This window comes from Glycine soja, chromosome 3 (genome assembly GCF_004193775.1).
Source record: "Glycine soja cultivar W05 chromosome 3, ASM419377v2, whole genome shotgun sequence".
NCBI lineage: Eukaryota > Viridiplantae > Streptophyta > Magnoliopsida > Fabales > Fabaceae > Glycine > Glycine soja.
Genome location: NC_041004.1, coordinates 48484 through 149560, shown reverse-complemented (window position 1 = coordinate 149560; position 101077 = coordinate 48484). Strand labels below are relative to the sequence as shown.

General features: G+C 33.9%; 8 protein-coding genes across 10 annotated transcripts; 6 read left to right on the top strand and 2 right to left on the bottom strand.

Annotated features, from left to right (window-relative positions):
• The first annotated feature begins 3154 nt into the window (after window positions 1-3154).
• Window positions 3155-4994, top strand: LOC114405350. The gene is made up of 4 exons (XM_028367927.1): window positions 3155-3490; window positions 3594-3932; window positions 4026-4202; window positions 4292-4994. Exons 1-4 carry the CDS (start codon window positions 3236-3238, stop codon window positions 4667-4669), a joined length of 1149 nt encoding a protein of 382 aa, XP_028223728.1. The 5' UTR covers window positions 3155-3235; the 3' UTR covers window positions 4670-4994.
• A 10532-nt stretch (window positions 4995-15526) lies between these two features.
• Window positions 15527-17307, top strand: LOC114405663 (cell adhesion molecule-related/down-regulated by oncogenes-like). The gene has a single exon (XM_028368108.1). It carries the CDS (start codon window positions 16091-16093, stop codon window positions 17012-17014), a length of 924 nt encoding a protein of 307 aa, XP_028223909.1. The 5' UTR covers window positions 15527-16090; the 3' UTR covers window positions 17015-17307.
• A 10812-nt stretch (window positions 17308-28119) lies between these two features.
• LOC114405662 (unknown protein 1-like) lies at window positions 28120-29383 on the top strand. Its single transcript, XM_028368106.1, has 2 exons — window positions 28120-28226; window positions 28511-29383. The coding sequence occupies exon 2, from the start codon at window positions 28544-28546 to the stop codon at window positions 29114-29116; it is 573 nt and encodes a 190-aa protein (XP_028223907.1). The 5' UTR covers window positions 28120-28226; window positions 28511-28543; the 3' UTR covers window positions 29117-29383.
• A 1821-nt stretch (window positions 29384-31204) lies between these two features.
• LOC114405661 (late embryogenesis abundant protein At1g64065-like) lies at window positions 31205-32838 on the bottom strand. Its single transcript, XM_028368105.1, has 3 exons — window positions 32567-32838; window positions 32388-32475; window positions 31205-32100 (listed from the first exon to the last, which is right to left on the bottom strand). The coding sequence occupies exon 3, from the start codon at window positions 32075-32077 to the stop codon at window positions 31499-31501; it is 579 nt and encodes a 192-aa protein (XP_028223906.1). The 5' UTR covers window positions 32078-32100; window positions 32388-32475; window positions 32567-32838; the 3' UTR covers window positions 31205-31498.
• Window positions 32839-45781: 12943 nt separating this feature from the next.
• LOC114405659 lies at window positions 45782-61741 on the top strand. 2 transcript variants are annotated; one of them, XM_028368103.1, is made up of 15 exons: window positions 45782-46096; window positions 46182-46321; window positions 46461-46593; window positions 50853-51009; window positions 51086-51164; window positions 51766-51806; window positions 51895-52011; window positions 52965-53045; window positions 54142-54204; window positions 54278-54329; window positions 59409-59483; window positions 59587-59634; window positions 60720-60755; window positions 60846-60920; window positions 61359-61741. In XM_028368103.1, the coding sequence occupies exons 1-15, from the start codon at window positions 45937-45939 to the stop codon at window positions 61416-61418; spliced, it is 1317 nt and encodes a 438-aa protein (XP_028223904.1). In that variant the 5' UTR covers window positions 45782-45936; the 3' UTR covers window positions 61419-61741. The 2 variants fall into 2 exon arrangements, with proteins under 2 accessions (XP_028223904.1, XP_028223905.1); XM_028368104.1 differs by having other exon boundaries at window positions 45783-46096; window positions 46194-46321.
• A 7701-nt stretch (window positions 61742-69442) lies between these two features.
• Window positions 69443-74490, bottom strand: LOC114405658 (bifunctional protein FolD 1, mitochondrial-like). 2 transcript variants are annotated; one of them, XM_028368102.1, is made up of 6 exons: window positions 74366-74490; window positions 73393-73620; window positions 72165-72481; window positions 70073-70309; window positions 69808-69975; window positions 69443-69729 (listed from the first exon to the last, which is right to left on the bottom strand). In XM_028368102.1, the coding sequence occupies exons 2-6, from the start codon at window positions 73583-73585 to the stop codon at window positions 69559-69561; spliced, it is 1086 nt and encodes a 361-aa protein (XP_028223903.1). In that variant the 5' UTR covers window positions 73586-73620; window positions 74366-74490; the 3' UTR covers window positions 69443-69558. The 2 variants fall into 2 exon arrangements, with proteins under 2 accessions (XP_028223903.1, XP_028223902.1); XM_028368101.1 differs by having other exon boundaries at window positions 74353-74473.
• A 6650-nt stretch (window positions 74491-81140) lies between these two features.
• LOC114405599 lies at window positions 81141-82603 on the top strand. The gene is made up of 3 exons (XM_028368056.1): window positions 81141-81432; window positions 81534-81569; window positions 82524-82603. The coding sequence occupies exons 1-3, from the start codon at window positions 81141-81143 to the stop codon at window positions 82601-82603; spliced, it is 408 nt and encodes a 135-aa protein (XP_028223857.1).
• A 161-nt stretch (window positions 82604-82764) lies between these two features.
• On the top strand, window positions 82765-83262 carry LOC114405598 (tRNA(His) guanylyltransferase 2-like). Its single transcript, XM_028368055.1, has one exon. It carries the CDS (start codon window positions 82765-82767, stop codon window positions 83260-83262), a length of 498 nt encoding a protein of 165 aa, XP_028223856.1.
• The last annotated feature ends 17815 nt before the right edge of the window (window positions 83263-101077 follow it).

Genomic DNA, 101077 nt, shown 5'->3' with positions numbered 1-101077 from the left:
AAAAAAAAAAAAAAGATCCCCACAAGAATAAGATAGAGGAAGAAAAGAATAAAAGTTGCAAGTGTGTGGAAATAAAAAAAAAAAAAGGAAAACTAAGGAATTTCAAACTGGATGCATATATCTATGTCAACTCAACCCTTATTGAGTTTATTTTTCATGTCTTTATTGTCAACACAAAATCCAAAATCTTTTCTCGAATATAAAGCTTTCAAAACATTTGCAGAAAAACCAATCTTTTTCTTTAAATTTGGGGTTGGACTCACCAAATCAAATGTTTACACCTGTAGTAAGAACCAGAGAAAATAAATATTTTTTCATTAGCAACAACAAAATTATTATAGAAAATAAAAATTAGATCAAAATTATTATAAAGTAAAAAATATATAAATGCTGCATATATGAATGTGACGAATGAGGAAAATTCACTCATTGAATGAGTCGGTTATGGTGAATCCGTGAATGATTAAAGGGTAAAATCTCTACGTATGCAAGAATTCTCTGAAGTCATGAAATTTCCTTGTGCAGTGTCATCATTTTGTGAACAAATTCAACTATGATATTCCTTCCTTTACAACTGCCCCCGCCACTGTCAAAATTTGGCCACAGCCATGAATGGGGAACTTAAAAAAAAAAAAAAGGAGAAGTAAGGCCAGAAGGATGAATAAATGGAAAAATGTCCATTTGGGTGGAAAAAAAAACACATTACATTTTGTGCAATGATAATCACAAATGAAAAGGAAAGATGAAAATATATCATATTCAGAGCTTCTCTGTTGACTCCATCCTACTTCCATCTCCATAAGTTATCTTGTATGGGAAAGGAGACTCCTTGGATCTTCTCTGTTTTGTTGTTTCAACATCCGCTTCCTTGGACCATGTTTTCTTCTCATTTTTTCTTCCCTATAAAAGTTGTGTATAAAAGTATATTTAAAAAAGAAAAAAAAATAATACTGAAATCTCGAAAAATATCTTTTCCATTTTCATTTCTTTCACCTAATCACTCTTTTACTGTTTATGCAATTAAATAATAAAAAGAATTATTTTTCTTTCTTATCTCATAACCTAACAAATCATCCGGTTTCTGTTTTTTTTTTTCTAAACAAAAAAACTACCCTAAGCCTAGTGGATAACGCCTACAAGATCATGATCAATTAATTCACATATCTCAATACTGATACTATTACCAGGTTTGACATTTTTTTTATATGATATTCCCCAAGGCCAAACGCAAATCATGGGTGTTCTGTCATTGCTAAGCATGTTGATGCTAGAGATGTTGAGATTACTGCAGGTAAGTTACTCTGCAACGTTCGTCTACTCAGTTTGATATTCTACCAGCTAATTACTTTTTTTGACATTCTACTAGTTGTATTGTACATTAAAGAGAGCAGCAGATGCAGATTTTCTGAGATTGATAGGCGTTGTACCTATAGATCTTTGTCCCTTGAGGAGGATAAGTCAATATTTTCAACAGTATATGGAAAATTGATACTGCTTGAGCATGTGAGTGATCATACATTGTTGTTATTTTTCTTATGTATATATGATATAGGTAAGTGAGCATGATATTGGCTACAAAGACAGCTTGATGTTGTTTGCCAAAGATTTAGGACCCACTGCACAAAATATAGCTAAAAGGAAATTACTTGGATGTGAAATTCGTACAGTATCTACTTCTGCTCCATGCAGACCAGATACTTCTAATGGAAGGGAAAAGGTTGAAGGGACATTGAATTCTGGTCCTTAGGGTGTCATAAAGAGTTCCCAAACAAGAGTTTATGTTTTGATTCATCCTATTCGCAAGCTTGTGCTGAAGATTTTACTTACTCAGATCAAGGGTCCAAAGAAACTGGTAAGAAGTCTGGGAGGATGTTATTGGACAGATCAAAGTTGGTTAATCAAGAAAATCTATCAGTTTCAGTCCTAGAGAATTCTTAAGCTAGTATTGTGTTAGACTCAAGGTTAGAAAACAGTTGTGTGCTTCAATCTCAACCAGCTGGGGCCATAGAAAGTACTGATGTTTCAGGAAACAATTTCATGTTTGGTTCAAAGTGTGTAATGGGTGATCGTGAAGTAACAACTGAGATTAGTTGCTCATCTGATCAGGCCATGAAATCAGACCAAACTGTGCCGCCGGCTTCTAATTTTGTTTTCAATCTTCCTTATTTGAAGACACGACTTAATCAGATAAATTCCTCAGATCGAGCAACATAGGTTCTTACAACTGCAACAGGATTCTAGTGACAAGATGAGACCCTTTTCTGCTCCAGTGAGTTATCAGGGAGTTTTGATCCGTAATCCTCCAACTAATTTGCACACTACCATTTGCAGTCACAATCAGCCTAACACTAGTCATTGAATAATAATCAGTAATAGCTCACAAACGTGAAAGCTGAATACGTTTAAATTAATACAAATTTCTCGCAACTTTTAGAAGAATTAATTCACAAACAAAATCATGTACCATTAGAAAGTACAAGATCGATCCTATTAGAATCAAGTGTCAAGATGATTATTAATATTTTAATAGTACACTGCCATTTGTGTTGTGTTTTGTAGAGTATTTCAAATGGTTCATGTCCCATATTATTTGGTTTTCTTTACCTTCAAGTGCTTATAGACTTTTCAAACAAGCAAGTAGCATATGTAGGCTTGTATGCCTGGTTGACTTTTTATTTTCACTGTTATTAATTAGTTTATTTATTTTTAGAATTTGTTTTAATTTTGAAATTGAGCTTTATATTAATTATATGAAAACCTGTGAATTTTAAATGGCCATTTTTTACTTGGTCTTCCATCCGAAAACGTGGGTTAATGGATGGAGCTACCCAATATATATTCACATTAAGTTAATGGGCGTATATTAAGCTTAGAAATAATGCACGGAGCCTATAATAATTTCTAGTTGTTTAAAATGAATGTACACGAGTTAAATAAAAATATTGGATGCATTAAACTCAGCTCATATATGATGATAAGGAAAAGGAAAGTAAATAAAAAAGAATGTTGAGATTTAAAATGAATGATGGGAAAGGGAGGGGTGGGAATTGGTGGTACGAATCCTACGTTCAAGGAGGCATGGAGGCACCAGCCACTTGTGAGTTAGATTTAAAATGGGAAAGGGTTGGTTAAGAGTTGAAAGTAAGTTGGAAGGGACAGGGTTTGTACGTTATTTTGTGATTGTGATCATCGTGTTGCATGCGCGGCAGTGGCTGTGGTGGTGGTCACGGCAGCAATGGCATACAGGAGAAGACACGGAATATCCAGAGCTTCCACCTTCAAGGAAGAGGTTCATCCAGATTATGATGATGCCAATGATCCAACTCCTCTTCCATCTTTGTCCTCTTCCTTTTCCTTCACTCCATCTTCCTCTAATTCCTCATCCTCCCTTGCTGCTCAGGCCATCAAAGCCTCTGCTGCTCGTCGTGATCCCTCTCTTTCTTTTACTTTCGCCAAATCTGAACAACATGATCAACATCAGAGATCCAAGGTAATTCATATATATATATATATATATATATATATATATATATATATATATATTTGATTAATGATGTAATAATATTTTCATATATATGCATGGCATCATGCAGAGCTTTGAGGCTTACGGCGATGTTTCCAAGTCTGGTGTGTGGGGCGTCCTTGCTCAGAAAGCCAAAGAAATTCTGGAGGACGATAAGTCGTCATCCCCACAACACAACGACGTCATCAATATCATGCCACCAGTTGTCGACATAGACAAACTCAAATCGCACTCTTTTAATACCTTTGCTCCTCCTCCTCAGGAGAATAATAAGACAACAAGGCCAGATCAGTCAAATCAAACTGCAGCAGCAGGTACGTGGAATCCATGGCAGCCGCAACCAGCTGCACAAACAGGAGGAGGAGCCTCTCAAACTATCCATCAAACACAACTCAAGGCATCTCGCGACGTAAGGTGGCACTAACAATTTTGTGATGATATATATGCATGCATTCTTCAATTGTTTCGATCGGTTTCCTTAATTAATGACATTGACATACAGGTGGCAATGGCAACAGCTGCCAAAGCAAAATTACTCCTGCGGGAGCTAAAGACCGTTAAAGCAGATTTGGCTTTTTCAAAAGCACGTTGTGCTCAACTAGAAGAAGAAAACAAAATGCTCCGGGACCGCCAGGGCACCGACAAGGGACAAAACGTTACCCGTGCAGACGATGATTTGGTAATTATTTTAAGTTTTTTGTTTTCTGCATGCTATACCTACTTGTTCATTATTCCTTAATTAATTAGCTAGTGATTGTGATGGATCAGATCCGGCTTCAACTAGAGACACTTCTTGCTGAGAAGGGTCGATTAGCTAGTGAGAACGAGGTATATGCTCGGGAGAATCGTTTTCTACGGGAAATTGTGGAGTACCATCAGTTGACCATGCAAGATGTGGTGTATCTTGATGAAGGCATGGAAGAAGTCACAGAACTTTATCCCTTAGATGCCACTGGCACTGCGGTGGTTCCTCGGTTATCGCCAAAGTCCCCACGCTCGCCTTTAAGTCGAGGAGGCTCACAGACTAAATCATTTTTTTCTGTGCCACAAATACAAGAAGAAGAAAAGAATGTTACATCAGAGTCGTCGTTAGATGAGGCTCCTCCTAGTATCATCGATTCTAAAGATCATCCGCATGCAAAGTGATATATATCCTTAATTAATTTTATACATGTGTAGTTTGATTTAGCCTTAGATGGGTTTCTAGCTTACTCGTGAGATACATACACCATATATATATATAATATGCATGCATTAGTTATTTAGTTTTGTCTTGTGTTCCCCCGAAACAAAAACAACACATTTGTTAATTGATTTTGTATCTCTATATATGTAACTTGCCCGCCCAGGTTTTGGGTGCGTTTGGCAATACAAATTCTTCTTCTTTCTCTACTTTTTATTAGCAACATGAACAAATTTTATTACTACCAAGAGAAGAGTTTAACACTTACATAAAAAATTTGTTTATTCACTTGTTTTTCTAGTTTGTTTCTGACCATTAGTGGGTTCATCCTTTAAGGTTTATATAGTTCAAAAACTTCATGGGTTAATATATATAGCTTCGCAAAAGTTTACCTAAAATTTTGTTTGTTTGTTTGTTTTATTCAAGTTGAATTTAAGAGCATTCGAATTGTTTTTACTATTGCAGAATCATGTGCATGTGACCGTCCAATGTAGGCAGAATAATATGACTCACTAATAATGAAAACGAGCCTCTACTTGAATTTGTGCTTACTCTCTTGGACTATGCCAATGATATGATACAATCATGCATACAACTACATAATCATCCGAATTTCTTTTTACTTAATTTCTTGTCAATGATTTAAACTCGTTACCTTATTGTACCATCTTAAATAAATAATTGCCAAGAGTATTAAAAGTAGAAAAATTTTAATTATTGTCATGCACTTTACAAGAAAAAAGAGCCGGGGGGCAAAGCGGAATCCCTTCCTTTCTTTTATGTAATTTGCTTTGAAAAGCATGAAATACAATAATTTAGGAAAAGTTAAAATCATCCACGCTTTATTTTTTTTAACAGCGAATCCACGCTTCATTTTTTTTAACAGCAAATCCACGCTTCATTTGATGTTCTTATGTTAACTGCTTTATTCAGCCAAATCCTTCATTCGATCGCGATCAAAAACTTACAGTTGCCGACGAAACGAAAAGAGGGAGCAAAGTCAACCACTTGTTATACATTCTTTTCATCTATTTTCCAGTTACACCCCAATTGTTAAAACACTGTGTCAAAAATGAAAATAACTAATAATAATCATTTTATTAAAATTAGAAATAATAAATGACTTGAGATTAAAATATTTAAAATTTAAAATTAACAACTAAATCTATAAAAATTTCAATCATTACTTCATAAAATACCTCAAAAAGAAGGATAAAAGTCAACGACTTGTTATACATTTTTTTCATCTATTTTTCAGTTCCACATGTGAAAAAAAAATGAGAATAACTAATAATAATTATCTTATCAAAATTAAAAATAACAAACAATTGAGATTAAAATATTTAAAATTTAAAATTAACAGCAATTAAATCTACAAAAATTTCAATTATTATTTCATAAAATATCTCAATTAACCTATTACTTTTGTCATCATGATCTTAACGAGAATGATGGTGACAACACAACAAGTGACAACAATCATCCCAATAGAGGTGATAATAATCATGATGATGATAATATATTTACAATAATTAAGATATTTTTAGAACATGATTTGTTTAATTAATCTTCTAAAAATTTAAATATTATATTATATTTTAATATAAATTTAAGATTTTAAATATTTTAATCTCAACCATTTATTGTTTTTCCACGGTTGTATTCTCTTAGTCTATATATATATATACATTCTCTTGTCAGATCTATTTAATTACAATACATTCTTTTTTTTTTTTATTTCTTTATCTCAAATATCAATCATCTTTTCGCATACTTCTTGTACTGAACATGTCATGTACTCGATATACACTCAGATGTACGTACATATGTCCTATACTTGAATACATCTTACACAACCTCCACTACGAGGTACTTGGGAAACTGGGGATGATGAGCAGCTATCCAGCTATAACCTCCTCCCATGCTTCATACATGCATACTCAGCTAGACAGACCAAAAATACTTAACTTATCTTATTATGTATACACTTAAACATCTTGGACCTAATTAACTTAAGCATTGCCATTTCTTTTAGATGTATTTTAACTGCACATTGAACCAAGAAAATCGGAGATCAGACCAACACTAGGCGAGAGAGGAGATCGGACTACTTAGAGGACTTTTGATAAGAACACTTCTCTTAGTCTTTTTATTATCAAATAAAAATTGTTGTATAATTTGGTTTTTGTACTAATACATTACAACGTGGATAACTCCTGATATTTTTTTTGGTGAAAAAAAAAACATTCATGTTAGTTACTGTTAGGCATATGGTCCCCCATTTCATCACTTCCCTAGTGGCGGATCTTTTATAAGATGGGGTCACGGTTCTTTTAAAAAAAATCATTATTAACATAATTATTAAAAGAATAAATATCTAAATTTGTCCTTTATAAATTTAGTATAAGATACATTACTCTCTCGTAACATAGAAGGCTGATGTTAGTCTTTGAAAATCACAAAGGTATTGTTGCGATGTTGGTGGTCATAGATCGAGGATAGCATTCGGGCCAAGGATACAGTTCGTAATTGACTCTAATGAATTATAATGTGTAGCAGAAAATGTGAGAATGAGTGAAGTTATCTGTACGTGAAAGAAGCCCTTATTTATAAGCGTATTTGGTGAGAAAAACTTAAGTTCTAAAATAAATGTTATTTTTAACTTTTTAATGTAATATTAATTTTTTTTTCCACTACTATCCCTCATAAGTTTCATTTTAGTTTTGGATGTAATATTAAAAAGGTTAATTTTATAAAATTATTATTATCTTTCATCTATTTATATTTTTTTATCTGGACAAATAAATTTAGAAGACACTTATTATGAGACAAATGGAGTAGATTTGTTATGTTTCTTGTAGGAGGACACCCGACTATGTGTTTGCATGCTTGATTACTTAAGTGTGAATCATACTCTTATCCGGACATTTTCGGGTTAAATAAGAACAAGGTTCGGTTTAAGTTATGAAGCCTAACTCTTTTGAAGCGGTTTTATCTTTTTACCCAAACTAAATAAGGAAAGTCGGGGTCATGAGCTCCACAATAATTGTTCCCAAAGTTAATATTGGTTAGCAATGCTAACTTACGAGTATTGTGGAACGATTATCAAATGCACCAACTTGTCTCAAGTAGTAAAATTAAAACGAAAATTTAAAAATTGAATTCATAGGAACTTTGTTTGTATTTAAGTAGATGAATATATAATTTTTAAACAATAAATAAATTGGTTTAACGGGTTTGAAAAGAGTAATAAAATAAATTGGCATTAATTTAAATTAAACAAGAGAGAAAAAACAAACATAAAAGTAAATTACTTAATTAAAACATAAAAGAAGAGAGAAACAAATATTATTGTAGAAGTTAATTCAGAATATGAGAAGTTGGGGGCTTAGTCTACCAAAGTTACTTTTGATGGAATATTAATGATTTTTCTCTTATGATTTTTCTCTATTTATGTTCAATTCAATTTTTACTTGCATCTACTCATATATTCTGACCATGATCCCTCAAGTGAAAGAGTTTAATTTATCTATTTTCTCTCCTAATTTCCTTTAAGAGGTAAAAATAACTAAATTGCGTTAAGAATAGAGATGTATAACATGTTAAACAAAATCAATATATCCCTAGTGATGAATTATTTAAATACCATTTTCCAATTCTTTTAGAGAATAACACCTCATAATACTACCTCTAAACTTACCATGCAAATGGATGATCAAACCATAAACAATAAAATTAAGCACAGAAAATGATAATGAAAAAGTAATATTCATAAATAGATAGGAAGAGTAATTACATCATGAGTGCCCAACAAAAAGGGTTAAGTCTTTCATTGTCATAGGAGACTTTACAATTGTAAGAGGATAATGAGTAGGGAAGAGAGTAGATAAGTAAGGGAATGGAGGGAAAGAATGGTTCATAATGATTGCTTCTCCTGCGTTTCGCCTTTGCCTTCGGTAAGGAATTGTATTCTCTTGGATATTTTGTGTTTCTGCTTGTGTTCTCTCTCTTTCTTTTGTATGTGCAATTTGGCTTGGTTTTCAAAAACCTTCGTGCTAAGCGCGCCTTCATGATCCCGACTTCTCCATACTTCCTAGTGCTAAGTGTGTGTTGTCCGTTGAGCGACTGCATCGCGCTGGGCGTCTGAGACGCGTTGAGCAAACAACTTCATATCTTCAATTTTTTTTTCTTTTTTGGGTTTTACTTTGTTTTTTCTGAGACAATTATTCATCAAACACGTTCACAAGTTTTTAACATTTTCTGCAGAAAAACTTAAATAATGTTAAAATTCTAATTATTCACATAAAAAGGAAGAAATAAGAGAGAAAAATTAATAATTTCTACATAATTTAATCCCAAAATATAAAGTTAAAAGTTATCTGGTTATTTTCAAGTCAGTATTTCTTAACATAAGAAATGTTGACCAGAGGATAAAGTAGGAAGCTACCACCACCATAACAGGTTGCTCCTAAACCTTAGAAACCCAAAAGCATTGTTGAGCATGATGTGAGTCATTAATCCAATTGTCTTGGTAAGTTGAAGTGGTTGATGGTTCGTGGTTGTAATCTTTGTGGAAGAATTGTGGTTTAGTGACAAGACTAAATCAAAATGACAGTGCATGAAAATTAATTTGTATCTTCTCAATATTAATTTAACAACTTAAATTTAATTTCAAATGTTATATCACTAAAATATAAACCAATTATAATTTATGACTTCTTATTACAACATTTTTCGGATTGCATAGCCTTCACTAGGGATTTCTTTTAAAAAAGCCCTTCACTACTAGAGATTCAAAGTGAAAGCATGCCTATTTCCAAATGCATATTATGTTCATATATCGTGGGTAACAATAGCACACTCGGCTACGACATTAATAAGCAAGAAATGAGTCTGAGTAATGTGGAAGTAACGCAAGATAGATATATCGCTACAGAGGGATGTTGATTTCATTTCATGGTTTACTTTTGAGAAAGAAATGTAAAGAGTAAAGACAGAGTCAGAAGAGGCTAAAGGCACGCATGTGCACTTTGGCACATATATGTATGTATCAATGTGGACCAAACTTCCTTTGGTGTCGCTTCCAACCTCCTTCTCCATGATATTTAATTAATGATAGATATCATATCATACTGCATTGCATATTTGCAGTTTCCATGAGCTGGCATGGCAATGCGCCAACTCTTTCTTTCTCTTTTGTAATTTTTTGTTTGTTTGTTTGTTAGCTTTATTAAAACGCACAACAAAGCCATCAGACCAAGCCAAGATATTAACATTTCAATTCCGAATACTGAATATTCTATAACTCGCTTTCGGAAAGTGGCCCTTTTCTTTATCTTCTAACTCTCTATTACTATTATCGTACTTCAACTCAGTACTATAATTCACATAGGATATACAACATTTCATCTCCACATCCAACAGCTGTCAATTAATGGGCTAGCTTCGAGTTCAATTCATTTTAGAAATCATGAGTTCCATTAAAAGATCAATTTTAAAATCTTATCCTACGTTGAAATTAAACACCTAAAAATTATCTATAATTAAGTTTGGACCTAGAATTAATTATCCAATATAAAATCAAACACACACTAAGTTAATCTAAAATTACTTTAACTAGGAAAGGTTACGTGTGTGTTTGACTAAAAAGTAAACTCAATCAATTTCATTTTGATTCATTTTTTAATTGTGTCGTCTAACAAAAAAACTCAATGTGTCTTTATTTTTCCCTTGTGAATATTTCGAAAAGAATGGAGAATGGAGAATGGAGAATGGAGAGACCTCATTCAATCTCAAAATTAATTATGTGGGGTTAGAAAAGTATTAATGTGCTTAAATATCATCTAATTAGGGGTAGATATATGGACCAGTTTGACCCATTCAAGACTCAAACCGTGAAGCTCATGTTTTAGACATGTCAAATAAGTCAAGTCTACAAAATAATGAGCCTTTTTTAGTTCATATCCGTCCTATGAAACTTAAGGATCTGTGGACCTAAATAGTTGTTTGAAAAAAGTATTGAAGAAAAAATGTGGAGTAATTCCTTGAAATGGAACAACCACATCTTTGTGAGAAAGTAATGACCAGAATAGTGCGATGATGGCATGACCAAAGTGGTGCGACAACAAACCAAATTGTATGTGGTTGGTGTGAGAGCGAGAAGGGCGTGACCGCCTTGGTGCAAACAAGTGATGGAGTGAGTGATTGGAAAAGGGTGTAGCGGTCGGCGATGCGACCAAGGTAGGTCAGGGATTCACGGAAGGGTCAAGGCCAGAGGTGGAGTGAGCTATAAAAAAGGATTGACAACACAAACTTAGGAAGAAGGGTATGTGCAACATTTGTAAGAAGGGTATTGTAATGTTTGTGGCTTTGTATTCCTAAGATTAGGTTTTCCAAGGTTGTGTAATAATGGTTTGAGATAAGTGATTCATCTTTATTTTTTAATTCAAAAGATACAACTTTACTTAGGCAAACTAAACAAGTAATCCTCTTAAGTCTATCAATAAAGTTAGTTAGATTTTCAGATGGACTAAACTCAAAAATCTAATATAACGGCGGACTCACACAAATCCAGATCCATATACTCACACTTACTTAATGAATTTAATTAAGTTTTAAAAAAATAAAATGTTATCATTGTAGCTCACAATAATTTATGAAAAAATTCTAACATTACCAAATTCTAACCCAAATGAACAATATCAGTCATTCATCGGTCATCACTGCTCTTGGAACTGAGCTGTACGCCATTTTAGACTTTCATTGAGATTGAGGTTAAGGTCCAAAAAGAATTCATGGGATTAATGGATTTTAATGACCGTAACTTCAATATCCTCGCATGTTGTATCCAAAATACGGATAACGTTCTTTTCATGAATAATGAATGCACTTGCTTCTATTGATACATCTTCATTGAATTGATCTTATTCACGAGTGTTTCTGCGCTGCACTCCAACGGACGAAGGAAACACCAACCACCATCACATAAAATTTGCAGCCACTTGGTTACGGGACAGGACAATTTGTCATATATGTAAAATAAGTAGGGTCATCCGTGTAAAAAGACCCACTCATATAGAGTGTGTGCCTTTATTTATTTATATTCTTTTCTTTTTGGTGACGAGTCATCAATCATGTGTGTGTGTGGATTTTTTTTCTTTATTCTTTTGCCCCTACCGGTAACTGTATTTTTTTCTCCTAGCAGTTCTTCTTGTCTATTATTTCTGTTCTTACTTCTTACTTCTTACTTCTTTCGCAGACTTGATTAAGGATATTTTTTAATCAACAAATCATTTTTGAAGTTTTTTCATATATTTATTTTAATTTTTAAAGATAATCAAAAGCTAAAATAATATAAAATTGGATCAAAATCGAAAGTTATTTTAAATAATTTTTCCTAAAATCATTTTTTCAATATGTAACAAACTCGTGAAAAATATATTGAAAATAAGGACATTAAATTTAAATCCAACTTATTCGGGGCTTTTTCTTTAATTGAGTTTATGTAAATTCAGTCTATCTAAACGTAAAGCGCTAATTCTTTGTCCGTTAAGTAAAAAATTATGAAAGAAAAGACATAACGCAAATTCAAACCGGACCTTGAGTTTTTCTTTTACCTAAATAAAAGTGGACTTTTTTTATGTTCATATACAGAACTCAATGGAACTAAGTTGTCATTTTGTCATCTCTACGTAAGCTAATTAATAATAGAACCCTTCATACGAGATAAGACATAGACTTTTTTTAAAAAAAATTATTTAGTTTAGATTATATGAAAATATAAGAATTTAATTTCAATGTATTATTATTAAAAGTACACCTATATTCATTAAACAATATTATTATATAAAATAAAATTAAAAAAGATCAATTAGGTGGAATGAATTCAAGGGGACGTGATAGTGTTAGATTGAGATTTTAAAAGATTATTTTAACATAAAAACACATATAGATTGTAAAAGATAATATAGGAATATGATGATTTATCAAATTTTTTTAAAGATTTTTATGATTAAAATTTTATAGTTTGGATTTTAACATATTTTATACTGTAAGAATTTAAAATATTTGACACAACTTTACAGTTTACAAATTTATAATATTTGAAAGAATTTTATGAAATTTTAAGAAAATATTTTAAATTACAAGAATTAATACAAAATATAATAACAAAATGATAAGATTTATAAAAAGAAAAATAAAATCAATAACTTTTTTAAAAATTCACGGTCCTGTTCTTTTTAGTAAAATCAATAATTTGAATAAATAGTTTCATTATCTAATTAACAAAAGCCTAATTCAATAAAATATTGAAATTCAGCACTATTGAAAGGACTAATCTGGTTTACGTTATCTCTTAAACCATGCAGATTGAAAATTTGAAATTCAATAAAATATCGAAATTCAGCATACAATAAAAACAATAAAAATCTTTATGCTTCTGAAAAATTCTCGTTCACTGATGATAGTTTGAATAATTGTTAATTGCATTGGTGGAGTGAGAAGGGTTACAACACTCAAGAATATATACATACAGTATATATATATATATATATATATGTATTCTAAAATATTGTAACCCGTGCCAGGCACGGATTAAAGTTATATATTAATTTTTTTTCTATTAAAAATTATTTGTAATTTATATTTATCTATTTTAATAATTTAGTTATTAGTTATTATTATCTATTATTAATAGTTGATTGTATATCTAGTAGGCTTTTAACAAAATACAACAAGAGAAATAATAATTAATTACATGTTAAATGAGTTGGTAATTTAAATAATTATTGAAAAATAATATTACAAAAAATCTAAATTGAGAGTTGTCAACTATAATAAAAAAATCAAAATTAAATGCTTATAAAATAAGATTTTAAATTGAAACTTTAATTCAAGTAGCGCATGGCATTCAAAAGATATATGTTAATTTCGGAAAATTATATAAAATATTTTAAAATTTTAACATATAAGAATTTTTTATATTTTTGTGATAAATATCAATAATATATTGTTATAAATATAATAATTTCTAAGTTATTATCATTATTATGTGTGTAAAAAAAATTTATTATAGTGTAAATAATCCGTTGAAGATTCAATTAATTACTATATCTTAATAAATACAGAAATAATAAAAATAAGAATTAAATTTATGTTTTTATATTTTGTCTTAATTTTAATATATTGTAATTTTAAATCAAAATATATTTAATGTTATTAATTAATTCGAATTAAAACATATGTAAGGTTGAGAAAGATGCTAGAAGTTGAGAAATCTATAAGAAGAGTAAACGGAGGGAGGGAGGATTATGCCTGATGGACTGAGAAAAGTCTGATTTCCGTGGGAAAGAAAAAAAAATGAAAATATAATAAAATCTTAAGGATTTGAGGTGTGATTATTGGATAAGTGTGATATTTATATATCTTATTAAAAAATTTATAAAATTCATTCTATAAAATAATTCATAAAAATTTGTAAATTTTTAATATCATAAGCCATTTTTTAAGTTGTAAAAAAATTGTAAATTCTAAAAAATTCATTCTAGAATAATTCATAAAAATTTGTAAATTTTTTAATATTTTTTTAAGTTGTAAAAAATTTTATTTAAATATCGCTGGATTTTACAATCCTTCTTAACAAATCTTGATAATCCTAATTAAATATCACAATACTTATTTATATAATTAAAAAAAATTGATTGAATATCATAAGATTTTTTTAAAAAAAAATCTTTTAAAATTTTAATCCAATACACTCCTCTAAGTCTTAAATATATTATATTAAATACTTAAAAAAACTTTATTACTCATCATAATTTTATTCTATATGAAAATCTTATTAATTAAGCCTTGAGACTTATTTAAGTGGTGAGGCTCCCAAATCCAAGTCACCTTATCTTTCTTTCCTAAAGAAAATAATAATAACAATATTATTGGGCTTGAGAAGGAATAATTCAGCTAAGGATACACCGAAAAATAAAAAAGAATTTAATATTATATTATATAGTCATATAATGCGTTTGATTCGTTAAAAAATAAGATACTAAACAATACAAAAATATTTGTTCAAAGTTTGATTTTAAAAATGACTGAGGGACCCTATAAAATAAATAATAATGTAATGAACAAATATTCAAAAAATTTGTAACTCACTAAACTTCATTACAACTTTTTGTCTAATGTCAAATAAAAGTAAAAATATACTATTATTCCTATCTTTTGACATTTTATTATCCCACATTTTTTTTCTTTTTTCATTTGTGTCTCCTTCTCTAAATCTTCATCTCCAAACATTGTATCCTAGACGCCGAAGATGATAGTCGTATGAACTGTTCTTGTTCCCTTTTTGCTCATCATTTCTTTCCTTTCATTGTCAATTTATTTAAATGTTTTCATAATCATCTTTCTTCTTTTAGATATTTTTTTTTCTTTTGGCCAACTTCACTGAGGCCGCATTACATTGTCATGTGATTGTCGCCATTGTTGTGACCTTGTGGCAGCCTCACGCTTTCAGGCCCTACGTTCGGTGGCATGTCAAGGGTCGTGCCTCCTCTGTGGAGATGTCTCTCCTTTATTGTATCGTCAAGGTGCCTCTAATACACCTAGGATTTTATAATAAAATTTACATTATTTTATCAAGTATATAAGCACATCAAATAAAATATAACACAAAAATACTTGAATTATGCATCAACCACCAATGTACAATATAAAAAATTATCTAATGACTCAATTACTTGTTCAATACTATTTTATTTGTTGTGTCTTTTTAACAAATCAAACACACTCATAATATAATTTATTACTACTAAGAGAATATTGAGAGAGAAGAAGGCATTGAATGGAGGGAGGGGGGGATTGTTGCATTTTGCGAGTAATTTAGATAGAGTTTAGAATAGAAAATGTTGTTGGTTGCCACTGGCCACAAAACCACACACAGTCACGCTGCTTTCTGCTTTTGTTCTGGTGTCCCCGCGGTGGTGAGTGAGTGAGTGAGTGAGCGAGTTCTCAAGTGGACCTCAACCACTCTACTCTACAACTTAACTCTTTCTTCTATTGCCCAGTCAAACAAATAAATTGTAAACAACAAATCAAATCAAGTCATGAATCATGATCCCAATCCCAACCAAAATGCAACTGAATGAATAATGGATTCTCAAATCCATAAATGATTTAGGGCTTTCAATTCATCTTCTTCAGCTGCCATGTTTTGGGGGAGCAGAACAAGATTCCACAGTGCTGCTGCCCTTGCCTTTTCCCAAGCAACGGTTCAATTCAAAGTTGCTGCTTTAGAATATTGTTCTTTCTTTATACCATACCCGTTGTTCTCAATATAACCCAAAACGTACCAACAACTCACAACTTTATTATTATTATTCTCCATGAGGCTTCATCTTCTTCTGCTTCTTCTTCTTCTTCTTCTATGCTTTTCTGCTCCTCATGTCAGGGCTCAGTCTAGCCAAGCCCGGTCCCTTGACGCAATTCTCCAAGAATACGCCTTCAAGGCTTTGGTCAAACCCAAAACAGGTACCATTTACAATGCAACAACAACTCAGCTTCCTTCCAATTTGACTGGGGTTAAGATTGCGGCATTGAGATTAAGGAGTGGCAGCATGAGGAGAAGGGGGTTTCCCAGTTACAACGAGTTTGAGATTCCCAAAGGGGTTATCGCCAAACCATATGTGAAGAGGCTGGTTTTGGTGTACCAAAATTTGGGGAATTGGTCCAACAGCTACTACCCTTTGTTGCCCAATTACACTTACTTGGCTCCAGTCCTGGGAATCTTGGCTTACAATGCCTCCAATTTGTCAGCTACTAATTTACCAACGCTCGATGTCAATGCCTCTGGTGACCCTATCAAGGTCAAGTTCCACCATGTCAAACTTCCTCCTCTTGGTGCTGTTGCAAAATGTGTTTGCTTTGATTTGCAGGGTTCATCCAATTTCACCAATGTAACAGGAGGCAACACTTGCTCCAGCTCCTCGCAGGGCCATTTTTCTATCGTCGTCGAGTCTTCTGCTCTTCCACCACCACCACCAGCAGTGGCTCCAAATGAGAACAAGACTAGTAGCAACAAGGCTGGGGTTATTGTGGGGTCTGTCTTGGCTGGACTTGTATTCTTAGTTTTGCTGAGTTTCCTTGTTTTGTGGCTGCTTAAGTACAAACAAAACAAGAAAATACAACAGATGGAAAGGGCTGCAGATGCCGGAGAAGCGCTTCATATGGCCTCTGTTGGGGATATTAAAGCACCTGCTGCCACGGTTACTCGAACGCAGCCTACCCTTGAACATGAATATGCGCCCTGACACACACACTCATATGTGCAAGCTCCGTCCATTGCTTTATTCATAACTTCTTCCAAACACCTCTTTTTGGTGGTTGTTTGCTTAGGCTCTTCTCTTCCCCTTGGTTACTTTATACTTTTGGTGGTAAATGATAATATAGTATAGTATAGATTTTTTGTGTAAAGTAAATCTGTTTGTTATTATCTCCTTTGTGATTCATTGTGGTGCGAATTTATGTAAATACGTGATGAATTCAGTTGTTGTTCCATTGACAAGGAATAAAAATGTATCTCCTACTTTTGGGATTGCTTTTACTGATCCTCCTCTTTGCTCCTTCCTGTTTTGAAACTTGATACATTGGTGTCAATTGTTGGCTCACAAATGCCTGTTATTGCTCTCCTGCAAAAAGCATTCTTGGAAATTCAATGTGAGCTTCTTTTTGCCTGGTCTCTCTCTGCTTTTTTGTTAGCATTGAATTGCTAATAGGATTTAGGTAGGATATAGAAAAGGGAACTTGATCATGAAGAAAGCAAAAATGGCTTAGAATTAGATTATTCAAGTAGTAACTGTGGCTGTGTTCATTGTATATATGTATGTTCCAAGTCTCCTAATAATGTTTCCAAGCAAACAAGTGAGCAAAGTAACTCAAGATATGCTGCTGAGTGCTGGCCCTGGCAGCACATCAATCTTCATAATTTTGCTTGCAATGCTTTCCTCTCCTCTATCCTTCAAAAGAAACACAAAGAAAGAAAGAACTTCCTACCAAGTACCAACCATAAGTTGTGCATGAAATTAACTTACACGACTTGCATAGGCAACATAATAACCATCCATATCTTTCCCTTTCATTGATTCATTTATACTATGAATGGTGATAACACTGAAACTAGGCGCACATAATTGATGGACAAGAATGATTGATTTTCCTTCCTCCCTCAGGGTGTAAATGTTTGACTAGATAGATAGATATATGGGGTCGGTTACTCGGTTTTTCAGTTTTCAGTTTTCAGTTTTCAGTTTTCAGTTTTCAAGGATGTGAAATGTAATGTCCAAAATTGCAGCCAAGCCAAATGCTCCTATCACGATATCTCTTCCCTTTTCAGATTGACATTTTATTGTCGTAAAATTCGGGACAACGCATGGCCAACGAATCCAAATAATTTGCTATGACTTTAAGCTTAGAAGCCGTCAGGATAACGCATGTCCAAACATCAGGACCCTTTCTTTAAGTTTTGAAAAGGATAAAATATATTACTAGTATTTTGAAAAGGTCATAAGTTATTATTTATAAATTTCCCGAAATACTAAAATATTTGTAGCCATTTTTAAATCTATTTAAATTATTAAAGTTTTTTTTAAACATTTGTAATTACAAAATGCATTTTTCTTAATAAACAACACAAACGAATATTTTTCTATCTTTCCCAGTTAAAGTACCACCCTCTGAATCTAACTAGCCTCTAAGGTTGGTTTGATATGTGGAATGTTTTATTTATATGAGAAACTCTTTTTCCCATGTCATTTTTCTAAAATTGTGAAAAGTTAAAACACTCTTTCACCATAAATAAAATTGATAACCTGAATTGCTTTGACTCTTACCCTGAACCTGAAGTGACCAAATCCGCTAAAAAAGCTTATAAATTTTTCTTTATACTATAGTCCCGTGAAGAATCATTGATTATTTTTCAAATAACATAACTAATATTACACGTTTTATTTTTTCTTCGTTTACACCAGTTGATGCTCAATCTCTATATAATTTATTATTAGCATCCAAAGGGATCAAAGAAGAGGCATGCCTCTAAATGGCTGGATGAGATAAGATGGGTGGAGAAGGAATGACGTCCACAGCTCAGCAGCACCGACGCAAAAAAAAAAAAAAAAAAAATCAGTTTAAATCTCAATTATTAATAAGTTGTGTCTTGTTGTAAAGGCAAAGCTAACCCTAGGGAAGTTTACATGCATACAATACATACATATTACGAATTTATTGTTTTACTGTATTCTTTAGTGCCTTGGAAGCCACAACTCCATACAGCTGTCCAAATTGAATTGTCGTCCCTTCTCCAAAGGCATACATAGAATATGATGGAAAGGCACATAATTTTAATTTCCAACACAATTTACACCTTTTCACTTTTTGCCCACTCAAATGGCCAAACTTTGAAGTTACCTAGTATATTGCAAAACTTAAGGGGTTATTTAATTTAAAAACAAATATTTTCTATTTTTTTATCTTTGACTAAAAAATGTTATCATATTTTTACTTTTTTTTTCTTATGTTTGGAATTTATTTACATTGTTATCTATATAAATATTAAAAAAAAGTGGCATTCTATGATTAAAAATAAAAATAGGAAATTTATAAAATAAAAATATATATTTTCAAACGTGAAAGTTCCTAAGGGGTCATTTGGTGCGAAAAATATATATTTTATGTTTCCACTTTTAAATACAAAAGTGACACCTTATTTTCATTATATTTATTATTTAAAAATATTTGTATAAAAAGGTAAAATAAATAAATTTTATAACAAATAACATATTTTATCTTATATCTTATTTATTTTATTTAATTTGATGATTTATCTTTTATTTATTTTTATCATTTATCTTTTTAAACTAATTCAAAATAATCATTCTATTCATACATCCTTAATGAAATAAAAATATTAATGCCTAAAAACCCTTATAAAGTGTAAGTTTCTATTCCTTTTCCTCTTCTTCTCGCTCCACGTCACCATCACCCATAACCACCGCGCTCCCAACCACCATACCCTTTTCACCTCTCTCACCTCTTTGTATTAGTGACTCAAATCTAGAAGTTTATTCACTTCTTTATCATCCTCACCACCATCGTCGGTGACGACAACAAACTAGTTCTGAGATCTAAGACACACGGTGGGAACCATATAAATCGATATCTGAAGTAGTCACCTCGCTGAAGTGTGTTGACTCCTTAGCAAGCATACCAAGTTGCACAAATAGTATAAAATAATAAGATTGAGTATCGAATTGCACAAGAACTATGCTTGTACTCAGAGTTATATATATACATATCTAGTTATTAAGCAATTAATGAATGGAAAAGAATTTTGTGCATAAGAATCAATATTAATAGAAATAAATTGAGAATTAATAACAAAGCATTAACATAAAAGGTGAGAAGACAAACGCTCAGAGTGTGTGGTTGGTGATGAGTGTGGAACATGTTGGGGGCTTTGCTACCAAAACTTCTCTTGATATAATCTTTTATTGAACTTTCTCTTTTAACATTAATATGATTATTACCCGCATCATTTATTCTATTCTAACCAAGATCCCTCTAGTGAAAGAACCTAAATCACCTAATATCGCTCCTAATCCATTGGTAATTGATTATTAAATGATTTGCATTAAGAGTAGAGATGCATGAACAGGCTAAAAAAGACCACTCTATCCCTAGATATAACTCACTTTAGATGTTTTTTCCAAGTTCTTAGCATACAAACATTTCCCAATATTTATATCCTAAAATAGTACATAAAGATGGATTATCAAACCATAAATATGTGAATAAGCACAAGGATGAACAATAATAATAACATTATATTAAAAGATAGTTCTGAATCATTACATTATAGAGAGTCTCGGATTACAGAGCACCCAACACGGTGGAGTAAATTATAGGGGATTTAATGGAAGAAAAATGGAGTGAAACGGATCGACCAGAGCTCCAAAAAATGGATTTTCCTTGCACCGACTGGTAATGGAGTTCCTGCGCTATTTTTCATCTTTCTACTACCTTTCTTTGTGGTTTAGTATATCAATGAATGAATGTTGCTTTTATATATAAAAACCACTTTTTGAAAATATCTTCCCACTTGATGATCAATCAGAATCGCCACTGTGCGCTAAGCCTACACGTGTGCACATGCAAAGTCCATCTGACATAAGTGACCATGCGCTAAGTCATTAGATGCGCAGTAAGCCACTAGATGCACAATAAGCCACTAGATGCATGCTACAATTGGCCTCCATGTTAGCTTCTTGCGCTAAGCGGGCTTCTCAGACTGAGCAGTCCTGATGTGCTAGGCAAGGATGTTGCGCTGAGCGCGACACTTCAGTCCTTAGATCCTCTTCCATACCTCTGCTATATATCTACAAAAAATACAACCAAAATTACTATAAAATCCATTAACTTTAGCATCTTCTAGATAAAAACTCAGAAGAAGCTAAGTTGTTATTGTTTTAACACAAAAAAGCACTAAAATAAAAGAAATTTATATAATTGCTATGTGATTTCAGTATACAAATGATGTATGCATAACACTTATCAAAGCGCCTCTTACCAATGGCATGAAACCCCTCATTGCTTCCCCCTCCTTTGCCTCCTTGCAAGCCCCCCTTTAGAACACTTCCACCCTCGTTGTTTCCCCCTCTATTGGGTTTTGTTGTTCTTTTTTCAATTGAAATCAATAGAGGTTATTATTATTATGAAATCTGAGTGCATGTTCTATTTTGAGATGAACGTTACAATTATTGGATGATTTTTTTTACGCTTAAGCTCTAGACATAGAGTTTTAAAATTAAGGAAGTTATGATTGGAACTTTATTTTTTTTTCATTGGAATTACGCTCCAATCCAAATTCAATCAAATAATTGAGTTTGTGTTTTTGGTTTGAGAGGTGGAGATTCGAGAGTTGGAGAAAGGAGTTTTGAAAATTTTCATGTTCTGCAATTTTTCTTTTTGTGTTCATGTGTACTGGGAAAGAATCTGACATGGTAACTTCTAAGGCTTTTAGTTGAGTCACTATATCCCTCATGCGCATGATGTGATCACACACTCCTCTTATCCCATGGAGCTTTAAGGATGAGAACTGCATTATATGGGTGTTGACAAAGGCCTTATCAAATGTAACAAATTGATCATCAATGGCCTTCAAAAGACCATTGACCTTTTCATGTTGATTGATAGAACTACAGATGCTAGCAGATATATTGGTTTTTTATGAACATCACATAGAGGCGATTAGATCTTTTCCCATTTTTCATAAAGATCAACAACATCTGGAGTGCTAGTTTCAATAATACTCGGTGGTTCATTTTTTCTAATGGCATAGTCAATATCCATCCAGCCTAAATGAAGGATAATTCTCTCCCTCCAAACCTTATAATTGTTTCCTTTCAATTCAGGAATATCACACTTAATATAAAAAATTCACACAGAATGGTTAACTGGAAAGTTCAAACATACATTCTCATTATTTAGAATTTGAGACTAAATTAATTATTATGTCTCACCCATGTAAAACATGTATTAGTTTATGAACCTAGTGACATAAAACTTGTTTGTGGGCTAAAGTCCTACTCAATTAGATTCAAAATTATGATAAAACCATCAAATTATGTTCCTTATTTCTTAATTCCTATAGATAAATTAAGAAATATAATATGATATTTTATCCTAATTAGTCATATAAATATAATAAAATTTGTGTGGGTAGATTATATTACATTATATATGATTAATCATAACTAATGTTTTAAATGCGATTTTAACACTTAATATATATATAAACCTAATCAATTAAAAATGGTGTGGCTATTCTCTAATCAAATAAATTATATTAATCACTTAACATTAATTAATTCTAAATAAAGAGCTAAATATTTGCACAACATTCTCAATAATGCAAGTAATTGAATAACATTGTATAAATATTATTTAACATAATTTTGCATGTACAATAATCATAAAATCATACATACAAAATTCAGAAAATAAATAAACAATATATGCATATCATTATTCAATAAAAGAAAACACATAAGCTCTCTCATGATTAATTTTAATGTGTATAAATTATTTAACTTAATATTGCATGTTTAAATAAATATAAAATTTATACATATAATTAAACTAAATAAACAAATACTTTAAACACATTAAAATGCACTAAATAATTCATAACCATATATGTGCTAAACCATTCAATTTAATTATTTATCATATGTATAATCATCAATAAAAATTATACGTGTAAACTCATATAATTAAATTAACCTTATATATGCCCATCACAAAGCTCAACCTTACTGGATCAGAATGTGGGTTGTTGTTTTTTGTTGAACATTGTTGAAGATAAGGATTGAATGTGGGGAAAAAATGGACCATGTACAAAAACCCACTTCCCATAGAAACCACAACAAAAAATAGTCCGAGAAAATAGGAACTGCAAATTCCAACACACAAGTATCTGAATCTGTTCGTAAATTATTTTATCTTGAAAAATTCAACAAATCAGTGACTCTCAAAATAGAGGCATAAGCATAAACACAAACATAATAAAGGCATAAACACAAACATTATAAAGGCATAAACTCAGACAATCACAATCACAGTCAAAGTGATGATCAAAATAGTGATTTAGTTGAGCAAGGTGCAGCTTTGTGATGCAGAGAAAAAGGTCATGACTTGCAAGAGATTCGCGCTTATGGTTGTGGTTCACTCTGATGTTGAAAGAAACACAGTGTAAGGTTGAGAGGAACAATGATGATCAACTTAGAGAGAGGTGTGAGGTGAGGTTCACATTTGTGTTCGCGACACAAAGAGAGTTGTGAGGTGTGGTTACTAATTTAGGATTTTAGGTTTTCTTTAGTGGGTAGTGGGTACTATACTAAGAAAGGGTGTGTTGTTGTTTTTTTTTACCAAGTGTTGTTGTTTTGGTTAGAAGGCTACAGGATATACAACATGAGTTATACACATTGCGGTTCGGTTTGGGTCGGCTCCCGAGCCCAAATGAAAAACCAAACTGAATCGCTCAATTTAGGAAAAAACAAATCCAACAAATCCGAAAAGAATTTGGTTTTGATTGGTTTTCATTTACTTTTTTGGATCTATTTGATTATGAACACCCTTATTTTTGGTTATTTGGGTACTTTTTTTTAGAAACAAAGAATTTTATCATTTCATTTATAAGAAAGGGCAAAGAGGTTGCGGGAAAAAGGTGCTTTGGCAAGCACAAGTGCACATTCTACGATGACAAGCATTGCGGAAAATGGTTTTTATTCAGTTGTCTCTACCATTTTTTTGACCTTATTTTTATCTTATCTTCTTTCTTTCTTTCCATTATATGATTCTTGCAAAGGGTCATATCTATAGGGACTTCTCATTGAGACAATCCTAGAGATACTTAACTTGAACACCATTGTCGATAATGCCTTTGAAGCCTGCCGTTGTCTCTATTGCTAACGATCTCCCATCTCTGCTCGATTAGCTAGTCACCAACCACTCCAATTTTGATCTCACTCTCATAGCGTATGAGATCTTCATCACCATGTGCTGCAACTCCTTTGACAAACCTCTCAGCTCCACCCCCAACCACTCACCCTCCAAGTCATTGAGGCAGGACTCACTAAAACATACTTGCACTCCAGCGATCAATCACCTCTTCCGCACTCCAAATCTAAATATCTAATGGTGACCATTAACTTTCTTATTTAGTTATTTTATACAAAAGTTTAGCTTATATAACTCTTAATTTCTTTTTGTTGTAATTTCTTAGAGCTGATGTTGTTATGATATTGGTGTGTTAATGTGGGCAAGGGTGAAATTTTTATTTTGAATATGAAAATTTCCATTTTTCTGCCAACTTTAAATGATGCCATAATGTTTTTGCCATTTGCCATTCTCAATCTTTGTCTTTCTCACCATCCTTTCTTTTTTCAATTTCTTCTTAATTCATGTTCTTTTTGTTATTTGTAGTTTTTGAATCATTACAATCTCAATCTCCAAAGAATTGCATAGAATCATTCCAGTTCATCAAATGTTTTCAAATATTAAAAAACATATTTTCAACTACATTTTTTGTTTTTAATAAAAATGAAAATAGAAAATAAGTGAACCACGAGCCATTAGATTCTCTTTCTTTTGTCACTATTTTCCCTTCTTCTCTCTCTTTTCACGCTTATTGTCCTCATTCTCTTTATCTAATCCTCTTATCTCTGTCGCATCACCGATGTCGTGCCACACTACACCATGCCATCGCCGCTTTTCTCCAATAAATCAGTCTCCGTTCTCCCCCTTCCCCCTCTTTTTTCTCTTCCTTTATCTCCTTTCTTCTTTTCGTTTTTTCTTTTCACTTTCTTCGTCTTCTTCTCATTCTTCTCCTTTGACCCTCCCCCTCTGTTTCTCTTTTATGATATCTTCTTCTTCTCTTCTTTTCCCTCCCAACAGACCCACTCCATCTTCCTTCTCTGTATTTTTCATTTCTATCTGTTTACCTCACTCTCATTCTCCTTCTTTGAAAATCACCACCCTTCAATTATGTTTTCAATTCTGGTGAGTTTCTTTTTCCCTATTTCTTTTTTTTCAAATTTAAATTAGTTTCTTTTTCACATACAATGTCCTACACTTTATGTGGAGATAAAAAATATGAAATATACTTTTCCACCCTTTACATCAAGAAATTTATGTGAGTTTCTGTTATTCTTTAAAGTATCTTGCATCAATATATAAGGATTTTGTGCATTAATCACAACATATGCATAGGTTGTTTCTATGTATCATGCTCAACTATATTTTGTTGGTGTTAGAAAATGTTGGACAAGGTCCTCCACTAATCCCATTAAAATGTTGAAATTGCACATTGTATATGTAACCGTAAGATTTTCTTTTTCATTGGAGATATAGAGTATTGGATTTTTATGGAATTATTTTTCTAATAACAAAGTGGAAGACTTATCTTTGTGCAAATCTACTATGTTCCATCGATTTAAAGTTTACTTAGACTATGGATTGAAGAAATGACATAGTAATATTCTATCACCAATATTTAAAATTTTAATTAGATATTGGAGTTAAGTGGTGAAGGTTTAGGGTTTCAGATTTCATGTTTAGGGGGTTGGGGTTGAGGGTTGAAGGTTGAGGGTTGAAGGGTTAGGGCTTTGGGGATAGGGCTTAGGAGCTTGGGGGAATGAGGTTCAGGGTTCAGGGTTTAGGGTTTAGGATTAAGGATTCATGGCTTAGTGGTCAAGGATCAGGGGTCAGATCAGGGTTTAAGGTTTACGGTTTATGATTTATGGTTTTAGGGGTTTGGATTTAGGATTTAGGGTCTAGGGCCTTGGGTTAAGGGCTTAATTTGTCAAATACCCCTAAACCTAATTAGTAGAGTAACCCTAAACCCTAATTTAGCAAATAACACTAAACACTAATTAGTTAAATATCCTTAAACCCTAATTAGTCAAATGCCCCTAAGCCCTAATTAGTCAAGTAACTCTAAATCCTAATTAGTCAACTAATCCTAAACCCTAATTAATCATATAACCCTAAACTGTACTTTGTCATATACCTATAAACCCTAATTACTCAAATAACCCTAAACCCTTATTGGTCAGGTATTCCTAAATCCTAATTTGTCAAATAACCATAAATCCTAATTAGACAAATAACACTAAACCCTAAACCCATACCCCTAAACCCTCAACCTTAACCCCGCACTCCTAAACCCTAACCCATGAACCCTACACCATGGTCCCTAAACCCAAAGCCCTAAGAAAAAAAATCCCAACCCTAAACCATAATAACTCTAAACCCAAACCCCTAACTCTCAAGCCCAAGCCAAAACCCTAAGCCTTAGGCCCCATACACCAAACTAAAACCCCAAAACTCCAAAACCACAAACCCCAAACCCTAACTCATGGACCCTAAAGCCTAGACACTACACCTTACACCTTATACCTTACACTTGAAACTTGAAACCCTAAACTTGAAACTCCAAACCCCAAACCTAAAACTCCAAACCACTAACCCATAACATGAAATGCTAAACCCAAACCCCTTTCCCCTAAATCCTAATCCGAGATGAATGTTGCACCAGTTTTTGGCTTTGTTGAAGTGAGATGAGACCTTTCTATTGAGCCACCAGGCTCAAATAGTTTATGACATTGAGATGATTGACTTTATTAAGGTAAGAAGGAAAAAAAGTTTGATATGTCGATTGAGAAATTGAAAATCATAGTTTTGTGGGAAGCTTTTGATAACACAATAGAGTGAAGGCCTAAGTAGTTTACTCTCTTGCACTTGTTGTATTTCAACAAATCAATTAACCAAAAACGTAAAAAAAAAGAGATTGAGACGGTTTTGTGGGAAGCTTTTGATAACACAGTAGAGTGAAGGCCTAAGTAGTTTACTCTCTTGCACTTGTTGTATTTCAACAAATCAATTAACCAAAAACGTAAAAAAAAAAAGAGATTGAGAAAGGTGGGTACGCTATTAAGATACTAATGAAATTGGAGGGAGAAGTTGCGGTGGAATTGAGCTTGCAGAGGATAGAGAGAACAAGATCGTCGGGGAAAGAGTCAAATAAGTCAGAGGTATTGTCCAACAATGTCTTTTTGTCTTTTTCGATAAGACATGGTTGATTTCATATATATAAAATGCCGATTTAAAAAAAATAAACCCCACCTCCCCCCAAAAAATAAAATAATAAAACATAGAGCAAATTACAATAACCTCCCTTGAGGTATGCACTGTTTACAAATGTTTCCCCTCGTTTTTTGACACTACACAAATCATCTAACTTTTGTGATCTCATTACACTTGCACCTCCTCTACCGTTGATAATATTAAGAGAAATTATGATTTTTAAGGATAAATTACATTTTTTTTAATTTATAATGTGACACGTATATTCATTTTAATTTATTTTTATTAAAAATACATGATACAACCACTCACATATATAACAATTACAATAATATTTTAACACAATAAAAATGTAAATACCCAAGAATTTGTCAAATACATTTTGTATTATATAAATTAATTTATGCAATATATCAATGTTTATTTTCTGCATCTACATGTTATATAAAATTTTATTCAACATATGTCATATATAACTACACATGTACATTAATATATATCAAATTTAATTCATTAAAAATATAATAGCGTAATAAAAATAAAGATATGCTCGCACTTGTATTTTCGCTAAGTACAGGATAAACGAAGTGCATGGTTAATAAGGAAAAATAATAAACCATGCGGTAGTATGGAAAAAAGAGAAAAGAAGTAAAAAGTTGGTGAGAGTCTAGCGAATAGAAGGATGACACGTGTGATTATGGTCATATAAATACAGAGACTGAGGTTTTGGCGCTATTTGGCACTCACAAGACATCCTAGGCAGCAGCAGTATCTATCTATCCATCTACTTCTTTCTTGTACTTGTTTCCAACTCACTCATCTCAGGTACTCTCATTTTCTCTTTCTGCAAATTTCAAAATCCATACTTGATTTACGGTGTCATAAACTAAAATGCTTGAAATGATGTGTTTTTTTGTTTAATCGCTTTCGCCCTTGCTTGTGTGTTGTAACAGGGGAGGTTAATTAAATTAGGGTTTGTGTTTGTATGGTTTTGTTTTTTGGGTTTTTGGTGAACATAGGATTTGTGTGGTTGGTTGTGGTAAAAGGGTACGTATATATAGAACTAAACGTCTGTCTAAAGTCTAAACCTAACTTGTAATTTGCTGTAGCTTTTGGCTTCTGTGGATCTGTGCAAAGACTCAATGAAAGATACTCCCACCGATTGTGTGGTTCCTATAACTCCTGAGGCTGTCATTGAGAATGGGGATTTGCAATCCCAATCCCCTCTCACACTCTCAGTGGTCAGGAAACAACTCAAACGTGCCTGCATTGATTGCGATTCTGACCGTATCTCTGTTGATAATAATAATGACAATGGCAGCCCCCGAACTCCTAAGGATGGTGTTTTTGACCCCTTTGCACCTGGTCCTGATAACATGGCGCTGGCACCCAACAGCAACAAGTATCTTGATGAGTACAGGACCACCGTTGCCCGCCGACTTGATTTCCATCCCTCCTTTGATGTTGTTGCTCAAGCAGTTACTGATACTCTTTCAGATGAGGAAATGGTTGAATCTGTGTATGAGAATCTTTTGCAAGTTATTGTTTCTAAGCAAGCTGAGGGTGTTCTTGCTCAAATGTCAGATGATTGTGAAACACCTCCTTCGGTGCTCCACTTCTCTGGAATTGCTGATACTTGTCCTGGTGCACCTATAAAACCAGCGGCTAAACCTAGGAACATTGATTTGGGGTTGTGCAAGAAGCTTGAATTCTGACACAAACTCAACCCAAACCAACCCACCACCCTGCTTTATACCTAGATTACACATCACATTCATTTGCAACTGCATTTTGACGTTGTATCTCTAATTTGTAGATTAGCTTGTTCAGGGATTATGTATTTTTTGCGGGGCACAGTTGCTCGACCAACCTGATACATCTAGCAGCTACATTGTATAGTAAATTATGGACGTTAGTTTATTTTACAAAGACTTATTCACCAGTTTTAACTTAAATAGATATTTCTCTTTATTTAGTTGCAATGCTTCTATTTTATTGCAATTATGTGTTGTGAATCATGTTACTGAATTAATTTGAATATCGTATATGGCTGCTATGGTTTAAGCGTGAATGATATGTTCCCTCGGCCCAATCATCGTGTTTTTCCCAACTAATGGCTATGTTATTTCAGATATGGGCTTCTTATCAGTGGTTTGGTGTATGAATGTTGAAGTCCTTAATGACGGTTGAAATTCCACCCCCCTCTAAATTCCCAGCGAATAGTTGGATTGATACTTGACTTCTCGTTTCGTCCTTCATCTTACTTGGGCAGAAGATTAGTACTAGCAACCGGTTTTCTTTCTTAAATTTTTCTACTTTGACATTACATGACGGATGTGGAGTGTTGTGTTCCCCGTTCCATATAGTCAAGCACCAAGGCATTAGCTTTTAACATGAGAAGAGAGACACTCGAAGTATCTTGAGCCTTTCTGCATGTCATAAAATATGAGTGAATGCCAGTTTCAACATTAGCATTATAGTTTTGCCGAGAGAATTTAAGGTGCTGCACGCATGCAGAGGTCCTGTTTGTTTAAGTTTAACTATAAGACTGTAGCTGTTATACCATAGTCTCAACAAAATGAAATTTTAGGGGATGCCATAAGTATTTAAAGGGGTATTCATACTTGTTTTTGACTTGTAGTTGTACCAACCCCAGGGAAAATCTCCTCGTTATGAAAAGCTCGAGAGCAACCTCGTATTCGGAGGCGAGGTTGCAGCCGTTTGATCATGTTTGCATTAACTGCATATGGTTTGATCGCAGACAATGGAATTCAAAAAAAGAGAGTGAAGAGTTAGCTGCTTGACAAATGAAGATTTTGGCTTAACGAAACGAAAGATTGGAGCCGGGAACTTATGGATCTCAAGAGATATTGATCTCAAACCCGTTTCATGTTCTCTATCAGTATCACAGTTCAAGAATTTTAACCTTCAAGAATGTAGGGAAAGAATTCCCCTTTCACCAATCTTACTCACAAAGAACTAGTACCCGACAAGATTCTCCAATCACTTTAAGTCAAAAGAGCAAAATTAAAAGCTTTGAAGTCATGGAAGCCCAACCCTCCATTCAATTTTCTTGTCTCTTCGGTTATCAACATCACTACACCCAAAAACTTATCGTAGCTTTCTCTATATCCTCACCAATCCTGACTATTGAATTATTAATATATCAATTTCCATGAGTAAAATTCATTTAGTAATACTTTCTCAGAAGTCAAGCATCCTGAATACTGAAAGACGGTAATAAAACGGTAACTACACCAATTGGACGGTATGCAACATTTTTCTACGAAGCGTTACATTAAGATCCAATTTACAACGACTTCAGTAGTACTGCTCGCTCAAGTTAGAGAATGAAAGACAGTGGAATTCCACTCTAAAGCATTTAAGCTTATACCAGCGAATTTAGTAGTAGTATTTGGCATTGTTAAAGGGGAATATGATAAGACTATTAGTTGCTCAGATGGATCAAAGGATAAAAATGGCTGAAGTCATTAGGGGAGAAAGAGGGAAGAAAAATTGCATAAGCATGAAAAATTGTCACATTGAAATGCTTCTTTCTGCACTAGGAGCAAATTTACAATACTTCTGTAAAACCTATCCCCTTGTTTAGTTAACAAACTTTAAATATATACAGTTTCCTCTCAATTTTTTGTTTTGAAAGAAAAAATGATCACACATGTCAGGTGTTATAACTTGCGGGTAGGAGTACATGCAATAACAGGACTGAAATTTTTTTCCTGCTTTGGTGTCACAAAATTGCTTTGCTACTGGAATAATAAATATCAACAGATATGTCTAATGCATTGAATTCTAAAAAAAATACTATTAATTATAGCAGGGTACCAATTCCTTAATAAAATTAAAAGTGGAAGGAAAGAAATACCCTGTAATTACATATTAATTAAAACTACAAATAGCATAAAGATGTGGAGCTTAACTTAAAGGGAGAGTGTAGGTCGAGACAGTCTAGTATGATACAAATCACAACTACAAATGAAACAAAGTGAAATATGAACAAAATTAATTCATCATTAAGCAATACGTGTATAGTCTACTAATCTAGAGTCTAGTTTCACTCTTGAACTAAAAACCTCTAATCAAAGTTTTGTCTTGTACTGGCACTCTTGGTTCCCAACAGTTCCATTAGAAAGATTAATTGCAACATCACAAGAAGTGGAGGAAACCACATGGACTTTGATAAAGCCTAAGATGCTGACTTTCCCAGACATCCTCACGAAAGTGTTTAGGGGCAATGTACCAGATGTGACATCAGATAAAAGCTGAGAATTGGAGAGCAAACGGTCGGCCATAATGGTGAGGGTGAGATTGAATCCTTTGGTCTCACCGGATGAAATCTCTCCGGCAGAGATCGGGACTTCACCTATCAGCTGCCCTCTGTAATTGAGGTGGGCAGTGCTGTCTGAATACTGGAATCCCACCTTGTTCGGGTTCTTCACTGAGACATCCACTCCCAGGGTCACATTCAAATCTACCCTTAGTTTTACTGGATCCAAGCTCACGTGAAAGTCCTCTAGCTTCGTTGAGTCCACTGTGGTAACAGGATGCTTGGCTTTGAACACTGTCAACGCTAGTATCACAATTAGCAATACAATTGCAATCACAACACCTGTCACCGTCAGGCACACTTTTCTCCCTTTACCAGATCCTACCTTCATTCTGCTTGTTCCTTCTTATCAGCCTATATTGTCAAGCAAATGTTAAAAACATATACAGTGATGTCATACCAACTACCAAGTATATTTGGGGTATTTGTTTCTTATATATACATGTAAATGTAATGGATGTTTGGAGGGAAATATAACAACTTACAGGGTTGTCCTCTCCAGTGATTTCAGATAAAAAGTTTATGATCTTAATTTTTCAAATTTCATTTCCTTTCTAACAAATGCAAAAGGCCATAATTTTCCAATATTTAGTTTCCTTGTCGGCTCGATCGAAATACAAGAAAGGCGAAAATTGGTATACCTGGGAATGCAATAGAGGTTATCTGGGGTGGGTGTTGGTCGCATACATCCACCGCAAAGCAAAGATGAAATCTCTCAAAAATGCAATCCTAATTCAAGTCAGGATAAAGACTCATATTAAAGCATTATAATTTCTAACAAAGACATATATATAATTTACAAACCCTAAAGGTAACTTACCTTCAAAGGATCCGTTATCAAATGATAGTCGGCAGTCACGAAAATTGAGAAGAGAAACTGTTGAACGGGGATGCGTAGGATTACACTTTACAGGCTGTTCAACAGAACTGCCATTAAAAGCGGCGTGGTGGTATTGCTTTTTGGCTTGTGACAGAACAGAAGAACTAACTACATTCACAGTTGACACTTTGACATTCGAAGATGTACTACACTTTCCCCCCTTTTTAATCGACTCTAATACACTACTTTGTTTTTATAATACACTTTATCCAATAGTACATACTACAACTCTACTGAATGAAGATACTTTCAATAGGTTAAAATAATGTTTGTTATACTTATTTTTATTTAAAAAAATAAATTTTAAAAAGAAAATTATCAAAAGGTTTAGTATAAAAAAGGTCAAATGACTTATTGGGTCATTTATTTTATATATTTGATTAAATTTTATTCTTTATCTTTTAAAAAATTCATTATGATCCTTTACCTTTTAAAATATGTTCAAAATAATCCCGTTCATGAAAATTTGATGTTAATAATTAAATATTGGCAGCTAAAAAATGTGTTTATCAATTTTGCTTCCTTTTCTTCTACTTACGCAGACCCAACATTCAAAATCTTTCTTCAAATTTCTAATCCCAAAACTCTAACTCTTTTCCTAATATTAGTACCATACCTGCATGTGGTGGGGCAGCAATTGCATCAACCTACGGATGGGTCCAAGAAGAAGTCGAAGCTATTGGTCATCATGACGCGGGAGAGCGCCAACACGTGCACCAACTATGTGCACCAATGCTAGCGCGGGATCTATACCTGTAACGACAGCGAAACCATCACAAATGTTTTAAAAATAGATTGATAAATATGGAACCTATGGAAGCTAGCGGTGGTCACACACTCACACTTCACGACATGTTCGAGCATAGTTGTCAAACTCTAGAGTCAACTCGTAGACTCTTACGAGTTTAAGAATTTACTTGGTTCCTGTGAGTCAACTCGGAAGCAAACTTATTTTTGTGTAGACTCGATGGAGTCATGGTAGGCTCGTGTAAACTCGAGTTCAGTTGGAAATTTTTTTTCCGCGATACGGCGTCGCTTTGTGCCTACTGCTCCACCCTAGTTTAGGGATTTTGCTTCTTTCGTTTTGTGTTTGTCCTTGTTCTTCATTCATGGCGACTTAGAGCTATTCAGTAGTGGCGCGACACGAGTAAGAGACGAGACGACACGCGACACGGCGGCGCGGTGCAGTGGTTGCCTAGTTCTGTTGGATGTCGCGAGTCCCACCCACGAACACAACAAGCTCAAGAAAAGCTTGGCAGCTTGCTGCTTGTGTCAATGACGAGCTCGAGACAAGCGTGGAAGCCGCGAGTACCACGACCCACGAGGTGTTTGCTCCATCTGAAATATCTATTTCAGGATCCCACCCACGAACACGATGAGCTCAAGAGAAGCTTGGCAGCTTGTTGCTTGTGTCAACCACGAGCTCAAGAGAAGCCTGGAAGCCGCGAGTACCACGAACCACAACCACGACCCACGAGGTGTTTGCTCCATCTGAAATATCTATTTCAGGATCATACCGAGAGGTTTATTCCCTACTGTGAAAACTGAAAAATGTAGTGGCACGAGTTTACAAACTTCTTTCAGTAAATCTAAATTCCTAATGTCTTTGATAATTGATAAATGATGTTAGATTGTTAGGTACAAGATGAACTAGGTGCTCTATACGATAAATACAGAGTTGGATATGCTAGAGCTGATGCTATTATTTCAGTTCAAAGTACACAACGCTCCCTGTTTTTTTTTTTTGTTTACAGTTTTTGTTAAGCAGTGAGAGGTTGGAGTGGATTAAAATGTTTGTCTCAAGTCCTAAAGGCTTCTTTCTTTTTGCAGAAGTAGTTTCTCGGCTGGGTTGTGATAACTTAGATGAAATTACAAGAGACAACATGACTTGTAATTTTTATGCAAGCAATTTGAAGCATGCCATGCTAACTGTTTCTTGTTAGGAAGTATTAGATGAGCTTAATTTTTGGTACAATGAGTAAAGCATTGTTTTTTTACTCTAGATAGTTGATTGATTCCTACTTCCTAACCATTTTGACTTATATAACTGTTCTTATTGAATCTTGACAAATTTTTACTGAATTTTTTTCTGACTGTGTAGTAGGCTAGTAGCCTTATTCTTATCAATTGTTATTCTTAACTAATTTCAGGATCTTAGGGAAATTGAGAAGTTAACTAGAGTAAAGAAGATGCTGGAAGAGGCTGCAAGACCATTTTAACCATAGGTATTTTTTAAAGAAGTAGACTCTTACGAGTCTGAGTCGACTCTTCAAGTCGAGTCTTTGGAGCTCTCACGAGTCTATGTAGACTCTCGATTTTGATAACATTGGGTTCAAGATATTGTCCCTGACGAGGTCGTTCCTTCCTCTGTTAGTGTCGTCGAAGGCGACGAGCCTTAGCATACAATATCGTGATCACCACCACCGATCGACCCTCTCCTCCCCAACCTCAATTTCCTCGATTTGCCTTCAACAAAGGCTGGAAGCATGACATTCTCCTCAATTTCTCTAATTTGTTCTTGTTTCATTGTTTGAGGTTCATTTCTTAAGTTTAATAATTTGATTTTGGGTTCTGGGGGCTTTGAATGTGTAAATCAGATTTTGGGGGGTTTTTAAATGTTTGATTTTGAACCATCAATTTTGTATGGATTTGTTAAAGGGTATATATGTGCACCTATTCTTATAGTTTCTAGAATTTTCAAATGCTAGACTTGAATCATTGTGGTTGTCATTAGGTTCGATGTGTTTTGGCAAAAAGAAATGATTTGATTTTGATTTTGCAATAGATGACATGTGGTGGGTCATAAAGCTTGGAGATTTAAGAGAAACAAGAAATACTATTAGGATTTTGGATTTGCAAAGGAAAAGGAGAAAGAAGAAGAAAAGGAGAAAGATGAAGAAAAAAAATCATATTTTGTGGTGGTTTTTAGTTGTCAGTATTTTTATTTCATTAACAGTGTTAACTTTAGATGGACGTAAGGACCATTTTGAGAGCAACCGTAGCGGTTGCTTGAGAAACAACTCCTTCACTGAAGTAGCATAGCTTCCAAAGCACCTTCCACTGCAAGCGTTGTACGAATGACTAGAATGAAGCATGGGTTGCTTCAAGATTTTTCTAATAAAAAAAGAAATAAATGAACATAAATTCAAAATAATAGTCGTTGTGCTTCATTTAAAAAATTTATGACCGTTTAGCAACGTTAAAATTTAGGATAGTTTATATTTTTATTTTTACCATTGTATATAAATAGTGGTACTTGAAAAAAATATAAACACAACTAAACCTCTTAAATTTCTCAACTTCTTTGATTTGTTTTCATTCAATGGATCCAAACCAAGATTCATTCAATATGAATCTGTGGTTTAATTTGATGCCAAATTATCAACAACCACAAATCCAAAATTTCAAAATTTTCCAAATTTACCTAACCCATAAAACAATCCTAGTATGGATAATTTACAATATCCTACACCCCCATTTCATCCATATCAATTTCATATGGATCAATCATCACCAATTAATCATATGAAAGACAACATAGATCATGCTTCTCCGCAAAGGAAGACGAATGTCTTGCTGACACATAGCTAAATATTTCGAAGAATTCAATTGTGGGGTAAAGCCAAAAAAAAGACAACTTTTTGGACAAAGATTGAAGATAATTACAATGAACATAGTGAGCAACATTTGAAGAAGAAAGACGGGAAACAACTAAAAAATTGATGGCAAAAGATCAAGAGTAGCTGTCATAAGTTTTCAACATGCTACATACAAGTTTGTCAAAGAAAAAAGAGTTGTAGCTCCGAGATTAACATCATGCGAGGTGCACATACAATTTATTTGCAAGATATGAAGACAAGTTTCAAATTACAAAAATGTATGGGAAATAGTGAGGAATCAACCTAAATGGTTTGCACAATTAGAAGAATCTAGTAAGAGAACAAAGGTTTCTACTTCTGGAGCATTCTTATCCTCTTCTAATTTGGATACACCATCAAGTTATGAGTCAACATCACCTACCATTGATCGTCCAATAGGGACAAAAACAACAAAGAGGACCACAAAAGAAAAAGCAAAGACAAAATCTTCTAACGTTGTTGATCTCACAACTATGGAAGAATTTCTCAAGACCAAAGGAAAAACATTAAAAGATAGGGCATGTGTCAAGCATGAATGCAATAGGTTAAGAGACAAAGAGATGAAGTTTTAGAACGAAGAGTTAGACAAGCAAATCCTCTACAAGGATATTGCTAGTATGACCGATGCACAACTACAGTTTCATCAAACCTCGTGTAACAAAATTATGGAATAATATGGACTTTAGTAAAAATGCTTTGTTTTTGTGATGTAACTTAAACTAATTATTTATGTTTCAATTATGTAATTTTTAATTATGAAAGGTTTATGTGAAATTAGCCGTTATTCCGGTTACAAGAAAAAAAGTACTAAAAAAACTAGTCATTATCTCATTTACCAATAAAAAATTAGCCATTATTTTGGTTACAAAAAAAACTAGTTGTTATACAAAACTAACAGTTATTTCGGTTACCAATCAAAAACTAGTTGTTATTTCGGTAACAAAAAAAAAAAAATAGTCATTATACGAAACGAGTCATTATTTCGTTCACATAAAAAAAATTACCCGTTATACGAAACTAGTTGTTATTTCATTTACCAAAAAAAATTAATTATGATTTCAGTTACCAAAACAAACTAGTCGTTATACAAAACTAGTCGTTATTCATCTCTCTTTATATATTGCTTACTTGCATGAAGATTTTCACACACCTCAAATGTGCAAAAGCTGTGTCAAATTTTCATAACTCTATAACTTTGCGACAATCCTGGTGATTCATCTCTTGAAGATGAACTCATCAAAGATTTGATAAATGATGAGTACGAAGATCACTACATGAATTTGATGATGGAAATGCTACAACGACGACGACAAGCAACTGCTACGAGAAGGAGGTGTAGATGACAACATATTGAAAGAGATCATGAAGGAGCGCATGATCGATTGTTCAATGACTACTTCTCCAACAATGAAATATACACAAATGAACAATTTTGACAAAGATTTAGAATGCAAATGGATGTCTTCCTTTGCATTGTACAAGCCCTTAGCACTCACAATGTATATTATCAAGCGAAATTTGATGCAACTGGAAGGATAGGTCTTTCTCCATTGCAGAAATGCACTATTGTTATTTGCATATTGGCATATGGACCACATGTTGATAGTATTGATGATTATGGTCAAATTGGAGAAACCATGACATTAAAATACTTGGATAAGTTTGTAAGGGGTGTCTACCATATATTTGGAGCCGAATACTTAAGAAGACCCAATAAAAATGACACTCAATACCTACTGCAAATAGTTGAGTAATGTGGTTTTTCAAGTATGTTAGGTAGGATTGATTGTATGAATTAGGAATGGAAAAATTGTTAAGTAGCATGGAAAGGTCAATTTTTCATGGTAATGCCGCACCCACAATCATGCTTGAAGTCGTGACATCACAAGACTTATGGATTTGACATGCATATTTTGGGGTTGCGGGTTGAAACAACAACATCAATGTGGTCAACGAATCTCCTGCGTTTAATGAAGTTATGGAGGGAGAAGCCCCTATGGTACAATTTATAGTGAATGAAACCCAATATAACATGGGGTACTTGTTAACTCTTTGGCAAGTGTATCAATTTGTCAAAGTAATATTAAACGGTAAAACCGAGTGTCAAGTCTATAGGAAAGTAGAACAAGATGCGAGAGACAAGAAAACAAACACTTGGAGCTAAAAATGATATTTGGTGCAAATGTTTGTGGAAATGTTGGGTGTTTGGCCTACCAAAATTACTCTTATTGTAATGTTAAGGATTTTTCATCATTTAAAGTTATTTCAACTATTACCTTCATCAACTTAACTACTCTAAACTTGATTCCTCATGTGAAAAGACCTAAACCATCTAATTTCACTCCTAATCTCTTAAGCTAAACCAAGTAATTTACTTTAAAAATAAAGATGCATAAATAAGGCTAAATAACATCATTCTATTCCTATAAATGGATTACCAAGAAGCTTCTTCAAGTTCTTAATGTTAAAACATTTTTTCAAGTTCTTAAGGTAAAAACATTTCTCAGTGATTAAAACCCTATCACATACATGTGAATAGATGATCAAACCATAAACAAGGAAATAAACTTAGATAGGAAACAATCATATTGAAATAACATTAAATGGATAGTAAAGATCATTGCATCAAAGAGTGTTTGGTATTCAAGCTCCAACAATGAGTAATTTAGCCTTTCATAGTCATGAAAGGCTCAAAAACAAAAGATGAAACAGGCAAATGGAAGAAGAAGAGCTCCCAAATGAGTGTTTTTGCTTCTTTTTCGTGTCCTTCTGCCAACTCCCTCCAAAAAGCACAATGTAGTCTTTTATATCCTTCAAAATGTTGCACAATCATGCTTTTTGAAAATCATTGTGCGCTAAGCCTTCATGTGTGCGCTTAGTGCACATGCATAGTACAATTGGATAAGTAACCATGTGCTAAGCCTCCATTCACGCGCTAAGCACCCATGCTCAATAGAACTGGCTTCCAGTTTGGCTTCTCGCGTTGAGCGTGCAATGGCGCGCTAAGCACATTGCTCCAATTCTTCACATCTTATAGTCCTCTATTTAATTATATAAATTTTATTATTTTAATTAGTGTCTTTGATGTTGTGTTATTTGTGTGAGGTTAGCTATTTTGATAATTTTTAATAAAATATAATTCAATTATGTTTTTATATTTTTTATATTTATTTATTTTAAATAATAATGTACTAAAAATTTTAATTAAAAAATAAATAAGATAATTATATATTAATAAATCATTTAAGATTAAAATATAATGATGTAAGTTTTACCATAAGACCTTTAAAGCACCTAAAGAGAATTATTCATTACACAAAGATTTAATGGTTACTTAAAGGTGTTTGTGTTAGAAAAAGTAACAATAAATAATGTGTACAAGCCTGTCTCATTAGAAGCAATTTTGGAGTATTGCTCCATTGTGATGCTTTGAACCAACTTCAAAAGACAAAAGATCCAGATGAATTTTGTAAAAGATAAATGATGAAATTGATTATTTCACCTGTAAAATAAAGTGCAAGCAAGAGCTCCATTGCATTGCATCGCTCTCGCTGTTGTATCCTGCCTGGTGAGACACATAATAAATCCATGGTGGCATCGTTGCACCTGCACTTGCACGTCAGAAGACTCATCTATAGGAACGCACATCTCAAACTTTACTCAACCCTCACTAAACCCCAGCTCAAGGCTCTCGTTCTTAACCACTACTCTCCAATGGCAAGTTTGCCAACCTCGTCGCTTCGCTCTCCGTCCTCTTCATCGCATGCCAAAACCTTTCTTCCCCTATACCGCTTCAGCATCCAGGCCAAGTCCTGGGAGCTTCGCGAGAACCTCTTCGACGTGGCAGCATGCTGCCTCACACTAACGCCCACTTTGGTTTTCCCGAGTTTGAAGCTCAAGGTCGTCATTGAGGCCATTCAAATGGTTTTGGAAATCGTTTACGATGACCGCTTCGATCGCCACCTTTTCCTACGGTGGCTGTGTCGGAATGAGACAACACATTGCCACCGTATTGATTGTTACTAACAACATTGATATTCACTTAAATTTTATTTTCTCTAAGCATTTTGAAAACATATTTTTTATGAGCTGATTTTGATTTCTCCAAGAAAAAAAACCAAGTCAATGCAAATTTTTTCTTAGAGAATCAAAATAAATTTAAAAAATAACTTCTCATAATGACTCTAATCAACAAAAGAATTTTTATTCATTAGAGACTAGAATCAAAATTAATTTGAGTTCTTTTTATTGAACTAATGATGTTTTGTCTTCAACTTGAGGTTATGAGAAATTAAAATACCAATTCATACGTGATTAGTACCTTAATTAACTTTTATTTGATTAATTTTAACAAGTATAAATGTTGTTGGTGTAATTGGTGCTAATGATTCTCCCACAAAGACAATAGAAGGAACAATCTTTTACCCAATTAATATAAACAAATAAATTATATTAATTATTTACTCAAACAATACATTAAAAAATTATTTATCCAATAATATAAAACATTATTCAAGTGAGAAATTGATTTTTTCCATACTGATTTTTTCACTTTTTTTATTTAGTATGAGTTTAAAAATCAGTTATTCAAGGAAACCGATTTCTATACTTCTTTAAAGAAAAAAAATTAAGAAATCCGTTATTGGGAAACAAATTTCTTATCTGCTTTCTTTATTTTTTTTTCTTTTATTTGTTACTAAATTGTTTTTTTATTTTTTATTTTTATTTATTTATTATTTTAATTATATATATATATATATATATATATATATATATATATATTTATGTTTTGTTTAAACTTAAAATAATATTATTTTGCATATGTTGTTGTTAATTTTTTGCATACTTTTTGTTTTATAATTTTTTGAAGAGTTGAAATCCTTTGTATTATTGATTTTTTTAAAAGTGATGAAATATCTCAGTTAAAAAATAGAAAGACTAAAATCGCTTATTTGGAAAAATATAAAGACAAAAATAAGCATGGTTTTATTCCTTATATCTTCCTTTTGTTGTAGTTTTACCAAAAACACAATAATAAATATCAATAGTGACTAAAAACCCATAAAAATTACTCACATAAAAACTATAGAATATTTAGATATCCAAACTAAAAAAAGAAGCAAAAATATAGAGTCAAAAGACTAAATAAACCAAAAACAATTCATAATCAATAAATAAGGAATCATCTAGAGTTGAAATCCTTTGTATTTTCATTTTATTTGATTATTAAAATATATAATTGAAATAAAAAACATATTAACCAAAAAATTAGATTGAATTAAAATATTTAAATTACAAAATAGATATAAGATTACAAACAATAAAACAACATATTTAAATTTGAAATCGTACAACAATATTTTTTAAAGTACAAAGAATATAACATAAACTTAATGTTGTTGGTTTGAGTCTGTACAGTGGGGCATTTATTTTTTGAATGGTCTGAGATGCGACACATGGAACATTGTTTTGGTTGACCTGATTCTCAGATATTCTTTTTAGTGTATATACAAAAGGAGACAAGATGACCCTTAGAATTTCTTTTCTTCTTTGGGCCAGGGCAGATTCTTGACTCTTGACATAGTGACCAATACGCTTCGCTATGAAATTTCTCAAACAATCCTTTTGTATATGTTGGAGACACTTTCCAACGTATACACATGATGTATGTAGTTCCTATACTCATGGTGAGCATGCTTACAAGCAACAACATGAGAACAAAATATGTGCACTTTTTGGAATTTGCCACAATCACACCACTTTTCATCTAGCTTGACCATGAAATTTCTAACGGACCGAATCCTGGACTAGCAATTGTGTGCCGCATTGATGAAACTCAAGAACAATGTGAGAGTTTGCCTTTCTATGTGCGACTTCCATAACCTTATTTAGTACTTTCGTATAACTTGGCCAAATGTAATCATTGTTGCAACTTCTTTCCCTCTTTGGTGGAACAATGCATTACACCTTATATGTTGATTTTATCATCACACTTATTGACAAATTTTGTGTTTTCTTGAGTACCAAATTAATCAACTCAACAAGACTGGTGATCATATGTCCCCATCGTCGGCCACCATCCCATACGAGAGTCCACTTTTCTCCCAAAATCTCCCTAGGCCTATTAATTGCTCGATCACTATCTGCTTCCTCCCTTAGATTGTTGTAACAATAATTGAATGTAAGCTTTGTCCTTGTATATGCTGAGTTGTTATAATCATACAATTCCAATATTGTGAATAATACAAAATTATGTGATATTTAATATGAAGAGAAAGAAGTTTGACACTCAACCATATTGATAATTAGTTTTTTGATGTCATTGTTCTTGAACCTCTTGTAATTCTGTGCAATGTGTCCGTTAAATGATTGGCTAGTGCACCAATTTTTCCAAGTAGTATTTTAAAATGATAAGATCGAGTATCGATTTCACAAGAATTTTGTTTGTACTCAAGAAGATGTATATCTAATTTTCGTACAATTAATGAATAGATTTACTAAGTGCAATTTGAGTCTTTTTCTAAATTGGACAAACTATACTATTATAAACTATGATCAAGTAAGAAAAACAAGCATTGGGAGTGGTGAAAGGTTGTGAACGCAGGATTCGAATATGTTGGGGCTTTCCTACCGAAACTACTACTCTTGATGTTGTATAATTAATTTTTCTCTATTTATTATTACTCCAGTTATCACCTACATCTATTAATGTACTCTAACCGTGATTCCTCACATGAGAGAGCCTACTTCCCCTAATTTATTTCTTAATCCCTCAAGAACTAAATTAGTTGAACCGCATGACTAATGGAGATGCATACACAAGCTAAACAACCTAACACTATCCCTAGCAATAAAGCATTTAGATATTATTTTCGATTCTAAGGATTACAAACATTTTCTAATGCCTAAACCCTAAACATAACATATAAAAGGGTGATCAAACCAAATACATGTAAATAAGCACAAAAAGATACAATGAAACTGGAAATAAACATTAAATAGATAGTGAGAGTCATTACATCAAGAGAGTTTGGTTGGGTTGATGAGGTAGACTCCACTCTAGGGGTACTTTAGTATGGGTGAGGTTGATCCTTACTAACACTAAATATTTGTGAGTCTAACAAATTGGTGAAAAATGGTACAAAAACAAGTTGAGTAAAAGATGTGTTTGGTTTAAATTAGTTGTAGTCGGATCCTTTGGTGGATTTTTCTTTTCAAGGCTTTAAGTGTGAAACCTCGCTTTATTTGAGACGTATTCCTTTTATTTTTTTTTGATTATTTGACCATTGTAGTGTACTAACCAATTGACAAATGAGGAAGACATGTTGTGTATTGTGTTGGCAAAGTTGAAAGAAAGTAATAAAGAAAGAAAGTGTTATGCAAATGTGTTAAATGAAGGTGAATACGACTTCTATATATAGGGGTTAGGGTTTACGACCTAGGGTTAGGGTTTGAAGTATTGAATTCCCTAGCGTAAAACAAAAGTGTCTTTGATGTACTAGTGTAAAGCAAAAGTGTCTCTGATACACTAACGTAAAGTGAAAGTGTCTAGTGTCTCTAACACACGAACATAATACAAAAGTGTCTCTGACGTATTGACGTAAAACATTGGATTCCCTAACCTATGGTTAGGGTTTAAGGGCCATGGTTCAATTATTATAGTAGGATTAGGGTTTGTGGTCTAGGATTAGGGTTATGACCTAGGATTAGGATTAGGATTTGAAGCATTATATTCTCTGACATTAAACAAAAATGTGTCTAACGTACTGATGCAAAACAAAAATATCTTTAACACTACGGCCTAACAAGCAAACAATATAAAATATTCTTTTGTATCATGAATGAAAACTATGAACAAGGATGTCATCTCTATAAAGCTTGAGTAAGATAACCATGGTGATTAAAAAAAAAAAAACAGATGCAGGTTCAGATGTGGTTTCAAAACTGAAGTTTAGTTGCATTAAATAAGGAATCACTATCTAAATTTTGTTAAGAAACAATCATCACCAAGTGTAATTGTTTTATATTTAACGTTTAACATATTTTGGGAAAGTATAAACCAAGTAAAAACAAACACACTTTTATTATACATCCTCTGCATATATATAATTTAGAATCAGAATAATTATATTGAATGTGAATCTTTTAATTGATTTAGTTTATTTTTATTTTTAAATTAAATTTAATTATTTATTAAAAAAATTATGAATGAGTTATTTATTATAATATTTATAATTTATATACTTCAAAATAATTATAATACTAAAATTTTATATATTTAAACATTTATTTATGCAACATAAAACTGTTAGACAAGTGGCCTCAGATATCTTAAGAAGGGGGGGTTGAATTAAGATATTCCAAACTGTTTCCCCTAATTAAAATTCTATTTCACTTTTTACTCAAATTATGAATTCCCTTAATGACAATCTTCTTAAATATTAATTCAAATGAAGCAACTTGAATATGAATATAAAGCAATAATAAACAAAGGAGATTAAGGGAAGAGAAAATGCAAACTCAGTTTTATACTGGTTCGGCCACACCCTTGTGCCTACGTCCAGTCCCCAAGCAACCCGCTTGAGAGTTCCACTATCTTGTAAATTCCTTTTACAAGTTCTAAACACACAAGGACAATCCTTCCTTTGTGTTTAGAGATCCTTTACAACAAGAGACTCAGAGTCTCTTAATCCCTTAGAGAATGAGAAGAAGAAGAGGAACAAATCTCTCTAGAAAGAGATGGATTTTACAGATTGAGCACTCAAATAATTCCTTAATGAATTGCAATTGAGTTGGCCAAGGAATTCTTAAGAGGATAAAATGAATTTGCTCTTTGAGAGGATAAACACTTTGTTGTTATGAAAATCTCTGAGCAATTTCGTGTTTAAGTCACATATATATAGACCATTGGTGGTCATGAGTAAAGCCTTTGAAAAATTGTGACTCTTGAAATTATTTTTCTGAAAATCCTGTCTGGTCATCGATTACAGTAATTGTGTAATCGATTACAGCTTTTAAAATTTGAATTAAAACGTTTACTAACTGCTGGTAATCGATTACCAAAATTGTGTAATCGATTACAACTTTTAAAATTTCGAATTCAAATTTTTATAGCTGTTATAAAACGTATTTGGCCATTGGTAATCGATTACATCCTCTGGTAATCGATTACCAGAGAGTAAAACCTTTGAGAAACACTTTTTATTTTAAATCACTTGGCCAAACTTTGCTAATTCAATTAGGAATTCCCTTCCTAATATTCTAGTGATCATCTTGATGTTGTGACTTGTAATCTTGAAGTATTGTCTTGAATTTTAATCTTGAAAAGCCCATTTGCATCAATTGCAACACATCATCATGATCATCATCAAAACATCAAAGCCAATTGCATCTACAAAAACAGAGACAAAACATTAAAATGCTATTTTTCGTATTAATATTATAATTTTATTAGACGGGAAGGAGATTAAATATTAAAATAATGAATAGAAAGATGAACATTGGTAAAAATGGATTTGTTGCATTGGGCAAGCCGTTGACAGTTGTTGTTCTGTACTGCCGCCGACTTAGACCTGACCTGGGCTTGGAGTAAACAGAGAAGAAAATATTCCATAGCAAAAGAAGAGAAGAGAAGAGAAGAGAAGAGAGGTTGATTGATCTGATTCGATTCCGATGGCTTCTACAGAGGGTCTGGTGCCCATAACTAGGGCCTTTCTGGCCTCTTATTACGACAAACACCCTTTTACTCCTCTTTCTGCTCATGTCTCCACACTTTCTTCTCAGATTCGTTCAATGGCTAATGATTTCCTCACTCAGCATCCTCCTATCCAAGGTTCGTTTCCTTTTCTTCTTCTTCTTCATCTCCTTAGTATTACCCAACCTCTTTGCCTACATTTACTTCGTTCATGTCTGAATAGTCCTTTTGTTAGGAGAACGCATCTTAATTAATGAAGCTGATCAGCAACCCCCGCATAAAATGGATGAGAACATGTGGAAGAATCGAGAGTACATTGAAGAAACAATTTTTTTACTTCAAAGTTCTAATTGGCCAGAGGCGGTAATGTATATCTTTTAAACTCATTTTCCATGTCTTAAACTGACTTTTAATGTAACTCATGAATGCAGGATATGATAACTTCATGATTTCCCTTCAATTGTAAAACGATTTAGATTAAAAACATATTTTATGGATGCAGCTGAAGCAGCAGTCCGCAGCTGACTGTGTTGAATTTTCCATTACGCTTGGGAAACTGAAAGATAAACTTCATAATACATTGAAGGCTTTGGAATCTTTCCAAACTAAAAATGCTGAACATGTATTTAACACAGGTACCACCTAACCTTTTACTCAAATGTCTTGGTGGAAATCATAAAGCAAACCCTAAGTCTATAAAATGTGTGTTAGAAACTACATAATAATAAATCTGTTCCAGTATGCAATATGCTTTGATTCATTGTAACTTTGGAAATGAAGTTAGAATTTTGATTCATTGCAACTTAGGAAATTAAATTGGAACTGTTAGCCTAATTATTCTTTCTTGCAAGTTGCATGTTCTGTTTATTTTAATTTTATTTTCTGTGATTATTCTGTATATGTGTTCCCAAGGATGAGTGTGTTTTGGGCAATTTCACTCAAGTATTCTCTCAAATAGTCAAATGTTCTTTCCTTCCTTAAAATCTTAAGTACGTGTATACAGGGACATAAGGAGAGACATCGGAAAATTATGGTAGATTTAAAAAGTGTGAATAAAATGTCTTAGACTTGTAGAGTGGCTTCTAAAAAGAGAAATGTAAAAGGCTAAACCTATTTGGAAAAGCAATTTCCTCTTTAAGCTGACTGGAGATTGTTTTATAACTTGTGTTTTTTAGTTTTTTCTGTAGTTAGTGTCTAGACAAGTATCGAACTGTATGTAAAACTCTCTGCTTTTACCCATGTTGAAATTACAGGGTATTTGGTATTGAGAGACGAAGAAAGATAAAAGAGAATGAAACACAAATTATACTCATAATCCTAAATAATTAGTGAAACAATATATATATATATATATATATATATATATATATATATATATATATATATATATGATATTTAGTCCTAGGAGATAATGCAGAAGTAGGGAAATAATCCTAGAGGATAATCTAATACATAATGAGATTTTCTTATATTCTAACACTTCCCCTTCCGCTAAAAGTTTACTAAACTGTAAGCTTGTTACGAATAAATTCTTTTAATAAACGACATCAAACTATACAATTACAATTTGAGACTGTTTAATAGAGGAACTAGGGTGATTCTTTGGTAGTATTGCAGGGCCAGCCAACCAAGCTTTATGTCTTTGGGAAAACCACGAGAACAGGCTAATATCTTTGGGAAAGCCATGTGGCCTACTGATACTTGTGGTAAAGTTGTGTGTTAGGATACAAGGAGAAAGAAGAGTTAGTTAAGATAGTTGGACTATTAATGAATTAGTTAATTAGAGGGTTTTATTAGATATAAATAGGGGAAGAAGGTTAGGAAATTTTCTCTTCTATTTTCTGTTCTTTTCTTATATTTAGTAAAATTCTTTCTTTTCTTCATCATTTCAATTCTGTTCCTAACATTGTGAGGCTAGACTGATTAATCAGGGAAAGCAATGTAGCTAGGCTCATGTCTCTAGGAAAGTGGTTGGGCTAGATTATATCTAATCTTACAGTGCATGATTTGAACCAAAGAAGGCGGATCTGAGTAGTTGAGGTTATGAGTCAACAAGAAGAGAGAGAAAATGAATCAAATAGTGATGTAAAACACTGGAAAAAGTCATGTGTCTTTTAATCGAGGTGGATTGCCCTACTAAGTACCCCCATTTATTCCACTTAGTCATCCCTTCATTGTACTTGCTTTTGCAGCAATTTTAATTTGAGAGTGTTTATTTATATGGATTTCCAGCTAGCATGGTGATTAGCAGATACAAGGTTTTTCTAAGGCACTTTTGGACCGAATTATTCAAGAAAGCAGGAATCAAAATCAACTTTAGTTCAGCCTGCAACCCAAAGTCTGATGGGCAAGTAGAGATGATTAACAAATGTTTGGAGACCTAGTTCAAGTGTTTAATAGGGCACAAGCCTAGACAATATCCTCACTGGTTAAGCTAGGCAAGGTTTTGCTACAATATCAAATACCACAGCTCCAATGTATTTGCTACAATACCAAATACAGTCTGACGCTCTGCATGGCTGGAATCCCCTACCCTTGCTTAAGGGAACTATAGTTCCGTCCTATGTGGAGGAAGTCAACCAAATCACACTAGAAAGTTATGTTATTAGCAGTTGCAAGCTATTCTTATGAAGGCCCGAAATTGCGTGGCTCAAGCTGATCAAGTCCATGGGGTGCTGCATTATCAAGTTGGACAATGTGTCTTTCTCAAACTCCAACCATGTAGACTACAAGCTCTAGCCAAAAAAATAAATGAGAAACTGAATCCATGATTCTATGCCCTATTTCAGGTGGTGAGAAGGGTGAGATAGGCTGCCTGCTAATTGCTCTGTCCATCTTATATTTCATGTTTCATTGCTCAAGTGAGCCATCTCTCCCCAAGTAACACTATAACCTCTACCTCATGTGGTCTTGCTTCATATGAGGATGGCAGACCATAGAGGGCAATACACGGCGCATACTGCTTATAATCTAATGAGGGGGACAGAAGTTGACGGGATACAGGATGAGGCCTTCGAGGAGCTGTGGAAACTAAAAGTGCCAGCTAAATATGCAGTATTTGCTTGGAGACTACTCAGGAATAGGTTGCTTACTAAAGTAAATTTGCATAGGAGACAAATAGAGGTCATGGATAGGAGTTGTCCATTTTGCATGAATACACAAGAGGATGTAGGACACTTGTTCTTTCATTGCAGGAAAATCATCCCCATCTGGTGGGAATCATTATCATGGGTGAACATCTCTACAGCTTTCTCGAATGACCCAAAGCAACATTTCCTCCAACATGGGTTGATAATGGCTGGGGGGATACGAACCACTAGATGGAAATGTTGGTGGCTGGCAGTAACTTGGAGTATTTGGCAGAAGAGGAATAAGATTATATTCTCCAATGACTCCTTCGACGCTAACAAAGTGATTGATGACGCAGCATTCCTATTGTGGACATGGCTATCCAATTTGGAGAAGGACTTCTCACTACATTTCAATCAGTGGTCTAGTAACATTAGAGAAGGGTTTTTGTATTAATAATGAAGAGACACTTACATTAGTATCAATTCCTATTCTGATGTAGCCTGCATGGTTCCCTCATAGACTCTATTTAGTCTGTTTTGGAACCATTTGCACGGCCATCTACATATATGTATTTTAGTACCGCTGGTACTCTTTATCAATATATAAATACTTATCTTTGCTGATAAAAAAGAAATGAGGATTTGGAACTAAAGGTGCAATCAACAAATAGGCTTGTCCCCATATCAGTGTTGTTAAATAGCGGCCATGGCGAAATGGCATGGCAGTTTTTTTGGGGGTGGGGTGGGGGGTGCTGTAGGACGCACACCCACATACTTACCCGCTGGCCATTTGAGTACTCTTATCCATTACCCACACAAAACTATGAAAAATAATGAATAAAAAAGTTTTGATTAAAAAAACAACTATAATTCAAATTCAAATAAAATACATTTGAAAGAACTTTTATGAAACAGTACGAGCATAATTATAAAATATTACAAATATTGCAATAAATTTTTGCAATAACAAATTTATTAACTTCCAAGTCCTGAGCTAGTACTCTTCAAAATTTGTTAAAAGATAGTACATTACACTAATTAGTTGTGATTGTAAAGTTAATAAGCCAAACTTAAAACACAGCAAATGCTTATTTGACTTCATCTTCAAAATTAGAGTCTTACTACAAAAGGTTGCTTATCACGTGAAAATAGTGCTTTGGTCCGTTAATACCTACTGAAACTAGAACATGAAAAGAAAATTAATGATTAGACCTAACACAAGTCTAATTGAATAAAGAGATTAGTGCAACATTTATTATATTCCTTTTCATCTTCAAACTATATAACAAATAAAGGTATCTAGGTTTCCATAAATTTCATTGTTTTAATTTATTTTTTATGTGTGAGAGAGTATGGGGTAGGGGATACTAAGATACTTACATCCATTTCCGTTGAAATTTGGGGGTAATTACCCTATCTGTCATGGGTAATTTTTGTGGGTATCTTTTGGGATTTGGGTCCGTTATCCATTGCCATCTCTACCTGGACTTCAAGAACTCTTGTGAACATCAAGGAGTCTTTTGCAAAATTTTAACTTAGGGACAAGGTGAAACTTTTTTTTTTGGAGGGGTAGTACTATTAGACCCCCAATTAGGAAACTCAAAAATGTATATCATTAACCTTATTTATACTAATCCCAAATCATAATCCTAACATAATTAGGAAACAAATCATGAGATAATAAGGAAATATTGGAACCAATCCTTGGAGATAATACGGAAACTAATCTTAAGATTTTAATATATAAGTGAGATAATATTGTATATTGTTCATATATTCTAATGCACCTCTTTCTTTTTTAACTCAACAAAATTTATATGCAGTTATGACATATTTGCCTCAAGATTTTCGAGGAACACTAATTAGACAACAACGGGAACGCTCAGAGAGGAATAAGCAAGCAGAGGTTGACACTTTGGTAAATTCTGGTGGTAGCATACACGACCGGTATGCTTTGCTGTGGAAACAGCAAATGGACAGGTGTGGCTCAACCCTTGTCTGGTTGGTTTTGCATGAGTTAATAAGATAAATATATTAAACAACTTTCTGGTCATAGGAGAAGGCAATTAGCTCAGCTTGGTTCTGCAACAGGAGTCTATAAAACACTTGTGAAGTACCTTGTTGGGGTTCCTCAGGTATGGCTATCTTAAATTGTTAACTCATGGCTGTGCTGGCCTATTATTCTTTTTTCCTGTTTTGCATCTATTCTCTCACACTGTCTACTTGTGTAATTTGTTTTAGCTTATACATTTTAGGTTTAATTACCCATTTGGTCCCTATAGTTGCAACAACTTCTCCTTTTAGTTCCTATATTTGCAATCACCTTTTTCTCCTTGCTGTCTAAAGTCACCTAACACCTTTGAGATGAAGGTGGATTAAATGAGCCATGCCACATTCGTTTCAAACTATGTAAATGGATACTTGATAGTGAGGTCCAAAAGGGTAAAGAATTGCAACTATAGGGACCAAAATGAGATGTTTTAAACTATACGGACTAAAAGGGAAAGTTATTACCGCTATAGGAAACAAATGGGTAATTTCAATGTTTTCAAATAATGAGGCTAGCTCCATCTTTCAGGTTTTTCTGATCATCTTGATATGTGACTGATATCATCATCTTTACTTTTCTGATCAATTTGTTTGTATTTGAACTAAACTCTATGTATTTGACTATTTGGATTTGGATTAGTACTTGGTATCTTTACTCATTCCAAGATATTTTTCTGTGAGTTGTAGGTATTACTTGATTTTACTCGGCAGATAAATGATGACGATGGGTACAAAATTGCTGTTTTTCAGTGTTGTTCGAGTTTTCTTTCATAATATTTGCATATAATAATAATAATAACTCTTATCTTCTGGTAGGCCCATGGAGGAACAGCGTCATCGCTATGGACCACCATTGTACAGCCTCACCTCGATGATTCTTTCTATTCGACTCTTCCTTTCATTATCATGGGCACGATATGATGCTAACAAGTTGTGAGATACTCTGCATCTTTAGTAGTTTAATGCTTCAATTATGGGGTTTTATGGTTGATTTTGCTAAATTACTATTATTTCTATGAATATTGAGGACCAGCAATTATGTAAAGTCTAATGTATTGGAATAGGATATGACTCACTATGATCCTCTTCTATCTTGGAAATGACTGTCTAATCATGAAATTTTTTATTTTTCTAATCTGAGTTTTATTTAATAGTAAGTAACTTGGATATAATCAATTGCTTAATGGAAAAAAGAACTTTTCCACTGATGATCATCTTTTCTATAACAGACATATGTCTGCTAGATCTTCAAACATCATGGGGTTTTCTACTTGCTGGCTTTAGCCATGATTTCGTCTGGCTTGGATTTTTGCAATTGTTAGGAATATGATGAGTTAAAAATATTTCTAATATAGTTAATTACTTCAATGTAATGAGGCACCACCCATTTTGTAACCTGAATTGTTTGTCATATCAGGGAATTGATAGAAGGAGGATTGTCTTGTTGAGATGTTCCTTGTTTTCTTTTATTTGGTGCTTTGGTTAAGTGAGGTTTTAGAACTCATTTGAGTTAGAAGATTATTTTAGGACAAAACTTGTATACAGTTCTTTATTGTTGTTTACACTGTTCTCCAATCAAAATTGGAGTTTCATCTAGGTAATTTGCATGATCTTTTAATGCAAATTTTTACTACACAAATTACCTAGGTAAAACTCCAATTTTGATGGGAGAATTGCAGAAACAGCACCTATGGAACTGTATCTAAGTTTTGTCCATCATTTTATCATGATACAGAACTGGACATCTTGTGGGACTTCTTCTATTGTTTAGATAGATTGAGAGGCTTTTTAATTTCCTTTCATGGAAGATGTAGTGTTTTGGTAATATTTTAGAACGTGGAGCACTTTTGTAACACTTTATCTTCTCTCTCTGTATAATTTGATAGAAAAATGGAACAAATTGCTGTCCTGGAACAAGCTGTTGATGTCTATACCATGGAGTTGGAAAGGTTTTTGACATTTATCAGGTACAATAATGCTCATCTTGATGTTTCTCATGCTTTTAACTTTTGGGCCATAATTGTTATTTGTTAATAATCACGTTAAATTGTTTGTACTAGTAAAATTAAAATGATTCTTACACCATTCATGACTTTTTAATAACCCTATGTTGGATAATAAGTTTCTATCATACAGATCCTGTTTACAAAATCTTAGATTAATACAGACCCCTAGATTGAACTAGGCTCTGATACATTAGATGTTTAGGAAATTGTTTCTAATACAGACCACACACTATGGTATTTATACTTACATGAATGGGGTGAAGTGATAAAGGCTAATAAAGTCATAATGATATGTTACATATGATTAAAGCGAATTAGACATGTAACACGTGCTACATATGCTATATCTAACAGATAAATTCCTTAATTTAATATTCTATTCTAACACTCCATTCATGCTGGAGTGTATTTATCTTATGCACCAACTGTTACCATATGATTGACCTGAGGATGTCTAAGGGACTTGATAATATCTATCTGTTGATTATACGTTTCTCTCGGCCGAACTTTTCTGATTGGATTTTAGGCTACAAGTAGAGCTGCTCCATTATGTATTATGAGCTTCATTGAAGTTTGGATTCACTGTTGTTTGTTAGACTTGAGTGAATTGCATACATGAACTGGGTAGTTTTGTTTAGATATTATCTGGATTAAAGTATTAAACCAGAGAAAGGTCACAGACTTTCAATACTAATTACTCACTTAAAACACCACGCAATAGCCAGTAACTATCATACAAATAACTGCCTAAGCACACAAACACTAATGATTTAGATCCATAACTTCTTAAATAAACTGCCTAAAGAGACATCACATAACCGTCCTATCATGTTCAACTTTCTGAAATCTGAACTGTCTTAGCTGTATGTGTTCACATGTTCCATTTTTCTATATTTTGCTTTGCAACTGCCTCCCCCTATCAACCTAAGGTTTTAGGTTGAACTGGTTGTTAGACTTTAGAGTTTTCAACATGAAATTTGTTATTGTTCTCACTTCTGCTAGATTTCTAGTTCTTGTTGACCAACCTGCTAGGTTTTGTGTGTGTTTTTTTTATCAGTGAGGTCTTTGCAAATGCACCTTTTTTTATTTCAGCAGAGGTTGCTGGTGCATTGGAAGCAAGGTAAATATTAAATCTTGCTTTATTGTATGATTTTCTCTATTTTCAAGTAATTTTTGAAGTTTGTTCATTTCAGGAAAAATGATGACTACAAAGAGATAAATGTTCCAGCCGGGAAAACTTACGAGGTATATGTACTAGGGCTGTGAAATTTATTAACTTTCTTTTTATTTTTTTATCATGACATGTTTATATTAGCTAGTTACGGGTATGACCATAGTTGTCAATCTCGAATTGTGGCCCAAAAGGCCAAAAAGACTTTGGGATAGTGAGATTACCGCCATGTTGACTTTTAGGTATACAAAAGTAATTTATAGTGCACTCAAGGTTATTAAACTCGAGAGTTTACGTAGACTCGTATAAGTTCCATACACTCGATTCATAGACTCGTTTCGTATAAAAATAATAACAAAATATTTATAGATAACATAATAATTAAACATTTCAACAACATAATAAAGTAAAATAGTAAACCATAAATTTCACAATACTTAAATAACCAAGTTTAGTAATGCATCACTATTAGATAATAACTTGCGGAGGCGATTGTAGTGGTAGGACATTCCCATTGAGGGTTTAATGTTGTTAGAAGTGATGATTCTTTGATTCAGAAACAACACACCAAATGAAGGTATGTTGAATCCTAAATGCTCAGAAAACAATCCAAAATAACCTGTGTTTTGGTCTAATTATTTTAACTTGTTGATCCAATGGTAAACACGAGAGTCTACCTAGTTTACTAAAAAGAGAGTTTACACATGAATCAATTCGCAGAGGATTAGTGGACTCATAAACTTATAAGAGTTAGCGAGTTAACTCGAGAATTTGATAGTCATACTAAATAAAAAACCTAAATTGAAGGCATTTTCATCATTAATGATCAAAAGCCAAAGTAACATAGTCTAGATACACGTTAACCATAAGATGAAATTAACAAATCAATAACTTAGGGATGAGAGTTGCAAACCACACAAAAGAAAAGATAGGAGGTAGGGATGGCAAAATGGACTCGGACCCTATGGGTACTCTCAATAGTATCCGCAAGCAGGGAGGGTAATTACTTGTTTATTGGGACTAGGAATGGGGGTGGGTATTTACCCGCAATTTTTTGCTGGGATGGGTGCGGGTACGGGTACTATAGTACCTGCTGTGTCCCGCCTTGCCCTGCAAATATGTATCATAAGTATTGAATATTAATTTATTAAAATATGTTACATAAGTAAATAATTTATATTATATATATATATATATATATATATATATTTTTTTTTTTTTTTCTATAAAAAATTATATTTACCTAATTTTATGACCAACAATAAGAGTCTAACATAGAATAGTGAATTCTAATTCAACATACCTTATATTATTTTATTTAAGAATATTGAACTATTATGATTAGTTATTTTAAGATTGACTTCAAATTGTGAATGATATTTTGTTTTGTTTGCTGCTTCAATTAGTAGTGTAGATAGTTGCACATATTTAATGACTTATCTTTGTAAAGTTTGATGATTATATTTTTAATGTTTATTTATGACTTAAGTTTCGGAAAATCAATGTTATGTTTGCTTGTTTTTAATATTACCTTGTGTCTCATATATTAGAGATAAAATGTAATATTTTCTTGGTCCTAATTATAAGAAGCATACGACTACTTTATTAGTAAATTTTTTATTTACCCCTAATTAATTATGAGGTCTATTAATGATATGCACTCATTTCTCCATGAAAATTAGTGCACTTATTGAGCTATCAACAAAACAATGCATACTTATTGGTTAAATAAATTATCTTTGAAAAATAATCACCTCTTGAACCATTTAATGTCATGGGTAGTCTTGAAATAAAGTTTAAATTTATGACAAATTAACTAAACTAACCACTTCTATTAGTCTCGATGAATTAAGTAATTGTTTCTTTTATATATATAGGACCAGAGGTAGTATTATGCGTAGATGCATTTAATGTTATATTTGGATTACTTAAGAGAAAATTTTCAATCTATTTGTAGTAATTTTCTAATTAATATATTTTTTTATAGATTTATTAACTTTATACAAGTAAAGTATGGGTCACCAGTGCGGGTATGTGTATATAAGTACTCAACAGGTACGGGAATGAAGATTAAAGTTGTTACCCGCACAGATATGGGGGTAGGTACGAATATTTTTTAAAACACGGGTATGAGGACGGTACTATAAGACCCTATCCATTGTCATCCGTAATCGGAGGTCTTGAAGCAGAACAGAGGAGATCACAAACCTGCAGAAACAGATTAGACATGTACTGCCATTGGATGGTGATAGATGGGACAGGGGGGGCAACAAATTTCACGAATACAGGGGGGAATGGGGTCCCCAAATAACTAGGTGATTCACTCAAAACTGTCAAGCTAAGTGCATTTTTTCCCTGTCTGATGAAGGCATGGCTGTGATGTCGTGATGTCAAAATACAATATGACAGCCAGCACATCACATGGAGAGGGGCCAGCTACATGATGCGGCACATGATAGCATTGCAAACTTGCACAATTAACTAGTTTGGCTATTACTATAGGTGAATGACATGCTTCATTGTGTTCAAATGATCTTAGCATAAACCGCATAATTAACTGGTTGTATATCAACTTATTAACATAATTAACTGCTTGTACATCAACATTCTCCGGGGCTATTGGTCCACTGGGCAGGCATGATTTTCAAAATACCTGTTAGGCTAGGCTTTGGATACCATCTTAAAATAAGAGAAGCAGAGGAATAATTGATTAAAACCCGTGTGTTCGAGTACACAACAGATACGTGTTTATTTAGGCTAATTATATTAATTATACATAAATAGAGTATATTATCTTTCCTCTAAATCAAAGGTTATGTGCCTATAATCCATTATTATTACTAAATACAGAATATTATATTCTGATTTTCAACAATTATGATTTAAAAATTCTGGTGGTTCTCTTATTTGTGTTGGGTTCAATTTGTCAAATGTCTATTTATATGAACAAATTAGAAAAAAATGACTGAATAATGGTTAATAGTTTCATTGAAATTTTATATCCATTGCAATTAATTTTTGTTTCCTCATTGGAATTTTCGGATCGTGATCTCAATATCCTCTTCTATTATGTATCATGGTTTTGTGTAGCTCGCATGAAATTCAGGCTTGTTTAGAAATAGAGAATATAGATATAGAGATTTTGTTTTGCTAAATTTTGGTCCTTTTTATTTATAGAAGCTTCATATTATGTGGGCCAGGCATTTATTGGCCTATTCAAAACTTCATACTATGTTGAAGGTTGCACCAGAAGCATTCGATAGTTACAGTTACTAGTTAGGACTGACAACAGTCAGTTAGTTGGAAGTTAGTTCTTGGAAGCCTTACCCCCTGTACGCCAACACACATGTATATTTCTGTATTTTCTGACAACTGTAACAATTCAATACTCATAATAAGAATTTCAGTTTCAGAAACAGGATCCCTCTCAATTCTCTCATTTTCTTTCTCTTTGTTATTCTTTCCTTTTCTCACATTATGAACATCAATAGAAAACATAAGTCTGTTCACGTATTTGAATTCCTTCATGCAATATAGGACTTAACATAGGCTTGCAGGCCTGCCTCAGCCAGAGCCTTAAATCGAAGCCTGTGATCGATATTATGGTCCACGACCAATTTATAGCAAAGCAGGCCTAGGATATTATATTCAAAGCTTGGCTTGCCCAGCCTATATCCAATGCTTGATATGTGCATATACTGGTTTTGTTTATTAAAATATACGGTTTGTTTTGTAGGCATATAAGTATCATGCTAGATGTTTGTAAATGTGTTTATATTTTTATATTCTTTTTTCATTACAAAAATAAAAATGTGAAAAACTTTTGATCAATGACTATTAGAGAATATGTATCTTAACCTATGGATTTGACTTAGTTTATGAAAGCATTGTGAAATGATTAGTTACTACTAGTTTAGGTGGTATGAGGATAACTTATATAAGGAGACTTGTGCCAATTTATTCACAATCGTAGATGTGTCAAAACTCCTGATGTCTTTGTCATAAAATATGTATTTATCATTTATTTTTTAGGCTTAAATTTTGAACTTAGTGCATAATAGTTCAACTTAATTTGGGATAATATTACTTGGGAGTTGGGACAGTGTTGTAAGAATTTTACTTGAGAGATTCCCTAGCTCTTTGATTTATGGTGTAAGGATGCGCTAGAGAATTACCATAATTTAGGAAAGGATATACAAGATTAAGATTTACAAATATAATCTAGCCCAGCCTAACTGTCCTAGAAAGCAGCTGCACGTTGGGATAGCTAGGGTTTTGATGGAAACTCTGAGTTCAGGGCAGTTATGACAGTTATGTGTTGAAAATAACTGCTTTAGAAAACAGTTATGTATTAGAAACTCCAGGATTATGTAAAATAACTGGTTGTAGTTAATTTTATATTAGAAACTGCAGGATAGCAGATATGTGTAGAGAATCACTGCTGGTTGTTATGTATTAGGAGTATATATTTGATAGAAGGCTGTGTAATTAGGCAGTGTGTGAAGTTATTTGTAATTTGTGGACAGAGAATACTCTGTGTAGGAGACTTTCGTCTCTGAGATAGCAGGTGCTTTGCTGTATTGTGAGTGATTAGAGTGTTCTATGTTATATTTTATTACTTATCAATTGGTATTCTGTCAGTTTTTGTGGACTTTGATCAGGCATATTTGACATTGGCTCTAATATCAACTTGAGAGATGCCTCTCACCTCTTTGATCTACATACTGTAAGGATGTACAAGAGAATCCCCATAATTTTGAAAAGGATCATACACGATTTACAAATATAATCTAGCTTAATTGTGTACAACTAACGGAAATAATTAGGATACAATAATCCTAACTTGTGCAAACATTCTAACACATAGGTGTTTTGTACCCAACATTCTCATATAGATATCTATTAGAGTATTAGTAGAGCTACTAGCATGATTGACAAATAATTGTTGCCAATTTATTTAATTTATAAATTATTTCTTTGTACACTTTTTGTCCTTTTGTAATTTGTGCATGATTTAGTGCTACTGTTATCTCATTTGAGATTTCCTACTGAATGAATCTATGACTCGGTTTCACTTGTTATTACTTGAGAAAATGTTTGATTGGGCTGTTTTATGATGTTAATATGATAGAAGGTTTTTTATCCTACTTCAGGTTTTACTCTCTGTTGATGCTGTAAACTCATACATTGCTTGGGATTTTTCATTGGTGCAAGGCACTATAAATATGGTATCATTGCTGACTTGCTGTGCTGCTGCACCTTGATTTGAAAATGTTATAATATTTTTCATTGGCGTCCCTTTGTAGTGATCTATCTTTTATTATTTGTCAGGATATTGGATTTAGTTTGGAGTTTCTAAGTCCTACGGGGGAAAAAACTGTAAGTTTGAATGACATTTCTCTTTTGTTATCTGTATCATATCCTCAATCGTTTTTTCTCTGCCTTTCTGGTTTCTCTCTGTTGGAAAAATGCCTTCGTTATTCAGTCATGGAGGTTACTAAATAATTAATTGTCAATAGACTGAGTCTTTTAGGTGATATTATAGTGATGCTTTCTGTTGTGTGCTTGAAATGCTTGCTGATATAAAATAAAGTGTTCAGTTTCTTTGCCTTTCCATATATATTTAGTTTGTTTTTGCTTTGTCCTTCCATATAACAATACTCTTATCTCTCATTGCCCCACTGCCAAGAGCATCCACCACTGAGCTCCGGTGACCTTCTCCAACCACCACCACTTGCCGGTGACCTGAACCGCAATGGTTAGAGCTCTAGAGTTCATCACCAACAGTTTTCCCCCCCTTTTTTTTCTTCCTTTTATTCCCTTTTCTTTTTCTCTCCATTTTTTCTTCGCTACTTCATGTTGTTCAACTGAGTCTTTCTTTTGTCTTTGTTTCTTGTTTTCAGTTTGCCTTCTTGCCTTGGTCTTTCACTCTTTTTCTCTGTTTTCAGTTCATCTTCTCTGTTTTCTTAATTATACTCTTTTTTAATTCTTCTCTGTTTTCAGTTCACCTGTGTTTTCAATTCATCTTCTCCGTTTTCTCTGCATTATAGATATTTTTTCTTTTTCTGAATTCTATTTATTTTTACTTTGTGTTTGCATTGCTTTTTATGATTTTGTTGTTGTTTTGAACTCTTGAAATAAATGAAAATCAGATTGTTATTAGTTTATGACATTGTTCTTATAAGACTTATGATATTTAGAATTTAGTCTATGGTTCTTGAGACATTTTGTTTGTATTTTTAGTTTTTTATTTATTTCTAATTTTTTTAGTATTTATACATATATATTATTTTTATTTTGTCCGCCATGCCATCAGCCTTTAGCCTTCATCTGCCATTCATAACATTGTTTTCACTGCCATTCATAACATTGTTTTCACTTTTTCTGTTTTGTTCTCTTTCTCGATGTTTGTTTTGCCATTTCTCATTTTTATGGTGGCTGATTCATTATGACACATGACACAGCTGATGTTACCTTACCGCCGTTACGAGTCTGACCAAGTGAGTTTTTCATGTTCGTTGCAGCTTAATTATTTAACTAGGCATTTGATATGTATGTACTCATCTTAGTTTTTGTGCCTAAAATGTTAGGGGAACTTCTGCACGTTAATGGCTGGAAGCTATAAACTGATCTGGGACAACACATATTCAACCTTTTTCAAAAAGGTAATGTATATAGGCATGTTGACGAATTCAGTGAGATGCAAACTATCACATGATTAGATACTGATCAAATTGCATAGGAAATATGAAATCTGATTAGAGACTACCTTCTTTAGAGCATATGTTCCTGGGTGGATAGACTCGTTCTCCCTCAGTCATCACTAAAACATTATCTGTTCATTGTTATTGTGCGGTGGTTCTCCTTGAGTCATCACTATCACATTATTTGCTCATTGTCATTGTGTGAATGATTTATTTCTTTTGTTGCTGCTACGCATTGGCTTCACACGTTTTTCAATTTCATTTTTCTTGTTAGTGTTAGGGTTCCTTTACTTATTTCTTCCTATGACAGTATTTGTTGCTACGTATTGCTCATGGACTGGGAATGTACCGCCAATGGTACAATTTTTTAACCTGTTACTTATTATATATGGACTATAGGTGCTACGGTACAAGATAGATTGTATACCTCCCGTCACAGATTCAGTGCAGTCTGACTGAAGCAAGAATGCTGGAGAAGGCCTTGTGCTTGAGACAGGATAGCTGATGATTCATTTGCTAGTCATTTTAATCTTTTTAGAAACAAATGTTCCAATTACTCATGTCAAGATTGATACACATTTAATTGTGAAGAGGAAATGAACGGGAAAAATTAATCTTTTGTATAAAAATTTTATTGCTATACATTTAACGTGTGACTGTAGGTTGTAGCCTGTAGCAACCTGTAGCAAGATGTGATTGTGCTACAATGGGCCAAAACGGAATCCCTCGGGGAAACATGTGTATACTTATTTTTTTTTTTTTTTTTTTATGTTTTCAAACTACTTCTATTTCCTCTCATCTCCACCCTCTTGCCTTCCTTGCACCCTCCCACTTTTTTTTCTCACCTTGTCTCACCCCTCCCATTTACAGTTTTACACCCTCTCTCTTGTCGTCTCAATCTTTCATTTTTTTTTTTTCGTTTTTCACAAATTTTACAAAAATTAGTTCCTGTAATGTAAATTTACACTACAAAAACTAATTATTGTAATTTATTATTTTATGCATTATGTAAACTAATTTAAGCAATGTAAAAAAATTACATTATAGAAACTACTTTTTATAAGCTATTTCTTTTATATCATAGAAACTAGTTTTATAATGTATTTAGTAATATTGGGTCACTCTTTCAAAAATGCGTAACGGAAACTTTTTTAGGAATAGTTTTTTTTTTCCAAAAAAATAAAATAAAATTGGCAAAGGATTTGTGTAGCAACTTCAATGGATATATATCATCTCTATGATGAAATCTTAATCTCCTTTTATTTTAACATTTAATAATTTTAATACATGAATAGGACTTAACTATATTTTTGGTAAATATGTTTTTTTAAGTGATGGATAAAATATGTTTTTTTAAGTGATGGATAAAATATGTTTTTAATTTTTACATTTTTATTAGATTTTTTTTTCAATCCTTGAATTTTCATATTGTTTAATTTAGATCCTGGATTTTAAAAGAAACTAGTTTTGGTACCTCCTCACAAATGGTGTGAACTTTCTTATGCCGAGGGACTAGAAATACTTTTTCTTATTTAAGTTTGGAGACTAAAAATAAGATTCAATGAAAATATAGGGATTGAAATTATTTTATCTTTATATTTTGTTAGGAAAGGTATACATCTCTACAAATTGTCCCCCCTTTTTATTGTGATTTTTTTCTGTAATTTACAATGACTTGATGTCAAGTCTTAATTATTAATTAAACTTCAATCGACACAAACACTTTCTAGGTTGCATCTTTTACAAGAATTATTTTGCATATAATGGTAGTTAAAAATTACCACTATTCATAATTTTATTTAAAAGAAAACTTGTTTTCCTTTCTATAACTCTCCACAAAGAAAAGAACTCTAACGTGTAGAAGCAAAGACTTTGTCTTTGATGTTTTGATGATGATCGTGATGATTTGATAAAAATGCGCTTCTCAAGTTTAATTCAAGACAAATGATCCAAGAATACAAGATACAACATCAAGAAAATCTCTAGTATTTTAGGAAGGGAATTCCTAATTGAAATAGCAAAAGGTTTGGCTAAGAAATTTAAGTTAAAAAGTCTTTTTCAAGAGATTTACTCTCTGGTAATCGATTACCAGTGGCCAAAATGATTTACAACAACTATTAAAAATTTGAATTCAAATTTTACACTATGTAATCAATTACACAATATTGGTAATCGATTACCAGCAGTTAATAAACGTTTTAATTCAAATTTTAAAGTCTGTAATCGATTACACAAATCCTGTAATCGATTACCAGAAGAGATTTTCAGAAAATTATTTCCAAGAGTCACATCTTTTCAAATGGTTTTTACATGGCCACCAAAGGTCTATTTGTATGTGACTTGGAACACGAATTTGCTCAGAATTTTTCATAACAAAAAGTCTTATTCTCTCAAAGAGAAAAAACATTTTATCCTCTTAAGAATTCCTTGGCCAATACACTTGCAATTCAATAAGGAATTAATTGAGTGCTCAGATTGTACAATCTATCTCTTTCAAGAGAGATTTATTCTTCTTTTCTTTCTAAATTCTCAAAAGGGATTGAGAGACCGAGGGTCGCTTGTTGTAAAGAAATCTGAACACAAAGGAAAGATTGTCCTTGTGTGTTCAGAACTTGTAAAGGGATTTTACAAGATAGTGAAACTCTCAAGCGGGTTACTTGGGGTCTGGACGTAGGCACAAGGGTGTGGCCGAACTAGTATAAATTTGAGTTTGCACTTTCTCTTCCCTTAAACTCTTTTATTTATTATTGCTTTGCATTTATATTCAGATTGTTTTATTTGTATCATTATTTAAGAGTTCATTTTTAAGGGAACTTGTAACTTGCATTGAAATTAAAATAGAATTTTAATTGGGGAAATAGTTTGCAATATCTTAATTCAACCCCCCTTCTTAAGATATCTGAGGCCACTTGTTTAACATAACGAAGGGGTTGACACAATAAAGTTATAGATTAAATCTTAATTGAATCACATGAGCACACAATCATTTAACAACTAGAGTCATAACTGAACTACACAAAAAAGAATATGTTTTTAGTTCTACCAATGACATCAAAAGCAAAGAAGGAGGATGGTCTAGATGATTGAGCAATGAAAGATGTGGGAAAGTGAAGTTTAGTGTTGGGGTCATCTTAATTGTGATTGATTGTTGCTTGCTTAAAATTAATTGAATGGTCTATGTTTCTATCCCTCTAATTATGGTCATTGTGTTATATTTGTCTCAACTGGTTGCTGAATGGATGTGAATTTTCAAAAGTAAGGGTATATGCAAGTTACAATATTCATGTGAAAAGGGTTTTGTTAAATTAGAATGGGAAATCCTAAATGTTTCCTTTTCATTCTGAAACATAGCTTGAAACCATTAATTCCACAAGTCTAAATCTCAAGCCAATACAATTGTCACTCATATGTGTTAACTTATTGACAAGTGTACCAATTTTATCACAAGTAGTAAAGATTAAAATGGAAGTCTAAGTGTCAAATCAACAGAGACTTTGGTTGTACTTAAGTGATGCAAACCCAATTATTAAACAATGAGAAGGAAGAAAAGAAGAAATAGATAAATAATTGTAAGTGTGAAATTTACAGTAAAACAAAGAAAAAGATGTCACGAAAAATAAACAATTTAATGCAAAAAGATGAAATCAGAATGTTATGATGTTGGGGTCTAGTATGCCAAAACTACTTATAATGTATTGTAGTAGATTTTCTCTAATTAATGAAATCCTTGTTTCCACCCGCATCTAGTGAATTACCCTATCTTTGGTTTCCCACACGAAGGGCCTAGTTTATTTATCCTTTTCCCCCAAATTTCTTTGTAGAGATAAAATAACAAACCACATTAAAATAAGAGATTCAAAAATTCTTGGGCAAAATAAATGTTAATCTATTTCTATCAATGAATTTATTCAGATACCCTTCCCCAGTTCTTTGGAAAATAACCATTTTTCAATGCATTACCCTCTAAAAATTATACGGTGATTAGACCATAATAACAAAAAAACACAGAGAAGAATAATAGAAACAAAATTGCATTAAATAGATAATAGGAAAGAATTACATTACAAGAGTTTGACCTCCAGGCTCTCAACAACAGGGGTTTAGCCTTTTATAACCATAAGAGACTTTACACTTCAGGGGTTAATGAAAGAAATAGCTGAATGACTAATAACAAGAAAAAGGGGAATGACTAGAAGAGAGAGGGGCGGGTTTCCCCTAAGGGATAGGCCAAGACTTTGGATAGCTCTGAGACTTGGTGTATTTTTTCTTCTGCTTCCTCCTCCTTAATTTTCACGCTAAGCGCTCATTTGGGCTTCACTGTGGGCTTTCTGCGCGGTAAGCTTGCAGCACGTGCTAAGCGAGTTGTCTAATTCTTTCAACTTTTTTTCAAGGTCTTTTCTTCTAGTTTTTCCATCAATTTTTCCTCTAAAGCACTTGAAATCTTCTGTTTTTGAATTCTGCTAATAAAAAATTGCAAAAATGTTAATTTCTTCATTATTTCCTTAAAAAAATAATAAAGTAAAGAAATTACACCCATTTATTAGCCAAAATTGACTATTAAATTAGTTCAGACTTCGCAGTTATCAACTCTCCAAATTAAAACATTTGCTTGTCCTTAAGCAAAAGACAAGTTTTGAGTGTGCCAACACATGAGATAATTGCAAATCCTTTTAAACCTTTCAATGAATGGTCTTAAGCTTGCATTTGTCTTGATCTTGTGATGGAAGCATGAAGGAATACACATGGAGATGAAAAAGGTTAGCAAGTAAAAATTTCATCAAGGCAGACTTACCACACTTCATTCCTCACTAGGCCAGTGTTTCTCTTAGCACACAAGTATCTCGACTTTGAGTATTTTCAAAATCAACAGTTGAACCAATGTTTCCAACTTTGCACTTCTTCTCAGTTAAAGCAATCATACATACATATTGTGGATCACTAAGGGCTTTTTAGGCTTGTAACTTGGCTGGGCTAAGAAGGAACTCATGGTTTTTCTTGGGAAAACAAAGTGAAGTTATAAGAGAGCACCTACCTTATAACCCATGACTTGTATTTCAAAAGACCCAACTGCCTTCTATTCCTAACAACACACAAAATTTATTTGGACTTAAGTTGCTATCAACTTTTTATTTGAACTCAAGGCTTGCTTCTCTTTTTTGTTTTTGTTTTTTTGCTTTTTCTTTTTTCTATTTTTCATTTTTTTACAATAGAAATTGACTTGGTATTGCAACAACTCATCATATTTTATCTTAGCATGCGTGCTGTTGGTGATGTTTTTGAGTGTTTTTTTTTCACCCAACCAAAATTCCAACTCCCCCAAATTAAGGGTAAATTTGCCTTGACTCGTGCTCTCCTACAACCTAAGATAAGATGGTCATTTATTTCATTAGGCTCAGGAAAAAAAATAATTAATTGCATTAGGCTTAACAGGGTGCAAGGGATTCATTCAAATAACAGGTTGGTTATTTGGCTAAGTGGCTAAGAAAAACAAACAAGACCTTGATCATTTCCACCCTATGTATGTACCCAAACAATCTAAGAATCATGCAAAATCAGAAAATTAAGAACAATTGTTCTCTCATAGTTACAAGGTCACACATCTCACCGGAAATTTATGAAGTGTTTGGCTTACCATACTATGATTTCCGTTCAGACATGCTAACCTCTTTACTCTTGTGCTTTCGATTCACTTTATCACTCACAATGACGCCTGCTCACAAAAGAATGAAAACTTTCACAATTATCTCATTAGTACACAATATCTCATGCATCAATTCATCCAGAACAAGTCACAACCAATTACTAAACTTTCTATGTCTCTATCATGCAATTTTTTTTATTCAATGACTGAAATTAAACTACTGGAATTAACCGCTGAAATTAAATTAAAGAAACTAAAGGAAAAGAAAATTAAAGAAAAGAAAAAAAAGTCTTGGTAGAAAAATGGGCCCCAATCCTATGTAGGCCCTGGATCCTAAGTTCTGTGAGCATCACTGATGTTCGCAACATAATCATCATCAACTTCAACATCTACGGCATCATCATCAGCAACACCTAAGGTGTCACCCCCCCCCCCTAACAGAAGGAATTTGGACTCCTGGCCAAGCAACCTGGGCTAGGAATGCCTCTGGTGTCATCACTAGCTACTGGAGGGAGAGATGGTGGAGGCTCTGCATCAGTAGGTACTGACCGTGGTGGAGGCTATGCATCATAGTGAGGAGCTGATCCGGCTGAGAAAAAGGCAGAGAATGGCCAGTAGGTGGGTGAGAGACGCCTGGAGGAGGGACCGCTGGTGGAGGATCTGGTGAAATGTCTAGAGTGGCTCGGGCCCTAACCTGTTTTGGCCCCAGGAAGACACTAGAAGAGTCTATAGGATTCACAATTGACTTGGCTTCATCTTCTTCTAGAAACACAGAATTCAGGTGCCCCCCCAACAAGGTTAGCTTTTTGCTCATTTTCCTCCACCTTAAAACAAGTCTTACTATTACTTGGATGCTCATTCGCCTCAAACAAGTTCAAGGTGACTTTCTGGTCCTCTACACTCACCTCCAAGTTGCCTTTCCCCATGTCCACAACACACTTTACAGTTAGCATGAATGGCCGCCCCAGAATCAAGGGGATCTCAACATCTTCTTCAATGTCCATGATTATAAAGTCCACCGGAAAAGTGAGTTGATGGACTTTGACCAGGATGTCTTCTACCACTCCGAATGGTCTTGTGATGGAGCGATCTGCCAGTTGTAGTGTCATCCTTGTAGGGTCAATTTTGAGGTTCCCTATTCTTCTGCACATAGAAAGCGACATCAAATTGATACTTGCTCCTAGGTCAATAAGAGTCTTACCTAGGGATACACTCCCAATAGAGCATGGGACGGTGATGCTTCCTAGATCTTTGAACTTGGGAGGTAGTTTTTGGATTACTACACTGCAATTTCCTCCCACCTCAATGGTTTCGCTGTTGATGTACTTTCCCTTTTTTGTGAGGAGGTCCTTTAAGAACTTTGTGTAAAGTGACATTTGTTGTAAGGCCTCTCCAAAAGGGATAGTAATCTCCAGCTGTTGGAATATGTCAAGGAATCGCTAGAAGTAGCGTTCCTTGTCCTTCTTTGATGGCATCAGAGGGTACGATGCCTCATTTGATGAGACTAGTGGCATCTCTCTTCTGTCCTCCCGAGCAAAGCCTACAACGCGCCAAGCGAGCTGTCCAATTATTTCTACTTTTCTTCGAGGCCTTTTCTTCCAGTTTTTGCATCAATTTTTCCTCTAAAGTACTTGAAATCTTCTATTTTTTGAATTTTTCCAATAAAAAATTGCAATGCTTTTAATTTCTTCATTATTTCCTTAAAGACAATAATAAAGTAAAGAAATTACATCCATTTATTAGCCAAAATTAACTATCAAATTAGCTCAGATTTTGCAGTTATCAGTCCGTAACTGAAAAATTGAGAAAATCTTTGCTGGGACCGTTCCTTTTCCTATGATGAGTCCTTATTTCCTTCTTTCTCCATCCAATTGTCTTCTGAGCCATTGTTGAGGTAGTTCGTTCACTTTATCCTTGTTGCATTTTGTGATTCTACAACTCTATTGTGACAATCCCTCTATTGCAATTATTATCAAATAGTAGTGGTTAAAAACTACCACTATATTTCATTACATCCAGTCATCCATATTTATATCTTATATTATGTTTGACAAAATCAGTTGGAAAGTTAATTGAAAGTTGGAAAGTTAATTGAAACTTGAAGAGTTAGTTGAAAGTTAAAAACTGAAAAAATCAACTTATTAAATTAAAAGGGTTCAATAAAATTAATTATAGAAGTAGTTGAAAAATATAAAATAATAATAAAATCACAATTTATTTAAAAAAGGTAACAAGTCGAATAAATATATTGAAGATACATATGAAAGAAAATATAAAAAATAAGAAGCTAACGTTTTAAAAAATACCACTTCAAGTAGTGTTTTAAAAAACATTAGAGACTACTAAGAAGTTATTAAAAAAAATTTATCAAGCAGTCAAATAAATTTTTCAGTTAGTAAAAATTAAAAATTAACTGAAATATCTTATCGAATATATTTTTAATGTATATGAAAAAAGAATATCTAAAGATAGGTTATGCCTCACTAAAGCACAACCCGCTAGCCTTACCAACAAGAAACATTTACATGTTTTATTGTACATATCTCTATAAGTAATATCCTTCGATATAAAACTGGAAAATAGACGTTATAAATATTTTGAAAGACGTTAAAACCAGTGAAAAGTTCATTTATAAAAAATTCGTACCAATTTTTTTCTTTGTTGTTGTTAAATTTAAAGGCCTGCGAATGGGATTGAAAATGTTTATAATATATTCCAATTTATTACCTTCTGGCTGAAAGCAATCCCTATGATTCTAACGAATAAACTGAATACGTATCTGGCAATAATACCTTAATACGATCCAAGGTTCAAAATAAAACTCGCATGGCAGAAGCTAGACTATCAGCAAGAATACGTGCATTACGAAAACTGTTAAAAAAGAATTCCAGTTTTTAAACTCAATCCATGCTAAAAATGACCTTGAACGAAGTATTGTAGTTTCAAGAGGGGTAGGGGTCAACTAAAATTGAGCATGCGCTTTGCAGAATCTAATGTATTACATAGTAGCATAGCAACGGTCATAGGCCCAACCCCGCCAGGCACAGGAGTAATAATGGATGCCACTTTTACGGCCTCTTCATAGCATACGTCACCTGCGAGGCGATAACCATCCTCGCAGCCAGGATCCTGAAACATTTAATTCTTATACTTGGTTAGTCAAGCAAAATATGAAAAACCTGTCTTAAGTCGTAAACGGCAACTTACCTCAACCGGAGTTGTACCAACATCGATCACAGCTGCACCAGGTTTTATCCAGTTCCCACGGACCAAATTAGGCACTCCAGCAGCTGAAACTACAATATCAGCTTCTGAGGTGATCTGTTCAGGGTTTTGTGTGAAGGCATGTATGACAGTGACTGTTGCATGGTGTCTCTGCCAACATATAAACGATATCACATATTCATGCAGAAGGAAACGAAAAAGTAAATAAGCCATGATTTCAGGCTTCTAACTGAAATGCATGTTTTACCTGCAATAACAAGGATGCTGGCAAACCCACAATATTACTTGTTCCAATCACTACGGCTTTTTTTCCCATAATCTCGACTCCTGATCTGATCAATAACTCAATACAGCCCTTTGGAGTACAAGGAGTAAACAGTGGCTCCCTTCCTCTTATGGCAAGATTCCCCATATTAAGGGGATGGAAACCATCCACATCTTTTTCTAGACATACAGCATCCAAAACTTTTTCCTCATCTAGATGCTGGCCCAAACGTTTAGCAATAAGTCAATCACACTAAATCAGCTAATATGAATGTATGCTAATCCACAATTGTTTAGTTGTTTGCTATGAATGTACAGCTGGCATGTAAACAACTAGTTGTACAGAAAAATAATGATGAAAAAATATATTTCACCTGCAAACAACTCCAAACGACCAAATTTAGATTAACAAAAATTTATTTTATCAATATCATCAAATTTGTTTACACGATAGCATAAATGCTATTGATATAAGTATAGTATCTATTTTATTCCCCATGTTCCTTTTTTCACGATAGCATCAAATTTTGTCTCCAAAGATGCACATGAGGATGTCTTGTTGCTTGTGATACACCTGTGTTTAGCTGGTTTAAGTAAGAGTAAGAGGTGCTTTCTAGTTATGTAAAAGATCTTCGGGTATGTAATTGTTTTGTTCCAGCGAGTAACATTGGGTTAGGTGTGTTGTGAGTGGGAAATGATGTACAGGTAATGGATAACCATTGTAGTCAAAGCAGAATGTGTGTGCTATCTAAAATCAGAAAACTGATCATCGAAAAGAAGAAATAAAATCAATTACTCTTGATAAGAGAGCTGGTCGTTCTGACTTTACTCTTGAAAAAATGATGTTCAAGACAGTTTTCTATAGAGCTGACGTGACTTTTGACTTATAACCTAAGCTTTCTACAGCAGGACAATTTCACTGCTAAGCAATGTGCTCAGGAATCGAATTTGAACCAATATTGATGCTACTTGCCCTTTTGCATAGTAGATCATGGTGAATGGATTTGTTGTCCTCCTCATTACATTTGATGCTCCTGAAATCACAAAACATCCATGAATTTGTGGATTTTGTTGCTATCCCAGACCTTAAGTTTTTTTGCTTGTTCCTTTCATGGGGGTTTACATGTTTTTAAAAATATAGTGCATTAACCTAGATTCCCATCACGGAAAATACATATGCATGACACCAAAGCTGCTTAAATAAGTATGAAGAGAAAAGTAAATACTTCATACCTGAGCAGAAGACTAAAGAGTAAAGGGTATGTATATTCGTGATAGCTTAAACCGTATACAGGATGTGTATCAACTATCAACATATAGATACAAGAAGCCAAAATAAGGAAAGAATGGAGCTAGATCTAAAGATATGATCCTAATTAGATAATGTATAGAAAATTTCCTGAAAGCAAGCCATCCACATACATACAAATTAAATCAGATATAAATAGGAACAAGTCAACTAAATCAAATTTGTATCATATCTCCTAGGATATCTTTGTAATATCTCAACAGAAATTAAAAAATAAAACGAGATCATATAAGGTACGGAAAAGAAGGAAAGAAATAGATTGAAAAGAAAAACAGAGGGTTGGCTTGCTTTGTTGGTGCAACAAATCAAATCAAAAGAAAAAAGTGTTAAACTATCACAGAAAGTTTTGAAGAAAATCGAATAAGGGAACAAATCAAGAAATATTATGAAATTTAAAAATCACAAAATAGAAATTATAAAAAAAATCTCTGCTATGACAAAATAAATACATCTTGAGATATCTTCTGATATTCTAACAAAAACAAAATCAAATTCTAAGATTTCTGTGAGTGTTATTTTGGAGTGTGCTTTTTTTTTTTTTTTTTACAATTCACACGATAAATTGGTAATTCAGAGGCTAAAGCCCTCTCCTTTCAGAGTAAACCAATTGTAATTATAGGTCCTAGCTCAAAAAATACTTCACTGGTTGACCATTTCCCAAAAAGAAAAAAGTTTGAAATAGTACGCCTTTTTCTTGAATATGAACACTCAGCAAATACTGAAGTCCATCTAATTTATTGTAAAAAGTCATAGATTCAGAAATTACTTGCGGTAGAGGAAGTTGCACAAGAATACCATGAATGGATGGATCTTTGTTAAATCTCATGATGGCATTTTGAACATCTGTTACTGCACAATCAGTGGGTAATTCAGTCACCAAAGACTTGATTCCAACTTCTTCACAGGCCATTATCTTGTTGCGAACGTAAGTTTGAGAATCCCTTCTTTGGCCCACTAAGATTACAGCTAATCCAGGAACTTTTCCTAGGCCTTTCTTCATTTGTCTTACCTTAGCAGCTATTTTTGATCTGATTTCCATGGATATCAACTTTCCATCAAGCACTACAGTAGTCTGCTCATTAACTGAGGCAAACATCAATCTCAATTCAGTATCTTACGGAATGAAATGGAAACAAGTAAGTTAAGAATGCATAATACAAGATAAAGAAAACAACGGAAATTTTAATAATCTATTCATAGGTATAAAAGCCAAAGAGTTTGAAGGACATTGTGTAAAGCTACACAGTTAATCTCATATTCATAGCTTTTATTGCAATCAATCAAGGCTGCTAATTACAAGGTAACATACAGAGCCTAACAGTTTGTTAGCACTTAGCATATGATTTGGAGAAACAAATTAAGAGGATTGTTACCAACACACTCTCTAATACACACCCTACTATTAAAATTTATTAAAAACTACAAAATCATGAGGTTCATTAAATAAGATGGGGGAACTACAAAATATTGTGATTTTCAATAAATTTCAACCAATAAAAGAGAGTGTGTTTAAAAGAGTGTATTCCAAGCATTTTTCATAAACTGATCCAGTAGAGCTTATTGTAATGTTGTATTCTTCTTAAGCATGTGAATCTTGCAGAGCCGTACTTCTAGCCACCATGTGGTTTATTTTGCTTTCCTTTCCTTCAAAGGTCTTAAGAGGACCATTTGTAGTTGTTGCCTTTCATTAAAGAAATGATTGTTACACACTGATGAAATTGAATAAACCTAGTAATCAAATATAGACCCTCTTGATCTGTCAATACTTGGAAAAAGAGAAGAGTGACTAGACATTTTACTTTGGAAGAGAATTGGAAGTAATACACATGTCTGGAGGAGTCTACAAATGACAGCAAAACCCAGGTTTTACTCAATTAAGTAAAAAAACTAAAGTTGAACAGCAGCAAAACATCTAAAGTTATAAAATTTAAGAACAAAACAAAAGTAAATAAAAGTATAGTCATTCCAAGGGAATAAGATACTTAGTTACGTACAGCTTTTATGTATTGCTGGAATACTCCGACATGAAGAAATAGGACTCCAGATGTCAGGAAGGTCCAGAGATGCAAGAGGTGGAGACATTAAAATTTGGCCTATTTGATTACCTTTCAAGGTATGAAGAAACCTTATTCTTAGTGGAATACGCTTTTTTAGATAATTTGTCCATGTAACAGTGACCAAGCCCATTATACTTATGAAGCTGTCATCAGCACCATTGCTGCCTGCAGCAAGTTTATCATGGAATCAATTATCTCTCTGTGTGTATTTTACTCTTTCTATACAAGGTTTAACAATAAACATAGGCGGTGGAATTGAAAAAAACAAGTACATGTGTGGAGGTCTTTTACACTGTAATTCAATCATAAACCTTGACTTTTATAATAATTGCTTAAAATTCATAGCAAGAATGATTTCTGATTGGCTTTGTACACTGACCATGCATACTATCAATCTTTATAACTTTAATTTAGGTAGTAGTTAAGAGTTAAACTGAATTGACATACGTTTAAACAAGGGAGAAAAGTTCAAATGACATGGTGAACCTATACAAGATCGTGGACAAATAAAAGTTACCCAAGGGCCAAAGCCTGAGATTCAAATTGACTGTAACTAGATAAGCAGACATACTGCCAGCCTACGACACTGATGCAAATTTTTTCAAGCATAGAAAAACATATAGAACCGTAAATGTATAATATCACGCAGCCTAGTCAAATTAAAACGTTTAAAGACTAAATATACGCCCTTCTTGATCCATTTGCTATGTGAAACACAGGTGAGATTGAGATGCATTTGTCGTTCTAACAGTATTACAATAATATGAACAGATGGTAGATTTAACTCAACCCTTTCAGTGATATGATAAATTAAACTTGAAACACCCTATGAATTACGAAATTAACTTAATTTGACGGCAAAGAAAAGCAATCAGAAAAAGGATGCTATGAAGGCACCTCAGTCACAGACCAGTTGGGTGTTGTGTTGTCGTCGTGATTTTCCGGGATAAGCAGTTTAAGACTGCTCGCCGCTGTGAAGCGACGAGGGCTTTAATTTGTATACGCTCTTCAATCTCCTCCTTTGAATTTCTTACTAATATATCTGACGGTTAAAAATGACCACTAAAGAAAAAGCCTCTTTAATGGGTTTGGCTAATACTTTAAGTAATTTTTGTTAGGGGTGTTTGCATTTTGTTTCCATTTTTTTTATCATGAACCAAAATTTAAAAAATATGCAATTTAGTTTGATCTAATTTTCATTTAAAATAAAATTTAAACTGAATCAAATCAATCTTTTACAATTTAGTTAGTTCGTTTTTTACAATTTTTGTCGCTATAAAATTGTTGACCATTTTATAATATAAATTTACTAAATAAAGCCTTCATACTTACTAACATATTCATATTTTCAAGTTTTCATATTTATAAATAGATGTCATATCTCATAGTAAAAATTATCATTGATGCCTTTATAACACTTTTTAAAAAGTCAAAATATTATATAGTACTAGCAATAAAGTGAACATAATACTTGTTTACCCAAGTCACCAAGAATGACATGAGTAAAGTAAAACAACCCAACTAAATAATTGTACTCTCCATGAATAAACAAAGGGTGTTGCTAGGTGCATCCAGCATTTTTTCAAAATGTTAAAACTGTCCCTCATTTGTGCTGGGTGTGCGTGAGAGGGTGGTTCGTAAAAGACTTACGAATCAAGTTGATTCATATGTTGATATTTTAAGCGTACGGATCAAGTTGATCCATATGCTGATATTTTAAACATACAGATCAACTTGATCCGTAAAATCTTTATGGATCAACTTGATCTGTAAGTCTTTTACGGATCAACTTGATCCATATGTTGATATTTTAAGCATACGGATCAACTTGATCCGTAAAATCCTTACGGATCAAGTTGATCTGTAAGCCTTTTACAGATCAAGTTGATCTGTATGTTGATATTTTAAGCATACAGATCAAGTTGATCCATAAAAAGATTATAGATCAAGTTGATCCATAAGCCTTTTATGGATCAAGTTGATCCGTATGTTGATATTTTAAGCATACGAATCAACTTGATCCGTAAAAGGCTTACGGATCAAGTTGATCCGTAAGCCTTTTATGGATCAAATTGATCCATATGTTGATATTTTAAGCATATGGATCAAGTTGATCCGTATATTGATATTTTAAGCATACAGATCAACTTGATCTATAAGCCTTTTAAGCAGGGACATTTTTGACTTTTACCATTAAGTGCTGGGTGCACCAACAATAATGTTGGGTGCACCTAGCAACACCCTAAAACTCCATGTAGGTGTCACACCCACATCCTTTGTTAATTAACTCAAAATCTCAAAACATATAATAGAACACTACACCATGTGTTACATGGACATAAAACCATAACAAATTAACAATAGTCAACAACCTAACACCCATCAATAGGTCTTGCCAATAGCTACATCATGTAAAAATTAAAACATCATCAATTAATAATTCATGGAGTTTTAGAAAGTAACATAAATAATTAAGTGATGAATCATACCATACTTCAACTCCAAGTGCAACATCTAATCAAACTTAATATCAAAGTTCTCTTCATCAAGTGGTGGAATTGGGTCATGTTCTAAAAATATATAAAATATAATAGTTAATATGAATACAAAATTAGATTTAAAAAAAACACCAATAAAAGTTTATAATACAACAAAAAATACATATTTTAATTCTTTCAATGTCGTCCACAAGCTCTTTAATATTAGTTGAACATGGAGAGGTACACACCAATTTTGTGTACAAATCAAAGTTTCAACGTTCTTTGGGGAGAGATAGCTCCTATAACAATTAAGTACTCTACCTCTCATACTAAGAGTAGACTCTTAAGCAATAGTAAACGACATGGGCAACAAATCTCTAGCAATTTGACTAAGAATAAAATATTTGCTAGAATTAACTTTCCACCACATCAAGATGTCGAAAGTAATACTTTTCTTCTCCAAATTCTCCACGAGATACAAATCTACTTCATTTTTATGATTATTTCAATTAAGATTCATGTCTTTCTCAAATTACATAGAAAAAAATTTCATGTACATCAAATTTATCAATTTCCATATCAAAAGAGGGTTGTGTAGAATTTTTCAGCTTGTTTCCTATTTCAAGTAGAAAGCACATACACACTACCCACTTCACCTAATTTAAATATCTGAGTTTTCAGGTTGAGAAAGAAGTAGTGCAGTAGTAATTTGAAAGTTGTAAACTAAGTTCAAAATTGGAGTAAACATATGTGGTTAAGATTTGTTTTGCTTACTTAAAATAAACAAATCCTTTCTCTGTGGATATGTTCTTTAATTTCTGTATGTAGTATGCTTATGTTTTACAAAACATTCTTTTAAATGTTAAAATTACTCTGTGCTTCTAATTTTGTTATAGTAAATGTTGGACTCCTATTAATTTGTAAATTGCTAATGAGATGTGTTTTGGACTCTCTGATAGCAATCCTTAGGAGGAACCTGAACTCACAACAGCGAGACCCACGAGGGTAGTTACCAGGCCCAAGTATCTACGTGATTACGCAACTTGAAGAAGACGCATGCAGCACGTGTAGATAGCTAACCATAGGCACATGTGTATTAGAAAAGGTCGTTAGAGTTGTTAGGTTCGTTATTACGGTTAAGGCCGTTGTGCATGTATTACTTGCAGTATATATATTATTGCATAATGACAAATAAAAGGCATGCAAACACTTAATACCCAGTCATTGTTTTCAGGAGGTGCCTTTCCTTGCCTCGAATAAAGGCTATACTTTCCTCTTCCTTCGTTCCTTTCCTTACTCACCCTCTGCCCACCTAACACTGGTCCAACCTGCTGCGGCCACCATCGCCATGGCCGACCACGCTACCAGAAAGACGACGACGGATAGACTTGAAGATGCAATCGCTCGTCTAACCAACAGTCAAGCTTTGCTCTCCGACAAGTACTCTGATCTCTCGGGGAAGGTTGATTCAATCCTCGATCACCTTTGACTAAGAGACACTAACCACAACCATGCAAGCTCCAGTGTTCAGTTCAGCCAACGCAGCCCTGTTAAGCTTGACATTCCAAGGTTCGATAGCCAGGATCCACTAGGATGGATATTCAAAATAACACAACTATTTGATTACCAAAACACACCGGAAGAAGAAAGGATTACTGTAGCTTCGTTCTATCTCGACGATGCCGCTTTGAGTTGGTACCAGTGGATGTTCCACAATGGATTCATCACGTCTTGGTCCGGCTTTCTGCAAGCTCTAGAGTCCATGTTCGCGCCGTCATTTTATGATGATCCAAAATGAGCTCTCTTCAAACTTTCATAGCGTGGATCTATTAACGATTACTTAACAGAATTTGAGAGGTTAGCTAATCGTGTGATAGGGCTTCCCCCTCCATTCCTGTTAAGTTGCTTTATCTTCGGACTCACACCGGAGATTCGATGGGAAGTCTTGGCACTTCAACCAATTTCTCTTCCTCAGGCAACCGCACTTGTGAAGCTTTAAGAAGACAAGTTGTGGGATCGACGATCGTCGACGTACCGCTCCAACAACTTTCAGCCACCATCATCCAACTCCACCATTCCCAACCCAAAACCGAAGCAACAGTTCATCCAACGAACCCCGAAGGAGATGGCTTTCAGGAGAGAGAAAGGTCTCTGTTACAATTGTGATGAAAAATGGAGTTCTAGTCATCGTTGCAAGGGAAGCATACTGCTCTTTTTCACGGATAGCCTTGAGTCAGAATCCACTAACCTAGAACCAGAGATTCCAACAGTTAGCGAAGAGGCAAACTCCGGCGTGCCTGAACCCACGGCAGATATCAACCTCCACGCTTTGTCTGGCCTTCCATCATCAGAAACCTTCCGCCTTTACGGTGTTATCAACCATGCACGTCTCACCATTCTCATTGATAGTGGGAGCACACACAATTTCCTTCAACCTCGCATCACGCAATTCCTCCACCTTCCCACCCAGTCCACATCTCCCCATTGAGTGCTAGTAGGTAACGGCTCCGTTTTCGATTGTAACCAGCTGTGTCCAAACACTCACCTTTCACTCCAAGGCCACCCCTTCGAAATCACCTTCCATCTGCTTCCGATAAGTGGCGTTGACGCAGTCCTCGGCATAGAATGGTTGAAGCAATTTGGGCACGTAACTACTGATTACACCACTTTCATCATGAAGTTCAGTCACCTGGGCCGCGATATTGAGTTACACGCAGATGTGGAGATTGGGCCAGAACCCGCTTTGGCACCCCAAGTTAAACGCCTTGTGCGAACCGGGTCAACCTCGGCCTTGTTCCATTTGTGCCTTTTACCTGTCAACCCAACTAAACCACCAACAACCCGTCTTCCTCACCCGATTCCAGCCATCGAACACTTACTCCACCAGTATCAACAACTTTTTTAGACTCCCACCCTCCCTCCTCCGCGAGAAGTAGCTCATCGCATTAATCTTCTCCCCGCCACTATGCCCGTGAAAGTACGACCCTACCGTTATCCACACTTCCAGAAAGTCGAGATCGAAAAGCAAGTTTCCGAACTTCTCGCCATTGGCCTGATACGTCCGAGCAGAAGCCCATACTCATCCCCCGTTCTCCTAGTAAAGAAGAAGGATGGAACGTGGCGACTATGTGTGGATTACCGTGCGTTGAACTCAGTCACCATCCATGACAGGTTTCCGATACCAACAATTGACGAGTTGCTTGATGAGTTAGGTCACGCATCGTGGTTCTCCAAGCTAGACCTCCGGTAGGGGTTTCATCAGATTCCTATGCGTGAGCTCGACGTCAAAAAGACGGCATTCAGGACACACAACGGGCATTATGAGTATCTCGTTATGCCCTTTGGGTTGTGTAACGCTCCCTCCACCTTTCAGGCCGCCATAAACAACCTGCTCAACCCCTTCTTGCGCCATTTTGTCGCTGTATTCTTCGATGACATTTTAGTATACAATGACTCGTTGTCATCCCATATCCAGCATATGGAAGTAATCTTCTAAGCATTATTGTGAGGTCAGTTTTACTTGAAGCAAGCCAAATGTTTGTTCGCACAAAAACAGTTGGAATACTTAGGGCATGTGGTCTCCGGCAAGGGAGTTGAGCCAGAACCTTCCAAGGTCCAAGCCATGGTCCGATGGCCTACACCGACCTCAGCCAAGGATCTTCGCATGTTCCTAGGACTCACTGGATTTTACCGAAAGTTCATTAAGAATTACGCATCCATTGCAGCTCCCCTCACCACCTTGCTTTGTAAGGATGCATTCGACTAGACTCTATCTTCGCAACCTGCATTTGACCAACTTAAACTGGAAATGACAAGTGCCCCAGTTTTGGCCCTTCCTAATTTCGCGGAACCCTTCGTCGTCGAGACAGATGCGTCCGCCACGGCCATGAGAGTAGTGCTTATGCAACATGGGCATCTGATAGCGTTCTTCAGCAAGCTCTTCGGACCTCGATTAATCCACGCTTCAACATACATAAGAGAGCTACACGTCATCGTCACAATAGTAAGGAAGTGGAGGCAGTACCTCCTAGGGAGGTCGTTCACCATTATGACAGACCATAAGAGCCTTCGGGAACTCATGACGTAGGTTATCCAAACCCCATAACAATACTACTACCTCTCTAAGTTGCTCGGGTTTGATTACAACATTCAGTACAAGGCTGGCACCACTAACACCGTCGTAGACGTGCTCTCTCGCATTCTGCCCAGTTTCGGCCAAATGCTCCTGCTCTCCATGCCCCCACCTTGACTTCATAGATGACCTTCGACAAACGTTGCAAACCAATCCTGAATTCCAAAAACTTCTTTCCTAGGTTCGCGCCAATCCTTCAACCTACCCTGAATATCGCATCCATAATGACCTGATATTATTCCAAGGGCGCATCTAGTTGAACAAGGGCAACCTTGGCATTCCATCTCTCCCACTTGAATACCACGCTACACCTTTAGGTGGGCATCGCGAAGACCACTCATCGTCTCGAGTCCGGTTTCTTCTGGTCAGGACTACGCCAAGACGTTAAAAGTTTTGTAAGGGAGTGCAAGGTTTGCCAACAAACCAAGGCCAGTACCAGACGACTGGCGGGGCTCCTACAACTTTTACCAATCCCAGAGGGAGTATGGGAAGACCTATCGATGGACTTCATTACTCGTCTATTGCCATCGCATGGATTCACCGTTATCCTCGTCGTCGTTGATCGATATTCGAAGGGAGTACATTTTGGTGCATTATCGACAAGCTTCTCAACCTTCAAGGTCACGTCTCTATTCCTGGACTTGGTTTGCAAACACCATGGTTTCCCTCGCAGCATCGTTTTCGATCGAGATCCGATAATCGTGAGCTCCTTCTGGCAGGAACTGTTCCGGCTTAGCGGCACCCGTCTGTGTATGAGCACAGCATACCATCCGCAGACCGACGACCAAACCGAGGTAATGAACCACATCTTAGAACAGTACCTGCGCTCCTTCGTCCATTCCCATCCGGTAAGCTGGTTTCGTTACCTGGCGTTAGCGGAATGGTCATATAACACTTCCCTTCATTCCAGCTTAAACCTCACTCTGTTCAAAGTGAAATATGGCAAACCACCTCCAGCGATGCCCCATTATCTTCAGGGGATGACCAACAACGAAGCAGTTGATTCTCTGGTAAGTTCTCGTCAATGAATCCATGCAAAGCTGCAACGCCGGCTAAAGAAAGCACAAGATACAATGAAACACTATGCAGACGCCAAGCACGAGGATGTCACGTTTACTATAGGTCAATGGGTTTATGTTAAGCTCAGACCTTTCTGGCAACGCTCAATCGCCGGGTTGACTCACTCAAAGCTGTCAAAACAGTTCTTCGGTCCCTTCCAAATCATAACACGAGTGGGAGAAGTCGCATATCGGCTCCAGTTACCGGAGGAATCACGAATCCACCCAATCTTTCATTGCTCCCTTCTACGTGCCCATAACGGCTCTGCACCGTCTTCCTCGGATTCCTGGCCTCTACAGGTTATCGGTTAGAAACCAGTGTCGCAACCCCTCTGCATTCTGGACTCGAAGCTTGATGCTTCAACATCTCCACCAACTCAATTGGTTCTTATTCAATGGATGGGACAGCCTCTGGAAGATACTTCCTAGGAGCCATGGCTCGAGGTACGCGATGCTTACCACCTTGAGGACAAGGTGGTGTTTGGAGAGGGGAGTATTGATAGCAATCCTTAGGAGGAACTTGAACTCACAACAGCGAGACCCACGAGGGTAGTTACCAGGCCCAAGTATCTACGTGATTACGCAACTTGAAGAAGACGCATGCAGCACGTGTAGATAGCTAACCATAGGCACGTGTGTATTAGCAAAGGTCGTTAGAGTTGTTAGGTTCGTTATTACGGTTAAGGCCGTTGTGCATGTATTACTCGCAGTATATATATTACTGCATAATGACAAATAAAAGGCATGCAAACACTTAATACCCAGTCATTGTTTTCAGGAGGTGCCTTGCCTTGCCTCGAATAAAGGCTATACTTTCCTCTTCCTTCGTTCCTTTCCTTACTCACTCTCTGCCCACCTAACACTCTCTTAACGTGTTCTTAATTGTCTTGCTTATGAAGTGTAAAACAGAAACTAACGATCTATCTAGTGTAAACTTGTTATTGCAGAACCAAACACAGGGGTCTATTTACTTTGCACACCCTAAGGGCTAAGATTGTTTCTGTTTGTCTAACTATTTCAATTGATTTATAGATTAGTTTATAAACTTGTTTTTTTTTTAATCTAACAAAATTATTTCAGCAATTGAAAATTACATTCCTTAGTTGTTCTGCCTCACACTCAAGATGCTTTTGCTTTTTAGTCTTGTTTAAATATCTTGATCACTACCAGCAGACTTGCATTCTTGGTCTTGCACAATAAGGTCTCAAACTGAAAATATTTGCCTACGTTACTTATCTCCAATCTATTTTATCTCTATTCTTGATATTTGATATATACTTCATAATGCAATTTTTATCTTCTTGAGAACTTTTAATTATCATGGTTTAAAAAGGGTTCTTTAGTAGCTTTTGCATAAGCTTTCTACTCTTCGATATTATTTATGTCATTTTTTATTAGATTATTATGTTAGGATTAGGGAAGATTTCATCATTGCAGTGATATCCAAGGAATATCCACCAAGAGAGTCTAGGGACTAGGAAGGAAAAAATTCTATCGTGAAAGGTTAGACGTTTTACTTTAGTATATTATTAGTTTCACTTTGTTAACTTGTGTATGCTCCTAGTGGGATTAGTTTGTTGTTGTTGTTAACTTGGGTGTGCTAATAAAAGTAATACATGTGTAAAATTTTGCATGCAGTATGGCAAACAACAAATATGAGTATGTCAAGTGTTTTGAAGTTGAGGATGAAGCCATGTTTCCCAATATCATCCTTGTTTGGATCAAGGCTAGTAAACTTCATAAACCTCATGATTCAAATGCCTTGAAATTGATGAACTCTTGTGCTGTTGAAGTTCTTGAAGAGTATGCAGATATAATCCTTGCATACGGGTTCAGTGATGAGTATACTTTTATTTTCAAGAAGACCTCCAAGTTCTACGAAAGGCGTGCAAGCAAAGTGCTATCCATCATTACTTCTTTTTTCTCATCTGTCTTTGTGAGAAAATGGGATGAATTCTTTCCACCCAAGGAACTAAAATGTCATCCTTCCTTACACAGGTGGTTCATAGCTTGGGCGTCCATAGAAGCTTTCCAAGCTTATCTTTTGTGGCGGCAGACTATTTGTCATTTGAGTAATCAACATGAGCAATGCCTTTGGCGTCTTGTTGAACATGGAATGAATGAGAAGGAAGCATGAGATTTCATCAAGGGTTCTCAAACCGTCAATAGAAATTTGGTAAATTTATCTTACTTTCTTCCTTTTTGTTTCCTTTAATTCTATTCTTTCATCTAAACAAATGGAAAATAAGTGTTTTTGGTTTTATTCTTCAATTGCACTTAAAATTTTACCTAAGTTACTTAATGCTAGCCTCCAATGCAAGTCTTTAATTTTTTTGGAATCCCCTTTATATAGTGGCACTGTATTAGTAGTTATTCAAAATTAAAAGAAAATAGTAGCACTGATAATTAACAAAGAGAACTCTCTTATTGTATTAATCAAAAATTTATTATGATAATGGATTAGACTAATGCAATTTGATCTCTCTCTCTTCTCTCTTTTTCTATATTAAATTATCAAAATATTTTTTTCTTGAGTTGGTTCTTCATGTGGGTTTAGGACCAACCCTTTTTTGGTCATATGAATTTTTTTTAGAATAAATTACACAAATATTTCCTGAGGTTTTGACGAAATTACATAGGTGATAAACCATAATTTGAGTGATATTTTATGTGGCTTTTTATGTTATTTCATGTATTTTATTGTCAGAACTCACGTTTGACATTAGTTTTTACCTTGCAAAAATATAATCGCTCAATCAAATAAAAAAGTTGAAAAATACACAATTTCATGAAGATCTGATGCTAACTTCACTTGATAATGGATGTGGTACATTGACCAGAACCATGGTCAACCAAGAAGATCATGGTCAATCATGAGGGCCCTCGTTATTTCACAATATCTCAAGTTTCAATGCCAGTATTTCGATAACAACAATGGTGGATATCACCATGACCATAGTGAGCTTAATTAAGGAAATTAGTTTTAGGTGTCTAATTAAAGTAATTATCTTTAGCGATCTAATCATAATATTTATTTATAGTGCACCTAATTAAAGTAATTATCTTTAGAGATCATATTAGAATATTTATCTATGATGTGTATAATTAAAGTAATTATCTTTAGATATCATATTAGAATATCTATGTATAGTGTGCCTAATTAAAATCATTATCTTTAGGAGTTTATAAATAAGAAGTTGGGGTCTGTACTTTGAGGATTCAAAATTCATCAAACATTTTACGAACAACAAGGGCTTTTGAGAGAAGATTTTCACGAAGAACAATTGGGGTTTAAATCTGTAAGAGTTTTCAATCTTTTTTATTTCTAATGTAATATTGTATGTTGTTTAGTTATTCTATTACCATGGTTGGCTAAACCCCTTAGAACTCAGATTATGATGTAGTTGTACTCATGCACTATAGTTCCTTTTTTTAATAAATTTCTTCGATGTTATTTAGTTAATGGTATATTTCCATCGCTTTCACTTCTATATTGGAATTGATCATTCTGATTATTAGTTATTTGCATGTTAGTGGCCATTTTTCATAATTAATTGACTTATAGAATGATAGGGTTCATAAAGCTTGCATGATCAAACTAGCGGCATGAATCCCTTTTTTACAAATCTCTCTTTTATTTACCCTTAAACTTAAATTAAATCTAAAATGACCGATGCAGGATTGATTAAGGAGAAAAAGTATTCTCAAACCTTGACCCTAGGCTGATAATTAAAATAAGAAGTATTAGGCAGTTAATTGGTAGTTGAGAGTTCTTAATTAAAATAGAAATTATGAGAAAAATGGTACATGTGAAATCATAATTCAAGAAACTTTTATTCATACATATCTCTTCTTTAATCAAGTTTCTAGCATTGTTGTCGGGGGACTGGTAGTGAAGTTCTCGGATAATTTAATTTGTGTAAATGAAATAAAAAGTTGTTCATATTTATTTTTTTATTCTATTTTATTTTTTATTCTATTTTTATTAGTTTAAATTCTGAATTTTTATTGCAATTTATTTTTTCCCTTTTTCTGCAAGTTGCGTTTTAATCCTTTTTCTTTGTTAGACAGTGTACATTAACTCAATCTCTGAGGGGTGAAATTGCTAAGTGTGATCCTGAGATCAAAAAAGCTTGTTGTAGGAACAACGTTGAAACAAGGAGAAGAAAAATGGCAGTTGGTGGAGAACAAGAACACACCTTGCAAGATTACCTCACCCCTTGTGTGATAATCACTACACATATACAACTCCCAAATCTGGGAGATCAAAATTGTAAGCTGAGGCATGTGTTGATCAACATGATTGAGAGAATACAGTTCCATGGTCTACCATCAGAAGATCCTATAGTCCATCTAAGGATGTTCTCGAGACTCATAGACACGGTGAAGAGCCTTGCCAATGCTCCTGACTACATTAGATTGACTACTTTTCCATTCTCATTAAGGGGAAGGGCTGAAGATTGGCTTAGTGATTTGTCAAGTCGGAGCATTACCACATGGGACCAATGCTCGTTAGCATTCCTGATGAAGTTCTTCCCAATGGCAAAGTCTGAATAGTTAATCCGATAGATTGAAAACTTTGCCTAGTTTGAGCAAGAGTCATTCTCTAAAGCATGGGAACATTTCAAGGGGCTGCAAAGAAACTACCTAGATGTTGTAGTAAGGGAGAACCTCATGCACAAAATGACAAATGTAGAAGTGGAGATCATTGAGGTTGTGGCTTCTAATGCTTATAATGACACAAGTTACATAAGAATTATCAAGAGATCATTTGCATCGGATGGAAGCCAATTCATCTAGCTCATTTCTTGAACAAAAGATGGACATGCTAGACAAACAAATAGAGCCTATGATTAAGGCTTAGGTACAGTTGATGACACTTACACCTCTACCTTCTATTTGTGAAGAGTGTGGGGAGACATGACATATGTTTGGAGACTACTCATACTCTCTAGCCTTGGAGGAAGTCAACTATGTTGGGGGGAAGAGTATTGGTTGTGACCCCTACTCTAATACCTACAACCAAAGCTCAAGAGATCATCCAAACTTCTCTTGGAAAAAGCAGGGAGATCAGAGGCCAAGATAAAGTTAGAACCAAAATGTGTACAGGCCCCATCACCTGCAAAATCAAAATTTAGAACATGTATAAAGGCCCTCAATATCATGATTAGAGGCCTAAGCAGAAGGAGAGAAGACCAACCTTCCAAGACATGGTGATGGAGCACATAACTAAGAATGATGAAAGGTTCAAATCCTTGGAATCCACCATGTCAAATCTTGTCACTCTTATGTCTAAAGAAATCCCGCCACACTTCCTTCCCAAACTGAAGCTAATCCTAAGAATGGGGAGGTGAATGTTGTGAGCACTAGGAGTGGAAAGTCTATGGTAGAACCGAAGAAGAAAGAAAAGGTCACTCCAACACTAGGAAAAAAAGGCTTACTGAGGAGAGTCATAAGACAGAAAAAATGGGTGAAAAAAAGGTTTTGACAACTCTCCAGGTAAGTGTTCCTTTTCCTAGAAGAGTAAAAAATGAGTAGAAGGATAAACAATTTTCAAAGTTTGTTGAAATGTCGAAGAAATTGCATGTTAACATTCCTTTTGATGAGGCAATTGATGAAATGGTAAAGTATGCCAAGTTTTTAAAGGAGATTATTTCAAATAAAAAGAAATTGAAAGACTTTACAATAGTTAGTCTCAACAAGGAATGTTTTGCTATTGTTCTAAAGAAACTGCCTCCTAAGCTTAAAACCCTTGTGCCATTGGTAACTTGTCCTTTGATAAAGCATTGTGTGACTTAGGTGCTAGCATTAATTTGATGCCTTACTCTATTTATAAGTTAGGGTTGCAAGAACCTCAACCTACTAACATTTTTATTCAGCTTGCAAATATGACTCTCCACTTCCCATAAGGGATAGTGGAAGACTTACTGATCAAGGTTGGCAAATACATTTTCCCTACGGACTTTATGATTTTGGATATAGAGGAGAATGAAGACACACCAATTATTTTGGGACAACTCTTCCTCAACACAAGAGGAACATTGATTGATGTCAAGGAAAGGAAATTGACTTGGTGGCTAGGTGATGAGGAGGAAGTATTTAAGGTATTTGGTACTGCAAAAAGCTCATTTTCTCCCCATTCCTGCAATTTTTGTGGAGGCCACTAACAAGATAAAAGTAACTGTGGCTAAGTCTGACCTAAGTATGGGGAAGAAAGACCCTCTTAGGAACAAAGTTATTCCAAAAGACCCTAGATGAAGTAAGAAAAAGGGACATGACATCACCATTCAAGCTTTTGGCTATGGAGTGGATGATTATAATAGAGGATTATTGAAAACACCATGTTCGAGGTTGGATGATTTTCTTCCCTTTTTCATCTGTCTGGCTCATGATGTTAAACAAGTGCTATCTAGGAGACAGCCAATGACTTGTATCTATTTATTTATGTTTGTTCACATAATTTCCTTTCATTTGTAAGTCAAACTGTCTGTTAGTGTGAGTGCCACACCCGTTTTACCATGACCCGTGCATTTATTGTCAGAATCAAGTACGACTGTGGTAAAATGACCATGGCCTAGATAGTTAGTGTCACTATCGAGCACAACAATGGTGAATTTACCATGACTGTGGTAAAAAAATAATTTTTCTTTTCTTTTCTTTTTCTTCCGCTTATTCCACCTCTATCTTAAGGAAGTTTATTTTCTATTTTTCTTAATTTTTTTAGGTTGTTTTTCATTTTCAGTTTTAGTCTTTATTTCTAGTTTTAGTCCGTCTTTTATTTTGTTTTACGCATTGAGGGCAATGCATGTATAAAATGTGGGGATGAGTATCATCACTCCCCGATTTTGAGTTTATATGTTATGTGATTTCTTGCATTATTTTGATTTCATCACCATGTAATTAATGTGTGTGTGTGTGTGTGTGTGTGTACTCTAAATGACCCTTTTGTCCTTAAGGTGTTTTGAATCTGGTCAAGCACTTGGTGCCCAGAAGAGATCTTACCTCCCACCTTCTTTGTCCTTAGCTGCTAATAATTCTATTAGATTGAAAGAGACCTTCATACATCTCATCTTGCCAACTCAGGCGAAATTGGATAATATATTTTGTGTTGGAATACTTTAATTGATTATACAAAAGGTATTACTTTAATTGGGTACTAGTCAGTAACTTGTGCATTCGTAGGATCACATGCACTGTTTGTACACATATTTAAAATCAATTCATGTGTATAATTATCTTCCTTAAAATAAATAATAGAGCATGTGAGACAAAATCAATCATTTATACTATAACCCAAACCATTTAAAACATCTACTTATATTTTAATTTTTTTTTAAAATAACATTAAAATGAAATGATTATATGATGGGTTAGGAAAAAGATTGTAATTTTGTCAATCCTATGTGGTGGGGAGGGACCACTATCAAAGAAAATTTTCTGTAATAAAAACTAATTCTTTCATTGAGACAAATATAATTATTTATTTTGTTTCCAAAAAAAAATATATAAAAGTGTTAACAAATTGACAAGTGTACTAATTTTATCACAAGTAGTAAAGATTAAACGGATGATCGAGTATCGAGTCCACATGGACTTTGTTTGTACTTGCATTGGTAAATACCCAATTTGTAAGCAATAGAAGAGGGAGTAAAAGGGAAGAAAAAAAAAATAAATTTAAAAAGGTAAGAATGATAAAATAAACAAGAAGAGAACAAACATGATTCAGAAGATGATATCAGAATACAATTATACTGAGGCCTAGCATGCCTAACTATCCTTGATGCAATATTAATATTTTTCTCTATTAAATATTTTCCCAATTTCCACCCACATCTATTAATATGCTCTCCCTTAATCCTTCATGACGAAGAACCTAATTTATGCATTCTTTTTCCCAAATCCCTTTGCAAAGATGGAATCATAAACAACATTAAGTATTAAGATGTATGCAGAGACACAACAAAGTCATTATATCCCTAGCAATACAATGTTGAGATGTCCTTTCTAGTTCTTTACACATTATCATTTTCCAATGAATAACCCCTAAAAACAATGCATGGATGGCCAAACCACACAATAACAATGAAAAACTGAAAAAACAATAGAAATTGAAATTGCATTAATAGATAAGAAAAATAGTTACATTACAAGGGCTTTGGTTGCTAGGTTCAAATATAGGGGGTTTAGTCTTTCATAGACATGAGAGACTTTACACTTCAGAGGCTAATAAAAGAAAGGGTTGGATGACTAGTAATAAGAAAAAAGGGAATAACTACGGAAAGAGGGTTTCCCCTTAGGGAGAGGCTTAAGCTTTGGATTTTTTCACTGGAGAGCTCTGAGACTCAGTGTGTCTTTTCCTTCTGATTCTTACTCCTTTTATAAGCCTGAGGTAGCTTACTTTTCATGTTGACTTCGTGCTTAGCGGGCATCTACGCATTGAGCATGCCCTGGGCTTTTCCTCGTGGGCCTTCTCGCGCTGAGCTTGACCTTCTCATAGATAGATGGGGAAGGGGAAGAAGAATGAATTTTAGAGGTGAAATCCCTTCAACCCTCTACATCCATCTCAATCCCACTTTCTGTTACCACTTAATAAAAACCAACATTGATGAAAGATAAGCAATAGGTAACAACAACAAAGGTCTATCACAAAGATAAGAGATAGAAGACACATAGACAAGGATATAGATGAAGGAGAAACTAAATTTAAGTGAAATAGGGAATAAGTGAGAATCTATTGTAGAATACTCTAACTAATAAGAAAATTAAGTTAAAGTGGGTATCTACCAACTTTGCCGATAACTGATTTTTATCGGAGAACCTAACTGATCACTGTTAGTAAGGTCTTTCCTCCTGAATACATTTTTTCATCCATAAGACTCAAATCCAAAACATTATTTAAAGCAACCAAGCTTAGTTTCCCTCATAATTGTAGTGAAGTGGGAAAGCATTTAGTAACACAGAAATTGCCTACAAAAATAATTAATGTGTCATGATTTAAGAATTGGTAGTAACAAGTCTTCAATGCTATAGGAGGATAAAAAAAATTATATTGATAGTAATTATTATATTGACAAAGAATTTGCTTTGAAGTTAAATAAAATCCAAAAGATTCAACAACAAAATAAATATGACACTGAAACTTATCACCTAAATCAACAATAAGTGAAACTTATTAAGGGTTTAACATCATTTTCATTACCGTAGTACATCTTATTGATCTTTTCCAATGATGTACATTAAATGATTCTTCTCCGAGATCATATTTAATAGCCATATCTTTACAATTTGTCGGTAGACATATTGAAGTTTTACTGATTTTTTTTTACCTTCTAATTGCTACATTACATTTAAATGTTTTTAAATTTGGATAGCATATTGTGAACAAAATTTGATGCTCTAAATAAAACATGTCTTCCTTCCTCTTTCTCAACATTCATTCTATTTGTGGTGCGAACATACAATAGTAAAATTGTTTCAAACATAACATTGCTATGACATATTGAAATAATAATTTTAGACATTGCTTGCACGCTTTAACAATTACTATAAAGCAATACATATCTTTATAAAGTATCTAATTGAAAGATTACATGATTTGAATATGAATTGAAATATATTTTTCCCAAATCCTACATATGTCCATAAAACATACATAGATATGTTTTGGAAAACTGTCTTAATTGCGGTCACTCTTAACTCATCATAATTATGGTGGGTAGTTCTGGGCAAAAGAAGATGTTGAAGTCTCACATCAGTTTGAGATAGTGTCGAGATAGATTATATAAGGGGGACATTACTTACCTGAAAAGTCAATTTTGTAAGGTTAGGCTCAAGCTCAAAATGTAACATGATATCAAAGCTTAGCTTAGATCCATTGGTGGGCCATTTGCATTTGTCACACTTTAGGTGGGTAGCCTTGAGTGGGAGGGAGAGTGTTGGATAGTCTCCTTAATTGCGATCACCCTTAGGCCACCTAGTGGTGGGTAGTCATGGGCAAAGGGGTGTGTGTTGAAGTTCCACTTCAGTAACAAATAGATCTGAGATAGAATATATAATAAGGAGTAATCTTCACCTTACAAGTTGATTTTGTAGGATTGAGTTAGGTCAAAACCCAAATTATAACAATATGAAAATCATATTTCTACGCTTTATGGTTTTTTTTCGTTGATAAACTCCAACAAGGCTTAAGTCACCTAATGATATTATTTTATATAGTTTTTTTAATCCACCACCTTTCATTACTATGTATGTTCGCTACCAAGCCATCTTTCATTTTCTAGTATTAGGAATTTTGTTACATTATTGATTCTTCAAACAAGAGAGGTTTTGTGCTTCATAGCTTTCAATCTGTTGTTATTCAGATATTGGTTAGCTTACACCTTTCCTGACCATTTATAAATAGAGGCTCAGCTCATTGTACTATTTAATTTTTCACATTTCAATAAAACTCAGAATTCTCTCTGTACTTTTTCTCTCAGCTCGCATCTTTTCTAATAATCTTCCTCAACTTATTGAACTTTATTATGGTATCAAAGCTGCTTTGTTCCTCGTGCCAGATTGTCCCTTCAATCTACTTTACGTTCCCTCTGTCCTATATGAAGACCCATCTGAGCATCCTCTGATAGTACAATCTCTTTAGACATATCAATGTCTCCTAAACCAACCAATGGCACTTATACCTATTCCTCTAGCTGAGGTCTAGACCATGATCAACCTTCCCCAGTGCAGACTTCTACCAGATCCAGGCTTGCAATTTGACCTTGAACTACCCATTGCCCTACGGAAAGGTGATCATTCTACCTGTAACCCATCTGATTATGTTACGTTAAGTTATCACCGTCTTTTTTCCAAAACTACCCTTCATTGGAACTTGATATCATGAATAAAAAAAAGTCAATAAAAATAGAATATCAGTTAGTTGAGAGGGTTTTAGGGATGGTGTCATTAAATAAGGTAAAAATAGCTAGAAAAAAATTATATTTTGTTCCATAACTCACAATTTTTTTTGCTCATATTTGACTCTAAAGAGTATATATATAGTAATAATTATTTAACATTTATGAAAATATTAGAATAGCGATCATCTCGCTATCTACTATCTCATTTTTCTGTGGCAGCCGCTCCACACCGCTATCCATATCTTGTATTAGAGCTATGAACTCTAACTCCATAAATACATTTACTAAGAAATTTAGCTTTTATCTAATCTTCAATTTCTTAACTGCCCAACGTTATTATAAAGCAAGACATTAATGTAAAGCAAGATACAAGACATGATATAACATGAAACTGATACCAACCTCACCATAACCAACACTTCCCTCTTCAAGCACTAAAGATAAAATAAATCCTTCTCTATAGAATTCCTTACAACTATCACTAACAAATGTTGATGTTGGCGGAGCTTCAAGTGCAATTCTGCCACACAACCAATACATCCAATCCAAGGAAAAGAATCAAAAGAAAGGAACATCCAAATAAATTAGAAATTAGAATCACTGTGCAATGTGAAAACTCACCTATATTTAGAACACTGTATTTCACGGATTTTGTATAAACAAAACTTGTCCTTTATAGAGCCTTGACTGAAAATCCATGACAGGAAACTTATGGTGTGTTAAGTAGTTTGGAGTTCAATTTTTTTCAAAATGCTGAGTCAAGAAATGAAGGTGTTGGCAAAGACTTGTTCATTAAGTCAACAAAATATTAAATAAGCAAAATGCAAATTAAACATGTGGAAATTGGCATTGGCATTAATGGAACTCTCAATCTCAACCATACAGTCCATTTGCTCATGTTGTGCTACACACATAGCTTCTTTAAGTTCTGCCTTTGTCTTCACATGCAAATGTTTGACGCTGCATGTATATTGATTTTTTCCTTAGGAAAGAAAAGGTAGCATTGGTATAACATGGTGTGAATATCAAAATAATTGGGAAAAATATTTAATTTCAAAGAAAATACAAAATTTAATATGTGTGTATGTAGATTAGATAAATAGATTACAACGCTTTTGCTTAATAGTTCTGCCTTTGTCTTCACATGCAAACCCTAATTAGTCAAATACTTGTAAACCCTAATATGTCAAGTAACAATAAACACTAATCTGTCAAATAACCCTAAATCATGATTAATCAAGTAACTCTAAATTGTCAAATAATCCTAAATCCTAATTGGTCAAGTAACACTAAACCATAATTTTTCAAATACCCATAAACCCTAATTAGTCAAGTAACCCTAATTTGTCAAATAACCCAAAACCCTAATTGGCCAAGTAACACTAAACCCTAATTACTCAACTACCCATAAATCTTCATTAGTCAAATACCCCTAAACCCGAATTTGTCAAGTAACCTAAACCTTTATTTGTCAAATATCCCTAAACCCAATTAGTTAAGCAACCATATTTTTTCAAATAACCATAAACCCTAATTGGTCAAGTAACACTAAACCCTAATAAGTCGAGTACAATAAACCCTAATTAGTCAAATATCTCTAAAGCTTATTTGTAAAGAAACCCTAAACCCTAATTTGTCAAATACCTATTAAACCCCAATCAGTCAAGTAATCTTAAACCCTTATCTTTCAAATACCCCTAAACCATAACTAGCAAAGTAACCATCAAGTCTAATTTGTCAAATAACCATAAACTCTAATTCGTCAAGTAACACTAAACAAAAATTTGTCAAATACCCCTAAACCCTAATTAGTGAAGTATCCCTAAACCCTAAGTCTTAAAATAACCATAAACCCTAATTAGTCAAGTAACACTAAACCCTAATTAGTCAAATACACACAAACCATAATTACTCAAATACCCATAAACCCTAATTTATCAAGCACCCTTAAACCCGAATTAGTAAAGTAAACCTAAACCATGATCTGTCAAATACAGCTAAACACTAATTAGTCAAGTAACTGTATCCCTAATTTGTAAAATAACCCTAAACCCTAAGCGGTCAAGTAACACTAAACCCTAATGAGTCAAGTACCCATAAACCCTAATTATTCAAACACCCCTAAACCCCAATTTGTCAAGTAACCCGTGAATACTAAATTTTCAAATACCCGTAAACCCTAATAAATCAAATAACCGTAAATTGTCAAATAACCCTACACCCTAATTGGTCAAGTAACACAATATTTTAATTTGTCAAATAGCCCTAAATCCTAATTTGTCAAATAACCCTAATATCTAATTGGTCAAGTAACACTAAACTCTAATTACTCAACTGCACATAAATCCTCATTAGTCAAATACCCCTAAACCGTAAACACTAAGTTATCAAATACCCGTAAACCCTAATAAGTGAAGTATTCGTAAACCCCAAGCTTTTAAAATAGTCATAAACCCTAATTGGTCAACAAACAATATACCCTAATTAGTCATGTACCCATAACCCTAATTAGTGAAATACCCATAAATCCTAATTTGTCAAATACCCTTAAACCCCAACTAGTCAAGTAAACCTAAACCCTGATCTATCAAATACCGCAAAACCCTAATTAGTCATGTAACCATAAACCAAAATTTGTAAAATAACCCTAAACCATAATTGGTCAAGTAAAACTAAACCCTAATTAGTCAAGTATTCATAACCCTAAATAGTTAAACACCCATAAATCATAATTAGTCAAGTAATCCTAATTTGTCAAATAACCCTAAACCGTAATTAGTCAAGTGACCTTAATTTTTCAAATAACCCTACACCCTAATTGGTCAAGTAACACTAAACCCTAATTACTGAACTACACATAAACACTCATTTGTCAAATACCCCTAAACCCTAAGCACTAAGTTGTGAAATACCCGTAAACCCTAATTAGTGAAGTATCCGTAAACCCTAAGCTTTTAAAATAGGGTTATGGTTACATGACTAATTAGGATTTTGTGTTACTTAACTAATTAGGGTTCATGGTTATTTGACAAATTAGGCTTTAGGGTCATTATGCTAGCTATGGTTTAGGGGTATTTGAAAGATAAGGGTTTATGATTACTTGACTGATTGGGGTTTAATGTGTATTTGAAAAATTAGGGTTTGGGGTTTCTTTACAAATAAGCTTTTAGAGGTATTTGACTAATTATGGTTTATTGTACCCGACTTATTAGGGTTTAGTGTTACTTGACCAATTAGGGTTTATGGTTATTTGAAAAAATAGGGTTGCTTGACTAATTGGGTTTAGGGGTATTTGACAAATAAGGGTTTAGGGTTACTTGACAAATTCGGGTTTAGGGGTATTTGACTAATGAGGGTTTATGCGTAGTTGAATAATTAGGGTTTAATGTTACTTGGCCAATTAGGGTTTGGGTTATTTGAAAAAATAGGGTTGCTTGACTAATTGGGTTTAGGGGTATTTGACAAATAAAGGTTTAGGGTTACTTGAGAAATTCGAATTTAGGGGTATTTGACTAATGAGGGTTTATGGGTAGTTGAGTAATTAGGGTTTAGTGTTTCTTGATAAATTAGGGTTTATGTGTATTTGACTAATTAGGGTTTATGTGTAATTTACAAATTAGGATTTTGTGTTACTTAACCAATTAGTGTTTATGGTTATTTGACAAATTACGCTTTAGGATTACTTTGCTAGTTATGGTTTAGAGGTATTTGAAAGAAAAAGGTTTTGGATTACTTGACTGATTGAGGTTTAATGGGTATTTGACAAATTATGGTTTAGGGTTTCATTACAAATAAGCTTTTAGGGGTATTTGACAAATTATTGTACTCGACTTATTAGGGTTTAGTGTTACTTGACCAATTAGGTTTTAGGGTTATTTGAAAAAAATAGGGTTCCTTGACTAATTGGGTTTAGGGGTATTTGACAAATAAAGGTTTAGGGTGACTTGAAAAACTCGGGTTTAGGGGTATTTGAGTAATGAGGATTTATGGGTAGTTGAGTAATTATGGTTTAGTTTTACTTGACCAATTATGGTTTGGGTTATTTTACAAATTTTGGTTTATGGTTACATGACTAATTAGGGTTTTACGGTATTTGATAGATCAGGGTTTAGGTTTACTAGACTAGTTGGGGTTTAAGGGTATTTGACAAATTAGGGTTAATGGGTATTTCACTAATTAGGGTTATGAGTACTTGACTAATTAGGGTATACTGTTTGTTGACCAATTAGGGTTTATGACTATTTTAAAAGCTTAGGGTTTATGGATACTTCACTAATTAGGGTTTATGGGTATTTCACAACTTAGTGTTTAGGGTTTAGGGGTATTTGACAAATGAGCGTTTATGTGTAGTTCAGTAATTAGGGTTTAGTGTTACTTGACCAATTAGGGTTTATGGTTATTTGAAAAAATATGGTTGCTTAACTAATTGGGTTTAGGGATATTTGACAAATAAGGGTTTAGGGTTACTTGACAAATTCGGGTTTAGGGGTATTTGACTAATGAAGGTTTATGGGTAGTTGAGTAATTAGGGTTTTGGGTTATTTGACAAATTAGGGTTACTTGACTAATTAGGGTTTATGGGTATTTGAAAAATTAAGGTTTAGTGTTACTTAACCAATTAGGATTTAGGGTTATTTGACAATTTAGAGTTACTTGATTAATTATGGTTTAGGGTTATTTGACAAATTAGTGTTTATTGTTACTTGACATATTAGGGTTTACATGTATTTGACTAATTAGGGTTTATGTATACTTGAGTAATTAGAGTTTAGTGTTACTTGACCAATTAGGGTTTATGATTATTTGACGAATTAGGGTTTATGATTACTTGACTAATTAGGATGTAGTGGTGTTTGACAAATTAGACTTTATGGTTACTTGAAAAATTAGGGTTTATTGGTACTCAACTATTAGGGTTTAGTGTTATTTGACCAATTAGACTTTGGGGTTATTTGACAAATTAGGGTTAACTTAGACTAAGTCAACACTGACGAAGTCCTGACATGGCCGACCTAGTCACTTTCCTAAGTGGCAATGGTGTGTATATATAGTAGGGGTATAAGCATTGGTTTTATTTTATTTCGGACTTCAAAAAAATAGGTTAGGCCCAACAATTTTGCAACATAAAATAGAAACAACTATTTGCAACATTTAATTCACACATGCACCTTCTTCATGTTGGGCCTTGTTCTTTTTTGCGATTTCTAAAAATAATAGAAACCACTTTTTACACTCACTTTTAAGGGATGCACCCTTTTCTAGTTTTCGACCTTGATTTTTGTGAAGTTTAAAATGAAATGAAAACAACTATTTGATTTGTGTGACCCTGACCCAATTACATTAGGTTTGATTTTCTCTTTTTCACTTTAAACTTTTCTTTTAAAATAACATATAAAGAAATATATTAGATAAGATAAAGATTTAATGATAAAAAAATATTTAAATTAAAAGATGATAAAGATAAAAAAAAAGATAAGATAAGAAAAGTAAAAGATAACAGAAATAAAAGATTAAGATAAAAAAAGATAAGTGATAACATGCTAAAAATCTTCTTTTTTGATATTTTCTCGATCTTTTTCTCTTTTAATCTATTCCTTTCACATCTGCAAGCCACAAATAATAAAAATATCAATTCTTATCATTTAAGCCAAAAGTAATTGTTAAATAAATATTTTTAAAGATATTTCACTATATTTTTATTATGTAAAATAGCTCATATCATATTTTGCAATTATCACTGCAGTAGGTCAACCACACAGTTACGCACGTGTGCAAGTTATACGACTCTTTCCCTTACAAAAAAAACAAAACGCGACTCACACTCACGCAGTCACGCGACACACCACAGCGACACAGCCTTGGCCCATCACCGTGCCACCACGCAAAGTACATCTCTTCTTTCTCTAGAATTTGTTTTTATCCTATTTTTGTTGGAGCTGATTCATTATTGTTGTACTCTTAAGCATCAAAATTACAACGGTGGCTTCCGAATCAGCATTTAGTATTGTCTCACGGGTGCTTAACAAATATCGAACTAGGCTTCTTGTTGACAACGTACAAGCCTTGATATGTACTAGAAATTGGTTACTAGGGTTTGATATGCAAGGTAAATAATGTGTAATAATTATTGTCTTTTAATCACTTAACTTGACTTTATTCTAATATTTATTATTATTTTGAGTTTTAGGAAAAGAAGATGAAGATGTGAAGAAGGAGAAGGCTCAAGCTACTTCAAATATGAAATCATTTGTTGTTGGAGATGTTTAAATTTTATATTTTAGATTTATTGCTTTTTGTTAAGATATTATTTATTTTATTGATGTAATTGACTAATTGTTGAGATTTTATTTACATTTATATTGAACTTAATTTGATTGTATTATATTTTTATTGAAATTGAAATTCTGTTAAAACTAGGCCCACGGATTAGTCCGTTTGACCCATGGGGTCCGTGGGGCGGGGGTGGACCAATTTATTTGGTCCGTGTAAGAAGCGGGGCGGATTGGCTCAGTCCGCTGCCAATGCGGGCTTATGAGAACGGACCTTACGCGGGGTGGGCCGACCCGCTTACCCACCCCTAGTTATACTGTGATAATCAGGTTGCTCTTCACATTGCTTCAAACCAAGTGTTCCATGAGAGGACCAAGCGCATAGAGATTGATTGTCACTTTATTCGGGAGAAGCTACTGTCCAAAGAAATTGTCACTGTGTTCATTAATTCTAACAATCAGGCAGCAGATATTTTGACTAAGTCCTTAAAGGGGTCTAGGATTCAGTTTATATGTTTCAAGCTTGGTGCATACGATTTATATGCTCCAGCTTGAGGGAGAGTGTTATAATTATGTGTATCTCTTGAGTAGATTTTCTGTTTAGCTTTTATGTTTATCTTGTTGTAGAAGACAACAGTGTGTCTTGTCTTGTCAAGCTGTCTCTCTCCTTATAGTGTATATATATGTGTTATTTGAATGTAATAAAGCAAGCTAGTAAGTGAAGTGTTCTTCCTCACAAAAGTCCCAGCTTCAACTGTGGACATATAACACCCTCGGAAGGATAGCATGTATATTGCTGAATTGTGTGATTTGTGAGTATTATATTTTATTAGTTGGTCAATTGGTGTTCTATTCTATGAAGCTGTGCTACTATATTCTAAATGAAGATTGAAGATTTAGTTACTCTTTATTATCATTATAATTACTTTGCTTCACAAACTAAGATGGAAAAGTAATGTTCTGTTTGTTTACATAGCAGGTACAAAATTTATTTTTGGAGGGGGACGAAATTGTATTAAATGTAGTGGGGTTGATTTGGTATGTTGGTGCAACTTAAATTAATTGCTCGAGAGCCTATAGTATCAAGAGAAAGTTGTTTTAGGCTTTTAGCAGGAAGTATCAAGGGAAATGAGGCTGTCAAATTTCCTTCGCAAGTGAATTTTATGCTCTCTGCTTTTTTACATGTGTTTGTTAATGCTTACGCATAAAATTCATCTTTCTTATACCCGTGTTCTTGATATTGCATGTTGTTCTCAGCTTGGAATCAGGTGGTGCTGCTAATATAGAATTCTTGACGTGATGATGATATCCATCAATTTTAGGCACTAATGATAGAAGTAAATCCTGAATTTGTTAGTTATGATGCTTATAAGCCATGTCCATGCCCCCCTCAAAGAAAAAAAGTTTTATTATAAGCCATTAACTGTTGTATTGATGAAGCGGTTTATAGTCTCTTGCTTAACAAGTAACATCATTAGTAGAATTTTTTTCGATGAGAAGCTCTTGCTTATTATCAAAATAGTCTATTTTTGTCTATTTAGTGGCAATTTCCCTTTTATATTTAGGTCTAAATTCATGTGGTTTCTTCTAGGCAAGTTGATGGTGAAAGACGTGTGGGTGTATTTGCTGCTTGTTCGATAGAAGCTGGAGAGCCGTTAACATATGATTACAGGTAAATGTGATCCTATCCTTTACAGGTAAATGTGGGGTTTAGAATTAGGGAGGAAAATTGAATATCACTTAACATTATGTGACTTAAAGCAAAGTTCGGTGAAAAAAGAGTCCATAAGCAAAAGCAAATGAGACAACAATACAATGTACTATAACTCATATTACCAAGATCCTATTGCCCCTAGGATACCAAAAAATTAATTTATATAACCAAAGGAAGTAAATTATGAAACAAAAAATCACACTAACAACAATATATCCATAGAATATCATTACTATTAATGTGATAAAATCAATACAAAATTCACATAAATGTACACACGATAAGTAAGATTACAATTATGTAAATTAAGAAAAAATTATATTTATTACAAAATTGACAATTTATACCATGCATAATTGTATAACTAATCGCACAAATTTACATCACTGTTTCAAGGATTATATATGAAAATTAAAATGTCACCGTTCCAAGGCTACTTGTTCTCCCTGCTACTTCCTCTTTCTTCAATTCTGGTTCTTGCCACAGTTTCTTTCACTAGTTGGTTCATAAATTTTGTATTTTTTTTTTAATCTTGGGTTTCCTGATTTTATGTAAAATTTGTTTTTTTTAATGATTTACCTTAAATTTAATACAAGAATCATTTTGACGATGTTGTAGTATGATTAATTTTGAACAAGAGGGTGTTTATTTTCCAGGTCTTATGGGTTCAGGGGTATAGTATTCTGGAAAATTAGAAAAAGGCAATCAAGAAGGAATGGTCTTTATGCATATTTTGTAGTATGATTAATTAGAGGAATAAACCGATTCTGTAATTGATTGAATAAAATATGGTATGATAGTAAGTACTGCATGTATTTATAACGTGAATGAACTAAACTATTAAGCACTCATACACTAACAGAACTAACTACTAACTGTAAACCAGTATATACCTATACTAACTGTAAATGTAGTTACATTCAAATTGCATTCTGTCAAAAGTCTTGTTTTCTTATGTATAAATCTATAGCTGGTTTATTCTTCCTTCTATAGTCTGCCTCTCACAGTGTTGACTCTAGAGCCAAACAGTGTAGTCATTTTCTTTCATGGTGAATAGATTTGGTATTTCTG

Excerpts from the sequence above, each read along its gene's own strand:
- LOC114405663 (XM_028368108.1), top strand. The coding sequence starts at position 16,091 with ATGAGGCTTCATCTTCTTCTGCTTCTTCTTCTTCTTCTTCTATGCTTT.
- LOC114405658 (XM_028368102.1), bottom strand. The coding sequence starts at position 73,585 with ATGGGCTTGGTCACTGTTACATGGACAAATTATCTAAAAAAGCGTATT. Across the intron at positions 70,310-72,164 it reads TGCAACTTCCTCTACCGCAA|CATCTAGATGAGGAAAAAGT; the intron begins GTAATTTCTGAA and ends CGTTTGGGCCAG. Across the intron at positions 69,976-70,072 it reads CAGCATCCTTGTTATTGCAG|AGACACCATGCAACAGTCAC; the intron begins GTAAAACATGCA and ends ATATGTTGGCAG.
- LOC114405350 (XM_028367927.1), top strand. The coding sequence starts at position 3,236 with ATGGCATACAGGAGAAGACACGGAATATCCAGAGCTTCCACCTTCAAG. Across the intron at positions 3,491-3,593 it reads ATCAACATCAGAGATCCAAG|AGCTTTGAGGCTTACGGCGA; the intron begins GTAATTCATATA and ends GGCATCATGCAG. Across the intron at positions 3,933-4,025 it reads AACTCAAGGCATCTCGCGAC|GTGGCAATGGCAACAGCTGC; the intron begins GTAAGGTGGCAC and ends ATTGACATACAG.
- LOC114405661 (XM_028368105.1), bottom strand. The coding sequence starts at position 32,077 with ATGAAGGTAGGATCTGGTAAAGGGAGAAAAGTGTGCCTGACGGTGACA.
- LOC114405599 (XM_028368056.1), top strand. The coding sequence starts at position 81,141 with ATGAAACACTATGCAGACGCCAAGCACGAGGATGTCACGTTTACTATA. Across the intron at positions 81,433-81,533 it reads CTGGCCTCTACAGGTTATCG|CCTCTGGAAGATACTTCCTA; the intron begins GTTAGAAACCAG and ends TGGATGGGACAG. Across the intron at positions 81,570-82,523 it reads CCTAGGAGCCATGGCTCGAG|ATTATTATGTTAGGATTAGG; the intron begins GTACGCGATGCT and ends ATTTTTTATTAG.
- LOC114405659 (XM_028368103.1), top strand. The coding sequence starts at position 45,937 with ATGGCTTCTACAGAGGGTCTGGTGCCCATAACTAGGGCCTTTCTGGCC. Across the intron at positions 46,322-46,460 it reads GTTCTAATTGGCCAGAGGCG|CTGAAGCAGCAGTCCGCAGC; the intron begins GTAATGTATATC and ends TTATGGATGCAG. Across the intron at positions 51,165-51,765 it reads ACCTTGTTGGGGTTCCTCAG|GTATTACTTGATTTTACTCG; the intron begins GTATGGCTATCT and ends TGTGAGTTGTAG.
- LOC114405598 (XM_028368055.1), top strand. The coding sequence starts at position 82,765 with ATGGCAAACAACAAATATGAGTATGTCAAGTGTTTTGAAGTTGAGGAT.
- LOC114405662 (XM_028368106.1), top strand. The coding sequence starts at position 28,544 with ATGAAAGATACTCCCACCGATTGTGTGGTTCCTATAACTCCTGAGGCT.